Raw genomic sequence first — 144179 nt, 5'->3', positions numbered from 1 at the left:
ATCCCATGCAGAGCTAGAAGACCCATAAGAGTTGTCTCAAATTGAGGTCTTTGTAGCTCCCACATCAAACAGGCATTGGTAGAGAGGTGCCTCCAAGGATTATGTGACCTTAGGCAAGACAGCTCCTTTCAGCTGAGAGCAATTCTTGGGCGGGCCTTCCTGTGAACCAGTGAGATAAGAGCCTCAGTCCTGAAAGGGGATGTGGACAGGGCAGCACTGTATTCACTGCAAAAGATCTGAACCTCAGTGTTTTTATATTTGAGATGTCTGTTAGACATCCAGCTGGAGATGTCAAGTAGCCTGGATCTCAAGAGAAAGGTGTGAGCCCGAGACAAATTTGGATTCTACAGCATTTAGGTGACATTCTAAAACCATAAAAGTCAGTGAGATGACCAGGGAAATTCGAAAAGAAGTAGTTCAAAACCTGGACCTTAGAGCACTTGCAGATGAAGAGGTCTGGAGGAAGTGGAGGAACCAGCCAACACAATAGAGAAGGAGCAGCCAGTGAAGGAGGAAGAAAGCTAAAATTGTGTTACCAGGCCAAGCACAGAAGGTGAGAAAGAAATAACCAATGATGTCAAATGCAGTAGATAGGTCAGGGGAGAGGAATAAGATGTGTCCATTGGATCAAGCCGTCTGGCAGCCACTGGTGATCTTGACAAGAGCAGTTTGAGTGGCAGAGTGGAGGTGAAAGCCTGACTGGAGTAAGTTTATGAGAGAATGGGAAGAGAGGAGCTGGGTGCATTAACAATTAGCTGACTGAGGCATTTGCTATAAAGAGAAGCAAAGAAATGTGGTGCAGCTGAAAGGGACATGGGGTTAAGAAAGGCATGGGTAAAAGAAATGAAGTTTTTCAAAGATAAATGACAGAACGCATATGATGAAAATGACTGGTCACACAGGACAATTGATAGTGTGGGAGGAAGAGGGGGTAATACTGAGTGATGGCCTTGAGTAGATGGTGTAGTGTGGGATCTGATGCACAGATGGGAGTGTTGGTCTAGTTAGGAGCGTAGGTCTTTCATCCGGGGGAACGGTAGGGAGGCAGAATACATGGAAGTTGGTAGGAGTATTGTGGAAGTTCCTTTGATTACTCCAGTTTTCTCTGTGACACAGGAAGTACCGGGATCGGCTGAGAGTGGGGACTGGGGAGATGCTGGAGAAGAGTAAATGAAAGAGAGATGTAGTTTGATAGCTGGGCAGTATCAATGCCCACTTGAGGTCTGTGGTCATTAATTTAAAGGGACAGTGATGAGCATGACTATTTCCTCATCACAGCTATTCAGTGCCCCGCTCTGGGTTGTTGGAACGATTTAAGGAGTCAACATTTTAAATATACAGCATCACTTAAGTGTTCTTATGATCCTGTAGAGTACATTGTTATCTTGGGTACATATCTAAATTTGATCACAAATGTGTTGACTCATAGAAAATCAAGGTTAACCATCGAGCCCAACCTCTTAACTGATCCTTAAATTGTATCCACATTGCCTTTCAGCCTTTGTCTGAGCCACTCAGGGACAGCATATGTGCTATGCAGTCATTTCATCTTTGGACATCTGGACAAATATGGAAATCTGCTCTGTAGTAACCTTCACCAATACCTACTCATTTAGGCCACCCTAAAGAGAGCATCCCTGCTGGCGTGCCTCTCCCTTCTATACGTGGTCCTCATCAAGTCTGGCTGTAGACTGGACAGCAGTCCACACAGTCAGTCTGGACACTCAGTATGCTCCCAACCTTTTCTTCCTTAGAGGAATCATAAATATTTGCAGAAGAAAACACTTCTGTTTTTTAATTCTTCTTACCTCCTGGAGCCACTTTCCCATCAAAGCTTCAGACTTGGTTACCTTGCTTACCTCCTCAGTGAGAAGTGTGTGATCTGCTTTTGCCTAGTCTAGAACAATTCTTCATTACTGTGTTCTGGAGAATTTCATAAGATCTCAGTGATTATTCCATAAAAAATAGTTTTATGTAGTCAAATAGTTTTGGAAAACTGCAGACAAAATTAAACAGTTTTCTCATGTAAAAGTATGCTGATATGAACTATGAATTCCCAAAGGGGAGCTGTAATGATTTCCTTAATGTATAGGTTAACAAATGCATTTTGTTGTGGTTGCTTCTTTTCCGGGACTAACATTCCATAGAACAAACTTTGGGAAGTCTCATCCAGGGAATTCATCTCAAACTTAACTATTATGTGACATATAAAATATTAACTTAGATGACTTTATTATAAAATTACATAAATATGTACAATCATAAAATTAAGGGCAAACTACACTCCTTATGCATAGAGCTTTCATATAAATAACTATAAAACCAAAATCAATTTACAAATTAAATATAAGCAAACCCAGTAAAATTCAAATTGACTGCATTAAGTTAATGTGATATGTAGTATGATTTTGTTTAAGCAAAATCGCCAATGCAGGGCTTTTTGGTAAAAACATAACATCTTATTATTAACTTGGTTTTTCTGACTTTGTGCACAATAGGCTTGCATTTGAATCATCATATCATCGCTGATAAATTTCTTTTTTTTAAATGGAGCTCATTTAACCACAGGTTTATTTTTGGATGGGTCAATGTAGGGGTGCAGCCCTCCCAAATAAAAAAACTATAATTTAAAAAATTAGTTATCGCATATTGACTTATTTTCTGCCATTGAACTGTAGTAAGTTAGTATGAGCAAAGCATACGAGGAAAACACTTAAAATATGAATACTATACAAATGCTGTACTCACTGACATGTGCAGATTCTTTCAAGTTTGACGTTTCTATTTTTCTCTGTCACATGGTAGTGAAGAAAATTTTCCCAGTACTTTTACTTTCCTGAACAAGCAGAAACCTTCATTTATAGATGATTCGGAAGTATTATTTGGCCTTCACTTGACAGGAACGTGATCACAAACAGACACAAACCCAGGCACCAAAATCAGAAGGCTATATTCATCTTTTCTGTCTCAGTGGGCTAAGCATCTGCCTTTGGCTCAGGGTCCTGTGATCAAGTCCCACATTGGGCTCTCTGCTCAGCAGAGTGTCTGCTTCTCCCTTTCCCTCTGCCTGCTGCTCCCCATGCTTGTGCTCTCTCTCTCCCTGTCAAACAAAAAATAAAATCTTTGAAAAAGAGAGAGAGAGAATCATCCATAATTCAGAATATGCTTGTGTTCATTTTTATAGATTATTATAAAAGTAGAACAGATGAAGGGAAAATAGAGATTAGGAACTGCTAAAATGCCTGCATTGCTGTTTGCAGAGAGAGTTGGCCACAGCCTCTCTTCTCAACACAGGGATGAAGAGAAACCACTTGGCCAGGGTCCCCAGTTCCTGCTTTTTTCCTTTATGGTTCCTTCCCCTCCCCACAAACAATAGAAAGGAGCAATGAAGTGTGTTTTGACATTCATTCACACCAATGTGCTACCTCTGTTGGCAGTTTTAAGTTCTAATCCATTATTTATTTATTTAAGTATTAATCCATTATTATGGAAGGAAAGACTTTCCCTATCGCTAAAGGAAGTTCAAATTCAGACTCCCTGGACTGGAGGAGGAGACAGGATTTGGGGATGGAGAGGATATATAGGAGTGATTCTGTGCTTGGAATTTAAACTATATTTAGGAATAAAATTGAACAGAATATAAATCTAATATGAAATCTAACTTGCACTTGCAGGTTTAGGCAGATGACCCGGAGAAAGCCGCTCCTGCAGACACTCTCGTGTCCCTTCTTCCCAGTGTCCTCCTCTGTCTCTTGCTCTGGACACCAGCTGTCTCTGGCTTGGGGTTCTCTTCCTGTCTACCTCTCCTCTTACTGAAGCCTGTCAGTCGCCTCTGTCTCATCTCACCACCTCTTCACCCAGGGAGGGAAAACATGCTCTAGGACCCCTCTGCTGTGGGACTGGGAGGCACTGCATTGACTTGAAAAGTACATGAAGCGAAACTCACCTCCAGAAGTTCAAGGGCTGAGAACTAAGGTGCATGCCCTTTGTCTTTCATGGTGTGGGCGGTAATAAAGACACTAAGATGCTAAAGATTGAAAACACAGAATCTGGTCTCCAGGTGCACACTGATGCTCTTTACCGCTAAGAATGCTGGGCGGTGGGGCACCTGGGTGGCTCAGTTGAGCATCTGCCTTTAGCTCAAGTCATGATCCTAGGGTCCTGGGATCGAGCCCCGTATTGGGCTCCCTGCTCAGAGGGGAGCCTGCTTCTCTCTCCCTCTGCCCCTTCCCCTGCTTGTGCTCTCTCTCTCTCAAGAAAATAAATAAAATCTTAAAAAAAAAAAAAAAAAAGGAATGGTGGGCTGTGCTGAACATCTAAATGAAAATATGTCTTGAGGATTTTCTCTGGCTAATAATCTCACTCATTCAACTGGATTTTCTGATCTGAAGAGCTCTAAATGGCCAATATTCCACTAAAGTCAGGCATGGCAGGATTCTTGCCTTTTCTTGAAGAGGAGAAAAAGGCGAAAGAAGAAGGTGACCGTAAACTGGGGTCAAGAGCATTCCACCTCATACATTTCACACAAGGCATGCTCCTAACTTCTTTCTGTACAATGTTCATTGTTTTCCCTTCTCATTTTTATTTTTTTAACTTTTTTTCCTCATGCTATCAACAAATATTTATTAAGCCCCTTTGATGGCATAGGCTCTTTGCTTTGTATTTCAGAGTTCAAAGGTGAAAAGTCTCATCCTTCTCCTTGAGGGACTTTCAGTCTAGAGGAGGAAACAAACAAACAAAAAACTGAAGAGCAAGGCAGCAAATAATTACAATATGTGACCATTCCTTTACTTGCTCCAGGTTTGTGCAGCCATCTACATTCCCGTTATCTCCATAAAGCAAGACCCCCTCCTCCTCCCTGTCTGCCAAGATTCTACAGTCCTTGCCTAGTATCTTGCAGAGAAGGACACTTAGTGTATACATTTGTGATAATGAAGATATAGACCTTTATGTAAGGACAACAGATCCATCTATGGGTTGCAAGCTGTCTGTGCAGGGGTGGTATCTAACTGTCCACTTCGCACAACACGAGGTTACTGGGAAGGAAGCGCAATAACACTCCCCTGCTGCCACCTGGTGCTTTATTTACACTAAGTTGGGCTCCCAGCAGTGGATAAGGCAACTGAAAATCATCTACTATGCTCAGCCCTAAAATGAAATCCCTGGCCTCCCCCCCCAACACATGTGCAGGCACACGTGAATACACACTCACCATGCCCACATATACACTTCCCCTCATTGCTTCCAACTCTGCCAGCCCAGAGCAGGTTTTCTGGAAAAGTGTGTTCAGTTAAGACTGGCATGGGGAAAGATGCCATGACTGGAAAATGTTTTTCCTCTGGATGATGAAAGCACATGCTGGGATGAAGAACCCAACTCTGTAGAGTTGGGAGTTAGTGAAGTAAGCGGTGCCCACCAGCTTGTCGGTAAGCTCCTCACCAAATATTTTTGAACACCAATTTTGTGACAGGCACAAGGGAAGGCTCTGGGGAATCACTGGTGAGCAAGATGAGTACATTCTCTGACCTAAAGGGGCTTACAATAGAGTGTGGAGAGTCCTGTAAACTTTTTTTTTTTTTAAGATTTTGTTTATTTATTTGAGAGAGAGCGAGAGAGCACAAGCAGGGGGAGGGACAAAGGGAGAGGGAGAAGCAGGCTCCCCACCGAGCAGGGAGCCCCATGTGGGGCTCAATCCCAGGACCCTAGGATCATGACCTGAGCTGAAGGCAGACACTTAACCGACTGAGCCACCCAGACGCTATGAGTCCTATTAACTCTTAAAATAAATAAAATCATACCAGGCATGTGTAAGGGCTAGAAAGAACACTAAATATGGGGATGTGACTGAGGGGCTGCCTCTGTGAAGTGGCCAGGGATGTCTGCTCAGAGGAGGTCACATCTGAGATGAAGAGGTGACACTGATGATGGGGGGAGGGGCACACCGAGATCTAGGGGAAGAGACTCTGAGGCAGAGAGGCCCACACAGGCCCTGAGAAGAGCAAGACTGTGATATCTTAAGGACAGAGGAAGGCCAGGGTGGCCAAAGCAGCATGAGATGAGTGATGGACATGTGGAGGAAGGGGAGGCTGGCGAAAGTGGCAGCGTTGGATGGGCAGACGCTTGGGAAACAGCAAAATAAGGCCTTCAGATTGGATTCTATGTGCAAAGGCAAAACTGCTAGATGGATTTAAGCAAGGCGGTGCTCTGCTCTGCTTTTAGGAATGATTGTGGTGGAGGATGGATTCCAGGAAAAGTGTGGAAGTCTGAGATTTCCAGTAAAAGTATGGAAGTCTAAATGGCTGTGGCTGTAACCTAGGTAGAGAGAGGATGATGTGTTCTAACAGCCAGTGGAGATAGGAGAAGTGTCAGCTTTGAGATATATTTTAGAGGTAGAGCCAAAGAGTTTATTGAAAGTCTAGATGCTGGGGTGTGAGTGAAAGAAAGTGTTTTCAGAGTGCCCGGGTAGAGGGTGGTACCTTTGACTAAGGTGAAGAAGGCTGAGATGTGGGAATATATTTACGAGTGGGGAATCAATAGTTCTGTTGGGCCATGCTACATTTGAAGTATCTGTTAGACTTCCAAATGGAATAGACAGGTAGGGCCTAAGTCTGGATCTCAGGGAAAAGGTGCAATGGAGAAGTGGGCATCTTCCCCATGCAGATGGTTCACGTGGCCATGTTTGCTACCCGTACTCTGCTTATAGCTTCAAATAATGTCCTTACCCAACATCCGCTACCCCAGCTCTCAGAAGAGCACGTTTCCCTTGGCAAGAATAGCAAAGGGAAAGATTGGATGGGATGGTAAAAATCAGCCATTCTAAAGAAGCAGCCACTCCAGGAATGTGCATAAGATGCCAGATTTTGCAAAGGTTCTACCACCAAACCCCTGATTTTGTTGATGAGGAGTTGTGTGAGCACTGACGTCGCATAGCTGGTGCACACACAGCAGAGCCAGAACTTGAACCTACGTGTGCTGACAACCAGCACTCCCTCTGACATCAAGAGGGCCTGATAGTACAGAGCTGGTAGGATGCAAACAAGGGCGGGCATATGTACATCCCACAAATGGATTTAAACTGAAATTTTTAATCTGTATGTGGGGTTTTTCATTCTTTATCATTCAAGTGTGAGTGAGAGTTCCGCATCTAGCATAGAACAAACAGGACCAAAAGTTTGGAAAATAGCAAAGTTTGGAAAATAGACTGGAAACCAGTCTCTTCATCTCTGTCTCTAGAGCCTCTCTGAGCCCCATCATCTGTCTTGGTCATCAGGGAAGACCTTAGGATACAGAGCTCCCAGACGCCCTGGGAGTCCGCATCTGCCCTTTGTGAATATGGCAACGAGAAGGCAAGGCGCCACTCAGTGTCCCGCAAAGCACCGCTAGAGGGCTGCAGAGACTAGCAGTGACAGGTACAGCCGGCCGGCCACCAAGACCCAGACGGGAGAACCAGCCGTCCTCACCTAGTGGCACAACACTCCCTCCCTTGAGGCCAGGGAGGAAATTGGAGCCTCAGAAAGGTGAAGGCCCTGGGCTGGAGAGTGACAATCACAAGTCTACCAGGTGGTGGGTAATAGGGAGGGCACGTACTGCATGGAGCACTGGGTGTGATGCCAAAACAATGAACACTGGTATGCTGTAAATAAACAAATAAAAAAAAAAAAAAAACAAGTCTATCACAGGTCCTCTCGTTCAAAATTCGGTGTGATTTTGAGCCAAGAATTCCGGGTTTTGCTGTGTCCCATTTTGTGTCGTCGGACCAGTGGCCCAGCTTGTCTGAACATCAGTGTCCTGATCTATACAATGGGCACTAGTGTTTCTGCCATGCCATGTATCATGTTACGTCTGTAAGCTGGCGGAGCAGAGAGGCCTGCCACTTAGGAAACATTTGCCAAATGCCCAGGCCTTCCTTTCTTCTGACGAGGCTCTGGTTCCTCTCTGAACTAGCTCATCCTCATGAAGCAGCTTTAAGTCATCACCCCCAAAGGATCCCGTCTGGTTGTAATTCCCTGCCTCAGAGTAAAGGATGGAAACAGCACTATAGAGCACTTAAAGAAACATAACAAAGAAAACTGTAGGATATATATGTGTTATGTATCTTTTTAATTTAACAAGGTGGCTGGGAAAGACTGTGTCTTCCTTCTCGGTGTCCTAGGATTTGGATCCCAGGATCTTTTCACCCAGCCCCAATCAGTGGGTATGTGTGGAGCTCCTTCAACGGACAAAGGAGTGTGGGGGATTTAGAACACCAGGGAGCCCTGTCCCCAGTGGCAACCACCATTCTGCTCCAGACATTGCTTGTATCACCTTATTTACCTTAGCTCATTTCTTCTCCCAGCCATCCTCCAGATCAGGTTTTCTTGGCTTGATTTTTGAGATGAGGACCAGAAAAGTTAATTCACTTGTCCAAGTCCAACCAGCAGATAAGTGGCAACGCTGGAGTGTAAGCTCAGCTCTGTCTGTGCTTTCACTGTACCTCTTTCCTTTGAAGTGCTTGCAAAAAATGAGAATGTGGGAAGGGCCATGAAAAAAGGCTCCCCAGATTTCTGAAGGGAGCAGCTGCTCCTGACTAAGGAATCTGGAAAGAATTCTGGAGGAAAGCTCAAAGTGGACAGGCCTGGAGGTGGGGAAAAGGAAGAAGGACTTCCCACATAACTACTTGTAGTAAATTGATGTCTTGAAACATAGTGTAGGGGCATCTGGGTGGCTCAGTCAGTTAAGCATTTGCCTTCCACTCAGGTCTTGATCCTGGGGTCCTAGGATCGAGCCCTGCATCGGGTTCCTTGCTCAGTGGGGAGCCTGCTCCTCCCTCTGCTCGCTGTGCTTGTGCCCTCTCTCTCTATCTCTCTGATAAATAAATTTTAAAAAAGAAACATGGTGTAGTTGGTGTATGAGAGAGAGACTCATGCACACACACACACAGGCACACAGACATACACTCACTCTTGGGCAGATGGAATACTCTAAAAGAATCTTCCTGGAAGGAAGTAGGGGTCAAAAGCTGAAATGAAGAAATCTCTTTAAGTTGGAGTCGTAACACTCATGCGCTTTCAGGACCAGCTCACCCAGGAAATTAATTTCACGTTGAGTTGTTCTATTAAAAACTCTGACTGAACTGTCTCCACAAGGTAAACAGTAGGAAAGCCTCCGGGAACTTCCTAAAGCATGTAACATAGCCAGAGGCTGACTTGACCTAATTGGCAGGAGGAGATCAGAGGCCAGGGAAACCCAGTTCTCTTCCACCTACCACAAGCCTGGCCAGCTGCCACTTAGAGATGCCAGCCCAGTGGCCAAACAGTGGCTGCAAGGCTCCTCCGCGTCACCTGCCCCGACCCCAGCCTTCAGAGGCTCTGCCCACCAGCATGTCAGTCACTGTGAGCACCTTCCAAACACGAAAGTCCAGATGCTCTTGCAAAGCAATTCTAGAAATAGCCAGGCACCTGATTGTAAGCCAACACAGGAAACATCCTTCCTTCAGGTACAAAGCATACTCCTCCAGAGGAAGTCATAATTAGAATCATTCATTCATCCAGGAGAAGTGAGCCTCCGGCTAGGAGCCAAACGTAGTTCTCAGTCCTGGCTGCACAGGAGAATCACCTGGGATCTTTTAAAAATATCAACGTCAGGGCTCCACCCTAAACCAATTAAATGAGCCTATCTGGGAGTGGAGCCCAAGCCCTGGTATTCTTTAAAAGCTCTCTGGATGATTCTTATGTGGTTGAGAACCACTGCATTACATATCATGTACAACAAAAACCAAAATCACTGGTCAGGCTACGAGGAGCTTGCAGGTCTACCAAGCCCTAGAGTTTGCAATGGATTTTTTCCCTGCAGGTGACCTTGACTGATCTTCGCAACCAGCCTGAGTTAAAAAGAAAACCACAGGCCCAAAATGGCATCGCTTGGGCCAGGCCAAGTCACCAAACCCCAGGTTTAATACTTAACCTAATTGCAGTTCCAACCTTCCCCCAGAAATGTAAGTGTTAGCCTGTCAGTCAGGAATTTTCTGATAAACACCAATGAGTTAATTTGTCATGGGGGCCCTCTCCATCTCCTGAAGGAACATGAGGTAATCCGCCTAATAAGACCCCCTGTCTTTCCCCCTAAGGGAATGTGACCTTCCCTGGAACAATTGTTTCTTTTCCTTTGCTTATAACTTTCTTTCCCCACTGTCCTTGCTATAAAAGTCTTCCATGTCCTACATCTCCTTGAAGCTCCTCTGTACTTGGTTAAACAGGACGCTGCCCCATTAATGAATTGGTTAATGAAGCCAATTAGATCTTCAGATTTACTCAGTTGGGTTTTGTTTTTTCATGCCTGGGAGGATGCTGGTACCGCCCATTTTACACATGATGTAGCTGAGGCTAAGAGGAAGCATCTGTGCCCAAGGTCACGCAGCAGGTGAGCAGCAGAATAGGCACAGGAACTGGATATTCTGATTCCAGGACTCTTGCTCGATGTCACTGAGCCATGCACAGAGGAACTGGACTTGATAAGAGGCTCAGTGCACATTGTAACTACACCATGGCAGGGGTCAAGGGCCAAGGGAACACATGGGCGCAAGTATTATTAGAGGGACCTACTCGTCAGAGAAAAGTCCAGTACCAGCTGCTGTCCATCAGTGTTCTTATAACTGAGTCTGTGTTGATCAACTGCTTGCTTTTGTTTTAAAGATTTTATTTATTTATTTGACAGACAGAGATCACAAGTAGGCAAAGAGACAGGCAGAGAGAGGGGGGAAAGCAGGCTCCCCAGTGAGCAGAGAGCCTGATATGGGGCTCGGACCCAGGACCCTGAGATCATGACCTGAGCCAAAGGCAGCGGCTTAACCCACTGAGCCACCCAAGCGCCCCCAATCAACTGCTTATTTATTTCACCATTTTCATTAAGGACTTTTCTAGGTAATAGAGCCTGTGGCCAGAATAGTAAGTAGACCCTTAAAAGATCGCCTTGCCAGGCCCAACAATTGGCCTTGGTTAACAACCCCTAAGAAGAATAAAATTTATTGCACAAATTCTTAGGTTATGAACAGTAGTACCAGCAAGTTTGCTGACTTGCTGGCCATGAATTAATGGTGAATAGATGTTTGAGGGGCAGCCTGTGTTAATAGAAAGAAGAGGGAGACAGGTGTACCACGTGGCTAGACTTTGAAATCGAATTCCCTCTCTGGGTGGCAGTTTCAGCCTTATAAGAACTTTGCTTCTTTGGGTGACATGCACATAGTTTTGCCTACTCAAGAGTGGGTTCTAACATTTCCAACGTGGCCTCAGAAATATTGAGTCTGGTTTCCTAAGGTCATTTGGGAAGCAGAAATTGCTACTCTTCATAACCAGATTTACTAGCCCTGTGCAATTTGGCCTGGACTTATCTCTCATCTGCTCTTCCAACCACTTCTTCACTCCTGGAGTCCATCACCGTTAAAAGGCAATCCTCTCATTTTGCAAATGAGGAGACTGGAATCACAAGAGACACCTGGCCAGAGCCAAATGAAGAGTGGTAAAGCTAGGACCAGCCCAGCTCTACCCTGCTACTCTGTCAGGACAGAAGCAACAGGACTGACCAGTATTTGCATGTGTAGATCTCATTCCAAAAGGCTAACTACAGAAATTCAGTTACCAGTCTCATTTGTGTAAAATACAGTACTCTACCAGGCTCATTTTATTTATTTATTTTAAATGCCTTTTTTTTTTTTTTTAAGTAATCTCTATACCCAATATGGAACACAAACTCACAACCCTGAGATCAAGAGTTGTGTGCTCTACCAACGGATCCAACCAGGTACCCTCTTCACCAGGCTCATGTTAGTGGCCCTTATACATGGGTTCAACCTTACGATGGGTTCAATGCTTACGATGTAAGCAGAGCTCATCTTATAACCCCTCACCTCTTTCAGGTCAAGAATAAAAAAGTGAGGGGGCGCCTGGGTGACTCAGTGGGTTAAGCCTCCGCCTTCAGCTCAGGTCATGATCCCAGGGTCCTGGGAACAAGCCCCGCGTCGGACTCTCTGCTCAGCAGGAGCCTGTTTCCTCCTCTCTCTCTGCCTGCCTCTCTGCCTCCTTGTGATCTCTGTCTGTCAAATAAATGAATAAAATCTTTAAAAAAAAAAAAGAATAAAAAAGTGAGACATGCTAATATGCATTACTAACACCTCAGTATAGGCAAAACCCTTATCTGTTTTTTAAAGAAGGATTCACCTTGTATGTAAACCATACTTTAGTGATAGATGAAAGAAAGAAAGAAAGAAAGAAAGAAAGATGAAGGGAAGTGGGAAGGAAAGAAGGAAGGTAGGGAGGGAGGGAGGAAGGGAGGGAAGGAGGGAGGAAGGAAGGAGAAGACAGACCCATTTAGGAGAAGAATCAAAAAAAAAAAAAAGCCTTTAACAGCAGCACTCTTGGTCTTTGATATCTGTACTCAGACCTTCTTGGCTCCTTCAGTAACAATAAAAGTATCAATAATCAACATACCATTTACTGAGCACCCACTTTGTTCCAGGTGGTGTAAAATATGCTTTTATATATATTTAATGATTTACCCCATGTAAAGCAGGTATTATTTTTTCTATAAGCAGATGAGAAAATTCAGACTCAGAGTGGACAATAGCTTGCACAATTTCACATAGTGAATAAGTACCTGAGCTGGGGTCAAGTGTGCCTGTTCAAAAGACAGGATCTTTGTACCACATACATAAATGACAGGTACTCCTCCTCCTCTTGCTCTTACATGAACAAGTGTCCAGAAACTGTGGACGCAGCAGGGGCTGCACATAGATTCCAGGATGCACAAGGGAGAAAAGCACCAGTCCCCAAGGGCTGAGCATCTTGTAGTTGCCTTCTAATTCCCCCCCCCCACCCCCAATCCTCCCATCCCTACCATTCATCTCCTCGTTAGTCATAGACCCTGAAGGGTGTGAGGGAAACATGCAGTTTGAGCACAGCCTGGCCCAACCCTGGAATGGAGCCTGATGCCTGTGACATTCATCAACTGGTTAATTTCAGAAAGGCATCCATTTGCACCAGCTGCTTAAAAAGCTCTCTGCCCTCAGGAGACGCTCAGCCAATCACAAAGCAAAGGCAGGGAGTTTTTCTGGTAACCATGTTCAACCTGGTGTCTGTCTGCTGCTTGTTTGGTTGTATAATTTCACTGAAGCTCAGGAGAGTGGAGAGTACAGTTAAAATGAATAATCTTATTTCTTGTAGATTATTATTCTTATGCTTATGGCTCACATTTGTCCTTAATGCACATGTGCCTTATTAACCTATGATGATGATGATGATGGTCATAATGAAAATGATGGCTATTGCTCTTTATATGCTGAGAGATGCCTGGCTGTTCCCGACAGATTCTCTACAGGTGGCTGCATCTCATGTTGTATGTTTGGAGAAAGAGGAGAGGGAAAGTCCCCACGGGGCTGGGGTCTGTGCCTGAACTCAGTTCAGGTTCAAGCCTCAAGTGAGAAATTCCTTTTAGAAGAGACTGATCAATCATTCACCTAGAGAAGGACATATTCCTCACCAATTCCCAGAATTCATTCTCAGGTCCGACCAAGAGACCAGATGGGTGTGATCACAGATTTGGAATAAGGGCATGGGATGTCCTCAAGGGTGAGGGTGGGGATTGTTGAGGGCCAGCCCTTCCTCTACAGCAAATACTTATCAAGGTCCTTCATTGTACCAGGCACTGAATCTGAATGACCTCAGACTCTGCAAGAGCCCTAGGAGAAGGGTGCCAGTTATCAACATCCATTGTGCTGGTGGTAAGGTAGAAGTTTGAGAGGTCAGCTTACTCATTCAAGTCCAGATGCATCTATCTACAAAGCTGACACTCAGTCACCCGCTCTGTCATCTGTCTTGGGTTAGGGCTGCTTAAAACCTGGCAGCATCTGTTCACTATGGGACCACCTTCTCCCCTGTATCGTCCCAGAGACTTCTGATTGACTTTTGCTTATACGTTCCTTTTTATGGTTTATATGTAAGCCAGCTGTCTGGCTGCATTTAACAGTTTATATTTTTGTTTCAAACTCAATGGTAGAGGGGTGTCTGGTGGTTCAGTTGGCAAAGTAACTTACTCTTGATTTCAGCTCAGGTCTTGATCTCAGGATTGTGGGACTGAGAGCCCCAGTGGGCTCCGTGCTCAACAGGAATTCTGTTTTGAGACTCTCCCTCTCCCTCCACCTCTGTCTGGCCCTCCCCCTACTGGTGCACACACACTCTCTCTCAAATAAATAAAACTTCAAAATGAATAAATAAACTCAAAAGATAGATTGGAAAAAGAATTTTTAAAAGTCAGGCCAGAAAAAAATACGAATGATACACACACATTAGAAAGAAGTTGACGGTCATAGTAGAAGGGTGGGGAGGGAATAACATAAATATGCAGATGCTGCATTCATTCACTTATTCAACAATAAATCTGTGCAGAGTACCTACTGTGTGCCAGCTACTGAGTGATTAGAGTTGACATTAAAGATGAACAGGACTAGTCTATGCCCTCAAGCTTACCCCAGTATAGCAGGGGTGGGAATGGGAAACACTAATGATCCAACGTTCAGGATATTTGGAAGCAAAGGAAAATGCGTGACCTGACCTTTCCAAAGCCTCTGGTTAGGGAAGGGGGCCTGGGAAGGCTTCACAGTGTTTTTTAAATTATATGCAACATCTTCAGTTAACATATTAATAACAACATAAGATCAGTTGAAGAAGTTCGTGTTTTAAGTCCATGTTTGGACAAAAATGTCTTAATACGGGGGGCGCCTGGGTGGCTCAGTGGGTTAAAGCCTCTGCCTTCGGCTCGGGTCATGATCCCAGGGTCCTGGGATCGAGCCCCGCATTGGGCTCTCTGCTCCGTGGAGAGCCTGCTTCCTCCTCTCTCTCTGCCTGCCTCTCTGCCTACGTGTGGTCTCTGTTTGTCAAATAAATAAATAAAATTTTAAAAAAAAAATGTCTTAATACGGAAAGTATAGCTGATCCTCAAACAGTGCAGGGATTGGGGGTGCCAATGCACTGTGTAGTCAAAAATCCACATATAACTTTGGATCCCCCAAAACTCTCCTACTAATAGCCAAATACTAATACTACTAATGGCCAACAGTAATTGGCCAGAAGTCTAACAGATGACAGTTAACACATTTTTTGTATATTACATGTATTATATACTGTATTCTTACAATGAAGTAAGTTAGAAAAAAAGAAAATGTTAATGAGAAAATACATTTACAGTGCTGTACTGAAAAAGCCCATATACTGGAGTACCTCGGTGACCTGAGTGACTTAGGCGGTTAAGCATCCAACTCTTTGATTTCGGCTCAAGTCATGATCTCAGGATCTTGAGATTGAGCCCTGCATCATGCTCCGCGTGGAAATGGGGCCTGGTTAAGATTCTCCCTCTCCTTCTCCCTTGGCCCCTCCCTCCCCTTCTTGAAAAAAATAAATAATAATTCAAAAAATAAAATTAGAAGAAAAAAGCCGGCATTTAAGTGGACCTGTGCAGTTCAAACCCATACTGTTCCAGGATCAATTGTATTTGGAAACGTTAGCTTAGAATTGACTAATAAAATATGCTGAAACAGAATTTTAAAAAACAGTAAACTAACATGTATGAATTCAGGCACTAACCTAAGCTCTTTATATGTATTTAGTCCTCACTAGAACCCTAAGTGGTAAACATGAATACTATTCCCATTCTACGGACTAAAAACCTGAATCACAGATTGATACAGAAGGCCAAGTGATAATGATTATCTATGATGTGCCTGGGTACTAAGGTTGGAGCAAGGAGTCAAGAGAAGAAACCAAGGGGTGCCCAAGTTGCTCAGCTGGTTAAGCATCTGCCTTTGGCTAGGTCATGATCCCCGGGTCCTGGGATCAAGTCCTGCATCAGCCTCCCTGCTCAGTGGGGAGTCTGCTTCTCTTTCTTCCTCTGCCTGCTGCTCCTTCTGCTTGTGCTTGCTCTCTCTGTCAAATAAATAAAAATCTTAAAGAAAAAAGAAAGAGGAGACATCAGGTTTGAATTAGGACAAGACTGTGCCACATATTAGTTCTATATATGTAAGCGTTCATGGGTAAAGTGAATGGGTTGGCAGATCATTTCTGAGATGCTTTCAGTGTCAAACCCTGAAAATTCTTCTTAACTGTGTGTTTCCAGTAGCATAAAATAAAGAAGGGCAAGAGATGAGAAGAGGAAAGGGGACTGAGGCTCTCAGGGCTTTGGAAGATGCCTCCAGATCTTCACAGAACCTGCACCCAGGAGGTAATCTAGAACAAAATGGATATATGAAGGAAAGAACTTGTAGAGGAAAAACCAAAAGCTGACTCGGAGATGGAGAAAGATTCGTGTATGCAGAATAGCAGAAAAGACAGTAAGAGCCTAGTTCATGGCGAATCGCCAGCCAGAGCTGAGGAGGAGCACAACAAGCAGACAGGGGTAGCAACACTTCACCAGAGGATTGCAGGGGTGTCGTTCTGGCATCAGACTACCTCAAGTTCAAATCCAGGCTCTGCTACTCTGTAGTGTGACCTTGGGCCAGTCCCCCAGCCTCTTCTGTGCCTCTGTTTTCCTCATCCACAATTTGGGGATAACAATAATACCTTCCTCATAGAGATGCTGGCTGATAAGCTGAGATGACTCTTGTGTGGCCCTGGCACATGGCTAAAGGCTCTAGGAGTTTAGCTGTTGTTGTTAATCTAAAATCAGTGGTCTTCTTATCATATCCAGTCTGATTATTCCTTGACAGAAGCTGTGGCCGTGGCAAGAGGCCGATGTGAACCATCATTAAAAAGATCCCTGACCGGGGTGCCTGACCAGACCTGCCTTCGGCTCAGGTCATGGTCTCAGGGTCCTGGGATCGAGCCCTGCATCGGGCTCTCTGCTCCGCAGGGAGCCTGCTTCCTCCTCTCTCTCTGTCTGCTGCTCTACTTGTGATCTCTCTCTCTCTCTGTGTCAAATAAATAAATAAAATATTAAAAAAAAAAAAAGAAGAAGATCCCTGACCAACACTAAAGAACTGAGGCTAGCTTTATGGAGAAGCAAAGGTCAAGACAAGAGTCATTCCATGTACCCGTAAGTGCAAATAAGGACTCCCTCAAAAATGCCAACACATTTTACCTCTTTATCTCATTTCAGGGCAGATCCAGAGCAAATGAGCTTGTTTCCCATAGGAGGGAAGAATTTCCTGATAACAGATTAGGTACAGAGTTCTAAGCAAGAAGGGATATCCGTTTCCTAATTTTTGGAACTTTTTTTTTTTTTAAGATTTTATTTATTCATTTGAGAGAGAGAGAGAGAGAGAGAGCATGAGCAGAGGGGGAAAATAGAATGAGGGGAGAAACAGGCTCCCCTTCTGAGTAGGGAGCCCGTCTCAGGGCTCCAACTAAGGAGTCTGAGATCATGACCTGAGCCGAAGGCAGATGCTAAACCAATTGAGCCACCCAGGTATTCCTACTTTTTGGAGCTTTAAAATATAAATACATAAATTCTTATCCTGCTGAAGTGGGGGCTAGGCCACGGCCCAGGGGTGACTGGTAGATAATCCCTTCCAAGTCTCAGGCCTAACAACTGAGCATTGAACCCATTCTTGAGGCTGCTTTGGTTCTATTCTCCCCACATTCTCTCCCCATAATCGTCTCTTGAACTGAACACCTACTGTGTGCCAAGCACCCTTCAAAGTCCCACATCTCAATCGTTTTCCAGGCTTCTTCTCCTTGCTGGGCCTTTCTGAAGCAGAGTTCCTATCCACTTTCCATTCTTGTCCACCCTCCAGGAGCTCATTTCTGACACACAAACACTCAAATTAGCCATAAAGATGCTGCGCTTCCCTAGTGCCCATGCCTGAGGACGGGCAGGTGGAGGCGACAAGAGTCGGTCCAGATCCTGAGCGCCCCCTCGGGGTCTGGGTCTCCACACTCACCCCCAGCAGCGAGGACCCCAGAAATCTTAAGTGCAATGCACTAACTTCTCTCAATTTCTCGGGTGCTGAGTAAAGGGGGTAAATTAAAGAGAAGAATTGTACAAATAGACCACTTTAGCAAATGATCATATTCACACATAGGAAACACAACAGCAAATCAGAACAATGGGGAAATGCAGCGCACGAATGAGACCAGAAGGCTGTTTCAGTGAGCTCTGCTCACTGGTGTTTTGAAAGGGCGAAGCAACTCAGTTGCAGGAATGTCCTGGGGGAGAAAATTCCACCAGGACCGGCTATTATCAAGCTGTCACCAAGGAGGTGGGGAAAGGCTGCCAAAGAGAGTCTGATTCATAGGTTGCTCTCCGAAGGAGCCAATGCTGGGTCTGATCAGAGATCATCTTCTTAATGCTGCCTGATTTTTTGAGAAAGAAATGCCCAGGGTTACAGGGCATCTTTGCAAACTCCCCTGGCCAGCCCCAGTCTGGGCTTGTGGTTGGGCAGGGAAGAGGAGTGTAATCTGACGCCACCACCTGCTGGCTGGCTGGAGGGCTGGCTGGAGGGCAGAAGGGAAGGAAGGCGGGTGTTCTAGAATCTTTGTGGAGGCTTTGCTTCCTCCCCCTCCCTTCCCCATCCTCCCACAGAATTGCTTATTCCTCTAGCAAAACCCTGATTCTCAATGCCAAATCTCTCCATGTGTAAAAGAGGGATTGTGACATTTGTTACCCACTTTTCCAGTGTCTTGCAAGGTTTCATATTCTAATATTTATAAAGCATCTTGAAGTTCAGCAAAAGGTGACCATTTGTAAGCACCTTGAACTGTCATTGACAACTGATATTTAGTGAGCATAGACTCCAGACCAGAATGTGTGCTGGATATTATGTGTCATCTCATTCAGGCCTCACAATGGCTTGGTAAGGAAGGTATTGCTATCCCTGCTTTTCTGACAAAGGGAAAAAAAAGCCCCCCAAAATGAAGTAGCTTGTCTACATTTATACAGGTGAAAAGAGTGAGGATTGAATTTGACCCTGAAGTTTTTGCAAAATGTGACTCAGTCTTTCCTATGTACTTTGGATTGTGTCTCCTTGGACTTTCTGTTCATTTATCCAATGAATGCCACCATGTGCCAGATATTCTTCATTTATGTTTTTGTCTCCTCTATATCTCTGTATCCATATGTCTGTTTTTCTGTGTCTTCTTCTGTCCCTTCCTCTGGTCACACACACACACACACACACACACACACAATCACGTACCCTGAGCCAAGTGGAGGATAGCTGGGTTATGGGGTGCCCAGTAGATCTGGGCCCTGCCCTGCAGAGACGGTTTCCCTGTCCTCCTTCCCCCAACCTCATTCTCATCACACAATTCCCAGAGATGTCAGTACCTGCCCCCTGCAAAGAAGGCCATTTCAGTGACATGAAGCCAGCAGGTTGGAATTCTACCTCCCCAGGTGAGCCTTTCTTGGTGAGGTCTGAAGAAGTCGGTCCATTCATTGAATGCTACAAATCATATGATGATAAACCATATATTGCTTGTGGCAACCCTCCTATTGCTGCTTTAACCACTGTTTGGGCCTTGAAGCTCCCACATGGTTGTGTCTTGTTCCTAGAAGCAGGACTCACATCTCATGTCTATTTCTTCAACATCCCCACATGCTTGACACATGACAGGCATTCAGTAAATATTTGTTTCCTTTATATCCCATTTCCTCCCCTTGCTGGGAACAGGTCTGCCCAATTACCTCTCTTCCCACCCTCTGCGCCTTACAGGATGTACCCCCCACCCCCCTCCTTTCCAGGATTTTCATTTCTTCCCCTCCTCAGTTAACGTGGCATGGAGTCCCGTTTACTTGCTAAATCACCGTGTTTAGGTCCCACAGGTGGAAAACAAACCAAATTCGGAGTCTGGAGATCTAAGTTTCGGTTACCATAGGAAAACAGAGTTGTCATGCTCACCGCATGACCTTGACTAAGCCACCAGACTCTTCTGAGCATCCATATCTCCCCAGTCATTTTCTTCAGGTCTCTCCCCTGCTTGGACCGTGGAGTGGAACATCCCTTGCCCAAGTCATCAATGTCCTACCAGCAGCTTAATCCAACAGACCCTCTTTGGCCTTCTACTTTGACCTCTCAGCACATTTGGTCTAACTGACCAGTTTTTCGTAAACACTTCCCTCAACTTTCATGACGTCACCTTTGTCTGATACCCTCTGGCTTCTCTGGCTACTGCTTCCTCTCATTATTATCATTCCTACTCTTATTAAACATAATTAACATAATAGCTTGCAGCAATTGAGGCTTATTCTGTGCCAGAATTTTGCTAAATTTTCTCCATACTATTCTGCAAGGTGAATACTATTATTGTCCCATTACAGAGGAAGAGACAAAGGCTCACGGGGGTGATAACAACTTACCCAGAGACAGACAGCCTGAGGGGTCTGATTCCAAAGATTATTCTCACAACAGAAACAATGCTGCTCCATCTCGTTTGTAGGTTCTCTTCTCTTTACTTTTAGACCTCCTTGGAGCTCTGGCATGGGCCTGTTTCTCCTTTCTCCATCTACTCACCCCAGACAATCTTAACCACTTGACCTTAGTAACCGTCCACATAGAAATACTTCTCCACAGCTAACTTCAGCCTGTGCTCCTCTCCTGAGCTTTTCTCCAACTTCCCACGCTCAGGACAGAGACGCATGTCTTTTTGTTTGTTTGTTTGTTTGTTTGTTTGTTTGTTTACAGCATAACAGTGTTCATTGTTTTGGCATCAGACCCAGTGCTCCATGCAGTACGTGCCCTCCCTATTACCCACCACCTGGTTCCTCAACCTCCCACCCCCCCGCCCCTTCAAAACCCCAGAGACGCATGTCTTAAACGTGACATGTTATCCTTGCCTCAAAACCTGCTCTTTCTCCCAGACTCCCTCGCCTAGTAAAATCACATGATTAGCCACCAACTGGCCAAGTCAGAAAACTTTGTGTCTTCTGTTTTCCATCTTGTTCATCTTCCTTATTCACTTTCCTTCCTTTCCAAGGCCCTTTAAGACTTGGGTTCCTGCCTCTCTTTCCAGCTGTGTTTCTTCTTTAAAAATATATGTGTGTGTGTGTGTATACACACTCTGTATACACACACACACACACACACACATATATATATTATTTTTAAGTCATCTCTACACCCAGCATGTGGCTCAAACTCACAACCCCAAGATCAAGAGCCACACACTCCAAGGACTGGGCCAGCCAGGCACCCCCCAGCCATATTTCTTCTGATTCATCCCCAGACATTCTTCACCTACCTGCGATGACCCCATTGCAGTCCTGAGAATGAGCCAATTACTTCATCGCGATAACTTTCCAACTGTTGATGTATTCCCATCTGTTGCCTTATCTCGAGGATCCAGCATAGCGCCTTGTACATCAAAGGCTCGCAAAATAATACTGAATGAATGAAGGAACTGCAAAATAGAGTTAATTATAACTACTTCTCTGTTAGACTGGGTAATTGTGAAAATTACATGGAATAGTATTTGTGATTGTACTTTATAAGCTGTAAAATTGTAGAATCCTTGCAACAGTAAAAAATTATGCACAATTGATCGCCCCTACTTATTCAGATTCCTCGCCCCCTTTCTGGACCCATCGTCTCTGCAACAGTCAAGAGATCCTGAAGTATCCAAGTCCTGTTGGGGACTCTGGCTGAGATTTGCCCCATGCCCTCTCAGGTGGAGTTTCCTCTGCAATCCAGGACCTGCTGGGGTTGCATTCTGCATCATCTCTGTCGGAACCATCCCTAACTTGGCTCCACTGGCAGCTGCTGCCAAAGCCTTATACTCACCCCTCCACACCACAGCTTGACTCCAGCCCAATCCAGTTTGGTTCTTTAGGCCGATTCTCTGCACCCTAAGGAGACTTGGTGACTACCTTGGTGCTGAGGGTGAGCATCTCCTTTCCCAAACACCCTGGCTGTCCCCTCTTGATTTTGCTCTTTCCAGAAACTTTGGGGTAGGGGATATCCTGACCAAAGGTTCTCCTGGTCATGGAGAAGATGATCTGGAGAGGAATAAAATGCTAATAGAGTTTCAAAGCGCACTTTTGATTGCTGGATTAGGGGGAGAGAAGTGTCAGAAACGGGGGCAAAGGAGAGAAGAGGAATAGATGTGAGGGTGAGGAGTTCCTGGGTGGGTGGGAGAGGGACTCAGTCCTCCCTGCCGTCCTCTGTACTCTGACAACAGCCCATTTCAGCAAAGTATGTGTTCTCTCTGGCTGGCTGGCTGCAGAGGTGGGTGTCCCATTCTCATTTAGTGTTACTCTGCTCCAGACAGACCTCTAATCTCTTATGACTTCATTTACAGATAGAGTTACTCAGTATCATTCCTGAGCTTAGAGGCCAAAATCAAGGGTAATCTCGAGTGATTTTATTTGTTTTATTTAATTTTTTTTAAGATTTTATTTATTTGACAGAGAGAAATCACAAGAGAGGCAGGCAGAGAGAGAGGAAGGGAAGCAGCTCTCTGCTGAGCAGAGAGCCCAATGTGGGACTCGATCCCAGGACCCTGAGATCATGACCTGAGCCGAAGGCAGCGGCCTAACCCACTGAGCCACCCAGGTGCCCCGTTTTATTTAATTTTTTAAGATTTTGTTTATTTATGTGTCAGAGAGAGAGAGAGCATGAACAGAGGAGCAGCAGGCAGAGCAGGCAGAGGGAGAAGCAGACTCCCCACTAAGCAAGGAACCCAATGTCGACTCAATCCCAGGACCCTGGGGTCATGACCTGAGCCAAAGGCAGAAGCTTAACTGTCTAAGCCATCCAGGTGTCCCTCAGGTGACTTTGTTTTACTCATCACCAGGAATTTTGGAAAGGTCAATCACTATATCATATCTGGTGGTTTCAAATTACGAAAAAACTATGACAGCAACAATCCCATCGGCTCCTTCACATAGGGTGGGGGTATAGACTTGCCCTCTCTTCCATCCCAGCACCTTCTCCTTAGACTGACCTCCTTTGTGACTGCTTGGAAACTACCCTGGATGTTCCCTCACCTGAGGTTACCCATATAAACATGCGTTCATGTGATCTGCCCTGGACCATCCATACCAGGAATGGACAAGCTCTTAATTCCATAGAAGACAGTTCATTTGGAAATCTGGAACCCTCTAAACACTAAATTTTTTTCTTTTCTTTTCTCTCTTTCTTTTTTTTTCCTTCTGGAACTGATCTCTCTAAACGCCAAACAGGGCGCTGATTGGATGTTCCAGGTGAACATTCCTTCCCTGTATTCATCTGCACTCAGGGCACCTTCCCTCAGCCCCTCTGTGTCGCTGTGCAGAGCTTCTTGCCACCACATGGTCCCGGCCTGGGCCCAGAAGCACCACAGTTTGTATAACATTCAGGGTGCTAAGCCTACTGCACCTTTCCCTGTTTTCACTGTGCAATTTGGGGAAGTGACAGAACTGTCATAATGTGTATATGTAAGTCTCTGAGTTTTAAATTCAACAGAGAAGAAAAGGAGGGGGCTCATGAGGATGAAAAGGGTAGCAGACATATTTTATCACTTTTCAAGATATTAGTTCTGGAGCCTCATTTTTTTCACCCTCCAAAAAAAAAAAACCTCCCTGCATAACAACGAGATAGAATGATGAGCAGTGACACCTTGGAAGGCAGCCAGTCTAACACTAACAGTATTAGAGAGATAATACAATTTTAGAACTGGAGGGGCCTCGGACCCGATTTAGTCCAATGCTCTCATGTTGAGATAAGGACAGTGAGGCCCAGGGAGGTGTGTGACTTGCTCAAAGTCGCATAGGGAGTTTGGTCTAGAAACAGCTCTCTGGACAGGCAAGGCCAGTCCATCCAGACTCAGGCAGGGTGAGTAGCAACAGCAGGGTCTGTGCAGAGGGCTAGAGGGAAGCAGTGGGAAAGGAAGTGGGGGAGCAGGGTGCTGGAAGAAGAGAAGCCAGGAAGAGTCTCAGGGAAAGATGTTTTAGAAACACCATTTCAATGGAATGCTCAAGCCCAAGAGATCTGGGCATGAGAGGAACCAGATGGGCATGGAATGGGCAGCAATCAGGCACAGGGAAATTCACTGGGATTCAAAGTCCCTGGAAGAAGCCTTCCGAGTCAAAGAGGCTGATTTGCAAACAGCACAGGACTCTGCATACCGCAGCTGCAGCTGCAAACCCAAGGACAGAATTTAGATTTATGGAGTGTGGCTAGGACTTTTGGTCAGCATCCGTCACCTCAGCCCTGTGAATCACAGCCAAATCTAGATGAGTTGTATTATTGACCATGATAATAGTAGGACGAATGGCGGCTGTGATTGCCTGTGCTGCAATCAACCTTTAAGATGGCTAGAAATTTTGATCCGGCCAGCACTTGGCCCAGATAACGATGCCCAGAGACCCAGCAATCGCCGTGAGCTGAAGCGGCTTCAGAAACAAAGACCACTGTGCACCGTCCTGTGATGGAGGGGCCTGCTTGGTCATGGGTCAGAGCCCAGGTTAACACAGACCTTGGTTAGGGAGGTCTGTGTTGGGGGTTGGGGGGGGGGGGTGAGGAGAAAGGACAGCAAACACTGGAGAATGGGGAGAAGTAGATAGTCTGTTTTCATCTCATGGATTCAGAAGCCATCAGGAGGCAGTTTCCAAATACTGGTGCTACGGTTGCTCAAATGGCAAATGTCTACACAACTTCATTACCACTATATTCAGAGGATTTTTGTCACAAGTCTCAGATAAGTCACTTAACTTTGCTATGCGTCAGGCTGAATCAACACAATGCCGGAAAACATCTGGATGAAAATGAAATGCCTCTGTCAGTTGTCTGGGTGTTTTGTCTACCTGACATCAAACAGCTGGATTCCTATAAACATTTGGATGACGCACTGAATTCTTCATTCTTCATTCAGATCACAAAATCATAAACTCTCCAGCTTGGCAGGAACATAAAGGTCGCCTAATCCCTGATATTTGGCATTGCCTCCAATGACCTGTTTTGGATTATTGTGCAAATCAAACCCTAAGATAGGGGTATGTGTTTTGTCTAATTATACATATTGTATCTTATTTAAACACATGTTTATTTTAACATTTTGTTCTCCTTGGCTGTTTAATTGAATTGTAAATGAATCATTTACAGAGGAAACTAGATTATTATATGTATGAAAATACAATGAAATCCTGTAATTAGCCCAGACTTGATTAAAAAAAAAAAAAAAGCTGCAGGTGCATAAATGTGCACGAACCTTGATGCCACACTCAGCATCAAGGAGCCAAGAGGTTGTATGCGTTACCTTCCCTCCTGAAACTACCTGCTTAGCTTGGTAGAGAGAGGGTTTGCAAAGAAGTTCACTTCACCTCTTTTTCACTCCCTTACTTATGGCTGCCATTTAATGAGCTCGAACCAGGTGTCTGTTCCTAGACCAAGACTGAAGCAGAATTAGGGTAAAGGACTGTGAATTTCATTAACTCCACAGATCTGTTTTAGCATCTGAATTTTCTTCATCCAGCTGGCCAAGGCTGCAAGCCACCCCATCCCCCCTCTGCATTCAGAGAATTCCTTTAAAAACCTTCACCCAGGGGCACTTGAGTAGCTCAGCTAGTTAAGCATCGACTCTTGGTTTCAGCTCAGGTCGTGGTCTCCGGGTTCTGGGGTCCTAGGAGAGAGCCTGGCGCTGGGCTCTGTTCTCGGCAGGGGGCGGGGGAGTCTGCTTGAGAGTCTCTCCCTCTGCTTCTGCCCCTTCTCCCATCCCCCCATAAGTACATGCTCTCACTCTCTCAATAAATAAATAAATAAATCTTTAAAAAAATAAAAAACCAAAAACAGTCACCCAGATGCAGCCTCAGAGAGGTGAGCTAAGGAAGATTTCTCTCCCATAGATTCGGTTTCTGGTCCCAAGTGTGTATTTTATTTTCCTGACAGTCTGCACAGAGCTTTTCATTTCTAACAAGTGTTCTTTGAGCCATTGACTCATTTATCCTGGTAGGCTCCATAAAAATGGGTACAATCTAATTAAAATATAGCAGCAAATGGGAAACACATTCCAAAACTAGATAATGTGTGCCCTGAGTTAAATGATGGTCTGGGGAGAAAAAGAAAGTCAGAAGGTCCAGGAAATGGGAAAAAGAGTAAAATGAGATGGTGAGTCAATGAGGCAGGGACTGTTCTGGATGGCAGGAGATGTAGATAAGGAGGTTCTTATATTTGCAGTGATGGAAGCTTATTATGGGATGGAGGGAAGGTGGGAGTATATCAATCAGTCAGCCAGCCAGCAGTGTGTGTGGGTACTCACTGTGCACAGAACATTCTTGGTGCGAGTAACGGTGGGGAGTTAGCCAGGCTGTAAAAGACCTTTCCCAATGAGCTTAAGCTAGTGGTGGAAACCACCCCAGCAAACAACACTTCTGTGAACTTAAGAGAAAGCAAAACCATATTGAATAATGAAGATAGCTACGCTCTAAGCAGGCAGCAATACAACCACATGCCCAAAAAATAACTCAAGTAATCTAGATATGATAGGTTTAATACATATGTATGTCAGAGTTAACATTTATCGAGTACTTACTATGCAGCCAATATTGTATTAAGCACTTTATACACATCTTCTATACGGGAAATGTGGACTAGCCTGGGAAATCTAAACGTCAAGTAATATGCCTGTTCATTTTGGTATGAAATGAAATAAATGAAAGGATATAGGGAAGAAGTGTAGGAGCAGACTTCAGCATTCCAGAATTTGACCTAACTCGCAGTGACCATCAGTGAGCTGCCCTTAAAGTACCTGACATGGATTAATGTGTAATGGGCTCGGATAAGAATAACTTACACTGGGCAACGGTTCTCTCTAAGCTTTGGGGAGAAAATTTCACTGCCCACCATTTGTGTCTCATACAACATCATTGTTCTATATATTTCATTGAATTTATAGTCATTCTTCTGAAAGGGTGTTCTACTGCATTTTATGGGGGAGAGTCTAAACTATTGTTTCAACTGTGAGTGAAAACTTGCAAAGCTCCATGACATACACTTCATAAAGGCAAAGACAGATGTAGAAGGCCTTGTTGAGCACGGGTAAATTCTCCAGTGTCTCTCTGTGGTCTAGCTCTAGTGGAGTCACAAGTTCTATGAGAGCTACTGCTGTGACAGCTTTGCCCTTCTTTTTTTTTTTTTTTTTTTAAGATTTTATTTATTTATTTGACAGACGGAGATCACAAGTAGGCAGCGAGGCAGGCAGAGAGAGAGAGAGAGGAAGGGAAGCTAAGCTCCCTGCTGAGCAGAGAGCCCAATGCGGGGCTCGATCGCAGGACCCTGGGATCATGACCTGAGCCGAAGGCAGAGGCTTTAACCCACTGAGCCACCCAGGTGCCCCAGCTTTGCCCTTCTTAAGTCTCTTGGGGAGTAACGTCTCAGGATGACTCCAGCTTTGAGTGGAAAACTGTAAAAATCTATTTTGGATTGGCCAATCTTTTCTTCAAAGGATACCTGGTCTTGACCTCCTGTTCCCTACTGTGCTGAGGGACAAGGCTCTAGGCTGCTCCTTGAATGAGGGTGGCCATGTTCTCTACCACATGAGCCTGCTCTCTGCTCTCTGACTGAATGCAGTCGACTCCTGATAGAAAGGCAGTAGAGCCAGACTTTGTCAAGCAAGCTCAACAGAAGTGATGTTTAAATAGGGCAAAAAGGTTCTTGTAGGAATCTGAACTGGTAAGCTCCAAAAAAGAATCAGTCAGTAACATGAGAAGCATCGAGAAGATGAATGTGGAAGAGCAGCTGGAGAGGATAGCCAGGTCATGTTTGTGGTGAATAATATAAGGATGAAGGACCACCTCTGGGATCAGATCCCCCCAGTGCCCATAGGACTTTTCACTCTCTGAGAGGCCCCTGTTGCCAGATGGCCCTGGGACATGTCTCTCTCCTATTGCCATGGATATGCCCCAGTAAGACCCCTGATGGAAGCAGGCCTAGGGGGTGTCTATTTCTGGAAAAAAAATATCCCAGGACTGCCTACTAATTGGCGATCATCTCATTGATGCTACTCAAAGTCCAGTTCAAAGGCTGGTGGACTCCACGACTGTTCCAGTGTGGGGGAACCAAGCTCAGAAAGTGAGAGTAAGCATTTGAAACTTTAATAGGAATTTGACTTTGCCCCAACATCCAGTTTTATGGCTATTGAATTTAATAATAAAAAATTTGGGCTTGTATTTTCTAAATCTAAATCTAAATTTCTAAATCTAAATTTCACTGCAATTTCCTAGTAATTTATTTATATTGTGTTTTACAAAATTATCAGCAAATGAAGGGCTGTAAATTGTAACAAAAACAAAAACAAAAAAGAACCCACAAAACTTAAAAACAAGTCCTCTGCAATAGTTCAAGGATCACTGATCTAGTCCCTTGTTTTCAAGTTGTAAATCCTTGATCCATGAGTAGATACCAACAGTAACAAATAGAATAGAAAAAATCAGGACACATTGATGTCATAAGGATAAGTATGGTTTTGTAAAGCTTTTGTTTTTTTGAGCGTAAGTGTGCAAACACTCATGTGTATTTGTGTTGTGTGTATATATATACACAGAGCAGGGCAAGGAACGTGGGATCTCCATGTTTGCTTGTAAAATGTGCCTCTGCAAGGTGCCTGGGTGGCTCAGTTAGTTGAGTGTCTGCCCCCGGCTCAGGTCATGATCTCAGGGTCCATGGATCCAACCCTGCCTCACGCCTGAGAGCCAGGTGTTGGGCTCCCTGCTCAGGGAGGAAGTCTGCTTCTTCATCTCCCTCTGCCCCTCCCCCTACTCATGCTCTCTACCTCACTCTTTCTCTCCCTCTCTTTTTATCAAATAAATAAAATATTTTTTAAAATGTGCTTCCGCTCTTATCATATGTATAGGAAAAACATGCACATTACTGGAAAACTAGGTTATTATCTGTAGAATACCCTTTGCATTATCTGATTTTGATTCTATGGGATCTACTTTACAACTCTATAAATTGTAGATAACAGATAACATTGCCAACTAATTCCTGTCTATGGATATGCAAATTCTGTACTTCAGGTAGAGGGTCAGATGACTCCCACACCCCCACGGAAGTAGCCAGGTTTGCCCCATTTTGTACATTTAATTCAGTATTCTTGAACTAGAAACAGGTCTGTTGTCTTTGGATTCTCTTTGAACCAGTTGTAGCATGTGTCTAGTTCCCTAAGAAGGGGGTACTCTCTAAGGGGGTACTCTCTAAGGGGGCACCTGGCTGACTCAGGGAGTAGAGCATGTGACTCTTGATATCAGGGTCATGATTTTGAGCCACATGTTGGGTGTAGAGATTACTTTAAAACATGAAGCCATAAGGGGCACCCGAGTGGTGCAGTTGTTTGGCATTGGAGTCCTGGTTTCTGCTCAGGTATGATCTCAGGGTCCTGAGATGGAGCCCCTTGTTGGGCTCCACACTCGGTACAGAGCCTGCTTGAGACCTCTCTCCCTCCCTCTCTGCCCCTCTCCCCTGCGTGCTCTCTGTCTGTCTCTCTCAAAAAAATAAATAAATCTAAAAAGAAAATTAAAAATCAGTAAAAGAAAATGTCTGAGGAAGGCATGAGCATTCTAAATCTGCATGAGAGTCACGAGACTACCTTTTCTTGAGAATGATCATCTACCAGAGATCATGGTAAAGCTTTCGTGCCCCTACCAGGCTGTGCCTGGGTCCCTAGCAAGGCTGAGGGGCTTCTGCCTGGGTTCACTTGCTACAGCTGCCATTACAGGAACCAAGAGGATTGTGTTTTTGTTTTTGTTTTTGTTTTTAAGATTGTATTTATTTATTTTAGAGAGAAAGCATGAGGAGGGGAAGGGGCAGAGGGAGAGAGAAGCAGACTCCCCGCTGAGCTGGGAGCCTGACGCAGGGCTGGATCCCAGACCTGAGCCTAAAGACAGACGCTTAACCGGCTGAGCCACACAAGCACCCTTGAAAGTGGTTTTGATCATGAAAGATCTTTGTGAAAGACCAGGAACTGTCAATGATTTTGATGGCTGTCCCCATCATGTCTCTCCCATGCCTTATTCCTGCGATATTTTAAAATACACATCCCTTTCACCATAGTTCAGAAAATGTCAAGATACAATTGAATGTAGACTAGGGAAATTAAAAGTATAAGGCCCCAGAGAGAGCAAGAAGGAACACCAGCCTGAGAATCAAACATCTAGATGCCAGTCCAGCTTGATCCCTAATTAGCTGCATGAAATTAAGCAAGTTTACTTAAACCTCTGGGCCTCAGATTCTTTATCTGTGCTTTGACATAAGTGAATAACTTGGGGTTTTGGAGTGGGAGGGTGGGAGGAGGAGTAACCACAGTTTTTTTCCAAAGAAAGCTTGCACACAGTCCCAATTTGTAAAACAATGACAGATACTCTCTCCAGTTGGGTGTCTGCTTGGTTTCAGCTTCCCACACTATGGCTGGCGCCAATTGCAGGGGCCCCTCAGAACCCCAAGGATTCCATAATAGCATGGCCTCAGAGACATGGAACTCAATTGCACTAAAGCTCTTCCTAATGCTATGATGTTACAGTTGGTTATTTTGTCTCTGAGTTCAACATATTTAAAAACCCTTTCCAAGTCGTTCCACCCTTTCCTTCCTACCCCCACCCATTTGGCAATCTCCAGTTTTAGCTCTGACCTTTGGAGTGGTGCTCCTCTCCTCAGTTCCTGCAACCCCTGGGGTCCACCCCAGAGCTGTAGTTCAAAACACAGCCATTGTATTCTAAAAATCTGTTTAATTATCTGCTTCCCCTACCAGCCCCTGAGTTCCCTGAGAGGACAAGCCAGGTCTCCACACCTCCATTCTGGGCTGCCTCTGGTCTCAGGATATATATACTCCTGGGTTCTCTCCTGCACCCCACCAGTGACCTCTTGCTCAGAGCTCGCTTTGAAACCTCAGGTTCACGCGTGCAGCTACTTGCCAGACAATTCCACTCTGGGTTCCTCATAGGCTATGTTCAAAAGCAACACGTCCAGATCTGAACAGAGCTTCCATTCAGCATCCTCACCCCGTCCTAAAGTCTCATCACGATGAAGAGTGCTGCAATTGACCTGCCTCCTAACACAGAAATCCTAGACACCTCTCTTTATTCATTGCCACATCCAACCAGTTATGTGTCCTTCCAATTACATCTCCTCCAACTCCTGGCCCCATCTGCCTCTCTCCATTCCCATGATGTTGCTCTAGTATCTACGACCACAGGATAATAACAGATAATTCTGATCAAGCTTTTGGGGTGCCAAGTGTTGTATGTATGTATGTATGCATGTATATAAATAAGTGAATTAATTAAGTAAGTAAATCCTCTTCATACCTTAGCTCCTTCAATGTTCTTGCCTACTTGGTAGGTTAGTGCTGTTAGTAGACTCATTGCATGGTTAAGGAAATTGAAGCCCAGAGAGAATAAAAAACTTGCCAGAGTTGGGAAGTGTTGGAGCTCAAACCTGAGCCTGTTTTTCTTTAATGCCATTGACAGTTCCATGAAAACTGAAATATGGACTGGTGTTGTGTCCCTACCACCAGCCTTGCCCTTTTAAGTCCTTTCTCCATTCTTATAGCCCAGGACATTTTTGAAAATAGAAGTCTTATCATGTATTCTCCCTTAAAACCCTTCAAACCCCCTTAAAATCCTTCACTGTTTTCCCTTTGCCCTGGATGCATACAAACTTGTTACCAGGTCTCTGGGCCCTTCACAACCTGGACCACTTTAACCTCTCTGATCTCTTTTCTTATTGCTGTCACCCTTGGTTTCAGTCACATTTAGTCACTTGCAATTTTGAGCACAAACCTCATGGTGTCTCCCATCTGTACCTCTCTACCTCCTTATTCTTGTGTCTGGCAAATTCTTGGCCCCATCTTTTTCCCCAGCCAGCCCCTAGACACACTCCAGTGCTCATCTCAGAAGTGTTCACCGCCAAGAAGCTCTCTGTGACCCACTCATGTTCCCAGAGCCCCATGGATTTCTTGATGCTATTGCTGTTACTTCTACATTGGAAGTACCTGTTTCTTTGTCGGTATCTGCCACCAAAACAAGCTCCCAGAAGGCGGAGACTGCTTCTGATTTACACAGTGTCATACTTTGCTGTAAGTTGGTTCTTTTGAAGGAGGTGAGGATTCTTGGCAGGTGAGTGCTTTCTAGTGAAACCCTTAGGAACCAGGGAAACTGAATAGGGCAAGGAGAAATCAGCCGTGGGTTCCACTGATGTCCAGCCTTAAGTTGGTCCTAGAGGGAGCTCTGGGTCTTGATGACAGTACGGAATGCCCCACCTCCAGTGAGCAAGGGGGCTAAGCTTTTATCCCCACCTCCAACAATTGGCCATTGGTTGCAGGCAGCCCCCCTCCCCAGGATGGAGGTGGGGGGAGAGAGAGAGAGAGTGTGTGTGTGTGTTGGGGACATAACTTGGGGACCATGCTTACCCCCTACAGGTGGGGAAAAGGGTGCATCTCTGAGATTTTAGCGGCTAGCAGGTGGGTACCCCCTCCAGATAAGAGGATTTATTACATACCCCAGCAGCTGGAATGTAGCTTGCCACCTCACAATCAATAAATATCAGAGGAATAAATGACAGAACTTTGTATTCATCTATTTCTTGTTTATTCCGGGCTTAATGATTTTTCGAGTGAATTAAACCCCCTAATCTTTCCAACCTTGGTTTTATTTAAAGCTCTCCAGTTTTTTTCAACCCTGCCTGAACTCTAACCATTTTACAGGGTTCCCAAACTTGAGTAACTCTAGTTTCTCCATGTGTTTTCTTTCTTTTTTTTCTCCACGTGTTTTCTTAAGTACTAGCAAAATATGTGCATGACTACTAATATTTCTACAACTTAATTAGTTGTAAAGGTCTGCCTGGTTGTCATGCTGGCAATTGTTGGGAAATTTGATTCTTGGACTTCTTTTTTTTTTTTTTTTTTAAAGATTTACTTATTTCTTTGAGAGAGAAAGTGAGCCGGGGGTTTGGAGGAGAAGGAGCAGAGGGAAAGCAAGAGCGAAGCTCAAGTGGACTCCATACTGAGCACAGAGTCCAATGCAGGGCTTAATCCACAATCCATGAGATCATGACCTGAGCTGAAATAAAGAGTTGGCCACTTAACCAATCGTGCCACCCAGGAGCCCTGACAAATTTGATTTTTAGACCATTTGTCTAGAATGATTTGTTCCAGAACATCTACATATGTCCTGCATGGGGGTCTACCCAAATATATCTGTCAATTCTCCACAGTGTGTTTATGTGTTATTGGGGGTAGGGGCCCCTCCCTAGCAGCTAGCTGCTACCTGTTCAGATGGCCTAAGATCAACAGCCACCTCCCTGGCTGGGAAGGCAGAGAGGCCCCTATGGAAGGAAGGAGAGTTATTCCAACAAGAAGGTTCTCTTCTGTTCAAGAGGGCCAGGGCCCTGATTTTATTCCTCAAAGACATTTTCTTTGTGGGGGAATTCAGCCCTGTCAGATTCAGCCAAAAGTTAAGAAGCTTCAAGGTAGAGACTGGGTCTTGTTCATCTTTACATAACACCAGTAATATTTCACACTTAACTATTTAAGTGTTCTTTCACATGTAGCATCTCATTTGATCCTCACAAAAATCACAGAAAACAAAGAATTATTGGTACCATTATTGGTACCATGTCCTACCAAACTAGGACATCTGACCTAATGACTGACCTAAGATCACAAAGCTATTAAGTGGCAAAGCCACGACTCAAACCCAGAGTTTCTGATACCAAATGTAATGGTCTTTTTAGGGCACCCCCCCTCCAAGTAATGTGAGGCCAGCATGCCATATGCCCTCATTAGCTCTAGGTAGCAAGGTATACATGATGGGCTAGTCTGTGTTAATTAAAGCATTGCGCCAATGAGGTTAAGGTCAATGGTTCAATTCTCAGAAAATCAGTTACTTCTGTCCCAAGACAGTAGCAATCTTAGAGGTGCCTGGGTGGCTCAGTCAGTTAAGCATCTGCCTTTGGCTCAGGTTGTGATCCCAGGGTCCTGAAATCAAGCCCAGCATCAGGCTCCCTGCCCAGTGGGGACTCTACTTCTCCCTCTCCCTCTGCCCTCCCCACCTGCACGTGTTCTCTCTCATTCTCACTCTCTACCTCAAATAAATAAAACCTTTAAAATAAATAAATAAATATATAAACAAATAAATCAATAAATAAAACCTTTAAAAAATAAATAAAACCTTTAAATAAATAAATAAAATGATAAAAAAAAATAAGGAAAGAGAATCACTGGAGTTCCCCATAGAAGCCTCTGGGTCAATATTCAATGACTTGAGTGGATCTGGCCCCAAAATGTTTATGAAGGAAGGGGTGAGCCAGGCTAAAGTGGGAGCAGTGCACAGGAAGGAATGACCAGCTGGGACATCCAGTCCAGCACACATCAGGCCTTCAAAGAGGGGGTCACAGGTACATTTTCTGCTCAAGATAACTTGAAGACTTTGGGAGGTAGGAAAATAACATGCTTCCACTGGCTAAATTTTAAATCCAGAACCCTAAATAAAATCTTCACCCAAGTTCATATCTTCCATTCCTACAACTTAGCCTATGGTGGCAAGAAAGAGCAAATGCTTTCTAACAAATATTTGAAAACTGCAGAACCTTATTGCTAATAACATTTATAACCATTTGATTTAATGAACACAATTGACAGGCCTGTTTTACGTCCCCCACTCTACCAGGCCCTATGAGTGGGGATGCATGAAGCCTCTGCCCTTACAGTATCATCCAAGGAGTAAAACCATTGTGGTGTGTAATGTGTAGCACAAATCAAGCAAAAAATAAGTGGTGATTGGGGAATGTGCTCTAGGAGATTAAAGGGGAAAGTTGGCTGTGACCAGATTCCTTTGGGAAATCTTCATGGCAGAGGACTGAACTTCGAAGGATATTTATGATCTGATTCTGAAGGCAGAGGGGAGTGGAAAGAGAATTCCTTCTGAATCCAGTGCCCCACCTACATTCTCAGCCTGCTTTGCTATTTCAGCCATCACTGCAGCCACCAGCTGCCAGGCAAGCAAAATCTGGCAGCACCACACCTTCTGGTGCATTGAGCAGAACTCAGTTTCCCTTCCTGGCTTCCCTGCCCTTCCTGCCTGCAGGAACATGCTCCACTGATCTGATACATGTGCAAACCTGGAAGTGTGTGTGGACACACCCCAGGAACAGCACTTGATCAACAGAGAGTGGAAGCTGCTGGACGGATACTTCCCTCTTCTCCTGCAGGCTGCTGAGTCTGAGATGCATTAGACAAGCGTTCCTCAGAGGGCCCTAAATAAGACTGAACTCTGGTTGCCCACAGTGATGATCAGATCCATAAAGTATGCACGGATTGGCTTTTCTTTCTTTCCTGTTTCAATCTTTACAAGACCCCTAAGCCCCCAGTCCTATTCCTTAGAATCACTTCCCCAAATTTACCACCTGTTCATGTGCTTGAAAAGAATCTGGACTAAGCTTAAGAATGAGCTTGTTGCTGTTTCTCCACATGCCTGAAAAGTAGCTCCAGACCCAGGAAAAAGTCATGTGACTTGACACAGGGAGGGAGGTGCCGAATCCCTTTACCAAACCTCCCAGGCCCCTGAACTACCTCCTCTTTTGGATTTGTCCTATGGGATTTCATGAGCCAACGGGTCTTCAGAGAGCTCCCCAAGGCCTGAGTGATGGAGAACCCCACATCTGTGTGGTAAGGGGTACTTCACTGAGGGTGAAGCAGACAAGCCCTGTGCCCTCCCTTCCCCCCAGTTGTCTCTGAAAGCTGAAAGGGGTTCTTGTATTCCCAGGCCCAGAAGTGTGGAGAGGGAGAGAGCTGAACCTCAGCCTGGCTTTAGCACCATTTGTGGGACTCTTGTATATACCTTTGTCCCTAGGTCCCCAGTTCTCTGCACTTCCCAGGACCCCCAGCCCATCCCCAGATTGGCACTTGCTCAGGCTACAGACAGTGAGGCTCCCCAGACCACTCAGCTCCACAGTGTCCTCACCGGAAAGTGTGCTAGGAAGGGTCATCAGCCTGGCTTACTCTGATCTTGGAAACAGGCCTGACCCTCTCTGAATGTAGACCATGTTGAGTTTTGTGCCTCACAAGTGAAGCATGGTAATAAGAACTTGGACAAGACCTCACAGGGATATGAGTTTGAGGAAAAGATCTAGACCGAATGCTGAGAGGAACAGGGTGATTTAACTCAGTGAGAAGGAAGGATGTACAAGGTGCCAATGGTCCCAATGACTCAAGGAGACTAACCCAGACCAGAGTAGCGGGACATCACTGGAGAGATTGAGGTTGGACAGAACTTCTCCCTTGTAAGGTCCCCAAAGGTCTTGAATTAGGTGGGGGAAGTGAGGGCAGGAAGATTGTCAGGGAGACTGAAGAGGGGAAGATTACCAACTAGGGTTTCTGGTAAGATTACCAAGAGTTAAGCTCATTTAAGGGTGAATAAAGCAATGCCCAATCAGAGGTGGTTGGGGGCTTGTTCTCCTCAGCAATCTTTCTGGCCCTGTGTGATACCATCAGCCTAAATTTTACCCATGTGCACTTGAAGGAGCAGGAGAGTAACATGGAAAGGAGAGGAGAGAGGACAGTGGGAAATGCCTGCTTCTGTGTCACCAGTCATCCTTATGAGTTGTTCTAAGGCCTTTTACATGGAACCTGTTTGGGAAAGCAGTATGGCCTCCGGTTAAGGATACTGGCCTTGGAGTCAAACCTGACAGTCCCAGTGCTGCTTCATACAGGCCCTCACTCCATATGTACTTCATAGCCACAGTGTCCTCATCCAGAATGGAAACCCGATGAGGACCGGCACAGGGTCTTATTCACGGTGACATCTTGGAACTGTGTAGGGCACCTGGTAATACATATTTCCTCTTAACTGAATGAATGAAAAAGCCTATGGAATGGAAATAATGTGAGCACTACTCCATAGGCAATAAAACATCACAGTAAAGAATATGGATGCTAGAGCCAGGCTCCTTTCATCTGAATCCAGATTCAGCCACTTCCCCCACTGTAACATGTCAGTGAAGGTTACTGAATCTCTCAATGCCTCTCTGTGCCCCAGTTTCCTTGGCTGTAAAATGGAGATAATAACTGCATCCACCTCAACTGGTTGTGCTGCTGCTTAAAATAAGTTAATACATGTGAAATGCGTAAAATAGTGTCTGATTACGTATTTGTTAGTTATTGTCATCGTTACAAGGGTTAATTGATAATATGCAAAAAAACGCTCTGGCATTTTGTGTTTTTTAACTCTATGTACTCCTGAATGTTTCAACTCTCTGACAATGAAATGTAATCGGATATTGTTATTAAAAATTTTTTAAATGAAAAATTTTAAGGCAGAGAGTTTGTCATCCACCACATTGCAAGCTCTCCCTACATGTTAGCTCTTAAGATTGTTGCTTTTGCTCTTGTTATAAGAAAATAATCCTGGAAAGAGGAGCAAGGTGGCGGAGGAGTAGGAGACCTAAATATCATCAGGTCCCAGGAGTTCAGCTAGATGGCTATCAAACCATTCTGAACACCTACAAACTCAACAGAAGATCAAAGAGAAGAAGAGCAGCATTTCTAGGAACAGAAGCGACTACTTTCTGGAAGGTAGGACATGTGGAGAAGTGAATCCAAGTCGATATACAGGAAGAGAGACCATGGTGGGTAGGGACCAGCTCACAGCAAGCAGTAGAGCAGCAGAGCACAAACTCAGAACTTTTAAAAGTCTGCTCCACTGAGGGATGTCGCTCCAGAGGCTAAGCAGGGAGTGGAGCCCTCATGGGGACAGTGTGGTCTCAGGACATGTGGGGTCACAGAAAGACAAGGGGTGTCTGAGTGGAGCAGAGCTCCCAGCTGTCAGAGTGGGGAAGCCAGCTACAGAGCCAGAGCTGAAGAGTGAGCTAAACCATGATCCAAGGTACAGTAGGGTCACTACTCTTTTGTCAGGGACCCCACAGGTGGAAGATCCATGGAAGATCCATGGAGACTCACCTTCCTTCTCTGGGAGGAGCAGAGTGAGAGCCTGCTGCAAGAATCAGCTGGGTTTGGACACTCCAAATGGGGTTGTGTGCAAACATAGAAATGCTCAGGCCCAGGCTGGATGAGCACAGAGTGCAGTTAGAGACCAGGGAAACAGGAGGGGTTGACTGCTTTTCTCTGAGGGCGCACTGAGGAGTGGGACCCTGAGCTCTTGGCTCCTATGGGGCCAGAGATTGGGAGGCTGCCATTTTCATTCCCATCCTCCAAAGCTGTATAGAAAGCATTCAGGGAACAAAAGCTCCCGAGCGCAAACCTGAGCAGATTACTTAGCCTGGTGCCTGGCAAGGGCCATGCAATTCCTCCTTGGGCAAAGACATTTGAGAATCATGGCAACAGACCCCTCCTCCAGAAGATCAGCAAGAACATCCAGCCAAGACCAAGTTTATCAATCAATGAGAACTGTGGAACTCCAGAGCTAGAGAAAAGCAACACAGATTTCATCTCTTTTTTTCCTGTGATCCTTTAGTCTTTTAAAGTCAAATTTTTTTTAATTTTATTTTTTTCTTATTGTATTTTTAAATTTTTTTCCTCTTTCTTATTTTAAAATTTTTTAGCTATTTTATCTTATCAATCAATACCTTTTTAAAAATCGGTATTAATTTTCATTGTTATTGTCATATTTTTTCCCTTCATTGTATTTAACCTTATTTTTTGTATACATGTAGGGTTTTTTTTCTTTAAAATTTTGGGATACAATTTCTTCTAATAGATAAAAATATACCCTAAATCTAGTGCATGGCTTTGTTCTAGTCTATAGCCTGATCACATTCTTTCCTTTTTTTTCCTGTTTTTCAACCAACTTCTTATCAATTCCTTTTAGAATCTTTTAAAATTTTCATCTTTATAGTCATATTCCATCCCTTCATCATGTTTACCCTTATTTTTGTAAATATATAGGTTTTCTTTCTTTAAAATTTTAGGAGATAGTTTCTTCTAACAGATCAAAATGCACCCAAAATCAAGTGTGTGGCTCTGTTCTAGTCACCAGTCAAATATATATGTATTTTTTTTCTTTTCTTCCTCCATTCTTCCCCCAGTTTCATGTCTCTTCTGATTTGGCTAGTGTATATTTTTCTGGGGTCATTGCTACCCTTCCCTTTTTAGTATTTTGTCCTTTCATTCATCTAGTCTTATTGGGATAAAATGACAAGGCAGAAAAACTTGCCACAAAAAAAAAAAAGAACAAGAGGCAGTAACAAAAGCTAGGGACTTGACCAATATGGACATTAGTAAGATGTCAGAACTAGAGTTCAGAATGATGATTATCAAGGTGCTAGCTGGGCTCAAAAAAAGCATGGAAGATACTAGAGAATCCTTTTCTGGAGAAATAAAAGAACTAAAATCTGACCAAGTTGAAAACCAAGAAGCTATTAATGAGGTGTAATAAAAAAAATGGAGACTCTTACTGCTAGGATAAAGGAGGCAGAAGAGAGAATTTGTGATATAGAAGACCAGATGATGGAGAATAAAGAAGCTGAGCAAAAGAGAGACAAACAACTACTGGACCGCAAGGGGAGAATTCAAGAGATAAGTGATACAGTAAGACAAAACAATATTAGGATAATTGGGATCCCAGAAGAAGAAGAAAGAGAGAGGGGGGCAGAAAGTATATTGAAGCAAATTATAGCAAGAGTTTCCCTAATTTGGTGAAGGGGACAAACATCAAGATCCAGGAGGCACAGAGAACAACCCCCTCAAAATCAATAAAAATAGAGCAACACCCTGGCATCTAATAGTAAAACTTAAAAGTCTCAGTGACAAAGAGAAAATCCTGAAAGCAGCTTGGGACAAGAGGTCTGTAACATACAACTGTAGAAATATTAGATTGGTAGCAGACCTATCCACAGAGACCTGACAGGCCAAAAAGGACTGGCATGATATATTCAGAACACTAAATGAGAAAAACATGCAGCCAACAATACTATATTCAGCTAGTCTGTCATTGACAATAGAAGGAGAGATAAGCTTCTAGGACAAACAAAAACTAAAAGAATTTGCAAACACCAAACCAGCCCTATAGGAAATATTGAAAGGGGTCCTCTAAGCAAAAAGAGAGCCTAAAAGTAACAGACCAGAAAGGAACAGAGACAATATACAGTAACAGTCACCTTACAGGTGACACAATGGCACTAAATTCATATCTTTCAGTAGTTACCCTGAATGTAAATGGGCTAAATGTCCCAGTCAAAAGACACAGGGTATCAGAATGGATTAAAAAAAAAAAAAAAAGACCCATCAATATGCTGTCTGCAAGAAACTGAATTTACAATTGCACCCAAAACCATAAGATACATAGGAATAAACCTAACCAAAGAGGCAAAGAATTTGTACTCAGAAAACTATAAAGTACTCATGAAAGAAATTGAGGAAGACACAAAGAAATGGAAAAACATTCCATGCTCATGGATTGGAAGAATAAATATTGTGAAAACGTCTATGCTACCTAAAGCATCTACACATTTAATGCTATCCCCATCAAAATACCATCAATTTTTTTCAAAGAAAAGGAACAAATAATCCTAAAATTTATATGGAACCAGAAAGGACCCCAAATAGCCAGAGCAATGCTGAAAAAGAAAACCAAAGTTGGAGGCATCACAGCGCCAGACTTTAGGCTCTATTACAAAGCTGTAATCATCAAGATAGTATGGTACTGGCACAAAAACAGACACATAGACCAATGGAACAGAGTCCAGAATAGAGAGTCCAGAAATGGACCCTCAACTCTATGGTCAACTAATCTTCAACAAAGCAGGAAAGAAAGTCCAATGGAGAAAAGACAGTCTCTTCAACAAATGGTGTTGGGAAAATTGGACAGCCACATGCAGAAGAATGAAACTGGACCATTTCCTTACACCACACACGAAAATAGACTCAAAATAGATGGAAGACCGCATGTGAGATAGGAATCCACCCAAATCCCTGAGAAGAACACAGGCAGCAACTTCTTCGACCTCAGCTGTAGCAATTTCTTCCTAGAAACATCACCAAAGGCAAGGGAAGCAAGGGTAAAAACAAACTATTGGGACTTCATCAAGATCAAAAGGGTTTTGCACAGCAAAAGTAGTCAACAAAACCAAAAGACAACTGACAGAATGGGAGAAGATATTTTCAAATGACATATTAAAGGGCTAATATCCAAAATCTATAAAGAACTTATCAAATTCAACACCCAAAGAACAAATAATCCAATAAAATAATGGACAGAAGACATAAACAGACATTTCTGCAAAGAAGACATCCAAATAGCCAACAGACACATGAAAAAGTGCTCATCGTTACTCGGCGTGAGGGAAATACAAATCCAAACCACAGTGAGATACCACATTACATCAGTCGGAATGGCTAAAATTAACCAGTCAGGAAATGACAGGTGTTGGTGAGGATCCAGAAAAAGGGGAGCCCTCCTACACTGTTGGTGGGAACACAAGCTATTGCAGCCACTCTGGAAAACAGTATGGAGGTTCCTCAAAAAGTTGAAAATAGAGCTACCCTATGACCCAGAAATTGCACTACTGGGAATTTATCCTAAGGATACAAATGTAGGGATCCAAAGGGGCACATGTACCTGAATGTTTATAGCAGCAATGGCCACAACAGCTAAACTATGGAAAGAGCCTAGATGTCCATCAACAGATGAATGGATAAAGAAGATGTGATATATGAAATCAGAAAATGAAATCTTGCCCTTTGCAACAAGGTGGATGGAACTAGAGGGTATTAATGCCATGTAAAATAAGTCAATCAGAGAAAGACAATTATCATATGATCTCTCTGATATGAGGAATTTGACAGGCAGAGTGGGGCAGTCATAGAGGGTAGGGAGGGAAAAAATGAAACAAGATGGAATCAGGAGGGAGACAAACCATGAAAGACTCTTAATCTCACAAAACAAACTGAGAGTTGCTGGGGGCGTGACAGGGAAGGGATCAGGTGGCTGGGTTATGGACACTGGGGAGGGTATGTGCTATTGTGAGTGCTGTGAATTGTGTAAGACTGATGATTCACAGACCTGTACCCCTGGGGCTAATAATATATTGTACGTTAATTAAAAAAAAGAGAGAAAATCATTCTGTTCTTACTGAACCTACAGGCCAATGATAAGGCCACAGTTTCATCCTCGGGATCAGTTTGGAATAGGAGCGGGCAATGGCAGTCATTAACGGAGGAAAGATCCCCAGGAAAACTGCTGTTGGTGTTGAATAGGATGGAGTAGTGGGAACTGAGCTGGTTGTAATGTTTAGCCGCAGGCTAGAGAAACAGACATGAACAAGAGCAGAACAGAAGAAAAACAGTGATGCAAAGAAGCACAGACACCGAGTAGAACTTGCTGTAATTCACCAGACCAATTTCTCCTTCTGTACAGTTTGTGACTTCCGTTACTAGTCAGAGAGGCTGGTTCCATTCCTCAAGAAGTATTTACGAAATTCGTACTATTTTTCTTTTTCAGCAATGTGATCAGGGTTGCGAGAAATAGAAAAGCAGTATAAGGCGGACTTTGCTCTTGGGCTTACAATCTCTTACAGAAAGAATACGGTAGACAAAAAAACTAAAATCACATATGAATACATCCCTATGTGGACAAAACAGGTACCTGCTACAATATGTTAAGACACAAGAGACACTGATTCATTTGTTCATCCTTGCAAATAGTTATTTGCCGACTCATTGCTTGATAGACATTTACTAAGCAGCCACTGTGCTGAAGAAAATCATAAAGGATAGGGAGCTCAGGAAACTACATGCCTGCCTTCAAGGAGCCTGTAATTTAAAACTGGTGTCGGGTCTGTATGAGAACCGCTCCGAGACAGGGCAGAAAGGGATCATGCTTTACAGGCTTCCTCAGTGTTAGTTCTGAGTGGCTTTCTGAGGGTGGTGGAATCTGATTTGATTTGAAGCCTTGGTATAGTATAAATGTATGGGGGTAGGGGACGGGATGCCAAGGAGGAAACTCGCAGAAGTGGAAATGAACGTGGTTTGCATTTTGTTGATTCATCGATTCATTGAACAGACTTTGTTTTTTGGAAATACTCGTTGTGTGACTTAAAGAGGAATAAGAAATCATCCCTTCTCTCAATGGGTAGTCTAATGGGGGAGGCAGACGCTATTTATTTTTAAAGAAGATTACAGTGTGTTAAGTGTAACAACAGAGGTATAAGTGAAGTAGTAGGCAGAAGGCTGTAATGAGGTGGGGGCTCAGTGGGTGACAAGGGATAGCAAGTGCAAAGGCTCCTTAGGAAGCACACTGCCTAAGCCAGTGTATAAGGGCAGATGAAGAGTGATGGGAAATCAGTTAGTTAGGCAGGTAGAGATCATATCATGAGGGCACTTACCACATGCTACAGAATTTGGGCTTTGTACAGAGGACAGGGAATCAATAAATTTTTCAGGGGAAATGACCTACCCAACTGCATTTTGGAAAGATAATAGTAGTATCTTATATTATTTGGGTAGGGCCAGCTGTGGTTTACAAGCCTCAACCTCCCAATAACATTTAGCACCTCCAGAGAAATATACAGACTTGTCCACCCCTATACACCGCTACCTCTCTGACTACAATGGGGGAGGGATGGGAAGGGAAGAGGCAGAGCTATAGTCAGAACTCAAGATAATAAGACTAGAACTAAAGCAGTGGGGTGGGAGTATAGAGAAAAAGACAGAGTCAAAATTATTTAAGAAGTAGGCTCTCCTGGGCATTGTGAGTGGCGAGAAAAGGGGAGAAGAGCTAGAAGGATCCCCAGGTCTCTGCTTCCACAAATGTGTTTCTTGTGGCACCAGCTCTGGAGGGGAACTATAGCAAGTAAGGGAGGCAGGTATGGTGGTAACGGGTGAGACAGCTGGGGGACACCCAGTGAAGACCCCAGTGGGGGGGGTATAGACCCAGCAGCAGTCAGGAGCCAGGCAAGGCTGGAGCAAGAGGCAAGCAGTCTGTGATGGGCAGGGATGAGTAGACTGTAGAGCGCCCGTTGACAGGATAACATATGGATTTGAGTTTGAAGGCAGTAGGGAGTCACTGAGGCCCTTTGGTTAGGGAAACAACATGGTCAGAAACAGCTTTTTAAATGCCAAGCCTTGAAAGAAAATACCCAAGAACCAAAAGAGAACTTATTTCTAGCCTCCATTCCGCTCCTTGGTGGGGAGCTCCATGCTCAGAGTGGACACCAAGGGCCTGGGCCTCAGCAAGCACTGGGGAAGGAGCTGGCGCTCGGCAGTGACACCCTCCACGTGGCGCTCCTGAGACGTTATGGTTCCCAGGTCTGCAGGAAGGCTCCTCCAAGCTCCTGGCCTCGTGCAGCTCATAAGGTCTGCAAGGGCCTCCCGGTCTCTCCTGGTGAAAGGCCAGAGGAGTCCCAGCTCCTCTCTTTGTTTGTCTTGTTCCTGGGACCACCTGGTGACTGGAAGTTCAGATGTATAAGTAGAGAAGACTAAAGGAAATGTTGGGTAATGAGATGGAGTGACAAATACTAATATCTTGAGATAATAACCTGACACATAATAAAAATCCTATTTTAGGAAAACCGGTTCACAACACTGGGCAGGGTCTAGTGGAGTGAGGAGAGGCCGGAGGAAACAGGGAGAGCAGCTGAAAGACCCCCGTGGTCATGAGCTATTGTGTGGGCCTTATGTCGTTACTCTTGAATAAGACAGGTGTGAGCCGCGTGGGTCCGCTTATATGCGATGTGGACAGTACAGAACTAAAATGTATTTTCTTTTCTGTATGATGTTCTAAATAACATTGTCTTTCCTCTAGCTTCCTTTATCGTAAGAACACAGCGTATAATACATGTAACAAATGAAATATGTATTAATCAACCGTCTGTGGTATCAGGGGTTTCCAGCCAACCATAGGCTTTTAGAGAAGTCAAAAGTTTTACTTGGATTTTTAACTACGCAGACGCTCGGTGCCACTAACTCCCATGTTGTTCAAGGCTCAACTGTGATTTACACTGGGCTTGCCCCTCTCATTGGATCCTCACAGGGACTCTGTCGGTTGGCCTTAGGATTCCCATTTTATAGATAAAGCCAAGAAGAGACGTTAAACAGTTTGGACAAAACCACCTTGCTAGCTTAAAACCTTGGTCTTGCATTGAAAACTTTCAAGAGAAGGAGCATCCCTTGTGCATTCACACACACACACACACACCACCACCACCACCACCACCGCACATCCCACGGCACGATCTTCCCTCTCTGGGAGTATGAAGCCTAAACATCAGAGCCTAAAGGTGCCCATGGAGGTTCTGTCTTGAGAGAACATCCCACTGGGAAACAAGGCCGCAAGTCTGAAAGCATTCCTCTGGGCTTTGGAAGGGACTTCCCACAGAGAGTTGCTTCCAGCCGCTCTCGCACAGCCTTCCGCAGGGCCCCCGTGTAACTTCCCTGTTGGGGCCCCGGATACAGCCGGCGCCGACACCCGGCTTCTGATCCACGCTGAACGAGTCCCGGGTACACGCTCTCAGAATCGAAGAGGCAGGTGTGGCCTCCCTGACGCTTTGAATCGGAACTTGTTCAAATCATGTAGCCTCTCTAGGCACAGTTTTTCAAAGAGTGGTTTATAATGTCTCATAGGCAGCAGGAGTGAGGGGGTGGATTGGGAGAGGAAGGAGGAAGCACTGATGGGGGAGGCAGGGAAAGAGACACCTTCCTGGATCAGAGCAGCAAAGATCAAAGGAGAAGGGGTGATCCTTACTTCTGGAGATGAGAGGCTGGGAGAGAATGCCTCAGTAGGTAAAGGAGAGAAAAAAATGAGATGTGGCAGGTGGAGCCCTCTCTAGAGAGAACCAGAAGCGGTTTTTATTTCCCCAAAGGAGTCTGGTATTCAGGACTCGCTGGCCCCGCCTTCCGCAGCCACCTCCACTCCCTCCAAGCCACTGCTTCGGGTCCCCAGCCCTCCTTGGCCTTCCTCCCTCCCGCAGCACCCTTGCCTCCTTTCCATCTATGGTTTATGCATTCTTACCCCTGTACATCCACTCACCTGGGCTGTCCTTCCTGGATGGCCCCCTACCCTTTTACTCTCTGTCATTGATCAGAATCAAATTTAAATGCTGAGTGGTAAGTTTGACTTGGACCTCTAGCCCGGATTCCACATTACCTACCCCATGCTTCTCTGACTGTAACTCACATCGTAATTGCCGGCAGGGCGGGGCGGGGGGAGGGGGGCTTTTTAAAAACAGAGTGCTGGGATCCCCAGTTCCAGATTCAGCAGGGCTAGGACAGGACCTGAGAATTTATGTTGCTAACAAATTCCTAAGTGATGCTGATGCTGTGGTCTGAGGACCACTAATCTAGATCATTCATGTAGCCTTAATCATGCACTGCCCTGAACCGATACTTTAATCGAGTGTGTATATCCTGCCTCCCAGACAAAACTGAATGGTTCAAAGGCAGTGGTAAGTACTTGACTGTAACCTACTTCCCACCTCACCTCCATCCTCATAGTACCTAGCTGGCATATTCTGAGCAGGTACCCAGACCCACTATAATTTATTAATTGGTGGGAGAGGTTAGTATTGATTTTAGATAACATTATGAAATAGGTTGTCCACAGGAGCCTCCCATGTTCCTCTCCTCCTTTCCTTGACCGATTTCTGTGCCACTCACTCTTCCTCCTCCAGGCTGAACCAGACCTCCCAAACCATATGACTGTTTTGCAAATCTGGAGTTCTGTCATGTGTCCCTCAGAGTCTATCAGCAATTCTTATAAGCAGTCAGGCTGAGGAGAGAAATGAGGCAAGGCAATAGTCAGAAAGGGTATTGAAGCCCAGGAGGCCTTTTTAAATTTTATTTTATTTTTTAATTTTATTTTAATTTATTTTACTTTAATCTTATCTTAAGATGAGGGGAACTTGAACTAACATAAATACTGATGGAAAGAAACAGTGGAGGTACAGGATGATGGTATGGAAAGAATATGATGGACAGAGAGGGGAAGGGAACCAGAGTAGGAGAAGGATTGGCCCAGACAAGGACTCCTCTCTCACTAGAGATGGAAAAAGGAAGGAAGGGGTTTAGATGCGGGAACAAGGAGGCTTTGGACTCTAGGTGACTCTTCACTCTCCCATCTTAGGATTCTATGAAATTAAATCACTGAAAAGTCAGTGGCTTTCTGTGCCACCTTTCCTTGACCAAACTTTATTTACTTTTTTAAGATCTTATTTTTTTAAAAGATTTTATTTATTTATTTGACAGACAGAGATCACAAGTAGGCAGAGAGGCAGGCAGAGAGAGGGGGAAGCATCTCCCCGCTGAGTGGAGAGCCCAATGCGGGGCTTGATCCCAGGACTCTGGGATCATGACCTGAGCCGAAGGCAGGGGCTTTAACCCACTGAGCCACCCAGGTGCCCCTAAGATCTTATTTTTAAGTAATCTCTACACCAAATGGAGGGCTTGACCTCACAACCCCAAGGTCAAGAGATACACACTCCACTGACTGAGTCAGCCAGGCCCACCTACTTCTCCAAGCTTTAACTCAAAGAAATGAATCTTTCATGAGAGACTCTCAGGCCATGGGAGGCCTGCCAGTGGGGCATTGGGCCCTCCCAGTGGTCTGGAACACCTATTGTCCTGTCCATAAGATGGAACTGGAAAAGCAGGGCAAATATGTCCGGTGTGACAACATAAGGTCTAGATTAAGGTTGCAGCGCCAAGCGCATGTTGGAACCAGATTTAGATCTCTCTTCCACTTGACCCCAGAAGCCATCTGCTCCACCCATCTACACTCATTCTGTCTCTGACCACCTACGATGGCAAGGAAGTGGGAGAAATATTAAGACAACTTTTCATAGCCCTAAGCATGGAGACTTGGGATGCCATCTCCATTCCAGATCCACTCAACCCCAGAACACCTCTGGGAAAAAACTGTTGGTGAAAAGAGTAATATCAGCAATAATAACAAGTTAGCAAATGCCTCCTCAACTTAATTAGCATGCCGATTGCCTGGTACATTGTAGGAAGAGGCCAATAAATGTAAATTGCCACCATCTTCTTCCTCCTTCCTCCTCCTCACCACCACCACCACCATCATCGTCCTCACTGTGTGTCCAGGAACCATGTTATGTACTTATGTATTTATTTATTTTTAAAGTATATGTTTTTCCTAATTACAAAAGTAATAGATGGACAGTGTTAAAAAGTTCGAACAAGAAATGCGTAACATAAGAAGTGTACCTGTGCTGTGCTGGGAAGAGGGAAAGCACTGGGCTCATACTGCCTTTGTTTACATTAGGGTTCTACTGATGCTAGCTGTGTGGTTCCAGACAGGTTGCTTGGGTCTTCTGTGCCTCAGTTTCCTGATTTGTTAAGTGAGGACAATCATAGTTCTTATGTCATAGAGTTCTTAGGAAGTTTTTGTTTGTTTGTTTGTTTGTTTTGGGGTTTTTTTTTTAGAGAGAGAGAGTGTATGTGTGAATGGAGGTGGGAGAGGCAGAGGAAGAGACAGAGAATCCGCAAGCAGACTTCCTGCTGAGCTGGAGTGCGACTTGGGCCTTGATCCCACAACCCTGAGATTATGACCTGAGCCAAAATCAAGGGTTGTGTGCTTAGCCAAGTGAGCCACCCAAGCATCCCAGGAAATTTAAATAAGATGATATATACATAAAGCACTGAGCACTATGCTGGGCACATAGTAAGCAGTCAATATAAGGTGGTTGTTATTGATTTACTATTGTTGCTGTTCTGTAAAACTTTACAGAGTAAAATAACCAATATTGTAACTAATATTGATAGCTCTTTACATATTTTTAAGGTTTCCTTTCTCTCTCTCTCTCTCTCTCTCTCTCTGATATGGGTTCCAAAATATGTATACTATTTCACATCTTTGTTCACATGACAGATATTCTAGATGATTCTCAAAACAGTCCTACAAAGTACATATTGATAACACCATTATAAATGGATATTTGATATACACTCTCTGAAAGTGGCCTCCCAAATGTTCAAAGGAACCCTCTGGAGCCTGGAATAGAAGGTAGAGGTCAGCAATCTTTTCCTGCAAAGAAAGCCAGATAGAAATAGTCTGGACTTTGAAGACCATATGGTTTCTGTTGCAACTACTTAACTTCATGGTTACAGTACGAAAGCAACTGTAGACCATATATGAAGAAATAAGGGTGACGGTGTCCCTATAAAACTGTATTGGTGGAGACCAAAATTTGAACTTCATATAATTTTTGCATGCCATGAAATATTCTTAAAGATTTTTTATTTTTTATTTGACACACAGAGATCACAAGCAGGCAGAGAGGCAGGCAGAGAGAGAGGAGGAAGCAAGCTCCCTGCTGAGCAGAGAGCCCGACTCGGGGCTCGATTCCAGGACCCTGGGATCATGACCTGAGCCGAAGGCAGAGGCTTTAACCCACTGAGCCACCCAGGCACCCCAAATATTCTTCTTCTTCTTATTTTTTCCAACCATTATTTTTTTTTTGTTTTATCTTAAAGATTTTATTTATGTACTTGTTTTAGAGAGAGAGAGAACAGGAGTCAGGGGGTGGGGGTGGACAGAGGGAAAGGGAGAGAGAATCTCAAGCAGACTCTGCGCTCAGTGTGGAGCCCAACACAGGGCTTGATCTCACAATCCTGAGGTCATGACCTGAGCCGAAACCAAGAGCTGGATGCTTCATAGACTGTGCCACCCAAGCGTCCCCAAGCATTATTTTAAAATGTAAAAACCTTTGTTGGATTGCAGGCTGTACCACACAAAAATGCAACAAGTCGAATATGGCCCGTGGGTCATAGGGGGCACACTCACTTGCCTTTCTGGAGCACGTTTGAAAATCGGAGAGCCAATGAAGTGTAGAAGTCATACCTTAACGTGCCCTTCCTGCCTTCTCAGTAGGAAGCTCCTTTTCCTCTGATCGAAACGCATTATCCCACCAAATCTGTTAAAATCCTTCTCGAGGTTTAGATCACACACCGCATCCTTTGTGAAACCTTCCCAAAATTCTTTTGAAGACATAAATGCTTATTTCCTCCCCAGATTCTCTTCACACTTCTTTTATAGTACTGCATATGTACTTTTCACCTACCAGCACCCCTAGTAGGCCTCAAACTCCTTGTGAGTTCAATTTTTCTGATGTGCATCTGGAACGAGTTCCCTGCTTGGCATTTATGAGGGTTGGACTGAGTTAGAGCTTCATCCTCTCTATTGGGGGCAAGAAAGAGAAACACGTTAGAGCTAGTCTAGTGGGGAGGGAGTGAAGTTGGGGGGTAACTTAGAATCAGGAACATCTTAAGGAACTGAAGTCAGGAAGCCTCCACCAGAGCTGCAGCTGTGACTTGGAAAGCAGACAATCAAGGACTCTCTCTCTCTGTCTCTCTCTTCCTCTCTTTCTCTTTCAGGCCATGAGGACTCTCATCTGCTACTTCTCCAAGTAGGTTGATTTCATTACTTTTTTTTTTTTTTTTTTTTTAACCTCAGGAGTTCTCTCAGTGCTAGGGCTAAGAGAGAACAACTCACTTCTGTTAAGTCCTAATTAAATATCTGGGAGAGAGAATGTTACTGGCCAGGGGAATTGGTTGCACGGTATAAACACAACTGTCAGAGCTTCTCTGAGCAGGTGGCTGGGCGGTTATTCTCCGTGAATGGAGGGAATGTGTTGGGCAGGTACCTCAAATACATGCACTACCTGGGTGCCTGGCTTGCCCTTTCAGCAGAGCGTGCGACTCTTGATCTCAGGGTCATGAGTTCAAGCCCCACGTTGGGCCTACTTAAAAAAAAAAAAGCCTGTGATCCCTGCTGACTTCCTTTATCTCAGGATGGCTGGTCCTGTGGTTACTTGTAAGCATCTCTCTCTTTTCCTCTATGTAGATGGCGCACTGCTTTAGAACAGAGACAGTTGAACTGGTTTTGATGACGCAAGTTCAAGCAAAGTGTTTTGTACACAACAGGTAATAAGAAATGCTTATTGAATGGAATTGAAAATACCACCTTCTATTCAGTCTTCACCACATCTTTCATCTTTATGAAAGGTACACATTCCACTGCTAGGCAAAAGACATGTGGCATAAAAGATAAATTTCCTTTTCCTGGCTTCAGTGTTTTTTTTTATTAAATTGTCTTTAGCTCAGATAATTGCATTATTTCCATTCCAGGTTTTCAGAGGTCAACCTCAGGTCCAGACGTACTATGAATGCAACTGTAATAGTTTCAGAGCAATTATCTCTTTCCAGCTTTGCAGGGTGGAACAACTCAAACTTTGGAGCCAGTCTAGTAAGAAATCCTTTTATATGTCCCCCTCTCAGAGTCAGCCCAAAGGGAACTCACGGCCACTTGGAGCAGAGCATTATGTAGCTGTGGCTGGTGGCCCAGGGAGCTGCTACCTGGGCTGCCTTCTAAGCAGGTCTGGAGCAGCTGAGTGCCCCAGATCATACCTGAATCCCTCTGCCCTGAACCAAGGCCAGGGAAGCCCAGCACCCGAGGGCAGTCAGGGGAGGCAGTCCTTTCCTGGCTGCCTGTGTAACTGCTGGAGAGTTTCCCTCCAGTGTGATTACAGCTCCTCTGATCTGCTCCCTTGGGGAAGAAGTTGGCTCATTGTTTACCAAAACCGTTGCTCCCGCTGGTAGTTCTGCTGCCTCTTTCTGTTCTGATGAGCTGCAAGCTTCGTAGAGAAGCAGATCTCAGGGATGGGGCCCTTCAGATAAAACCCTTGGCCAAAGCCCGCTGTTCCAGTTTGTGCCTTCCTTGCCTGGGCTAACCTCGATTCCTCAAACCTTTCCCAGGGCTGTCTAAGCTCCCTTCCATATCCTGCTTAGAGGAGAGGGAGAAGGGACAAACTGGCTTTTCTGTCCCACTGACATGTCAGTTTTGTTATTACACATACACTTTGTTCCTAACGGACGCTCTACAACCTGCAGAGTTGGGATGCTTACTAATGCCAATCTGGGCCCATCTTTCCCCCAGAGGACTGTGCATGAGGGCGCCCGCGTAGGTGCCTGGTCTCCCCTCGATGAGCACAGGACTTCAAGTTATCATCAGTTCATCCACTTAAATGACAATCATAAGCATGAATCAAACACACAGGAACAGACTATCCTTCATCATTTAATTAGGGTCTGCTGAAAGCCTTCAGAGGTCCGTTGTAACAGTTAGAGCTTTTCCAGAAAGTTGCCTGGGAAAAAAAATAAGATGAAATAAATGTGCTTTGAAAATAGTGTGATAGTGTGTTAAACAAAAATGGTGTGTTAGGACCTTAGGACACTGACTCCGGTGGCTGCTTCCAGAATGGTTATCCTCTCAACCTCCCCACATGGAGCCCATTCTTCTGATTTATTGTCGTTTAGATTGAAGGAAGAAGCTGCAGTCACTCATTCCGTGGGAGAGGGGATTTCTGTTCCTCGCTATGTGATGATCTGTTTCCACCTGCCACCTCTCACTGCAGCTCGGTAATGTGAATCTCTTGTTAATAATATATTCAAACTTAAGTTGGGCTCCCTGGAATATTTTTGGCCCATAAAATGGAAGTTCTCGGTTTTCTGCATGTCTCTTAAAGTCTGGGGGGACTGCCTGTGGATTACCTGAGTGCTTTGTTCTTTCTCCCATACTGAACCTTTTGGCCACTTAATGTTCTTTTTTGACCTAAAGCTCAGCTGAGAAGAGACGATGAAATTTAGACTAATAATTTTTAAGTTCCAGAACACGAGTCTGCCATAATGCTTTCCTGAGATGCTTGTACTCCGGGTTACTTTGAGGGATCTTTTCAAGCAGTATTTTAAAATAATAACCTCATCTCTCCAAGATGTTCTGTATGGAAAATATATTCATTGAATGTTTATGTTTACAGACTAACAGTTCACGTGGGAAGCTAATAAAGGTAAAGCAAATGATGATGCAATTAGTACGTCCTTTAAATTACCTGTGGTTCAGAAAAATCAATGGCAAGATAGACAATATAAAGCAGTAAAGAGCAGGGGTTTCGGGTCAAACAGAACCACATTCGGACGTCTTGTATTTATGAGCTGCATGACTTTGGGCAAAGCTCTTAATCTCACCAAGCCTGTGAAATGAAAACAAATATCACATCTAACGTTTGTTGATTACTTTCTGTGTGGGCACTGTGCTAATTATGTCATGTGCATTCATCATCTCATTTCATCCTTGAAATAATCCCATGAGGAAGGCACTATTAATATCCTCATTTTGCAAAGGAAGAAACTGAGACTCAGAGAGGTGGAGCAATTTGTCCAAAATCACAGAGTGATTATAACTCACTGTAACTCAAGACCAGTCCTATCTGGCTCTAGAGACCAAGCACATAAGCACACTGTATTGTGTTGCTGTAGCGGGGACTTGTGACAATTAAATGAAATACTGGACATAAAGAGAATCCCTGACACAGAGTAGTGCTCTTATTGTTACAAATTTTTACCTATCACTGGCTAAAATTTGTATAGACCTCTCTTCTTTTTTTTTTTTTTAAGATTTTTATTTATTTATTTATTTGACAGAGAGAGATCACAAGTAGGCAGAGAGGCACGCAGAGAGAGAGAGAGGGAAGCAGGCTCCCTGCTGAGCAGAGAGCCCGATGCGGGACTCGATCCCAGGACCCTGAGATCATGACCTGAGCCGAAGGCAGCGGCTTAACCCACTGAGCCACCCAGGTGCCCCAGACCTCTCTTCTTTATAAAGCCCATTGACATGGGAACTTATCACTTCATGATACCGTGGGAAGTATCATAAAACTGTGGCTCAGAAAGGTTAAAAGTCTTGACCAAGGTCATTCAGCTTGTAAGTACATCACATGGGACTCATGCCTTTTCATTCCAGAACCCAGGAACTTCACCCTGTCTTTTAATCATGGGGGCGGAGGGAGGTAGCTGTATTTTTATGTAATGTGATATATTTAATTTATTATTAGGAGAAGTGGCTATTTTCAGATCAGGTAAGTTCTAATCTTGCCTGCTTCTAAATTGCTGCCTTATCTTGCTAAATCTCGAACTTGGTTCCTGATTTTCTGCTTGATTCTCTCCTTCATGTCAGATAATTCACCTTCCAGAAATGTGGAGGAGAGAGATACCTCTTTTGTCTGACTCCACATTTTCCCCCACAATTAAATATGTACAGGTAGATAGATAGCAAATTATGAATGGGCTGGGTTTTTTGAGTTAATTTGTAAGTTGGGTGTTTGGTTGGCTGAGCATCTTTCCCTTATGAAAACCATGTTTTAAATGGAACTAAGCCCCATATTGACCCCATAGGAAGTTACTGTGAGCACTTGCCAGATGCAGGGAAAGGGGAATGTGGAGGAAGATGAAGCCAGGGTCCTTCTTCATTTTTAAATTTTTATTATTTTTTTAAGATTTTATTTTTAAGTTATCTCTATACCCAACATGGGGCTCAAACTTACATCCTGAGATCAAGAGTTGTATGCTCCCCCAATGCAGCCAGCCAGGTGCCTTTATTATGTCCCCACCTTCTAATAGTTTATGCCATCTCCTGGTGCCTGCTTATCTTCTCTTGCTCTAAGCAACCCCCACATCAGACCTGCCTGACACCAAGACTCTTCTCAATTCTAAAACTATCTACTCGCTTCTCCTTTCCACTTCAATCTCTAAGCCAAGTCCCTTGGCTTTTTGTCTTTTCCTCATCAACTGGACACTTACCAGGATGACAGTGTTTTAGGGCTGGAGAAGGTGCTAGATCTCATGGCATCAGCTCATTTTATAAATGGAGAAACAAAGCTTGGCCAGAAGAGCCTGGTTCCCATCCCTGTGAGTGGTAGAATAGCACTAGAACCCAGGTCTACCCAAGAATTCAGGGCATTTTCTTCCATACCCTGCAGTTAGCATTCAGAAGTCTTGTAAAATAAGCTGAGAAGCACTCGAGCAGTAGTCTTGTTCACTTATCTACTTGGATTTCCTTTTCTTCACTCTTTGGTCTTGGCAGACGGAAGCCATCAGTGCTGGAGGCAAGAGAGTCCGACTTGGTGTTCCTACCAACATGTCCTGACCCAGAGGCTGAGGATGCGCTGTCCTTGCCCAGGTGGGGCTGTGGAGGAATTAGAGAACTGGGTCTGTGGGCCCAGCACAGGCTTTCTTCTCCATTAGCTCCTCATGGAGATGCCACATGAAGACACTAGCATTGTTGTTGCCCCTCCCTGCTCTCTCTCACCAAGCATTTAGGTTTTCACTCCAAAGGTCAGAAGGGCTCCTCACTTCCTTCGGCTACCGCACAGCGCACAGCACAGCCGAGGGGTAGAGGGCCTGGGCTCTGGAGAGGCAGGCTCCCTGGGGCCAAAGCTCAGTCACGCTTTCTACCTCAGTGAGCTTGGAACTTCACCAAACTTCCTCTGTGTCTCAGCTTCTCCATCCAGAAAATGGGAGCAATAACGGCTTATACCTTATGGGGTTGTTTAAGAGAGGAAAAAGCTTCATAAATGTCACCTGCTGTCATCAGCAGCAGCAGCAGCAGCAGCCGCCACACCTTGCAGGTGTTTTTAGTTTGCTTTTATTATTTTTTTTTAGGAAGGGAAGCCTTCCTGGTTTCAGCTGCCTTTCCCCATTGCCCAGCAAATCTCCAAATCGCGTGGTCATTAAAGGTTAAGTTGACCCTTCGTGCAATTCTTGCCTAAAGGCCTCATTGTGAATAGTGAGTCATCATCACTTAGAAGTGGACAGTGAGTCAGTAGTCTATTAAGGGGAGGTAAGAAGGTCCCTGGCTCAAAGTGAGAAACCCAAACCCAACCCTGGGTACCGAAAGAAACAATGTGTTTGATGGCTGAGTGGGGTGCTATGGAGAACCTGAGCAAGGCGGTCAGAGGACATGAGGTGGTGGGTAAATGCTGGGGCTTTGGAATCACACAGGTCTGAGTCTGATCTGAGCTCCACTGCTACGTTGCTGTGTGACCTTGGGGAAGTTATTGAACCTCTCTGTGCCTCATTTTTTAGCATCTGGACATGGAGACGGTCTTAAGAGAAATGACTTCATGGTATAAATGTTTGGGAATGTGCTAAAAATTAAGTAAATACTCAATCAAAAGTAGTTAATATTCTCTCACAATCAGCATGAATGAGAGTCAGGGTAGACAGTTGTAGGGATCAGCCATAATGGGGAAGCAAACTAAGGGGTAAAGTCAGCAGGAACAAGGATGTGTCTTTGATACAGTTACTTTTAGGTAATGACAAGCCGTTTAGCTAGTATTAAGTGTAAAAAGTCATAATTTATTCCTTATTGCACCCCTACGAAGGAGTGAGTGATGCGTGTTCACGTAATTTGCATTTTGTAGAAGATTCTGAGAAACAGACTATAAGCCACCTTCCTGCAAGAATACAGATCTGGTTTAGCTCCTGTTAGGAGCTCAGCTTCCCTCCAGCTCCTGCGGGTAGAGGGGCAACTTCCCGGCCTAGGCTGGGGAGACCTTGTCAGGTCTGTGACTCCACAACATGCTAAAAATATGAATGTCACATCATCATCCTGTCTTTCTTCTTGATCTCAATTGGCCCTCCTGATTTCATGCCATCTGCAAATTTGCACATCCTTTGTGCTCCTTTTCGCTCACATTTTCTGCCTTCCTTTGCCATCTCATTTCCCCCCTTACATGTTTCAATCTCTGGGCTTCCATTTTTCTTCTTCCTTTTTAAATGCAGTGCTCCCCCCTTCCCTCCTTTACACCCCCACATTCCTCCTCCCTCCACACCAATCAAATTCCTGCCTCGCTTCATGCCATATTCATTATCCTACCTCATTCCCCCTCATTCCTAGAAAACAGCTCCGCGAGACTCACCCACCCTTCCCCCTGCGACTCGCAGTGCCCACCCTCCATAAATTCCAACCGCCTGGCAATCAGTAACTTCAGCATCACACTTCACAGCTCTCAGAGTTTACACTACTTGTTACTACTCTCCTTGCTACTGCTCTCTAGGGTTTCTGGAAAAAAAATCCACTTTAAAAATATCCTGGGTACAAGTTGAACCCACAGTTAAAGTTTACTCACACGTTTACACATTTCGTGGTTTTATTTTAACTAGTAGCTCAGGTCTTTGCTCAATTATGCAGGGAAGAAAGACCGGATCCTTCGGGAACCAGTTTTTCTCTACTATAGAAAAGAAAGGCACCTCCACATTCAACAGAAGCCCCCGAGCAGGGTCTACCTACTCTCTCTTATCTCCCTACTCCCCCAACCTCAAGCTGATGGGACCTTGCTGTTTGGTTTGTGGTGGTTTATTTCACTCTTGCTGGAGCTCAGGCTGCCTCCCAGTGTGTGTCTGTGTGCACACGTGTGTGGCCACTGCTGTTTTTCCAAAGGGCTCACCTCTCTTCTGCCATTTTTACCAGGACACAGGAGGCTCTCCCGCTCTCCCGCTCCCTCTCTTTCTCTCCCTGCCCCCAACTCAGCCTAGGCTTTTTCCTGTCTCTTAACTCCACCAATGCAGCAACTAGCTGAGCTGCTGGCGTGAGAGGGAGAGAGAGAGAGAGAGACAGACACAGTGTGTGTGTGTGTGTGTGTGTGTGTGTGTGTGTCTGCGTGAGCAGCTAGTGTGTGTGTGTGTGTGTGTGTGTGTGTGTCTGCGTGAGCAGCTAGGCCAAGCCTGCGAGCCTGCCTGTCACTGGAGAGTTTTAGTTTGCATTCAGAAGAAAGGAGGAGGGGAGACAAGGGGGGAGGAGGAAAAGGTGGAGGGGGAGGAGTGGGGGGGGCACCGAGAAGGGAGGGAGAATGTCTTGTTTGTGGCTTGTCAGCAATTGCTTGAGACAAGCTTCCATGTGTGAAAGCTACTTGGCATGAATGCCTGGGCCGTACCAAGTGTCACCGCAGCAAGAGGGGGAGTCAGAAGAAAAACAGATCAGACCAGAGCAGACAATAGGCCCCTAAAGTGTTCCCCCTAAGTTGCTTTGATGTTGTCCTAGTGTCTTGATACCAGGAGGCCAGGGATTGCAGGAAAAGGGTCTTTTTTGTCTTCATTCACTTTCCCCCCTCAGTTTCTGAAATGATTCTCCAGAATTTCTCCTCATAAAAAAGGTAAGAGCCCTAACAATTCCTTCTTCTGTGGCAGGCTCGTTCGCCCGTGCCTGGAAGTGGGGGTCTCATTCCTGCGCTGCTCAGGAGGAGCGCTGGGGTCCTGCCATTGGAGCTCTCGCCTTGCCCCTGGAAGTCTTGCAAGGCGCGCAGGGCTGGGGATGGCCCCTCTTTCTAGGGAACCCCAGTAACACGATCTGTGCCTCTGGGTTGGTAGGGGAGAAGAGGTGGATGGAGAGGGGTGGGAGGAGGGTGTGAGGGTGGAGGTGTGAGGGGGGAAAAAAACGAGAGAGAGGAAGAGAGGAAGAGAGAGAGAAGCCTGAAAGAGGGGGAGAGGAGGGCAGAGCCCTCGTTCAGAGCATCCCCAGCCTGGAGCCCAGGGAGGCCTTGCAAGCTTGGAGCTGTGGTTCTCAGGCTGAGTGAGGGCTGGCTGGGGCTCTGCCGAGTGTCCGCAGAGATTGCATCGAGCTTTGTGTGTGCGAGTGTGTGTGTGTGTGTGTGTGGACTTCCCCCACACTGCCCTGGCGCACCTCGTGAAGGGGAGGTACCCCAAACCTTATCACCGGAGCCCAGACTCCCGAGGCAGAGCGGCAAGGCAGGCGAGATGGGAGAGCAAGAGAACTCTGCGGCAAGACAATCCAGAAACTTTTCCAGTCTCAGGGATTTCTCTGGTGGTAGTCACTGTAAAGGAGTTGTGTGAGGGGGATTGGGAAGGGGCGGAGGGGGGGTGCCTCAGCTTTCCCCGTCTATACAATCCAGATAGCTGAGTGGGGATGCTGCATATCTGCCTGGGATTTTGTAAAACATAACAGAGCTTTATGTCTGAAACGCATGGAGAAATCTTCAAGCTAGATTTACCATGGAATCACCAAGTAGAAGTGTTATCATTATTCTTGGTCATCATCATCATCATCATCATCAAACCATCATTAAAGACACCCTGAGACAAAAAAAAAACAAAAACAAAAACAAAAACAAAACAGGACAAAACCAGGGAACACAGATCAAGTGTCTGAGCATTTCTCAGGAAACAAAAAGCCTTTTTCCACCTGTTGGCTTCTGTCCTTTTCTCTTGTGTCTTTTCGTTAGATTTATTGGCTGATTTGTACAGAGAATAGGGTGGGAGGGATTGGGTTTCCCCTTTCCTCCTCCCTTGTACATATTTTGTTTAAAAGAAGGTCAGTGTAAGATGCTCGAGAGAGAAAATGTGCCTCCTGTTATAGTAGTTTATTCAAGACCTTGTGTTTCCTGGTGCTGGCAGGCCTTCCAGACACATCTGTAAACTCTACCTTGGAGGTTAAAGATCTTTATTGTGGCTTTTAGAGATTAAATGAGATTTATTTACAATTGCTGTTTATCAGAGAGTAAATATCTTACTGTGTGTGTGAGGGTAAGAATGTGAAGGCTGTTTACTCACTGGTAGTTTTGTGGATAAAACCTTTTGCTTTTTTAAGTGTCATCTTGAGAGATGGGAATAGAAGGCTGAAATCAGTGCCTAATACTCATCTTTAAATTTTTTTTAAGAAAAAAAATGTCTGCTTATTTTCTTGAACCATGGATTTCCTTTCTTCTCTTCTTACACGGCAATTGCTTCAAGGATCTCAGTCATGGCTCTCTCTGAATTCTCTGGGGGAATTTCGCTCTCTTACCTAATTTGAGGTTTTCTGTGACTCTTTCTAGTTTTCCCAAAAATCTGCAAAAGTCTAGGAGGCTATGTCTCCTTCCATTCTAACTGCAAGTGTTTATCAGACTGACTCCCTGTGATAGAGATTGAAGCAAAGGGCCAGCCCTGGTTGAGAATATTTATTTTCTTCCTTTGGAAGCCTGGAGAACCCGACTTTGGGGTGTGAGAAAGAATGAAGGAAAGATATTAACTGGCCTGGATCTGGCAAGAAGCACCCTCCACACACACATAAAATGTTTTGTTGGAATAGAACTGAACTTTGTATTTTAAAACTTAATTTTTCCCCCACTTTGTTAGCAGAAGATCTTACCACGCCATGGTGTATCTTTGGCAATATTTCAGGTTCTGGATATCTTCCTAAAATGTTAGAATTTCAGAACTGCAAGGGACAAAAAAGGTTATTCATCAAGTTTTAAATGAGGACACAGAAGCCCTGGAAAGATCAGCAGTGACCTTGAGGGGCTCAGTGCGGCCAGGTAGCATCTGGACCATACCCTGGGGTTTGGAATGCCCAGAAGGCTGTCAAGTCAGCACCCTCACCTGGCCTCCATACTCGATCTTGTACAGCCCAGTACTTGGGTCTGCAAAGACAGGCAGCTTTTGGAATCTGTTTGTTGTGCTGGACGATAGCAATGCATTTAGCCCTGCTCAGGGCACATGGAGCAAGCACGGTGACTGCGTGTCACGGTGTGAGTTCGTGTGAATTCATTCATGTGCTCACTTGTTGATTCAAGTAATACTCTAGGGGCATTAACTATGTACCGGGCACCTTGCTGGGTGCTGAGGACATAGGAAAGAATAAAGCAGACGCACCCTTGCTCTCAGGGAACATGTAATCTTGGTGGTGTAATCAACATTAACCACAGGGTCAAATTAGTAATTATGACAACTTATACTGAACAGCATGCAGATACTCTAATAGGGCAGAACATAGAGTTATATAAAGTAACTGTACTAAATTTGTAACTAGACATAAGCTAGCTGTCCTTTTCTCTTGCCTGAGGTCTTGCCCCAGCCAATTCTCACTCCACTGGAGGCATTCCTACTAGTACAGCGTACAGTAGGCCTGTTGTTTCCAAAGACAGTAAAAAGCACCCCCCCCCAACTTCTTCATACAATGCAACAGAGACCCAAGTAGTATCTATTAACCCTTTACACTTGTATTAGTAAATAATGCAACACTCCTCGTGAGAATCATCTCGGTGATTCACATTAGCTCTAGTCTCTGCACACCACGAAACTCTGATGGGCATTGCAAAAGACCTGTGGTTAGTGAGGCTCTTGTCTCATTTCACTTACTCCTTAGATTCCCCAGTTGGTATGAAACAGTTACCTGCAGGAAACTCCACTGTTATCACTGTCATCTTGAAATTCCAAAGACAATAGTGTAATGAAATGGCTTTTCCCAGTCCTCCTAACAAGGGCACATACCTTTAAAGGTGAAAAAAATTTACAGCCTCTTCATCTTACCATTTCGGTTGGGTTGTTAAAATCTCACTGGTTGAATCTCCCAGAGTAGGAGCATGCCCAACCCCATTTTGGTCTTGGGTGGAAAGAAGGAATGGTGGCAATGCCAGTCGTTTCCATGCAGGCAGACTTGGGTTCTTGCTTGTATCACCATTTTCTACATTGTGTGTTTCTCTAGTACTCAGAGGAGTGCTGTCTTCAGTGGTGTCAATCTATCTTTTTTTTTTTTTCTAGACTAATTTAGTAGTTTTTTTTTTTTTTTTGATATATTTTATTTATTTGACAGAGAGAAATCACAACTAGGCAAAGAGGCAGGCAGAGAGAGAGGAGGAAGCAGGCTCCCTGCAGAGCAGAAAGCCCAATGCGGGGCTCAATCCCAGGACCCTTGATCCCAGGACCCTGGGATCATGACCTGAGCCGAAGGCAGAGGCTTTAACCCACTGAGCCACCCAGGCGCCCCTAATTTAGTAGTTTAAAAGGAAGACAGACATGCCTACCCACACAGAAATCATAGGTTCGATGCCTGTACTTTGGGAACCTACAGAGGTCGTGTGGTTAAGTCGTGTGATAAGCAAAATGAGAGTCATTTCTATGCCCCTGTTGTTGTTTCACAGTGAAGTACAGGCCTACATTGTAGCTACATTGTAGCCACAGCCCTACCCAGAGCTTGCTGCTATCATCTGCGTTTGGCACCTGTGGCCACTGCCTTCTCCTGTGAGCTGTATGACTTCATTTGCAAGTATTTGATCACTTCCGACACACTCTGCCCGCCCCCAATGTGTTACTCACTGGGGCGCTGCCTCTGGGGGAGGCAATCTGAGTAATCTGAAGAGAGGAGTGAGCCAAGTGAGGAGCTGAGATGTGGTGAAAACAAGGATCTGGTTGAGGAAGAAATTTAACAGAACTGGGGAGCTAGACAGCAGTGGTCAGGTCATCCTTAACTCTAGGGGAGTAAAAATGGAGATTGATCACATTTCTTTTTCCTTTAAACTTCTTTGTGGTTTTTGTGATGCACTTTTATTTTATTTTTTTATAATTTTTAAATTTTTTTATAAACATATAATGTATTTTTATCCCCAGGGGTACAGGTCTGTGGATCCCCAGGTTTACACACTTCACAGCACTCACCATAGCACATACCCTCCCCAGTGTCCATAACCCCACTCCCCCTCTCCCAACCCCCCTCCCCCCAGCAACCCTCAGTTTGTTTTGTGAGATTAAGAGTCACTTATGGTTTGTCTCCCTCCCAATCCCATCTTGTTTTATTTATTATTCTCCTACCCCCCTAACCCCTCATGTTGCATCTCCATGTCCTCATATCAGGGAGATCATATGATAGTTGTCTTTCTCCGATTGACTTATTTCACTAAGCATGATAGAGATTGATCACATTTTGAAAGGTGCATTGCGTGGGTTCTGCGTGTAAATAAAAGTGTGAGAGCCCCTAGTCCTGCCGGAGGTTTAAAACCAACACAACATCCGGGACATTCCCCACACTTCTTGGTTACAAATATTGCTTTTGCCTGTAGCTCGGGTGAAGGAAAGTGTGTGTGTGTGTGTGTGTGTGTGTGTGTGTGTGTGTGTGTGTGTTTCCCAAGAGACACAAATATAAGATGTAAAATGGAAATTTTCTCCATTTCTTTTAAGCCTTGACATTTTAATGCACTTTAAAATATCTGCTCAGTCCTCTCTTATAATAGCCCTGTGAATTAAGTAATACTGTTATCCTTCTGTTATATTTAAGTAAGGTTATGTGACTCACCCAAGGACTCACAAGAAAATAAGGGAGAGGATGGCTTGCTGATTAAATCTCCTGGTTAGGCCAAATCTCTACAAAAGATGAGAAGCAAAGAGGTGAGGCAGTCACCATTGATATCCCAGCCAAACTTACTCCTTTCTTTAAAGACTTAAGATTTAGAGTGTTGCTCAAAAAAGAAGGGTCCCCATTCTAATTGAATCATTACATGTTTTTTACAAGTGCATTGGACCAGTTTCTGGATTTGGTTTTGCCATTCTATGACCTAGGACTCCCCATTCTGCTCCTCCAGACCCCTTTTAAGAATGGGGCTGGGCTACATCACTTCTGTTTTCTTCCTGTTATTCCGTATTTCTCTAATTCTGCAAATAGAAAATTCTATGGATCTGGTCTCTTGGTCACCTTTTACGAAACCCAATTCCAGAACCGTGGCTCCCAAGGGGGAAATGTTGTGAGGTTTGTGGGTATAATGGGATTCATTCCTATATATCCCAACTATGTTGACATTTTGAAGTGAAAAGCACAATAAGCAAAAGTGGGGTTTTAATTTATGGATTTGAAGAGAATTGGCCAGTCAGCATGCAGGCACATGTGCGAGGAGACTAAAGAACCATTTTCAAAAGAATAGGCTGTTTTGAATGCATATCTTCCTGTATAATAAGTACGAATTGAAAATGGATGGGCCCCGGGTACATCTCTTAGCTTCACTGTTCTGCTTTCTCATAGAAATTGTGCTGTTCCTTTTTGTGCTGTGCTTACATATTGTTTTGAGGGTGCAAGGGACCAGATGAAGTGACCATAGTGCGGATAATACATGCTATGTGTTAAACACTGTGCTTTGGGGGATGACAGGGCTACTGACGATCTTTACGATACGCAACTCCTAAAGGATATTGCTGAAGACTTGCTGATATGATGTGTGATATATATAAATGTTATATACCTTCAGGATGTGAGTGATAAATGGCTTCTGAGACATGGCCAAGAGTGAGACAGACAGGTGGGACAGTGAAGGATGTTTTTATTACATGGTTCATATGAGTAATTCCAAGCACTATTCACTTGAAATTGGTTAAATCTTTGGAAAGATATGATTTTAAAATTTCACGTGCTAGCTCTTAATGTAATTTTCAGAATCCAGAGTAAGATCTTCTACCATGTTTTACAAATATCATCTTGCCTGTAGCAAGGGAGACTAGTTCGAGGCTACTTAGAGGAGTAGTAAACCACTGACTCTCTTTGAATTGGTCTTATTTCTGTCTGCAAAAAAAAACAAAAAAAGGTATGTAAGATATGATTACTTTATAACTGGAGGGAGGAATTTGGAAGACCATATATAACAATTTTTTTTATTTATAACTATTCCTTTATTCTTGGTTCGTTAAAATTCCTATCATTGGATATCTTGCTTAACTTCATAAAATCCTGAGGAGTAACTACTTAAGAGCAATATGTTATTGACTTTATAGCTCAGAAAACATGAACAGGTTTGTGAAATGATATACCAGCAAGCTTTTTTTGAACATAAGAACATACTCTATAGAAATATGTGAAATGTGGTTATTGAATGAGTACCAAACATACAGGAAAAGAAAAGCATATTTTATATATCATTGTTGCTAATCTAACTTTTAATGATCTAAGTAATTATCAAAAATATTTTTATGTTGTGTGCTAACTATACTGGAATTAAAATTAAAGTGAAAAAACTTTTTAAAAAGTATTTTTATGTTATTCATTTAAAGATTCAAAATGCCTCTGATTAAAAGCTTTGGAGAGCTTTAGTAATTTCCATGAAAATCATAATCATTCTTTTCCTTGAAAAATAAAGACACAAACTAAAAATTAACAATAATGGCAGTTGAAAAAAGCCAAGCCATCATTTTTGCTCAAAAGAGAAACTTGGGAAATTTGAGGTCCTTCATTTTGTCTAATACTAGATACATTGGATTTTCTGTTATCCTTATGGCTTGTGTAGTTAGTGTCTGGTTGAGGAGAAAATTTTTACTCAAGGCATGTGAGTAAGGAAATTTTTGAATGTGGGTGAAAGGCATACTTCCCTTTTCTAAAGATGCTTGGACTGATTGTTTATTGTATAGAAGTCCAGGATATACCAGGGTGTTGAAGTCAACCATAGTCTTTTTTTTTTTTTTTAATTTATTTGACAGAGATCACAAGTAGGCAGAGAGGCAGGCAGAGAGAGAGGAGGAAGCAGGCTCCCGGCTGAGCAGAGAGCCCGATTCAGAACCCCAGAATCATGACCTGAGCCAAAGGCAGAGGCTTTAACCCACTGAGCCACCCAGGTGTCCCCATAGTCTTTTTTTTTTTAAAATAAAGATTTTATTTTTATTTCTTTATTTGATACACACAGAGAGAAAGAGAGAGATCACAAGGAGGCAGAGCGGCAGGCAGGAGGAGAGGGAGAAGCAGGCTCCCGGCTGAGCAGAGAGCCCGATGCATGGCTCGATCTCAGGACCTAAGCCAACGGTAGACACTTAACCAACTGAGCCACCCAGGTGCCCCTAAGTCAACCATAGTCTAAAGAATGTAGGGTTTTGTCATTGCTAATGGCCAAGTTTAGCAGTGCTAATGGCCAGGTTTCTATCTTTGGACATCTTTTCCAAGCCAGCTCCTGCTGCTCCTTCAAGACTTAAGCTGGGCATTTCTTCTGGGAATCTTCTTAGACCCTATCTCTGTTCCACCACTTCTGGGCTGGCTGAATGCTTATGTGTCCCTTACCATGCAGTGCTGCCAATAGGCCGCCTCCTGCTCTGGGCTGTAGCTCCTTCAAGGTTTGGGACTGTCTTTAGTTTTTGTACCCCCACTGCCCAACACAGGGTGAGACACAGCAGCTGGTCAATAATTGCTGTCCACAGAGTGAACAGTTCACATTGAAATGTAACTTATTAAGAAATTTGACTAAATAGGAGCGCCTGGGTGGCTCAGTGGGTTAAAGCCTCTGCCTTCAGCTCAGGTCATGATCCCAGGGTTCTGGGATCGAGCCCCACATCAGACTCTCTGCTCGGTGGGGAGCTTGCTTCCCCCTCTCTCTCTGCCTTCCTCTCTGCCTACTTGTGATCTCTGTCTGTCAAATAAATAAATAAAATCTTTAAAAAAAAATTTGACTAAATACAAAAAAAGAATGACAGGTAAAAATCTTAAATTATACAACCTCATGTCCCACGTTAAAAAAGGAAATTTTTCATATTAAGATATTCCCCCTTCTCCTCCTTTGCAAAGAGTAAATTCCACATTCATAGCAAAGTATTTTGAATATCCCTGAGTCTCTCCTTTTCTTATGCTCGACTTTTCTCCCCTAAAACTTGTAAGCCATGTTTCTCCTTCTTGGGCCTTGTGGTTCCCGTATCTGAGAGTTTATTCTTTATGTTCGAGGATCATGGGTGATAAATGAGTGGTGAAGTTTGAGTTGATATTTAGGTAGTGGCTGAATAGGAGAAGTTTCTTCCATCTCAGAAACAGGGAAAATAGAGAGATCTTTGAGGAAGTCTGGACAATCGGAAGGTAGGAAGGTGATGCCTGACTTCCAGGAATCTGCAGCTGCCACCCATCTGATACAAAGGGGACAATGCAATTTAATCTTCATTTCATAAAAAAGGTTTTAAATGCTGAACCCTCTAGAAAAGGCCTTCTGCTTGTAAAGAACTGACTTGTGTGGTTTCCTCGAAGAAAGCAGCATTCACTGTGAGGATGCTCACAGATGGAACCTGAAATTAGAGCTGTAAGTCTTTGAGGCCCTGAGGTAGCTCTAGGGGCAACCTCTCTGCCTACCTCAAACTCATTCTCTCACTGTGTGTTCTCTCACCTTAAGTTCCTATTGAGTTCCTATTGCTGCATGCTGGTTTGGTCTTCTAGCTCTACTCTGGGTAACCTCTATCCATCTCGTAGCTTTTGTTTACACCCGGTGTCTCTCCTTTGACTTGCCAAGCCTGCCGTGTCCAGAACCCTACCCTCTCCACCTTCCTCCCTTTGTTTCTTCTTCACGTCTTCTTTCATTTGTAATTTTCCCTGATAATTCCTTCATTCTCTCAGATTTTTCTAATTCAGATATCCAAGAAAGAATCCAGTAACCCAACTTATCTTTTCATTGCCCTTCTTCTACGTCCCTAACCAGTCTTGCCTAAGGGGCAGATGTGCATCTCTAGTCTGGGGGCTGTGGGGCAGGGTGGGGGTGGGGTGGCAGGAAGTTGCTACTTGGTATAAAACTAGGGTGCCTTTTAGTAGGAACTATGGAAAAGCCATCTTCCCTTTCATGTAGTTGGTGACAAATGTATATATCTAATATAAGTCCATTATGGAAATATAAGAAATTAAGGATAACCAGATTATTAAAAAGTAAAATGTTTTAGGGTTGACAGTTAGTACAACAGAGATAAGAAGACTGTAGGAACAAATAGCAAATTTATAACCAGGAAAAAAATTAGGAGAGGGAAAAGTGTTAGATTTAGTTCTTAGATGAGTGACATCATTTCATGCATTTATGAAAAAGCAGGAGTGTGTGAATAGTGAAAGTGACAATATATTTTCTCAGGTCCCAGAGGCTGGTTTAAAAAGCAAGCATAATCCCAAAACTGAAGACCAGAATGGGGATAAATAGGAATACTAAATTTCTTAGGGAGTCTCTGCCTAGTCTTCCTGCCTGTATTTTCTTTTACTGCTTCCTATTCTGTTCTTGATCCCTCTTACTTTAGCATTTGGAACAATCTGTCATGAACTAGTGATATGCCCTTGGGCTGGTTATTTATTCTCTCTGAAACTCAGTTTACTCACCTGTAAAATAAGGAGAATGATTATTAATTCAATGGCTTATGATCAGAATTAAATATATTTAAATACAGATGGCATAATATATTTAAAGTGGCATAATATATTTAAAGTGACTGGTACACATCACCTAAAATGTAATAGGTGCTCAGTTAATTGTAGCAATTATCCTAGCACACAGTGAGGAAGGAAACATTGATTGAACACTGTGTGGGGCAAGACTTTGCTTGTTATATCATTTATTTCATGTAAGAATCCGGCAAGGACTTGTATTACTATGTACACTTTACGAACAAGGCTACAGTGTTAGTACTTAATTTGCTATGTGCTAAACACTGAGTGTTGTCTTATTCAAGCGAAGCTAGGTGCTATTTATGTTTTCATCTCATAGTTGAAGAAACTGAGGTCTAGAGAGTTTAACTTGCCCAGAGCCATACAACTAGTAAGTGACAGTCAGAACTTGTGTGTCTGTGTGAACTTAGGTCTAGTTGACTCCAAAGTTTTCCAGTCACTTGGTGGATGGATGTACATGTGACTGAATGAAGATTCAGACCTTGTGTAGGATAGTGTTTTTGCAGTTCACCTACCAGAGGCAGGCACTGACTGAATGACAGGTAGTGGCCGGCACACACAGGCTTATGATCAGACAGACACGGGCAAATTTGGAAAAGGTACAAAGCAAAAACATTTTAATAATTGAAATATGTCAAAATGGGTCTCTCAGACCTGATGAAATGATTTAACGAGCATGTTTTGAATATCTACTGTGTGTCAGGCAATGAAAAAGGAACTTGGCATTGTGGGAATGCAAGGCAAGTGAGGTTGAATTCCTACCTTTAAGGTGCTTTCATTCTGGTGGAAAGAGATAGATGCTCACACAACTAATAAAGCGTATAGCAATGGAGCAAAGAAGTGGGGTAGTCAAGAAAGAGAACGGTCAATTTGCTGGTGAAGGGAGTGGTGTTAGAAGGACCTTGGGAAAGCATGCAGGAGACAACATTTGCAATGGTCTTCGAGGGGACAAATACAAGGAACAAGAATCCTTCTGTAGTTTCCTTCTTCAGACCAATGGTTTTATTAAGGGGGGTATGAAGTAGCTAATTATTGTGGTAATAGACAGTTAATAGTGTTTCCAAAGATTAGGTTCTTTGACCAAACGTAGAGAAATACTTACTCTTATTAATTGTAAGTATATATTTGCATTTCCTGGTCTGCACTTACGTGTGTCTCTATTGAAAGAGCCAGAAAATGGAATCCTGTTTTCTATGCATTCTAGATTCTAGGTTCTAGGATCTATAATTGCCTAGCAACCCAACAAGAACCTACAAGTCCCTCAAGTGGCCCAATGGTACACAAGCATCAGCTTTTGGCCGTATGGTGTGGTGTTAAGTAAGTAGAACTAAAGTACTGGCAAGTGGGTCATTTATCCGTTTAAGATCTGGATTAGAGATTTTAGTCTGTGGTTGGGAGTTCCCAGTTTTTCTTACAGACAATGTCAGGTCTTCTGAAAAAAAGAATTTTTGTTTTGAGACCATCCCCAGTTTAAAACATTCTGCCTTGTCTTCCTAAGTATATTCATGATTGGTAATCTTTGTGTTCTGATTATTATTTAAGTTGTTAATTAAATTGAGTTTCCATGGCCTCATCCTATTTCAAGAGGCCTGTAGACATCTGCAGATTTTGTCCACTTGAATGAGAACGCACATACTCATCTTTGCGGCGTGCGGTAGAAACCTAGCCAAGATCCCTTGTTTTGGTTTTATTCTTTGTTTACATCCCCTTTTTTCCAAACTGTTTTGATGGACCTTATGCTCAACCTCCCTTCAAGGTCTGGCTCAAATGTCACTTTCCTCACAAAGCCTTTGTTAATTCCTAGAGCCTGAGGAGTGTCTCCATCCCCATAGCGGCTCTGTTATCTGGTTCTTTTCTTGGCATGATTATAATAGCTATACATGTTCACTATCACAAATCCCTTAATAGGTGGTAAACATGAGGGCGGAGCTTTTGGTTCCATTCACGTGTGGATCCCTCTAAACCCCCAGCATGGCCTCTGCCCTACAAGTGGTTGGTGCTCAGAGATGTTCACTGAACTGAACTGAATTGAATTCTGGGTTTCTTTGGACTGGCTTTGCTTATGGTAACATTGATGTCTGAGCTCTCGTTCTATTTAGGAAAAGAAAGGTTGCTTTAAAAAAAAAAACCACTTTTAGTTGATTTTAGGATGAAAGAAACCATGTAGTATAAACAGTAATTGTAATTATTATTAATAAGCATCATTAAAAGAGCATGAACTGATAGAATTACCCTCATGCTTGCTTTTGCTGGCAGAGTGGGTAGGCCTGATAAACTAACTGGTCTTTTCCATCTGTAATATCTATGATTCTTTGAAATTTTATGTAGACAAGTGCAAGCTAATGTACACTGGAAGGAACAATTGAAACAGCTCATACTCACTGATGGGCTCTGAATTACTCTACTTGTAAGTGCTCAGGAAAAAGATCTTGGATTCATTGTGGTTTGCTCAATGGAGACATCTGCTTGCTGCGCAGAGGCAGCCAGAAGAATGAATGAGATATAATAGGCTATATTAACTTTCAGAATGGGATAAAGAATGATGCAGAAAATAATATAGTGCACATAATTTGGCATTGACTATTTCTGTAATTACAATAAAACATTTTAATGATATACATTGATGTTATGACTTCACCTTAGAATCAGAATTCAGCAGTGGGTCCTTTCATTTCAAAAGAAAACAAAGCAGAAATACAAAGGATCTAGAGAAAAACAACAGACTGTCTCCAAGACATGCAAGGGATTTGCCTATAATGAGAAACTGAAAAGACAGGGACATTTTAATTTGGATAAAGGGGGAAAATGACATTGTATAAATTTATTTAAAATTAATGAAAGTTTCTGAAAATTGCTAAAGCTAGTTTCAGATTATCCTTGGTAATGGAGGTCAGAGATAGGCAGGATAATTGAAATCCCTGATAATCTCCAACCCTCATTTTAGCTATTAGTGGCAGCATCCTGTCCTATGAAAAGTTTTAACAAATGAACAAATACAAGACATTGAAGCTCAGGATTTGTGAACCAAATGACCCATGAGAAAGGCAGCCAGGGGTGTTGGGAAGCTCAGAGAGTTTGGAATTAGGTGACCAAATTCTAGTCCCTATTCTCTGTCCAACCTTGAGTGATATGCTTGATGTCTATGAGACCCAGTCCCCTCATGTGTAAGATGGAGATAGTAGTAATATTTATTTTATGGGTTGGTTGAGAGAACCAAATGGGCTCATTGGATTTGGTAGGTGAGCTGTGATGTTTGATATTGAGTGCTGGTTGTTAAGGGTACTTGCTTGCCCATTTGGCTTGCTGGTCTCAAGGGCGGGCATGGCTCCTGGCACCTGGGAGTTTACAACACACTTTCCCTTTTCTTGAACTTTCTATGGACTTTATCCATGGCAGGAGATTTTAAAAGAGGCAAGACACATTTTTCTTCATCTCCAAGATCATCCACAGACCATCCTACTCCCTTGCTCCTAGAAAGCCTTAAGATAATTTTGCCAAGTTTTTATTAATGCATGATCATTTAAAGGCCACCTCCCATAATTTTCACAACAGCCCTTTGAGGTACAGACTGCAGTTGTCTTCATCTTCTAGAAGAGAACACTGAGGCACAGACAACTTGCTTAAGGACACATAGTAATGGCTAAATAGAGTCAGACCTGCATTTTCATGCCTCTGGATTGACTGATAAAGTCTAGAAAACTGACTTATATGACTATATTGATCCCTTCCCTAAGGAGTGACTGGCCTTTCCTTAATTTCCTAGAGACTCCTACTCTACCGTTTGGCACACAATTCAAGGACTCATCTCTTCCATGGAGCCCATCTTAATCCCTCTCTTCCCCTAGAAGAAGTCATCTTGCCTGCCTTAGTACCCTGTATTGTGGCTTTTAACATACTTTACGTTAAAGTAGAAATCCTTATACCCTATGCAATTAATTCATGATTCAGCTGAACAAGTTAGTTAAAGCAGAGATCATACAAAATGATGGAATTGTTCCTTAAGCTTTTATTTCAACTTAAAACACATCTCAAGTTTTTGAGGTAAGCCCAAGGCCTCGCTTGTCTTTTGAGTTTCAAGCCTCCCATTAGAGCTCTGCGTCCTATTTCTCATATAAGCCACACCTCCGAGGCTTTCGCAATCATTTTGTCTTGGTTTCTTTAAAGCGGGGCAAGATCTTAAAGACATTCTGTGAGGCAATCGGATTTTTCCAGATTTTTAATGGTGTTTTGCAGGCGGCTCTCCCACACATGTATAGACAGCAGGTGTTTTTAGTAACTCACCTTAATGTGCCTTCCCAAAACGTTCTCCTTAGATCTTGTCGACGCAACTTCTCTCTTCTTTATTCACATTCCTTATTTTAAGTAAGCTTAATTAAATTGTGTAATAACAATGATTATTGTTTTGGGCAACAATCAATGAGTTCTGGGAACAAACATGCTGACTTCCAGTGAGCAGACAACTCGGCTGTGGGAATAGCAGAGTGCAGGCGTCCTCGAGGAGCCTCCCACTGGCTATGGTCACCCTGCATCGTGGGCCTTATGTCTTTACATTTACAGAGAGAATGGAGGCCATAGAATAATCCATTGTATCGGTCACTTAAGAGAGCTTCTGCTCAGTATGGCTTCTATTCCATGTTTGGCCTAGAAGATGAATGCCTTGAAAGTCTAGCATTTATCTTTCCAGTTAGTCTCAGAATCTAGCACAGTGATGGGTATATAGTGAGCCCTCAATAAATGTCAACTAATTGGCCAAGTAGCCATACCCACAAAAATAAAACTTAACTTTGCCCCTGAACACCCGCTGCTGGGAGTACTAAGCGAGCGATCAACTGTCCAGAAGTTAGTTTAGGGAGAAAGAGAGAGAAGAGCTAGCAAGTGAATTTCTAATATTAATGTAAGGTAAATAATGTGTACCATTAAATAGTTAAACGTAAGGCAGCTCTAAAGAATTGGATTTTGTGTAATAGGTAATTAACCTAGGTAACTCAGTAACACAAAATAACATTGAGACAGGGATGCTTGATAACATTTTATAAAAGACAAGATAGGTCTTTAGTGGAGAAAAATCCACACTTAAAACCACTACAGTATCTGACTACAAAAAGCCTCTCTGGTGGTCAGGTGCAGGGCCAGCCAGGTCATGAAAAAATTTCCCTTACTGACATATTGGAGCATGGGTTTTTGTTTTTGTTTTTTTTTTATGTTTCTTGTGACAATGTAAAGCATCTTGAATTGAGCACCAGAAGAGGAAAGAAGGCAGATCTGAAGGATATTAAAGTTGACAAAGACATTCTGTAGTAGGTGATTGGTTTGAAAGATGGCGGTAGACCGCTGGTGATGGCAAGGGTATATTCTTTCCTGAGAGAAAGTAGGCAAAACATTTAGCCTTGTGCTCAATAAACATTGGAACTGAAATAGACTCAGTAAGCAAAGTTGGAAAATTATAGAAAGTTTACATGACCACAAGAAATGGGATAATAAAGAATATATATATTATATATATAATATATAATATATATTTCTAATATATAATATAACATATATTATATATATCTTAGAAGATATGTGTGTATATATGTGTGTACATGCATACGTATATATATATAAACTATTTGTATAAATTATATAGAGAGAATGTGTGTGTGTGTGTGTGTAGAATAGAAATAATGCTCCGTAGGATGCCATGTGAAACTTCTCATTAATTTTCCATTGTGAGAATCTGTAGATCAGTTTCAATTATTAATTCTTGAGGACCTCCCTGTTTCTCAAGAGGCTGTGAAGCCGTTGTCTAGCAAAGAAAGAAGGGAATTAACAGGGCCTTGAGCATTCTTTGTGTGCCAGTCATTATACTAAGTTTTTAATATATGTTATCATATTCCTTTGAATATAAGTTGCCCTTGATTTTTGTTAAGAGCGTATTACTTCATGTGCCGCTATGAAAGAAAGAAAAAATAACACTCCCAATTAAACTACAGCTCATTACCAATGGTAAAATGCATCTTGATTTCTGAGCTATTAAAATGAGGGGAAAAAATACCTATCTTATCAATGTGATATGGTATCTCATTTAATACTCCCAACAACCCTTGAAGTAAGTATTATTAATACTGCCAGATGAAGAAAGTGAGACTCAGAGAAGTCAAGTAATTTGCCTGAAGGCAAATAGCTGGTTAAGTGTCAGAGCTGGAATTTGGCCCAAATTAGCACTCTGAATCCAGTTCCCTTCTCATAGTCTTGTGCTGCGGATTGAAATCAGTGCTCGCCCTATAACTCAGATTTTTTAATTTTTTTTTAAGATTTTATTTATTTGAGGGCACCTGGGTGGCTCAGTCAGCTAAGCATCTGCCTTCATTCAGCTCAGGTCATGATCCCAGAATTCTGGGATCAAGTCCCACATCGGGCTCCCTGCTAGGCAGGAAGCCTGCTTCTCCCTTTGCCCCTCCTCCTGCTCATGTGCGCTCTCTCTCTCTCAAATAAATAATAAATCTTTAAAAAAAAAAGATTTTATTTATTTGAGAGAGAGAGAGCACGAGCAGCGGGAGAGGCAAGAGAGAGAGGGAGAAGCGGACTCCCTGCTGAGCTGGGAGCCCCACTCCAGGCTCAATTCCAGGATCTGGAGATCACATTCTGAGCGGAAGGCAGATGCCCAACCATCTGAGCTACCCAGGTGCCCTGTGATTTTTTGTTTTTTAATAAAAAATAGAAACACTGTATTTTAAAAGCATTTACCTTTTCACCTAGCTCCCGAAGATGTTTTTTCGGGGGGAAAACTGTGAGGGACACTGGGGTCAATGATGGCCATGGATTTCTAAGGATAGAAGGAAAATTTGAGTTCCTCTGGCCAGTCTCCCATTGGGTGCTTGAACCTCTGATGATAACACTCCCCCAAGGAATCACACGGTCTCTGAGAATCAGCAGCAGGAAAATCACTTGGTCACTCGATCACTCAGGCAGCTTCTTTCAGTGCACCCGTTGTGAGTGCTGCTTTCATCTACTCCCTAGTCCTGGTTCTGTCTGTGGAAATACAGAGTTGACCTCACTGTCTTAACCCCTTGTGGCCCTTCCTGTATTTGAAAGCGCTATGAGGATCCCTCTAAGTTTCCTTTTCTCCAAGTTGAACATTCCAAGTTCTTTCTAGGACACAGTCTGGAAATTTTTCTCTCTGGTCACTCTACAGTTTCTCTGTGTTCCTTTTACAGAGAGGCATTAGAATTGATCATTTTGCTACACAGGAACAGAGAACGATTACCTCCCTTGCTTTAGGTACCATACTTCTCTTGGTACAACCTGCAAGTACATCTGATTTTTCCAGCACCTCATCAGAGAAATGTAAGCTCTCCTTCTTCCATGATTTCTCCTTCCTTGCTCTCCTCTCCTCTGCCTTTTTTTTTTTTTTTTTTAAATACATGCTGCTACTGCTGCTGTGTAGGCAACCTGGACTTCAGTGATTTATATGTTGGACTTAAGTTGCTGTGCTTTGATCACTTTGAGAGTTTGTTTTGTTAGAATTGACATTTTGAGGATTTTTTTACTTTGGCTTTCCGTTTGCATTTAATGGTCATGACTCCTGATTTTGTAACATCCATAAATGAAATCATTTTTTTTCTAAGATTTTATTTATTTATTTGACAGAGAGAGATCACAAGTAGGCAGAGAGGCAGGCAGAGAGAGAGGGAAGCAGGCTCCCTGCTGAGCAGAGAGCCCAACGTGGGGCTCGATCCCAGGACCCTGGGATCATGACCTGAGCCGAAGGCAGAGGCTTTAACCCACTGAGCCACCCAGGCGCCCCTAAACGAAACCATTTAAAAATGTTTTCTATGTATAGATTGAGTAGGACAGGGACAGGGACAGAGCTCTTTGGGAAGTCTTGGGTAATGTTTTTGTTGTTGAGTTACCAATCCACCACATTTTTCCATCTTGCTCCCCATATGTCTCTACCTTGTCTAGAAGAAAACAGATGCTTCATACACGCCATCCCACATAACATGGATGGATAATAGGGCTCCTCTTTTATAGCTGGGTAAACTGAGCCTCACTGGGGAGGTGGCTTGCCTGGGATTGCATGTTTGCTAAGCGTGGAACTGTGATTTGCACACAGGTTTTGCCATCCCATCCGCTCTGCGTGGCTGTACCCATTGTGAATTACTTTGCTGGGATCCAGAGATGTAAATATTACCTCATTTTCTTGAGTTACGGGAGAGCACTTCTGATATCAAAGAGCCAAATATCATAACAGAAATGCATTTTCTCCCTCCTTCTCCTGGAGTACCACAGCTGCGAACATGGATACCTCACTATTCTCTAGGGATAGGATTTACACCCTCACCTTCCTGTGGACCTCTCTTAGAATAGATGTAAAAACAGTGTTTGAAAAAGTTTTCCTGGACCTTCTGGGCAATTTGAGTAATTGAGTCCTGAAGGTGAGGAGCTAGGAGCAAAGAAAACAGAGATTTTTAAGATGCTGGTAGAAAGCTGTTTACCTAAACTCTTGGTAATAAAGTCACACACACACACACACACACACACACACACACACACACACCCCTAAACTCTTGGTAATAAAGTCACACACACACACACACACACACACACACAGAGTTAGAAAGCCTTGCTTTTCACTCCCTTCCTTAGAACATGCTACAATGGCTTCATATTTCAGAATAAATTAATACAATGAGGTTTAAAAAGGAAAGAAAAGCAACATGAACGATACAAGGAACTACCCTTGCTTCTGAAACCACACCTGGTATCCAGCTTGTTGGTAGGCCAGAAGGTGTGCTGGCATGGACGGGATCCACTAGTGGCAGCAGCCCAGGGTGAGGTAAGCCATCTGAGGAAGGATCAGCTGCCACATTTGTCTCTCTCTCAGATTTTGGTGTATCCCTTAATCTTCCAGGAGGAGTCTTGTTAACTAGTAAGAAATAAGGAATACAGGTACCATTGCTTCATGAGAGTTCCATGATTTTCAGCCATAATTAGTAACATGGTTCGCAATGAAACAATGTACTAACAATATGTATAACTTAAAAAACAACAAGGATGGGCCTGTGGGTGGCTCAGTTGGTTAAACGTCTGCCTTCCGCTCAGGTCATGATCCCAGGGGCCTGAGATTGAGTTCAGCATCCGGCTCCCTGCTCAGCAGAGTCTGCTTCTCCCCTATTCTTTCCCTCTGCCTCTCCCCCTGCTTGTGTGTGTGCACTCTCTCTCTCTCAAATAAAATCTTTTTTTTTTTTTTTTTTTTTTTTTTATCTCTCAAATAAAATCTTAAAAAAAAAATCAGGGACATCCAGTTATCCCCTTTCGTAAAGAGACTCAAGGTCAGTGCATGAAACAAAAGATAGTAGTGAAGAAAGATTACCTTCTTGCTTCACCAGAAAATATACCCATTTTCTACTTAAATAGAGGCCTTTTCTCTGTAAAGAAGTTCCTTCAGTACCTTTCCTCCAAAGCAGAGTCACTTAAGATAAATGAACTCACAACACAATTGATTGAGGTAAACCCCAACACACTAATTCAGTCTTTCTAGAATGCTAATACTACAGTGAAGAATTAGGGAATTAGATGGAACTTTTATCTTTTTTTCTGCAAAGGAACTGCGCAACTCAAAATTAATTGCTAAGGGAAATGGTTCTACATTATTTCCCATAAGCCTACCTTAGGGACTGAAGGACTGTGGGTAGTGGGGAGCCCCAGACATGGAATCTATGTCCTAGGGCACTGTTAACACAGTGCATAATTTTCAGCAACTCCCAAGTGGCTTTTTCTGACATCCATTCCATGTAAAACAATGGAAACCTATTTCCATGCTTATTTGTGTTTCCCAGGAGCCCTTAGATGCCATAGTGAAGATGAAAGGGCTAGACCCTTTTTCTTATTCTCTCTTATGATTATTCATAATTTTCTAAAATCATTTCATGGAGCAATGCTGCCTAAAGAGGAATTTTAGGTCTATTTGTCTATTGACTCATTTGTTCATTCATTCATTCAACAAATATTTATTAACCACCTCCTACATGCTATGTTCTCTGCTCGGGATTAACAAGCATAAAAAATGACTAAGCTTCAGTCATCACGCTTGAGGAACTAATCATTTAGTAGAGGAGTAAGACACGTATGCAGATAGCTGTATATAAGAAAAATATAATACATACTTTAAAAAAGTTCAGACAAAATCTTGTGGGAGGTTCACATCGAGTCAGAAGGAACAGGGAAAGCATCATAGAGATGATATCATTCGACTCCAGGGATAGAGCAGTATAGGATCTCAACAGACGCAACTGGAGGAAACATCTGTTCAGACCCAGGAAACCACGTAAATAAAAGTAAGGCATGTTCCGAGAAGAGCAAGGAGACCAATTTGGCCAACGCATAGGCACAGTTCAGTATCTATGTTGGAAGATCTCGAACACTGGGTTCAAGAATTACCATTTAGTTTCCTGAGCAGTAGGGAGCCATTGAAAGTTCCCAATCAGAGAAGTGATGTAAACAGATCTTTAGTTGGGGAAGATTTTTTTGCTGTGGTATGTGGGGTGGGTTGCAGAAGGGAGAGATGAGAGTCTGGAAGACCAGTGAGAGCCCTACTGAGGTATTTTTGGTGCCAAGGGCTGAGGACTGGAAGTGGGGTGATGGCAGAGAGGAGCTGAGCTTCAGAAACATTAGGGACAGTTTGGCAACAGATTGAAGTGGGGCGAAGAGAGACTCACACACGACATAGCTGGCAAATGGCAAGGCTCCTAAGAGAATCTGGGTGCCTGCGTTTGCGCTGACATGTGTGGGCAAAGGGATGATGGGATTAGGAGTAATCTTTTTAAAAGGCAAATCAGATCTCATTGCTCCCCTGCTGAATAATATCCAAATGGCCTTCCACTGCGTTTAGAATAAAATCCAACCTCCTTACCATGGCCCAGTGTAAATGCCACATGAGCTGGCTCCTGATGGACTCCAACCTTCTCTCTTAGCACTCTCCTTAGAGTCAGCGTTAATCCTGTTGGCCACCTTGCAGTCCCTCAGAGGCACCTCATTCGTTTTTGCCTCAGGGCCTTTGCATTTACTGTGCCCTCTGCCCACAACACTGCCCTCACATCCTCACCTGACTGGCCCTCTCTTGTCGTCAGGTTTCAGCTTAAATGTCATCTCAGAGAGGTCTTTCCTACCCAATCAATTACCAATTACCATGCCCTTTGCTTACAGCCACTCTTTATCATATCATCCTGCTTTTTATTCTTCACAGCACTTACCATAATCTGAAATGATCTTATTTATTTGTTTCTTCTGTTTGTGTCTCTTCCCCCCTACCAAAAGCAAGCTCTAAGAGTGTGACTTGTTCAGAGCTGTGGTCTGTTAGAACCATGCCTGGCACATACGAGGGGCTTCATGAGTCGTTGTAAAGTGAATGAATGGATGAATGTGAATCCATTTTGGGTGGGGGGAATGTTGGCTTTTTATGCAGGTGTCACACTCAGACATGGGCAGCAAGGACTTGGGTATGTGGGGTTAGAGGGCAAGAGAGGGCCATGTGTGACATTTGTCTTACAGGAGATGAAAAGTCAGGACAGGTCAGCTCCTGGACCATTTTGAGCAAAGGCATCTCTTCACTGCTTCTGCCTCAGTCACCGATCCCAAACTTAAAGTCTCTAGCTTAACCTACAGTGTCCCAGTGAGTGTGTTTTGTCCTCCAGAGATGGTCTACTTGGTAGACTTTAGCCAGAATGCCACCTCGTCTGAAATAGTTTTTGAAATTCCTGTCTCAGAATTGCTCACAGAGGCTGCAGCCCCTGAATAATATTGTAAAATATTAATAACTATTATTCATGAAGCACTTGTGCCAAGTACTATACTAAGTATTTTCAGAAACTGTCTCACTAAACCCACCTCAAAACCTTGTACAGCAAGTAAAAAGATTTCCCAGTTTGTGTTGAGGAAACTGAGACCCGGAAATACTAAATTCCATGAGCAATGTTCGATCTGAGGTTCAGATGGAGTCTGAGTGACTCCAGAGTCTGCATGCCTAACCGCTGATCGGTGTCTTCTGTGCTGAGGTATGTGCAGAGGGAGAGTGTTCTGGAAGCATGGGAAGGGGGTGCGAATCTTTCTCTTTCTTGAACATGAATGTGGCTTTTGGAAACAGTGAGAAGCTGCAGAACAGAATCCTGATTATGCTACTCAATAGGTATGTGATCTCGTGGGGAACTTTCTCAGGAATAAAATGCTGCTGAGAAGGCTCCTCCTAGAATTGTTCTGTCAACTATCATCTATAAAATGCCTGGCACATAGTGGGACTTCATTTTGCACTCCTTTCTTTTGTTTATGAGAGACACAACTAACTCTTGATTCTTTCAGGGTTGGATTATCTAGTTGGTGGAAGATCGAGTCCCTTGCTTTTCCTCAACATTCTTATTCTTATCCTGTTTATATCATTTGTTTCCACTTCTGTGATGAAGTTAGCTAAGAGGAAGGATTGGAGGTTATACTGTCTGAGAAAGGAACTGGAGGAAATGTAGTCTGAAGTGATTGTTTCAGATTTCTACTTCATTTTTGTTTTAAGCCTGTGATCTTGGGCAAGCATCCGGGTCTCAATTTCCTCATCTGTAAAAGGCGAAAGATTTATGCGATCTGAAGAGAAACCAGAGTATTCAATTTCCTCATCTGTAAAACGAGATAATATTACGTGTCTTTTACATCACAGAGTTGTTGTAAGGATGAAATTATAGCCTGAAAGAACTTTGGAGAACATAAAGTTGTATACAGTTGTAAGATACTGTTATCATTGCCGTCATTACAAAATGAGAGTCCATCCTTCTTCTTTTTTTTTTTTAAGATTTTATTTATTTATTTGACACAGAAACACAGCAAGAGAGGAACACAAGCAGGAGGAGTAGGAGAGGGAGAAGCAGGCTTCCCGCTGAGCAGGGATCCTGATTCGGGCCTCAATCCCGGAACCCTGGGATTATGACCTGAGCGGAAGGCAGACGCCTAACCAACTGAGCCTCCCAGGCACCCCTGAGTCCACCCATTTTTTGAGAGGGTCTAAAACAATAATAGTGCTCTGTTTATAGTTCTTCAACTGAAACAATTCCCAAACTACTCCCTTAATCTTTTATCTTTATACTTAAAGTTCTAGCTTAAAATGAAGTCAATATCTGTCCTATCCAATATGGTAGTTAATATCTTCGTGCAGTCATTCACGTTCAAATTAATTAAAATTAAATGAAATTTAAAATGCAGTTCTTCAAGAGCACCTGGGTCGCTCAGTCGGTTAAGTGTCTGCCTTCAGCTCAGGTCATGATCCTAGGTCTGCTTCTCTTTCTGCCCCTGCCGCTCTCCCTGCTTGTGTTCTCTTGAGCTCTCTGACTCACCCATAGGTAAATAAAATCTTTAAACTAAATAAATAAAAATAAAATAAAATAAAATTCTGTTTTTCAATTACACTGGCCTCATTTCAAGTACTCAGTAGTTACATGTAGCTAATGGCCACCATATTGGACAGTGCAAATAGAGAATGTTTCCATCTTTGCTGGAAGTTCTGTTGCATGGCACCATTCCTGATTTCCCGGGTTCCACTTTTCCATGCTTCCTTTTGCTCTGTAGCCATGATAACAACAAGCTAGTCATAGAAAACTAAAACCTAATGCACTTGCCAATGCTTATATGCTAGAATATCAAGAATCGTAAGAATGTTTGCCATCATTGGTTCCAACTTCCTAATTTTACACATGAGAACGTTTAAGCCCAAAGAGGTGAGATCACTTGCTTGAGCCCATACAACTCTTCAGTGGATTTCCACTGCTCTTTTCGCAGTGTAACTGTGGACACATGAGTAATAGAGTAGGCTGATACCCCTTTTGCAAGGCTGCTAATACCATCCATCTCAGAAGAAAATACACCTGAGACAGAATTTACAAGTAGCTTGCTGTTGTCATTTGGTATCCTTCTCCTGCCTGGCCAAGGGCTGCTTGGTGAGCCCCTGCTGTCCTAGGGAGGGTGTGCTGAAAGCTGGAGAACATGCCCTTCCATGCTGCCTCTAAGTTCCAAGTGTCCTAGAAAATGGCTGCTTTGAGAACCAGAGCATTCCATGATTCATAATTTGAATAAATTCCCCAGGCCAGCTCACTTTCCGTGAGTTGGCTTCACTTCATCTTTGCACTTATTTAAATCATGAAATATTGATCTTTAAGTAAACTGCTAGGGAATTTAGAATGGAGATTGTTATACCCCAGGGTTATGTGCATTATGGATGTTAAATGCCAAATAGCGCTTGGTGCATAGTAGGTGACCATCAGATGTTTAATTTTGTCCCTGCAGCTCCACCTATTTCCACCCCCATCCCCTCACCCACTGCCAGCCCTTTCCTAGACAACCAAAACAACGCTTGCAATTCCCAAGTTGCTGGAACCCCAAACAACAGTTTTTGTGGGTTTTGTTTTGTTTTTTTTTTTTGATCTTATCCCTTTCATTAATCTTCAGTGAGAGCCTACAATCAAGGGCCCAGTGTGTCAACAGTTTGTAAAGGTCTGGGGAGGGAAGCACATATTTTTAAAATTTATCATCAAGACAAAGGATCTTGGTTTCAAGATTTGGTTGCAGACCAAATGGTTGGTTTCAAGCATTTCTAGAGACAACAGGGTACATTTGAAGTAGGAAGTGTGCCAGAAATTTTGCAATTTTGCACTATGTGGTTGCTTTGTCCTTCCATATATGTATGTGAATTAAGCATTATCATCAGTAAGTTTACGAAGAGAAGTCTACTCTAGCCTGCTTTTCACAGTCATAGATAGCTTATTTCCAAAATATTCTGAGTTGACATTTCACACATACTTGGTATATGCCTGAGGGAAATCTAGGAGGGAAAAAAACAAAATGGAACCCATTCATTTACTTTCCAGTCAAGCAAAAGCAAAGAAAAAATACTTCATTTTTAAAAACCAGATACGCTCAACAATTAATGGTACAAAAATCAATATTTTCTTAAAGCGTCAAACTTGGAGTGTAACCGACCCTTGGTGGGGAATAAAGCCTAACTCTGAGGAAAATATGGGTGGAAATAATGAGACCATAAGAAGTGAAAGCAAGAAGTGTTCCTGCATAATGAAGCCTAAATCTGTCCTAGGACCCCCACCCCCACCCCAATCTCAGAAGCCAATCTCTTCTTCCTCCTAATGCAGACATCCCTTTATCTACGTTGAAGGTGTTGAAGGTGGCGTTGCTAGTGACCCAGCAGGTCTGACTGCCTTTCCACTCTGCTACTGGCAGTCTATTTCGAATTGTGTTACATTTCAGCTCTAATAATTGCACTTGCAAACTGCAGGCAAACTGCTCAGCACCTCACTTGCACACACAAATGCTAGCCAACCCCTTACATGTTCTGTGACAAAGCAAGCGGCCTCCCCTTAAGAATGGGAGCCCTTGCATGTGAAGCATCAGACGTGCCAACGCTCCCAATGCCTTGTCCTTTTAGATGTCCAAGCTGCCCTCTCATCCCAAGAAAGTTCTAGTCATGTTGCTTTTCCCCATTTTGGCTTTGTCACAGGACTGAATGGTTTTAGGGCCAAACCATGGTAGAACGATCTCGTAAGAGATGTAATTCCACGGCTTTGAGAGGCTTTAAAACCTGACAGAGAAAATTCTTTGTACTAAATGCCCCATTGACCCATACCACACAGAATGCTGGGCCTTGCAGCATTGCAAAGTTCTGGACTCATGAGGAGCCACAAGATATCTTCTAACAATGCTTAAATCCCTTCTCTCATGAAATTTCATACTTGGGCATTGCTGAACCAGAAAGATTGTTGGGAAAAAAAAAACAAACAAAACCAAACAAGTTTCTTAGTCATTTCAAGCGGATCCAAACAGAACAAATACTAATAGTTTGCTATTTCTTATACCCCTAGCTACCTGAGGGGAAGGATTGTACCCCTTTTTCAAATATAGAAAGGGATCAGATGAAAAAGGAGGGCAAAGTCAGGTGAGTTGTTAGCAATTGTCTCTTACCTTCTCCCCTCTTTCCCACAGATCTTCCTAAAAGACATGATAAATGAAATAATTAGACTTGAGCTCATCTTTGGAGAAAGGCCTCCTTCTGTCTAAGCCCAGAGCAGAGGGCAGTCCAAAAGAAGAGGCATTTCTTTATTTGTATTGTGGTGCACGTGTTTACAATTTTCCCCATGGCTTTCTTTTTTAATTTTTGATTTTTTTTTCCTTCCTTCCTTCCTTCCTTCTTTTCTCTCTCTCTTTCTCTTACTTTTCCTTGCTTCCTTCCTTCCAAAAAGATTTTATTTATCCATTTGACAGAGAGAGAGAGAGAGAGCACAAGCAGGGGGAACGGGAGGCAGAGGGAGAGGGAGAGGCAGACTCCCTACTAAATTGGGAGCCCGATAGGGAGCTTCATCCCAGGACCCCAGGATCATGACCTGAGCCGAAGGTAGACGCTTGAGCTGGGTGGCCTGGGAGCCACCCAGACACCCCTCTTTATTTACTTTTAAGTAATCTCTACACCCCTTATGGAGCTTGAACTCACAAATCCAAGATGAAGAGTCTCATGCTCTACTGACTGAGCCAGCCAGGCACCGCACCTAGCCTGTGGCTTTCTTCTTCAGCTGTCCTTCTCCCTCACCATTCTCATCATTCATTTACTTATCCAGTCATTTCCTGAGTACCCACTACTGTGTCAGGTGCTAAGGATCCCCCTCCTAGAAATCATAAAATAAATGCCTTCATTACAGTCTGGTAGAAAGTGACAAAAATTATTAATAGGAGCCTAGGGGAGGAAAGGTGACCACTGGGAAGCTGGGGGAAGCAAGGAAAGGAGAAAATTCTCAGCTGGAGTGTTAAAGGTCTAAAAGAGTCTTCTGGGCAAACAATCAGGGAAGAGAGGCAAGCTGAGGAAGGGCACCTGGTAGGAGGGAACAGAAAGTGGAAGAAAGGTCTGTCCCATGACAAGGAATTTGAACTTCATCCTGTAAGATCATTCTGATGGTACTTCGGATTAGGGCAAGACTGGGGGCAAAGATATTAAGCAGTAGACTGTTGCAGGGAAGCAGGAAAGAGGTGGTGAGGGCTCCTGGTGGGGAAATGAGGAGAAAGGGGCATATTTAAGACTTTGGAGATGGAGTCTCCAGGCTATTGTGGGAGTGAGGAGTGGAAAGAGTCTAGGATGACACTGGTGTCCATTTAGGCGCTTGGGTATTAAAGTGCCACTTTATGAACAAAAAGGAAAAAAAGAGCTTTAAAAAGGAGGATCAGCCACAGGAAATGAGCTCTGTTTCTCCTGAATCTGAAGACCATGGGACATCCTGATGGCAATACCTAATGGAGCTTGTGATGGAAAAAGTCTGGCTAGAGCTCAGCTCATTTCAGCAAATGTTTATCGCGTGCTTTCTGTGTGCCAACTGTGGTGTGTTCTTCAGGATACCTGGGCTAGAGATGTTGGTCTGAGAGCCATCTGTTTGTAAGTGGCAATCGAAGATACAGACAGTCACCCAGGAAGAAGACATTGAATAAAAAGATAGGTCTTGGGATGAAACTATGGGGATCCCCGAATCTTGAGGAAAAGGAAGAGGGAAAGCTGGGAAAAAGTAGTGAGTGAGAGAAGTAGAGACGTGCTGTCACGGATGCCACAGTGAGGGAGGGAACCGGAAGGGCACCAAGGAGTCCGCAGTGCAAATCCCGAACTCAGGCCAGGTGCAGGCTGGCAGATGCTTTCTTCTTTTGACAATTTGAAGCTCTTTATGACCTAGGTGGGAGCAGTTTCTCCCTAGTGGGACAGGTTCCAGGAGATTGGCATCATCATCTTCTTTGGGGCACAGGTTGTGTTCAAATTCTTACATATCTATACTCTCCACGTTTTGCTCCTCTTCATCATCCTATCCCTTTGCCCCTCCTTGCTCCTTCCTGCAACATTACTGACCAATTTCTGTCCTGAATTCATTTTCAACTACCCATAGACACCTCAACCTTGATTTTCCACCTTGAGTAAAACAGAAGACATTCACTTTCATCTAAAAAGCCGGAATTTCCTCCCATATCCCTTTTCCTAGTTAAATGATACCACCTTTCATCCAGTGCCTTCAGCTAGAAGCCTTGGACTCATTGAATTCTTTCCCTCCCTCACCTTCTACATGAGGATCTATCGACCCCACCTCAAAAAAGTCTCCAAATTCAGCATTTTCTTTCTCCACCTGGCACCGTGTATGTACTTCTTTTAGGACTTACCCCATTCCATCATGATTTTGTGGATGTTCATGTTCCCTCCTTTAAATCCTGAGATCCTTCAGAGCAACGTCTCTCGATGTGACCCCACCCCTACCACAGTGCCTGGCACCTGGGAGATGCTCAGCACATATGAGCGTCACCAAATGAATGAACGAACAACGATCTTTCCATATGTGACATTTGCCATCCTATCTAGAAGCTTATGGAACCGTTTCTGTGCCTGCAGTTCTGACCTTTCTGCTCTCTGGTCTGCCTGTCAACCTACCTCCTTCACTTTAGCTCTGGTTGGGTAACATGTGACTTTTGTTTGAGGATGATCAGATGCATTAAACCAACCAGTTATGAATTTGCCCCTCTCCACTCCTCCAACAGAGGGAACCATTTCTCAGATAAGAAAAATAATAGATAATCCAGTCTTCAGGGGCGGTGATGTGGGCAGTCATCACAGTAATTACTCTTTCATGAGCCATTGTCTGGTTCAGAATAGGAACCAGTAAGTGCCAGCTGAACAAATGAATAAGTCAAAAGCTTGAATGCAGAGGAGAAATTGAATCAGACCTCTAACTTTACATTTTTTTTGAAGATTGATTGATTTTTAGAGAGAGAGAAAATGGTGGGGAGGGGCAGAGGAAGAGGGAGAGAGTCTCAAGCAGACTCCCCACAGAGCAGGGAGCCCAACATGGGACTCAATCTCATAATCCTGCAATCATGACCTAAGTTGAAATCAAGAGTCAGTTGCTTAACTGCCTGAGCCACCCAGGTGCCCCACACTTCCAACTTTAAAGAAGAACAGCTTTCTTCCTCCAGGAAAGATAAGCTTTAAGGAAGACCCGTTTTAAATTTGGGCATTATGGTTAGATTCTTGCTAGGGACATTCTAGCCCTTTAGCCCCCAAAATGTGCCATCATGTTCTTTTATTTTATTTTATTCTATTTTATGACTTTATTTATTTGTCAGAGAGAAAGAGAGTGCACTAGCAGGGGGAGCAGCAGGCAGAGAGAGAAGGAGAAGCAGGCTTCCTGCCGAGCAAGGAGTCGGAGTGGAACTTGATCCCAGGACCCTGGGATCATGACCTGAGCCAAAGGCAGTCTCTTAACTGACTGAGCCACCCAGGTGCCCCCATCATATTTTATTAGCAGATACTTGACATGGATAATAGTATCAAGATAGGCATATTCCTTAAAGTGAACTGGGTGGGCATATACAGTCCTAAAGAAACTGGCCCCATCTGGAGCTTATCTTGGCCAGATGAAGTACAGGGACAGATAGGGCATGGCCTCCCTGACAATTCTGCCTCGGTGACTTCCTGGTACTCCTTTGCAGGAGTCAGTCTTGGATTTCTCAGAGTCTCATCTTCACTGGGCTACTTCTGATGCCCATAAATGGGAGGCCTTGTTTTCTGGCAACTTCACTGACTTTTTCCCCCTAAAGCAACCAATGTAAAATGTTTTTGGTTTTTTAGTTTTTTTTTTTTTTCACCTCAGAGGAGGAAAGCTGGTATGTTTTCTCAGGCAAATATCCCAGCATGCTGTCTCCAGAGGAGCACAGTTGTGTGGGCTTGGGCACATCATGTAACCTTCCTGTGCCACCATTTTCTCATCTGTCGCATGAAGGGATGGGTTGACATACCCACATTGTCCCTTAGAACTGCTATGCTGTGATTTGGGTTCAGAATATTTCCCTCACCACCCTCACCTCTCTGGCTGACATGCATGTCCTAGTAGCCCAGGAAGCTGAGTTATCTCAGCTCTATTAAGGAAACACAAGTGACATATTGAAACTCTGTATTAACATAAAAGACAAAATGAGAATCAGAGGAGAATGGCACAATGATCCTTCTTATAAAAGCTTTCTTCATTTTGTGAAAATTTATTTATTCATTAATATATGCATTCATTTTTCATCCTCTTACACTTAAGCATTTTCTTTTTATTGTTGTTTTTTTTTTTATGTAAGCGCCACACCCAAAGTGAGACTCAAACTCATGACCCTGAGATCAACAGTCACACGCTCTATCAACTCAGCCTGCCAGGTGCCCCATTCACCTGTTAGTTTTTAAGGCCTGTGCTAACAGGCAGGTTCCTGCTCTGTTTCAGGATTCCTCAGAAGTGTGCTCTTGTCCTATGTCACACTGGGATTCCCTGGGACAAGGGCCTTTCCCTGAGTCCCTCACTTAACAGGTCTCCCCATGCTCTTAGCCAATTGGATCGGAAGGAACCAATCCTTGTGATCTGTAACATACGAGGAAGGAATCCTTAATCTCTTGTAGTTCTTCATCTGTGTAAATCCATCTCCAGCAAAGTAAGGGATGGAGGCCAGGAATACCACGTGTGTTATTTGTTGCTTAGGTCCAAAACTCTCAGGGCGTCCTGCCTGGTGAGCAGCTAGAACCAATCCCTGGCAGAGACAGACTGGTACTCAGTCTCAGGGAAGCTGCCTGTGCATCTCCCATCCACCACGCTGTACGCACGGGGCCCACCCAGGGGCCCCTGAGTCACAGACATTCTGAAGCCTATCCCACCACCAGACAATTAGTGGGGAGAGTAATAACTCATTGTTGTATGACATTTGCAGGGTGTAATCAGTTGCAGCACTCATTATTTCTTCTGGTCCTTACCACCCTGGGGGGAACAGGATTGCTCTTATTATTCCCAGTTTACATAGGAAAAAAGTGAGGTCTGAGACCTGAGATCCATTATTCCTTCTTTGTCCTTGTGCTTTCTGATCAGCCGTCACTGACGTTTGCACCCTGCAAGCGAGGGGCCAACTTGACACCGCCCCCAGGCAGACTATTTCTGGCAGGCAAGGGTTGGTTCAGGATTTGTTGGTCTTCTAAGAGTTAGCTGCAGACAGAGACCCTCTTTTCCATCAAAGACAGGCCTCCAGGTTGGAGCTCAGTGATCTGGGCACAGGGGTAGGGTTTACCACCGGCCCCACTGCCCCAGGGGACATTGAGGTCCCTTGTTCCTCTTTAATGGGCAAAAAGCACCCTTTTCCATGCATCCTACTCCCGTTTTCCTCCACAGAGAGACCCCGGAGTGATGGAAATCAGACCCAGGGACTGCCTTGCCCACAGGTTAACGTGTGGGAACCTTCTAGGAAGAGGAGTGGAAGAACAGCCCAAACTGCTGTAGGTTATCTTCTGAGGACATGCCACAGAAGGAATGCTCCAAAGGCAAGAGACCTTGACATGTCTAAAGAGGCGTATAAGCTTCTTTAGTTTTGCCCCCAAGCACCTGCACTGGAACCCAGGGCTCTATTCGTTGGCTCCCTATACATTTATTGAACATCTACTCTATGTTAGGCCCAGTTCTGAGGACTAGAGATGAAACAATACAAGATAATTCTGTCCTCCTAGAATTTACACTCCAATGGGACATGGGTCAGAGGCCAGGTTGAGATCTGGCTTTTGTTGTAAAGGCTTTTGTTTGCAAGACTTTTTGTTGCAAAGGCTCCTAAGGGTCAGGTGACTGATGTGTTTCCATCCCAGCTTTTTCTAGCATCCATAGATATCACTTCCCGGATAAGCTGCCGCTCAGGTGGCTCAGGAAGTTCTTGACTTGAGCTGACCATCGGTTACTAGCCCGTATTGCATTCTGATCCTATTAACACCTCTCTAGAAGGGAAGGTCCACAGGTTGAAGGTTTCAATCCTCTGTAATACTTCAGAACAGAAGTTTGAGCTTTGTTTATTGGTTTTTGTTTTCCCCTGATACAGCATTCCAGCAAAGAATAACTGTGTGGGGGGCGCCTGGGTGACTCCGTGGGTTAAAGCCTCTGAGCTGTGAATACTGTGGTAAGAATATTGGGAGGCACGAAACAAAGTCAAGGCAAGCGGGCTCTGCAAGGCTGCTCACGGATCCCCCTCTACCGCTGTCCCTGCTTTTGGGGGCTGCCCTTCGTGAGACTGTGCTAGTCATTTGTGGAAGAAGAGTGGATTTGAGTGGAGGCTGTTTTTATATTATTCGTTTGACTGTAGGAGAACCTGTGAGGAGCAAACGAAGATCCTACTGCCATCTGGGACGGAATTCCAGGGGAACTAGCTAGCTGTGCACCTTGATGGCAGGGGACGGCGTTTTATTTCCAGTGTGAAATGCCAAATAGTCCAGGAATGATAAAATCACCCTCGTTTTTCTTATGAACTCCTAGAAGTCATCTTTGTTGGTATAAATGAGATCATTTAGCCTAATTAGTTCCAAGCTTAATTAGCAGTAATTATCCCAACATGGGAGTAATATCCAAGCAGGAAGTGCCGAGTCCTCGATTAGATAGATCTCTAATTGGTGTTACAATATTGTAATTAAAGCGTGTTTGTACGCCTCTGCCGCAGCACGCGATTTGTTTCATGTCTGATTAAACAGGGAAACCCAGCAGCCTTTGAGGGGGCTGGGACTTTAGATCTTACTCATAGAACATGTTAACCCCGTGACAAAAAACATGGGGGGTGGGGGCGCTGCCCTCATGGTCATGGTGATTATTCGCCACGAGTCTTCCTGCCCAGATGCTGTGCGCGGGGTCTATTCACCCCCGCCCCTGCCAGGCAGTGTGTGCGGGAGAACGTGAGCATTTAGCGGAAGGGCCATTGTGTAAGTTTTATACTTTTGAGGGATGCCTCATCTGTAACCCAGAGGAGACTCTCCGAAAAAAACAAACAGTAATAGCTATCATTTATTGAGCATTTACTATGGACTAGATATGGCGCTAAATGCTTTAAATATCAAAACATTAAATCTTGCGAGAAAACCTCTGAGATGACTACGGATGCCCATGTTTTACGTTTAAAAAAAACCCTGAAGGGGAGGGAGTTGCTTCAGCCAGATAACTCCAAGGCCACCCCCTCAGGTCTCACTTTGAAGCATCAATCACCCCTCCAGAAGGCCACCTCTGTCCCCAGACCAGGTTCGCTCCCCCACAGAGCTGCTCTGTGGTTTCCCCTCACTCACCGTATTGTAGTTTTATGCTCCATCTGCCCCTGCTCTGTGCTCAGTGCTCAAAACCTAGCAAAGAGCCAACAGTGGACAGACGTGTGACAAACGAGCTAAATACATTGTCAGAAAGTAAGTTGGGTGATTTGAACTCAGCTCTCTGTGCTGCTATATACAGTATGTGTTTTTCACTTCAACACGCTTCTTTTTCTCGTGTTTAAAATTCTGAAGTTAAGTTTCTAGTGGTACACACACAATGAATATGTATTTTGGTGAGGGATCAGAGAATAGATTTTCTTTCTTTCTTTTTTTTTTTTTTAAGATTTTACTTATTTATTTGGGGGTGGGGGAGCAGCAGAGGGAGAGGGAGAAGCAGGCTCCCTGCTGAGCTAGGAACTGGTTGGTGGTGGGGCTTGATCTCAGGACCCCAAGATTATGACCTGAGCTGAAGTCAGACACTTAACTGACCGAGCCACCCAGGCGCCCTGAGAATAGATTTTCCTTCCTCTCATTTCAAAATGCTGTATTATAATTTTGTGATAGATCTCTTAACCATTCACCATATTTATCTATTTAATGCTTCAACTTATGTTACAATGTAGAGATTTTTGTCCATACTCAAATAATCGATAATTTGATCTAGTAAGTACAAGAGAATTTGAGTAAACCAGATAGAATTTATGTGCATTTATGTATCATTGGATCCTGCCAATTTTTTAAAATGTGACTAGCATTCTCAGAATCTGTATTTCAGTGATTCCCAACCACGGTTTTGGCACACTCCAAGAATGTCCAGTTATTTCAAACATTGACACAAAATTCTCAGAAATTATTTAATTGCAGTATAATTAACATACAATGTTACACTAGTTTCTGTATAATGATGCAACAATTCTGTACGTTACTCTGTTCTCATCATTACAAACGTACTTCTTAATCTCCATCACCTATTTCACCCATCACCCACCCATAACCCCTCTGGTAACCATGAGTTTGTTCTCTGTAGTTAAGTCTGCTTTTTTATTTGTCTCTTTTCTTTATTCATTTGTTTTGGTTCTTAAATTCCATGTATGAGTAAATCATATGGTATTTGTCTTTCTCTGACTGACTTTTCTTACTTAGCCTCATATCATCTAGATCCATCCATGTCATTGCAAATGGCAAGAGTTTATTCTTTTTTATGACTGGGTAATATTCCATTGTTTACCACATCTTCTTTATCCATTCATCTATCGATGGACACTTGGGTTGTTGCTTCCATATCCTGACTATTGTAAATAATACTGCAATAGACATATATCTTTTTGAATTAGTGTTTTCATATTCTTTGGGTGAATACCCAGTAGTGGAATTACTGGATCATATGGTAATTCTATTTTTTTATTTCTGTGGAATCTCCATACCAATTTCTACTGTGACTTCACCAGTCTCCATTCCCACCAACAGTGCACGAGTGTTCCTTTTTCTCCACATCCTCATCAACACTTGTTTCTTTTGTGTTTGTGCATGTGTGTTGTTATTTTAGCCATTCTGACAGGTGTGAGTTGATATCTCATTTGACTTGCATTTCTCAAAATTCTCAGGAATTAAAAAAAAATTAACTTTGCTGCTGGGGTGTCTGGCTGGCTCAGTTGTGAAAGCATGCAACTATTGATCTCTTAGGGTCATGAGTTCAAGCCCCATGTTGTGGGCACAGAATTTACTAAAAATAAATAAATAAAATAAATTGACCCTAACGTGCAACTTTTGAAAAATGAACTCTGCCAGATATTTAAAAGAAAATGTGATACATGATGCATTGTGGAGGAATAAGAAGCGGTTGGATCAGAATGGAGCCAACAAGTTGGAAATCAACTGCTATTTATCTTTTGTCACTGCTGAAGCATATTTAGGGATTAGGAAGCTTAACAAGAATATTTATTGATTTTTTAAACTTCTGGTTTCTTCTTTTTTTTTTTTAATATTTTATTTATTTGACAGAAATCACAACTAGGCAGAGAAGCGGGCAGAGAAGCGGGCAGAGAGAGGAGGAAACAGGCTCCCTGGTGAGCAGAGAGCCCGATGTGGGGCTCGATCCCAGGACCCTGGGATCATGACCTGAGCCGAAGGCAGAGGCTTTAACCCACTGAGCCACCCAGGTGCCCCTGGTTTCTTCTTTTTTGAAAGAGAGAGTAGGAGCAGGGTGGGGGCTGGGGATAGGGGCAGAGGGAGAGGGAGAGAATCTCATGAAGACTTCCCGCTGAGTGTGCAGCCCACTGCCAGGCTTGATCCCAGATCAAGGATCCCATGATCCTTGAGATCATGATGTGTGCTGAAATCAAGAGTCAGTGGCTTAAACCAGGCACCCCCAAAATATTTATTTATTCATTTAAAATTTTTTAAACATATTTTTTTGCAAATGAGTAGATGATACACGAAGTGTAAAATTCACAAAGTGTGTAAATCCCATCCCTCAGCCATTTCAGAGGCAACCAGTTTTGCATATACATTTCTGGAGATATTCTATGCATATGCAAATAAATATATTTTGAAAGACATTATTTCTTTTATTTTTTTTTTAAGATTTTATTTATTTATTTATTTGAGAGAGAGAAATCACAAGAGAGGCAGGTAGAGAGAGAGGAGGGGAAGCAGGCTCTCCGCTGAGCAGAGAGCCCGATGCGGGACTCTATCCCAGGACCCTGAGATCATGACCTGAGCCGAAGGCAGTGGCTTAACCCACTGAGCCACCCAGGCGCCCGAAAGACATTATTTCTTGACCAAGTACCATAGCCCACACTGAATCATAACAGTGAATCAGCTCACTTCCCAGTCTAGGCAAAGACAGGAAGTGAGAATGAGACATTCAATACATAGAAACCCCAAGTGCAAAGCTCTGTGAGTCTATTTTTTAACAAAGCTATTACTAAACATTGTGGGGATATACGGAAATTTGAATGGTACTAAAGGTACTGGTACTAATGGATGAGAAATGCTGCTTGACTTATGACAACAATGACGTCATCAAGTGTGAGTCCTGAATCTTTCTGGCTTTTTCTGTTCTGACCAACTCTTAGGATGATGTTTCCACAGGGCTATTTAGTAGCAGCATAATGAGGCAGAGGTGATGGGTTCCAGTCACTGTGAGGAACTTAACTTACTGCTGCTCTCTGTCACTAAAGGAGTTAGGTGACAAAGTGAGAATGAATTCCTGCAAATCTAGTACCACCGAAAGAGAAAAGTCTCTTTATATAAAGGACATCATTACATTATTTTGTGTGGACAGGGCTTGGTGTATGTATATCTTGGATGACTATTTTAGTACCAGAATAATCCACAAAGCTTCCTGCAGTATTGCACTAATATTTGAGAGTTTTTTTGTGTTTTTTTTTTGGCTCTGGAATTGCCAGAAATGATCTCACCGTGATAGTAAAATAACTGGATTTGCATTTATGGAAGTAGCAGATAAACCAGGTTAAAATTATTGCAATATGAATATCTTATGATACCCAAAGAGTGCACTAGCCAGGGTCATCATCACTTTACTATAGTTTGTATTTAGAATCTATTGAGCCTTACACATGCTAGGCTTTGAGGAAACCTAGTTTCCTGGGAACTGATGGTCTTAGGTTATTTATCATCTCATTTTGTTGATCAAAATCTTGCCTAGAGTCCCCATAGCTTTTCTTTTCACCAAGGGTTCAAATGGAGATGGACTCTGATACTTCTTTTATGGCTGTGGAAGGGTCTCTTGACTCTGAGTAGACTATGTTCTTTTCTAAAACATGCCTTTGGCAAACAAAAGGACCAGCGTGGTGGAATGTTCTGGAAGCATCATCTAGGACCCCACTAACCTTCTTTTTTATTTTAAATATTCTTCTCTATTATGCCTATAAATGCACATATTTTGTGTCCCAATTTTTGGCTTAGAAAATATAACCACTAGAACTGGAACAAAGTGGCTCTAGTTTGAGCCTGACCCTTTTTGCCTTCCTTAGTGGAAAGGTAAGTTTTTGCTTTGTTTCTCTGGATCTTGATCTTTTCATTTGTGATGAGATGTTGGACCAGTCTCCAAGGCACTTTTTGTCTTTGGGATTTGACCATTACGAGCTTTGGAACAGTGCTTCCAAAGTTTTTTGCGCACGCACAAGTGTGTGTGTGTGTTTAATGTTTTCATGATATCAAGCTCTTAGTGAATCTGGCTATAAACAATATGACAGGGGCGCCTGGGTGGCTCAGTGGGTTAAAGCCTCTGCCTTTCACTCAGGCCATGATCCCAGGGTCCTGGGATCGAGCCCCGCATTGGGCTCTCTGCTTGGCAGGGAGCCTGCTTCCTCCTCTCTCTCTCTCTGCCTGCCTCTCTCCCTACTTGTGATCTCTGTCTCTCAAATAAATGAAATAAAATCTAAAAAAAAAAAAAAAAAAAAAAACCAATATGACAGATTAAGACATTATAAGGAAAATTCCAAATATTTTGGGGGGTAGAAGTTAATGGATTGTTTCCCTTTTACCCAGATTAAATCTAAAAAACCTTCCTTCTCTGTGACGCTTCAAACTATTTTGAATTCTCCCTCTCAAAGTATATCCCCTCTTCGTTCCTGGCCAGTTTTTCTCTGCCTTCGCAATATTTCCAAGAGTCTGCCTCTCTCTTCCTGCTAACTAGTCACTGTGTGACTTCCTTTAGTTGTTCCCCTTCTGCCATTAATAAAGTTGATAGTACTGCTACCTTTCAGGGCACAGACCACGTGATAATCATCTTATTAGGCTTTCTCCTCTCTGTGTCAAGTGCTTTGTACATATTAGGCATTCAGAAATGGTTGTTGGTAGAACTGAATTTCTGACAATTCTTACCCAGTCACCTTGTTCAGAACTTCCTCCAAAGAAACCTTTCTGGACTAACTCAATTCAGACTTTGCATTCCTTTTATTTGCATGCCATAACACTTTTCTGGACATGTGGCTTGTGTCATATTAACTTTTGTACAGTTATTTGTTCTAGCTCTTCCTTTTGAGCTGTAAGTGAAGTCTGAGAGAAAGGCCCTCAGTCTTGGAGTTGGAAAAGTTGGGTTCTGTCTCTGCGAATTTACTCTTTGTGTGACCAAGGACAGTCACTCAGCCTCCCCAGGTCCCAGTGTTGCTGTTGTTGTGGTTTAACCTAAAAGAGGGAGGGAGGGTAAGAGTGAGGATAGATCTAATGATTCTCACCTTAGAATCCTGATTTTTGGCATCCTGGTTCCCTAAGAAGATGATAAACTTCTCAAGGGCAAAGAATTTCCTTTTTCTACAATTTGGGATAGCTAACACTGCTTAAATAGATGGTACTTAGTAAATTCTTCCTTAGAAAATAACTGTTACAGGGCGCCTGGGTGGCTCAGTGGGTTAAGCCGCTGCCTTCGGCTCAGGTCATGATCTCAGGGTCCTGGGATCGAGTCCCGCATCGGGCTCTCTGCTCAGCAGGGAGCCTTCTCTCTCTCTCTCTCTCTGCCTGCCTCTCTATCTACTTGTGATCTCTCTCTGTCAAATAAATAAATAAAATCTTTAAAAAAAAAAAAGAAAAGAAAATAACTGTTACTCTACCCCTTCGGGCAAGAAAGTTAAACCCGAGAGTGCCCCTCTCGCATCACAGCCCGTGACCTGAAGTGGCTCTTGGATCCACTCTAGGAAATGCTATTCTGGACTCGGACATCAGCAGCTAACACCAGCACACCTTGTTAGTACGGAAGTTGAGGGTTATACCTAACAGCTTTGCCTTTTTAAGTAAATGTGTTTATGGTTTGTGCTGCTTTCTTCAGTAAGATCATTTCCTTACAAGTAATGAGAGCTGTGTGTGATATGGTTGAAATCCTGTCCCTCGGCTGAGATGGAGAACTCACGTGATGCTGAGTGGGGCCCATTATCCCAACGGCACTCACAGGAATGCTAAGTCTGGCAAATATTAACTCAGGAACCACAGCAACAGTGAGGAGACAGCTTTCTGCCCACCTTCCTGAACCTACCACTTTGGGGGGATTTTCTGATTTTCCTTTCCTTGGCTTGAGCATTGCATTTATTTCCCCTTTCATTCATTCTTTCTCCTCTCAAGCAAAAAAAAAAAAAAAAAAAAAAGGAAAAGAAAAAGGAAAAAGAAAAAAGAAAGGCTAAATCAAAACAAGAACATTGCATTTCCTCTGTTTGTCTCCACCTGGAAACCCTGATGTTCTCATTCATTTTGGAGCAGGAAGATTTTCCCCTTTTGCCTAAATGATGTACAGAATGTTTACTCATCTTCTCTGCCTCCAACACAAGCCTGGGCATTGGAGAACTCCGGAGCCTTCCAAAGGTCTCGGGAAACAGATTCCCATGCAGGCAGCAATTGAATGGATGGGTTGTGTTAGCGTCTCAAAACCAGTTTTGTGTGCTGGAGACGCTTTCCTCGGAGGAAGAGAAGCATATGATAGTTATCCATACGGCAGAGAAGGGAGTGATGTATTAGGTGGGAGAAAGCCAACACGCATCTGAATGGATGTAAAGAAAGGACTTATAGCGAAAAGGGAGGAGTTGTGGTTTAGGTTAAAACCACAAAGGAAGTGAAGGACCTTACCACCTTCCTCTTTGTGGGTAGAAAATTCTCCTTTGGCTCATCTCAGGGGCTCTGTGAGACTGAGTCTTCCTACAGGAATATGTTTATTGCTCTCTGCTCTTCTAGGAAAGCACCGTGTGCAGTGGTTTGTGGTCTTAGAGAGTTTAGACACGATTTTTAAAGCGTAAACATGCATCAAGTAGCCCCATTGCCAAACCTGTTGTCTCAGACATGCTTCCCTTATCTTAAATAGAAAAGCAAAGAATTAAAGATCCCTGGGAAATGAAGGGAAGAAAAAATATATACACAGTTATGTTCTCTTCCTAGCAACCTTTTATTGAGGACTTACTATGTGCTAGGTATTTTCCTTATATTATCCCTGAACTTCCAAAAGTTCTGAGAGAGAGGTTTTATTACCTCCTTTTAAAGGTGAGAAAGCTGGGGCGCCTGGGTGGCTCAGTGGGTTAAGCCGCTGCCTTCGGCTCAGGTCATGATCTCAGGGTCCTGGGATCGAGTCCCGCATCAGGCTCTCTGCTCAGCAGCAAGCCTGCTTTCCTCTCTCTCTCTGCCTGCCTCTCTGTCTACTTGTGCTCTCTCTCTGTCAAATAAATAAATAAAATCTTTAAAAAAAAAAAAAAGGTGAGAAAGCTGAAGTCAAGAAAAATCAATGCATGCTATGATCTTGAACCCTGAACTCTGGATTATTTGATGGTAACACCTGTACTCTATCCTGCCTCTTCTTCAAATCTGGTTTCAGTATTTCAGCCACTGATACTGAAAACTTGGAAGTAAGATTTGAAACCTGCCTCTGCCCCCTTATTACCTAATGACCCTGGGCAAATTATTTGACCCCTCCAGGCCTTATTGCTATGTCTTGACTGGTGTGACAACTGCTCAATGTTGGGAAAAGTCCTCCTTATTGGCGCAACCAATATAAAGGTGTAGCATGTCAACTAGCATATAGTAAACTCCCTAGAGGATAGCATGTCCACGGGTCAGGTTCTAGACCAAACTGTGAAACCGTTAAAGTGTGCTTGAGGGAACCTTCCATCTCCTTAAGCTGCCCTAACTCCCCTCTCTCTCTAACAAAAGATGCATCCAGGTGGAAATGGCTAAGTAACACTTGGAAGAGAGAAACCATACCTCTTCCACACTAAAACAAAAGAAGCAAGCCTTGGTTGTAGAATTCTTATTCCATCTTTCTAAAGCTTGAGACAAGAGCTGTTTGGTGGTTTATTGTTTGGGTGAAGGTGGAAGTGTTGAGGGGTAGGAACAAGAAACCATCTGTGTCCCCGTCTCCAGCTCCACTGTGCACAAGGACCTAAGGCAGCCCTTTCATCTCCTGCTTCTTTTTCTGGCTGTGTTGAGTGTAGGGGCAGTTGTGGATTCCAGCTCTCAGCTGCTTTTGATCAGAACTTTCCCCCCAACCTCCTGTGGTGATTTCGCATGAATTTTAGACCCTGGTGACTTTCAGTTGCCTGGGTCTGGTTTTCATTGCAGATTTTGTCAAGATTTTACATTTAAGTTGCATTTGAAAGAATCTTCTTTTTATCTTCTCTCACTATTTTGTGTGAACTTAAGGTACGACTTTTCCTCCAGTTTATTTTATTTTAAATATATTAGGGTGCTTTCTTTTTCTGAAGACTTTATTTTTAAATAATCTCCGCACCCAACACGGGGCTTGAACTCACAACCTGGAGATCAAGAGTCGCGTGCTCCACGGACCAAGCCAGCCAGGCACCCCGGTGTATTTTCTTAATTACAAAGTCACAACTATTCACTGTATAGAATTAGAACAAAAGAATAAAGAAAAATGTAATCACCCAGAAATCCAGCATCCATGACTCTATTCCCATTTTAATTCATTTCCTTCATTCTTTCCTCTATATGTATACATGTTTCTATATAAATTGTATTACAAATGTTTTTGCTAAAATAGGATATATACATTTTATATTCTGTTTTTTTCACAAAACTTTATATGTGAGCTTTTTTCAGATGTCATACGTGTTTTTTCAAAAGATTTATGACTGCCTAATATTTCACTGTATGAAAGTACCAGAAGTATTTAACCATTCTGCTCGATGTTGAAATGCTTCTTTGTCTGAATTTCCGAGTTTCCACATTTCCTTTTTCCAAATAAATAATTCCTAGAAAGGGAATTATTAGGACAATCAGTGAAAGGAGTATATACTTTTAATTTTTTATTTAAAAAAAGTATTTGTACCTGATTATTGTAATACTGACGAATCTGTGTAAGGCCTTTTTTTTTAAAAAATATTTTATTTATTTGACAGAGAGAAATCACAACTAGGCAGAGAGGCAGGCAGAGAGAGAGGAGGAAGCAGGCTCCCTGCGGAGCAGTAGAGCCCGATGTGGGGCTCGATGTGGGGCTCCATGCCAGGACCCTGGGACCATGACCTGAGCCAAAGGCAGAGGCTTTAACCCATTGAGCCACCCAGGCACCCCTGTGTAAGGCCTTTCAAAGCCTCTTGATATATAGTATCAAATTGATTTCATAAATTTTGCTCTAGGACAGGGCAAATCCGTCCCATGAAATATTTTTGTACAGACCATGAGCTAGCAATGATATTTAAACATTTAAGGGTTTGGGAAAAAATCAAAAGAACAATATCTTATGACATGTTAAAATTATATAGAATTCACATATAAGTTTGCATGAAGAATGCGTTTTTGGGACCCACTCATGTTCTTTCAGTTACAGATTTTCGGTGGCTGTTTTCACTCTATAGCTGAATAGTTGCAACAGAGATTTCGTGGCTCACAAACCCGAAAATATTTACTGTCTGCCCTTTACGGAAATAGTTGGCGGAAACAGTTTGCCGAACCCTTCCTATGTAATCATACAAATTGCTGATGGGATTTTCTTACTCTTTGTTAATCTGAACAAGTCAACAAATATTTACACCGTGAGCCAGGCCAACACAGAAAATACAACTGATGTACTGTTTCTTCCATTTCTAGTTAGAATGAACGTTTTCATGAATTCAAGTGATTTTTTTTCCTATTAATTTTCTGTGTGTGTGTGTTAAATGGTAAATTTTGAAATGTTAAAAATTGTAATGTCAAATTTCAACTCGGGTTATTTTTTCATACTGCTTTGTATGAGCTCTTTCTATATTAATACGATTATTTGTTAAAATCCTATTTGTTGGAAATACTTTGCTTCCATTAGGTTGCTAGCCTTCTAATTTCATGATTTTTTTTTTTACATACAGAACTTTACATTTTTATTTCATCAAATCTATCAAATTATTTATTTTTCCTTTGATTTTATTCTAAGAACATCTTTCCCTGTCCCCAAAGTCAGATAAATATTCTATATTTTCTTTTAAATTGATTCATTTTTATATTTATCTCTCTAATCCCTCTGAAATTTATTATGTGATGTGAGATGAGGATCTTAATTTTTTTCCAAACAGTAGAATAATTATGTCAATGGCATTTCTTGAGTAATCCTCCCTATCCCTACTTATCTGTGATGTCACCTTTACTAAATTCTTCTGTATCCTGGGATGTGTTCCTGGCCCACATTCCAGTTCTCTCTGTGTGTGTGTGTGTGTGTGTGTGTGTGTGTGTGTGTGTGTGTGGTGTGTGTGGTCGTTGTTGATTTGTAACTGACCTCCACTTTGTTGTTCTTGATTAGGTCTGCACAGTACATAGATCCTAGTTGGATTTGGGCATTATATTTTTTTCTTCCTCTGGTGTATTACTCCTTTACAATGGTAAATTTCAGTAGCATCACCCTGTCTCATGGTCAATTTGTCAGCAATGCTGTATGAGCTTATCTCCTAAAAGTACACAAATGGTAAGGAACCTTCCTACCAAACAAGAGGTAAAGGCCAAGGCCAGGCCTCACACATATATGACCCGTGAACCGTAGCACTCATTCATAACCACTCCAGGTGACAAGGGCTTTAGCTTTTGTGACCTAGGAGGTTGGAGGTTTTCTGGCTGAATAGTATCAACTGGCATAAAAAGAGCAAATCTCTAGAAGGGGTTCCCAGAAGAGCTGTTACATGAGGCACAGCCCCTAACCTTCTGTTAACGGCTCACCCCAACCTGACCTTGGTTCACAGCGGAGTTATTTCATTTACCAGGTGTGAAAATTGGATTTTACCACAGAGGAGGGGGGTCTGCTCTTTAGGGGAGCAGAGACTGGTGTGGGATTTATTAAGAGATGGGCTCTGCACGGAACCTACCATTAGAGATGTGTTCCTTTAACATGGATTTGCAATCTTTGTCATTTGAGAAGCGCTTTTTTTTTTTTCTTTTACTTTTTCTGTCTGACAGCCTTCTTTCCCTTGTAGATGGCACACATCCTACCTAGGATCTGAATATTTTATATGGCACCATTCTGCCAAGACAGGGACCTCAGGGGTGTGACAAAGAGTGTAGCTTAGGGGGATGGTGGGGACTGCCTGCAGTTTGGATGCTGATATTAGTCACACATGGATACTTAGAATGGAAGGTGGGATGATAAAATAATTTTTGTGTTGACTAACTGCAGTCTGGCCCAGGCCCTCCGTTTGATGGAGGTATTAGGGACACTCAGACTCCCTAATGAGGGAATTCTTGAAAATTGAGAGTTTAGATTTACTTACCTCTTGTTAGAAGCTGTAGACAGCCTCAGAATTAGTATCTGGTTGGCCACATCTGTTTCTGAAAAAAGACACCTTGTTTACTATCATGGCAGAGGAGGAGGTGGCTGAATTTATTATTGTTTAGCATTTCTAGCACACTTTGTTCTTACTGAGTGCCTTAAACTTATTTATGTATGTATATTGGTTGCTCTCCAGCACTCCCATGAGATGAGTGGGTGATAAGTTTTATTATCACCTGCTTTTCCAAAGAGGAAACTGGAGCTCCTGAGAAGGGAAGGGACTGGCCTAAGTTTACAGCTCACAGCTCCTGTCACCTTGTTAGGGGTCCCTCAACAAAATGGTGATAAAGGCAGGCCCTGCAGCCCTCCTTTACCCCTCCCAGTCCCCATAGCCACCCATGTCTGCTCCTGGATCCACTACCCACAGTGCGTCCTCGCTCAATATAAAAACCAACAGTATTCTTGGCCTCTGACTGTGCCAGTCTTTACATCTAACCACACAGCCTTCCTCACAAAGGCGCCTTACTCCCCTGCTTTTCTTGTGATGGTCCTGCTGGTTTCCTCCTTGCCTAGCTCTGATCCCTGGAGTCAAGTGTGACTCAGCCCCTCCACCCACTTCAGCTGCCCAGTGAGCCATGTAAATTCTGTCACCAAACGTCTTTGCATCTGTCCTCTTCCCTCTGCCACTGCCATTGCCTGATTCAGGCCCTCCTGACTCCCTACCTGGACCCCTGTAATAGCCCTTTCCGGGGTCCCCACACTTTCCATCCTAAACTCTTGTGCCCCTTAAATCTTCCCTAAGCACTCTGGGCTGGAGAAATACCATTCCCCCTCTGGGTCCATTCTCAGCAGCTCCCCACCACCTTCCAGCCGAAGTGCAGATTCTTTGCCAGCACTCAAGGCCCACCTTCCTTTTTGGCCTTTTCTCCATACTCAGCCCCTAAACGATTTTCTTGCGCCTTATGATCACCTCGGGCCCTTGGTAAACAGGCTCCAGCACTAGAGGTTCTGACCTGGAGGGTGGGCTCTGGGGCGAGAAACCTGCGCAGTAACCCGGCCGCCCTGCTCCCCCGCGCTCCGAACCCCCTGCAGCCAGGTGCGCGCTGGTCCGGCCCTCTCCCCCAGGTGTACCGCTCGCCCCCACCCGTTTTCACCAAGCCGTGTGCTTTCAGACCCTGCTGGCTCTCCAGTTTTCGTGTCCAGAAACACTCCCTGCCTGCCCCATCCCCACCTGTTGAAATTTTTCTAATGCTTTAATGGCGGAGCTCAAATATGAAGGCCTTACTTCATGAAGACCTTCCTGATTGTTCCAAAGAGATGGGGGTATAAATTCCTCCGCGTTAAATTTAAGATCCTTTCTCAGTACAGCTCGGTTTTACAATTCCAGACCCACCTCTTGCCTGGACCCTCCACTGTCCCTAAACTCTCACTTTAAATGCATCCCCAGAAAAGGCCCTCTATGCGTACCTCGTCGAGGAATGCGGTGCCCCTCCCCCCACCTTCCCCCATCCTCTCTTTCCCTTTTTTAAAACTTATCCTACTAGGCTCAGCTCACGTGTCACTTCCTCCGTGCCACATTCATCAGGATCAACAGTCTTTCCAGGTTCTCCCCTGCCCCCACCCACACTAAGTCACTCCCTCCTCTGTGCTTCGAAGCCCCTTTTTGCCTCACAGCGCTCCGCCGCGGTAGCTGACTTCGTGCTTTACCTACTGAACAACTCTGGGCAGTGAACTTGGCCAACATTGTATTCCGAGGTCCATACTCAGTCCATCCTGGAATGTGGGCTTGAAGGAGTCTCTCTCCTCGGAGCCATCCCTTACCCAGGAAGCGCTTTGCTCCTTGCAATTCTCCCTACCATTTCTCTTCTCCTGTCTTTTCTGCACTTGCTTTATTCCTTCTGTTAGATCGCAGGCACCCTTGAGAGGAGAAACCTTGAAGGATTTCCCTCTCTATCCCCCAGCCTTGTTCCTTAGCCGTGGCAGAAGCTCAATAAATGTTTGTTTAATTGAATTGTAGGGTGTTGTGCTCAACTAGCTGCGGAACAGCCCTATTTAAGGGGTTAACAAATAACACGCCGAGAAGTTCCTCTCCTTTGGGGGTATTTGCATTTTAATGGGAATCTTAAAACCCGGAGGAAATGTTCTCTGATGGTGGGATTGCCTGCTTTGTAGGGAGGCTCATTTTTGGTGGTGCTGGATGGGGACTGGGTTAAGTTTTTCCAGTCCTGGATTTCTTCAACTTTTTTGTGACATGGACCCACCTTGGTTCGCCTGGTGAAGCCAATGGATGGAATTATGACTTTAAACACATAGGAGAAAATATTGAGCATTACAAAAAGAGTTACAATGAAATATGATCAAAATATCAAAAGCTTTAGGGCGCCTTGGTGGCTCAGTGGATTAAGCCTCTGCTCAGATCATGGGCTCTCTGCTCAGCGGGGAGTCTGCTCCCCCCCCCACCCTGCCTGCCTCTCTGCCTACTTGTGACCTCTCTCTCTCTGTCAAATAAATAAATAAAGTCTTTTTTTTTTTTAAGCTTTAAATCTGTGGTATACTAATATATGCGCTTCTGTATTAGGACATCAATAAAAAGGTCTAGCAGCAGATTTAATAGCTACCGTAATTGCGTCATCAGCAGTGAGTATAAGCGATATTTGGGATATCTGCCACAACCTTAAGTGATATAAAAATATCTGTGATTCTGTCAGTGAAAAAGTCATGGATGGCTCATACCGCCCATGTTTATATTTGAAGGCAATGGTAAATGGGAGTTAGAAGTTAGTGAAAGTAAATGTATATTTTTTCCTCAATCCGAAAGCCAGCCTTGATCTCCAGATGAACCTGGGATTAAGAGACCCTGCTTAGCTGCCCCTCACCGTGTGATGTGGGTGATGGGTAGTCCTGAAGCCAGGGTCAGGTTTTCCCACCTTGGGCGGCGGCTTCTATACCCTGCCGCCTCTATCCTGACCTCCCAGATTCTTTCCCCGCACCCCCCCACCTTTTATTTCACAACCAAGGACAGTAGTCTAAATTTGTTTCATTTTCACTGGAAATGAGAAAGGAAAAAGAAAAAAAGGATTGTCAGGCCTTGGGGGAAGGAGGGAATCTTCAGTCCCTAGCCTGGGAGGATCCTCCTCCCCAGAGTTCTAAACCTGGGGTGGGGGCTGGAGGAAGAGGGGTCGCTGCCTTCTGCAGTGGGAAAGCAGGTGCAGAGTTTACAGGAGAATGTGTGCTGGCTCCTTCTAAATTCAGAAGTCGATGTGGACGCCAAAGAGCCTGATTCCAGCGCTGGTGCAGGCCCACCCTTCTTGGTGGTCAGCGACTAAGTGAAATATCACAGCTCTCGAAACACCGCACTCCCTAATGCTGATGTTATTTCTAATTTGGGTGAACATGTTTATGCAGTTCTCTTTTTAGCATCAAAATGTGGAATATATTCAGTCCATTCCCACTTATCCTTGTGTATTTTTGTCACTTCGAGGCAATTTTCCCCCACATAGACTGACCCTGTTGGTTGCCAAGCCATGGGGCATGTACCTCTGTGCTCAATGGGTGCAAGCTTGGAGAATATAAGGACATTTTAATATTAGTAGGACTTGTTGCTACCAGGTGAACACTGCATCGGCCAAGGCAGACTGGCGTCCCTGACCCAATGGTAGTGACATCAAAGGTTTTGTCCTTGATGTCTTCCTTTTCTCTTGTGTGCCTTTTTCTTTGGTGAACCCATTCATTTGTATTGCTTCAGCTCTTACCTCCGCATCTTCAGCCTGCCCTCTCCCCTGGCAGGGCCTCTCTGCTTCAGGGTCCAGTGGTCGCCTATGATTCTAAAACTGTTCTTTGTTGCTTCACGAGCCAGCTTCACTTTTCTTTTCTTTTTTAAAAGATTTTATTTATGTATTTGAGAGATAGAGCATGAGAGCAGGGAGGGCCAGAGGGAGAAGCAGATTCCCTGCTGAGCAGGGAGCCCCCATGTGGTACTGGATCCTGGAATCCCAGGATCGTGACCTGACCGAAACCAGTCACTTAACCAACTGAGCTTCCCAGGAGCCCCAGCTTCACTTTTCTTTAAAAAAAAAAATAAAAAAAATTTTAAAAAAAGGCTTTATTGAGATATAATTTACATACCGTATTTACATACTCACCCATTTTAAGTGCAAGATTCAATGATTTTTTGGGTAAATTCAGTGTTGTGCAATCACCACCCAAGTCCAGTTTTCAAACATTTGCTTCACCCCACAAAGATACCCATTTGCTGTTGCTCCCTCTTTCTGACCCCCCTAATCTGCTTTCTGTCTCTATGGATTTGTCTTTTCCGGACATTGTGTGTACATGAAATGATGGCATACGTGGTCTTGTGTATCTGGCTTCTTTCACTTCACGTAGTGATTTTGAGGTGCGTACATGCTGCAGTGGGTATCAGTCCTTCATTCCTATTGCTGAGGAACACCCCACATTTCATTTATCCATTCAGCAGTTGATAGACATTTGGATTATTCTCGCTCGTTGGCCTGGAGAAATAATGCTATGGTAGAACATTCGCATACAAGTCTGTGTGGGCCCGTTTTTGTTTCTCTCAGATAGACACCCAGGAATGGAATTGCTGGGTCATATGGTAAACTTATGCTTAACTTTTTAGGAAACTACTAGGCTGTTCTCGAAGGCAGCTGTACCATTTTACATTTCCACCAGCAGCCCTCGAGGTCATCTGTCTTCTCTATCACGGCCGTCCTGAGTTGGCATGTGGTACGTCTCACTGTGGACCAGCATTGTTTTTGAACCACTCTTGGTTCTGATCACAATGCCCCACCACCACTTGCACCCATTTTAGGCTAGAAACCAAACTGAAGCTTTTCTTCCTTCCTCTTCTGGTCAAATGCTTCAGAAGTGAGCCACTATAGCCTTCCTCAGATGGCGCCTGGTTGTGCAGCGTCTTCAGTCTCCCTCATGTTACTCCATCAGGGGCTGCCTCACCTCGCCCCTAAACTTCTGTAGCCTTCCAGCTCCTCTCCCTGCCTGCTCTAGTTCTGTGGAAGTGGGGGACCTGTGTTCTCATCCAGGGATCACACTCATTGTCATAGGACCTTGAGTGAGTGCTTGCAACTTATTTGAGGCCAGCCTCCTTCATTAAGTCATTTTACCTCTGTGAGCCCCAGTGTCTTCATGTGCAAGTTAAGAATGATAACAGGGGGGAAAAAAAAAGGAATGATAACAGAGCCTATCTTATATGATTGCTGTAAGTCAACCATACAATCCATGTAAAGCCCTCAGCACAGAGCCAGGTATAGGGGGAACACTCAGTGCTGCCTAAGATTATTATTTTAATGATTATTCTGACTGTTATTATTATTCATCATGATGGATGAGGGAGATCTCTTCCAAACTTATCCCAGGGTTATCGTAAGGATCCGATGCGGCTGTGAATCCGAAAGTGCTTTGAAGAATGCCGCAGATTGCACCGGTGTTATTTTTACCCAGTTTTTCCCTTGCTCAAGGAGAGAGGCAGCGTGGAATAGCAGCAGGAACACAGGCTTTGCTGTCAGCCGAGTGTTCAAATCTGGGCTGGGCTATTTAACAGCTGTGCGGCTTGGCCAAGTCATTCATCCTCTCCACCTTGGTTTTCTCATCTGTAAAATGGGTATAACTCTAAATCACACTCTGGTTTACCCTGTGAAGAAGTTATGCCTGTTCCGTAAGCAGCTTTTGGTAAACTGTGGGTTTTGTTTCTGTTTTTGTTTTTTAACCTTATGGTATATCATTCTTGCATGCTTTCTTTAAATTATATTCTGTGTAATGAATTCCTACCCTATTTATTCAATCATATTTGCCACTGCATCCCACCACCTGCACTAAGAGAGGCTGTGCTCTGGAGAGCTAAGAGCTTTCACCCCAGAATGACTTGGACTTTAATCTTAGCTCCCATTTAGCTACATGATTTTAGGACAGTGACTTATCTCTCAAAGTATCTGACCCCTTAACTGTAAAACGGGAACCATAGTTCATACTTTGTGGGGCCATTATGGGTCCTAAATGAGACGATATGAACATAGTCCTTAGAATATTGCTTGGCACATACATATACCAAATACTCAGTAAAGGGTAGCTGTCATGATGGCTTGTTTTCTTCATTACTATTATCGTTTTCTGCCCACATATTCTGTTCTTCTTTCCGTCTCTTGCTTGCCTCCTTGCCTCTCCCTCCTGGGTCACTGTCCCCTCCTGGAACTGTTCAAATCCCATCCTTTAAGGCCCAGTTCAACTTCCGATGCTGCAAATGATTGCTCAAGATTCTACTCATTGCTCAACCCCCCCGGAAGCCCAGAGTTTGTTTCATGTCTGTTATACTTGCAATACAATTTAGGAATTAATTGTTATTAAACTTTTTGTGTTTTCTCTATTGGACTAGACTATAAGATTCATGAAGAAGACTATTTGTTCACCTTTTTAAAAAAGATTTATTTATTTATTTACTTAAGAGAAAGAGAAACTTGCAAGCACGAGTTGGGGGAGAGGCAGAGGGAGAGATAGAGAGGGAGAAAGTCTCAAGCAGACTCACCATGGTGCACAGAGACTAGAGCCCCAGATGTGATGCTCACCTTAGGACGCTGAGATCGTGACCTGAGCCTGAATCAAGAGTTGAACGGTTAAGCTTAAACAACTGAGCCACTTAGGCACCCCTGTTTTTTCACCTTCTAATGAAATTTTCACTCAACTGAACTTGCCACTAAGACACATATTAAGCACTTATTAATTTTTATTACAAATAATAACTAAGAAAGTAAACATGTAAAAGTCATTATGAAATCTTAAAACCAGGGGTTTCTTGATCACCTGCACAGTCTCCTTCATTGATTCAGCATTTATCCCAAGTGAAATTATTTATCCTGAAACACAGCACAGAGTAGAAAAAGGGGCAGTGGATGGAGAGTCCCCTAAGTCAAGGTTAGCACTGTTTGTTAAGTTAGTAAAGCGTGTCTTTACTGACACAAATGACCTTGTTTTTGTATTTCTCATTACTTCTTGGCATCTCTCTGTAGTCCATCCCTTCTTCCAATCCCAGAGGACCTATTGCCCTCAGAAAACCTTCTGAGCATCTCCTGGCTTTAGTTTTTGGGGAAAAATTCTCCATGCTTTAGAATTAGCCATTCCTTTCTTCCCCACAATATTCCCTCAGTACAGTTAACAGTTAAGGAGAATCGAGATCTGGCCAGACAAATTATTAAAATAAAACAGGGTTAACCCTTTGTTGTGTTACCCTTCCCAAAGTCTTTTGGGGAAGTGACATCTTGAATCCAAAGGTATGAATTTCTAATGGCAGAATTTAAAGGATTGTGTTAGGAGAATGGAAGACATACCAGTGAGTGAGATTTAAACGTGGGAATAAGTGAAGTATTGAGAGGTAACCTTCTCAGGGCTCCTAAAATCTCCCCCTAAGGCCAATCCCATTGTGAGAAAATATATGAATAACCAACATTTATTGGGCACTTACTGTGCAAGGCCATAGTCCTACATGTCTGCATGTAGTTGCTCATTTATTCCTCACACTACCCTGTGAGGAAAATATTATCATTGCTCCACTTTATGAAAAAGAAGACTAAACCCTAGAGAGTTTCAGTAATCTTTCTAAGATCACACAGCCATCTGATGGTGGAGCTGGGATTCAAAGCCAGGAGAGCCTGATCAAGGACCCCTTCACCTGGAAGTGGCTCTGTTGAATCTTGAGTCTCCCTGTACAAGCATTCTAGGAAATCAGAAGAACCAACTTCACGAGAAAAACCAAGATGTCGTCATCATTGTCAATCATCATCATGACGACAGACAAGGTGTTGTGCCGTTGTGCACAGGGCGTTGTGTAGAACACTGAGAAGACAAGGAGACATCTGGCCCCACTAGGGGCCTGATCAACCTGACCCCTGACCCCTTCAGGTTGCCTCAAATGCCTCCACTTCCATGAAGCAGTTTCTGCTCATGTCCCCCAGCCCCCATGTATAATGTATCTCCTCTGATGGCCATTTTACTTTTGTCTCTGCTCTGCCACTTATTTATTACTTTCTATCTTGTATTGTGGTTATTTATATACACTTGTCACACAGTTTAGTCTTTGCACATTGCTGAGTCCTTTGCCTGACTCCTACGCATTCTTTGAGATTCCCCTCAGGTCTTGTTGCATTCCCTAACTCTCGTGTCTGAATTATATGCCTCTCTTCTGTGTGCCCCAAACACCTGGTATTTATCCATTTCATAGCATTTATTATAATTGATTATAAGTGTTCACTTGTCAGTATTTTTAACTAGATTGATCCCAGGTCCCAGCATGAGGGGACTTATCTTACGTTTACTTAAATCTTTGCTACCTTGCATGATGCCTGGCACTTACTGAACTACCCCCCTACAACACTCCCCCTTTTTTTAAATGAATGACTCCCCCGTATAAGTCTGATTAGACTTTAAGGACAAAATTTGATACATTGAATACCCGATTCATTTTTTGTACCTCCCCCAAGATGCCCTGCATTTAGTAGATGCTCACTTAATATGGCAACTACTAAATGATTGCAAAACACAAAGAAGTGTACGATTTTGTTCTCAAGACGCAGGTCAAGACTAGGAACTACCTTAAAAGGTAGAGGATATTAAATGTTTGTGTACACAGGCTATGTTCTAAAATGGGTGATTAAACACTTTACTTCTATAATGAATGAGAAAGAAAAGAACATTTTTTCTTCTTTTTGAAGTTACTTGGCTAGTAAATTGCCATCCAATATTCAATCAAACCCACGTCCAGGTGATTCTCAAGCCGATATTATTCCTTTTAAGCCACACTGTTGATCTTAGGGCAGAGGGGCCCTATAATATATAATAAATGGGTCTTTTAGGAAGATCTATCGGGAAGAAGCATGGAGAATTGGCTGAGGAGGGCAGGAATGACTACTTGGAGGCTATTACAACAGACCCAAGTTGGGACCAGAAAACAAGAAATTGATTTAAGGGGAAATTTGTGGATACCGGTGACTGAGAAGAGATAAATAGATGGAGATTTTGAGTCAGAAAGAATGCCAAGGTTTTGAAACTAAGTTAAAGATGATGAATTCAGAGGTGAGACTTAATTTTGAAAGATGGTGAATTTGTTTTTTTGACCTGCAAAGTTGATTCTAGATGACCAAGCTGAGTAGGTAGAAATGCAGGATTGAAGTTCAAGAGACCTAGGATGTGTTGGTCATTTCCAAAGGGGCAATGGCTGAAGTTAGAACAGTGAGAGAAGTGTTGTAGGGAGACTTGAAGAGAGGAAAGATGAAAGAACAAAAGGCTTTAAGGAACATTCACAATTAGAAGACAAAAAGAGGAATTTAAATCAATGAAGAGGACAGACATCTAGGTATATATCTGAAGGAAATGAAATCACTATCTCAAGAGACATCTGCACCCCCATGTTCATTGCAGCATTATTTACAATAGCCAAGACATGGAAACAATCTAGGTGTCTGTCCATCACAGATGAATGGATTGAAAAAATGTGGTATATACTTACAGTGGCATATTCTTCGGCTATAAAAGAGAAGGAAATCCTGCCATTTGCAATAACACATATGAAACTTGAGGATATTATGCTCACTGAAATAAGTCAGAGAAAGAAAAATGCTGTATGATCTCATTTATAAGCAGAATGTAAAAAACCCCAAACTTACAAGAACAGAAGAGATCGGTGGTTACCAGAGACAGGGAGTAGAGGGTAGGGCAAAATGGGTGAAGGTGTTCAAAAGGTAGCAGTCTTCAGTTATAAGATAAACAGATTCAAGGATGTAATGTATAACATGGTGACTATAGTCAACAATACTGTATTACATATTTAAAGTTGCCAAGAGAGGAGATCTTTTTTTTTTTAAAGATTTTATTTATTTGACAGACAGAGATCACAAGTAGGCAGAAGAGGCAGGCAGAGAGAGAGGAAGGGAAACAGGCTCCCCGCTGAGCAGAGAGCCCGATGTGGGGCTTCATCCCAGCACCCTGAGATCATGACCTGAGCAGAAGGCAGAGGCTTTAACCCACTGAGCCACCCAGACACCCCGCCAAGAGAGGAGATCTTTAAGTTACAGAAAATTGTAACTGTGTGCATCGAGGGATGTTAATTGAACTTAATATGGTGATCATTTCACAGTATATACATATATCAAATCATTATATTGTATACCGTAACTTATACAATGTTATGTGTCAAAAATATCTCAATAAAACTGGGTGTGTGGGGGGCACAAAACCAGAATATCATTTTATCTTGGCGTTCAAACTATAAGAAAGGAGAGGTTATTCATTGGATGTTTTGGGTGATTAAGTATGACCATGTTGAAGAGAGAATTCTGGTAGAATGGTTGGTTGGGTTAATTACCCAGGAGGAAAAGGAATTATGAGAATATAGGTTACCCTTTGGATAAATTGAGAATGAAAAGAAAGAGGGCAAAAGAGTAATGGAGTACGAAAGATCTTACTGAGATACGAAAGCAAGGGGTAAGTAAATGGAGGACAGATAACCGAGCAAGAAGCCACTTTAGTGGTGGGGTGAGATGACAAGGTAGGTCTTACAATGTAGGAGAGGTAGCAGATAAAATTTGGAATAACTGTTGTGGGAAATGATATAGGAGGTTATAAAGCTACGTGAAGGAGTTGTCAAGTAAATAGTAACAAAGTTCAGTTGAAGTTTCATCGCCCAAAGTTTGGTCGGGACCCACTTTCTTTGGTTTTGTGGGGGTTTTTTTTCTAGAAATGTCTGGCAGTGCAGGGGTGGAAACAAGAATGTGGGTACATCTCAGCATTAGGAATTTCCACTACTGGAAGGATGGGTGGCCAAGGATTCCAAAAAGGCATTGTGGCAAATGAGAGCAACCTGGATGCAAAGCATGGAGGTAGAGTCAAGCGGCAGCGGTTGGGTAGCAGCTCCAGAGAAGCTGGGGAGAGGATGACTGTGGGAAGTGGGAGGCATCCAGGATGGAAGGTAGAACCCAGGAAAAGTAAAATAGGTGTATCTGAAGGTCAACATTCTGAGAGAAATGTCTGGGAGAAGAAAATGAAGTAGTAGAAATATTTACCCAGAACTGTTGTTGGGAAACAGGTGAAGAATAAAATGAAATAGTCAATTAGTGCAATTTAAAGAGCAAAAGGGATGTGGGACAATAATGACAGATATGAAGAACTGGCATGAAGATGAAGAGATTTTGGGAGAAGTTGTTGGAGCACATGGAGTACCCCAGTTGTGTCTGGTTCAGCCATGATGGGCTGTGTGAAATTGGAAACCTGGGGAAGAGGATCAGCATTGATGTATCAGTCATTTAGGGCTCAGAAAATAGCAGGCTGGAAGTCACAAAGTTTGACTTTAAGAAGGCAGACAGTGAGGGCAGGAGACACAACCATACAGGTTTGAGGTGATGGCACCTTTTTAAGAAATCTGAGTGTCCCATCACAGATCTGTCTGAGTGTTCACAGAGAGGGTGCCTCTAATTCCCAGACTGTGGACATCAGATTTATGGTGACATAGGAGACCCACACTCACATCAAAGTGCCAATAGCCCTAGGAGGAGCTGCTGGGAAGGAAGGGGGTGGGAATATTGATTTCTTCCTTACAAAAGAGACACTTAGCCCTAAATTTTCCCAGTAGGGATGAATCTCTAAGACTCCCCATTGACTAAAATGAACTCATGAAAGCTGGGATAGGGAGATTTGTTTCTTTTTCATGGGCAACCTAACAAAGACATTGTTTCCTGGCTCTTTTCTTACAGCATTGGGGAGGAGCACTGTGAAAGTCAAGACACCATTCCCTCCTAACCCTTCATTTTCAGTCACAAATGACTCTCTTAGTGGTATTCCTTTGGGGTTGAAACTTGTCCGTTTTGGTCTGAACAATGAGGTAGATGAATTGGTAAAAAACAGTATAAGAGGTAGGAAATTAAAAAAAAAAAAGAAGAAGAAGTAGGAAACTGAGGGAAAACCAAGGGCTTTGACCAAGGCAAGAATTTGGTAGAGCCTCTTACAGCCCTAGCACCAGCTGGCTGAGTGGGCTCAACCTTTCTGAGTCTTACTTTCATCATCCAGAGGGTAGAACGTCATGTTCTCTTCTACAATGATAAATATTAATGGGAATGAACAACCCGCAGGAGTTAGAACAGTGCTGAAGAGTGTTGGACTTAAATTCTACTCCCTAAAAATTGGCATAATCTTGGCAAGTCATTAAATGACTGTGTCTTAGACTTCTCCATAAAATAGGAGGGGGTTTCTTCCAACCCCCAAATTTCGGGGTAAGTTTATCAAGAGCTGAGGGAACAGAAACATTTTGAAAGCAGAATTTACAGGTAGAGAAGATTTGTGGAAAACTGAAATAAAAGATACTGTGAGTAGTTGGAGAAATAAGAAGCCAAATTTTGCCATCTATGTTTGCTTCACAGTGAGTGCTTCTCGTCAGTATGAGAAGCAAATTTCAAAACGGAAAAAAAAAAAAAAAAATCAAGCCCAGGTCTCTTTCACGTCAAAAGCCGTTATTTTTAACAATGTTACCATTTGGATTAAAAATGATTTCTCTTAGAATTTCTAGAGTAGCAGAAACAGTTTGAAGCATTTATTTATAGGATGCTTTTAAAAATGATTTCATCATTATCCATTAGTATTTATGTATAGACAGCCTGCAAGATCTTTATATAGCCAAATAGAATTCTTTCTCAAGTGAGATGGCAATGAATGGAAATTAAAAAATTCAGAAGACAAAAATAAACTATTTGATAGAATAAATACTATTTTAAACTTTTTTTTTAATATTTTTTATTTATTTGACAGAGAGAAACCACAACTAGGCAGAGAGGCAGGCAGAGAGAGAGGAGGAAGCAGGCTCCCTGCGGAGCAGAGAGCCCGATGTGGGGCTCGATCCCAGGACCCTGGGACCATGACCCGAGCCGAAGGCAGAGGGTTAACCCACTGAGCCACCCAGGCGCCCCAGAATAAATACTATTTTAAAACGCAGTTCTATCCCACGTGCTAATGTAGCTAAGTTAACATTGCTATGGAGACTCTAACCTGTAGATTTCATGACTTGTAGCACATGTCTTCTTAATATTATTCCTCCTCCATCCTGGAGTTGCACATTTAGTATTCATTTACATTTTTCTTCTGGTTCAGTAAATAATTTTGACTTTTAACACATAGAGTGGAGGGTGTAATGCCTAGTAAAATGGTTAAGACTTTTTTGTATGTGTATTGTTAGAATGAGCTTGTCTTTGATCTTTGTAAGTAGAAGTGACCTGGGCTGGAACACTCCACTCAGGAGCTTATTTTAGCAGTGGTTTTCGCTTATAGGTCCATTCTGTAAATCCCTTTTTTCCATCTACTTCTGCAACCCCAAATGTTTCTTGCATATTCCTGGGTTTAGCTGTCTTTCCCTATGTGTGTACCTTACTTTTTCCTCCTGTCTTCTTCTTTTTTTTTTTTTTTATATTTTATTTATTTAACAGACAGAAATCACAACTAGGCAGAGAGAGAGGAGGAAGCAGGCTCCCTGCAGGGCAGAGAGCCTGATGTGGGGCTCGATCCCAGGACCCTGGGATCATGACCTGAGCCGAAGGCAGAGGCTTTAACCCACTGAGCCACCCAGGCGCCCCCCTCCTGTCTTCTTTTACAGAGGTTCTCACTTATTGCCAAAACATGACAAAAAAGTATTTAAAGTTTTTTTTTAATTTTTTAAAAAGATTTTATTTATTTATTTGACACAGAGAGAACATAAGCAGGGGGAGCAGTAGGGGCAGAAGGAGAGAGAGAAAAACGGGCTTCCCGCGCGGAGCATGGAGTCCACCTTGGGGCTCATCCCAGGAGCCTGGGATCATGACCTGAGCTGAAGGCAGATGCTTAACCAACTAAGCCACGCAGGTGCCCCCCAACAAAAAAGGATTTTAATTATTTCCCATTTGGAATCCTTCAATTGATCTTAGATTTATACTGTTTATATGTACAATCATGTTTTTTCTTTACTTATATCCTCAGTCATGATGGGAGACAAAGAGAAAACATCTGGCTGTGAAAAAAACAGTTTTCCGTAGGATCTAGGCTGGAGAGACATGGTATAAAAACTTACATGGTCACCCAAGAATTTTAAGTGGTTTGGAAAGCTTTATCATTCAGGGTTCTCCTGCAACATCCTTCACAACCAGCACCATTAGTTAAAAGATTGCCCCAAGGAAGGTTTCCTATTTTATAAACAGGGAAATTGACACAGAATTAAGTATCCTGGTTAAAACTATGGGTGGTAGAGCAAAAGCAAGGAATATTTATTTACTTCTCTGGGCCATGTTGCCTCTATCTTCAGGGAGAATACGCAGTACGTTATAACATAGGCAGTCTTGACTGAACTGATTCAGAAAAGCTGTGGGGCTAGTGCTCGTAGTTGCAGAAACAACTAAGATCAAGACTCTACAAAGCACATATACAGAGATGGAACAACAGTGTGTTCTGGGGAGGACTGTGAGTAGACAGGTCTGTATAATAACAGTTGGTCAGGGCAGCAACAAGGGCCACAAAGATAAAACAGGAGTAGCCGGAATCTGAGCTTTATTCAGCAACGTGCTTCGTCATTTTCCTTCTGAGAAAAAGTGCAGCCTAATGGGTTACCTTCTCACTTCACAGGGGACGGTGCCGGGATGCCTGGGCTTCGTGCTCTGCAAAGCACAGGCCTCCCGAAAAATCAAGGGAGCGATACTTCGATTAAAAAAAGCGGTCGTGAAGCCGTTCGAGGATCTGAGGCGAAGGTCCTCTAGGGCACTAGGTAGCGATGCGTGAGCGGGGCTGGGCTGGGCCCGACGTGGAAGGAGAGACCCTGCAACAGCCACCGCGTCCACAGGACCTCGGCAAGAATCGGCTTTGGAGAGGGTGGAGAAGAGTGCAACCCCGAGAGGGGCCTACTCCCTTGGGAAGGGAGAAAGCCGACAACCGCCAGCACCGTGCACTGATTGACCGGTGAAGACCGGGGACCGGAGAGGGGATGGGGCAGGGTGGTGGCATCCTGGAGGCGTGAGGGGGTTGCCTTGAAGACAGAGGAGCAGGCTGGGACCAGCGCAGCAGGAAAGTGTGAGGGAAAGACCCCTTCCTTTGGCAGCTTCCAATTCGTTTCTGTCAAAGATGGCCAAATTTCCAAGCTGCCCTGCCCCCCTCCGCGCTTTCTGCTGGTCCCCTCGGGTTGCTCCCCAGTGCTGCGGCAGGCGGTGGGGAGGTCCGGGTGAGTGTGCACACCGGGAGGACCGTGCGGGAAAGAAGAAACGCTCCTTGGCCGCACCACCCACCCCACCGGCCCTTTGGGAGGCTTTTTTAGTTGAGAAAGAGGACTCTGCCTCTTTAAGGAGGGGAGTAGGCGTCACCTCTGGCCGGGTGACGAACTGGGGCGGGGACCTGCGGGCGTGTCCATGCAAAGCAGGAGGTGGTGCTGGCGGTGGGCGGTTCCATAGTAAAATAGTCGAAGGAGGGGCGGGGTCAAGGAGGCGAGGCTACTTGGTGGGCGGGGCGCAGGAGGCGGTGCCTCTCCGGGAAGGCCTGGGAGGGGGAGGAGGAAGCGGCCGGGTTAGTACCATTGCGCGCGTTCCGGGAGGGGACGAATGACATTCCCTTGGAGCGGGGCGGGCCCTTCCCGGCGGCGGGCCTTGAGCCGAGGCGGGGAGGGGCAGTCCCCATTCCCCCGCCGGGCGGGACGCCGGGGCCGGGGGAGGGGGCACTTCGCAGCTCGCGTCCGAGGCGGGGCCGGCGGTACCTTTCGTGGAGCGGTGCGGCTAGGGGAGGGCCGAGGGGAGGGGGAAGGGGCGGGACCGGGAGGGGGGAGCCGGAAAGGGGGAGGCGCCGGCGGACAATGGAGCCTATGTGTGCCTGCGGGAGTGGGACGGCGCCGCCGCCGCCGCTGCCGCCGCCGGGGGGAGACGCTGCGCCGCTGCTGCCGCTGGCCTCGGCCCCGGCCCCCCGGGGCTGAAAGCCGCCCCGGACCGAAGCCCCCTCCCCTACTCCGCTCCTCCTCTCCCCTCCTCCACTCCCGCCTCGGGGGTAAGTGGCACCTCACGGGGGGGGGAGGGGGAGGGGAGGACCGGAGCCGGGGGGTTGGGGGGCCGGGTTCGCGTCCGCGTGTTTTGAGTCGGTTTGGGGGCAGGGGTAGCCACCGCCGCGGAGAGCCGTGGGGGGGGGGGGGAGGGAGAAAAGGGGGGGGGGGAGGGAGAAAAGGGGCGGGGGTCGAGGTTGCGGATGTAGTGAGTAGAGTCTGGAAACCTGTGGGGGAGGAGAGGGGGCGTCTTTTGCCCACCGCTCTGGGAGCGGTGGGAAGAGACCTCGGCATCTCTCGATTTTTTAGAGGTTGTGTCCCAAGCAGCGCTGGGAGAGGCTAAACGAGGAGATGGGATGGTCCCAGGGTCCTGGGATGAAGGGGCTTTGGAGGGTCGAGATGGAGAGCTAAATAAGAGAATTCAGGTTGAGTTTGGTGGGGTCTGTAAGACCCCGGAGGTGGATAGAGAGGTAAAGGGGACTTTGCAGGCCAGTGACTTGTTGAAGGATGAGGGGAAGTGAAAGCTAAAAAGCATGTATGAGTAGTAAAGGGCTCTAGTAGGTGAGGTGGTGATGTGTAGGTCACTGAGTCATTGTGGGGGTCGTGGACACACCAGTGATTTCCAAAGTGGAACCCTGGTCATTGATCTTCGAAAGTTGCAAAGGCTATTAAGATGTCACCGGTTAGTGTTGGGTGAGCCTGGTGAAATGGAGATATCCTAAAGAACACAACAGCAGGGTTGGTTATTATGTTCAGAGGGAAGGGCCAGAGGCCTGTGATATTGTTGCTGGGGGCCTTACCTGAAGGTTCCAAAGCCTGAAGGAGGAGGCCTCAAATCTGTTCTCCAGGGGCCCTGGTCTGTGCTAGAGAGGAGGGACTTAGATTTAAATTGCAGTCTAGTTGGGTACCGAAAAAGTTAGTAGACAAGGCAAAGAAATGGACATAAAGTATCTATCACTTGGCAGAGAGACTCTAAGATGGGATGGAATTGGTGCGAAGTTAGGCTTTGAGGCAGACATGGTAGTGACTGCAATGGGAAAGTGATTTCATGGCTGTGTAAAGAGATTCATTTGGGTCAGTGGTGTGTAGTGGGTTACAAGCATTTGAAATATACAAGACGTAAGTGTTCATTCTTAGACCAGAGATTTGGACTCTTGTGCACAGAGCACAAAATAATGAATTGGAAGTAGTAGGTAGGAAGGATGAATAGTAAAATAGTTGAGAGATGGGGGTTGGGAGGGCAAAAGGACTTGGGTGGGTAACAGTCATGTGTGGGTTAAGAACCTTTGACTGTGGAGATTCTGCAACATGACCGCTCTATTGATTTTGTTTTTTGTCTTGATACTAGTGATTTGGGAAATTTAGCAAGGAATTAATGTTACTGTGAATAATGTTTTGGTCCTAAGTACAAATTTAAGAAAGACATCCTTATTAACTATTGAAAAAAGACTCAAACTGTTGAAAACAGTGATGAGTTAATAAAAGGAGAAGTTAGTTAGATGATGTAAGGATGCTTTGAAGAATGAGGATTCCAGTAATTGGTTGTTTAAATAAGAAGAGAAAATTTAAGGCAAAATTGGGGCAGGGTAACATTTCACAGTTTTAGGACCAAGGATTTAATGGTATTGAACCATTATAGTATTATTTTGTAATAACAGTGTTGAAAGTAAGGTGATAGTTCCACAAGATATGGTAGGTAGTTCCACAAGATATGGTAGGTAGATAAGGAGCTATTGACTAAAAGATGAAGGGACAATTCCACACTGTTCTCTTCTTAGAAGGCAACTTGTATGTAACGTAGCTTTTGAGCTCAGGATCCCTGACTTGGATTTTTAGATGACTAGCATTGGTGAAAAAGTACTTATGTACGTTGGAATTTATTCTGTGAGATATTTGCTTTTGTGAATCAAAAGAAGGTGCTTTCTGGCTTATAGGGGTTAAAAAAAAAAAAAAGGAAGAGGTGTCCCAAGCATTATAATCAACTAAATATTTGCTCATGATGATTTGATATAATGGGTAGAGCCTTGAACTTGGAATCAGGAAACTGGCTCTCCTATTGACTTATAGGACTTTGAACCAATCTTTTGTATTTATTGTCCAGTTTTCCCATTTATGAAGTGGTGAGACCACTGCCCTAACCACTCATAACCCATTGCAGCACTTAACAAGTGAATGCCTATCTGCAAAGTGCTTTGAACGTGTCTGAGAATGAGACATGATGTAGCCCAACTTTTTTCTCCCTTCTAAAAGATTACTCTGTCTCAAGAACAGACCAGATTCAGCCTTTGTAACAATTATGGCAGTATGGTTGATCAAGGAGTGAAAAGGAGTACCTTATACATCCATCTTGTTCTATCGTCTGGGTTTTGGTTTTCTATTAATATTGAAAGGTGATATCTCTTCCCCATTTAGTAGGAAGTTAGTCGTAGTGATGACAATTGTGGAATGTAAGAAAAAGTCCCCATGGAAGAGTAGGAATATTCGTGCTGTGAATGCTCACCTAGGCGGATGCCCATCCTAAATTTTAGTGACCTTGGACATGTTACTTGGCTTCATGATGCCTTAATTGTCTTCCAGCTATGAAGTAATGTTGATGGAATAACTTACTTGTCTGTCTGCCCTGGTGATTATGATGTTAGAATCTGTAGGAACTTTATTTGTTTTAGAACAACTTTATTTGTTCTTAACCTCCTATGTCCTACATACCCCTTTGGCAACATAATGAAGTGTAAGACCTCTTTTCAAGAGTTGGGTTTTTAAAATGCGTAAAATGGAACATAATAGTCTTAGAAGTGACATGGTAACAGTTAACAAAATATTAAACAATTATGATACAGTAATTTATATGCTTCTTTCTAACCTATTAAATAACAGAGTGTCGCTGTAGATCTCACCATACTGTAATTTTGAAGTAGGGATGAGTATAAACATTTTGTTGGGATATCAGCAACAAGTATAATGCCACGTGGAAGTGCCTTGTGGTGCATCTTGGTGACAGTCACAGGATTGCTAATACTACCTACCACTGATTATTCCCTCCCTTCACAGTTGAAGGCAGTGCAAACTTTTGCTAGAGGTGAATGAGTGCGAGTGAAGATGGAAGTTTTCCCCAGTAAGTTCACAGCTACCACAAAGTCTCTCCGCAGACCCCATGCGAGCCAGTGAGTCCCACATCAAGAACTCCTGCTCTAGACCAACAGATTTTTGAAAGTTAAAGTATCTTCTGGCCACTTGCATTTGAGTCTTTTGCAGTATTTTTTCAGCATCTCCATCATGGTGAACACAAGGACATAAAGAAGATAGGAAATAAATGTTCATTTTGCCACCTGTTGGTCATGGAGAAAGTTCAAAGCAATGGTTAGCAGGAAGCTTTTGTGTCTAGAAACAACCCTGGCTTCAGTGGGATGGATTTGGGCTGTACTGCTCCATCTTGCATTTTGAGTTTTAATGGTTTTGCCTTCCTTCCCCATTTTTGACCTAATTATTTTCTCACTGCTCCTTCCAAATACTGTTTTGGCCACAGAGCACTGGGGAGTGGGTGGTTTTCTTTGCAGTCGGTGAATTAGGGTATGAACTTCTCTATTCTTCTCACCCCCATAGGACTGAATGTGGGGCTAGCTGGTGTCACTGCACTTTGACCTAAAAATTCCCTTCAGTTTGGGAGGCAGAGCTCATTCTTGGAAAGTTCTTCTGTGTCCCAATGTAGAAGAGAGAGCAGATTGGACATCTTGAAAGGTAAGGAACCTGATGATGAACATACGACTTCTTGATTCACTCTGAGTATTTTGGATTTCTTGTTTGTTTCTGTAGGGTCTCTTGTAAGTTAAAACTACGTGTGTTTTTTATTTTAACAGTTCCCAGGGCAAAGGTCATGAAGTTAAATGTAAGTCAAAATTGTAAGCATAGTTACCTTCCATTTTTCTGTGACCTTCTGCATTAGCTCACCTCATGGGAAAGGCAGGTGGTGGGAAGTTAAACAGGTATTTTAGCATGTCTTTATTGATCTGTGTAAATGCAAGGCAAGGGTAGCAAAACTTAAGCTCCACACTCATTATAATCCCTGAATCGCCCAGCATTACTTGAGTTTCTCTTGCGTGTTGGGTGCTAAGATGACGACCCTTTCTTCAGGGGGCTCTCTTTCGACACATAACAGAGATACAGTTTTTCAAGTGTTAACAATAGCACTGTAACTACAGTGCTATAGGGTCCCAGAGGACATTCCTAGGCACAGTCGGGAATCAAGGAGAATTTCACAAAAAAGGGACATTTGTGCTGAAATTTTACTTTGGGTGGCCATTATTCTAAATGATAGAAATTCATTTCTGAACCCTTAACTTTTGTCAAGACTCTTTAGTTTGATACAAGTTACTTGCCTGCTTCAGGTTTGTTAGCTTGAAGGACAATAGAGCCATTCCAACCCCTCGAGGATGAAAACATGCATTAGCATTTTGTATGGACCAGGGTTTTCTGTGCATGCATATATGCATTGTATAGATTTTTCCTCCACATGTTGGGGAATGATCGTTCTTCCCATTGTGTACTTTTGCTGAGAGGAAGCTGTTAGAAGTTGGCATGCCAGAAGTTAAGAATGAGCTCGGAATGGAATCCTGTGGCCTTTTAGTTCCACATTCTAAGTTTGATACTCTGCCTTTTATGGAGTAGTGGTCATAGCATAGAAATGAACTTCATTAAACATGACACAGTTGTAATAAACTTGACTTCTTAGAGCAGGAAAGTGGGAAAGGATCATCGGAAGAATCAAAATTGGAATCGTAGAGGTGATTCTGAGCTTGGTCAGATTAATCTGTGAATTTACTTACTACTTTGTGGCAACCTTATAGAGTCTCCTTTGAAAGATTCTGAAATAATTTGGCCTTAAGACGATCTGGAACTTGGTTCTTCCTTGCAATTTCAGAACTATAAAATCTGGGCAAAGGAGGAGGCTCACGGTTATAATTCTGTTTTACGAGGACTAATGTTAAAAATTGTCCTGCTTGACCAGTAGCTTGTTGTTTTCTCACTCATCTATCCCCGTTCAGTATAGCATTTTGCACACAGTAGGCACTCAGTCACAGGAAATCACTTGGCCAGGTTGTTCAGCCCCACATTCTCGCAAAAGCATGTGAAAATACCTTTCCTTGCTAAGTGCTTGTTGTGCAGAGTGAGGGTTCAGAGGAGGGAGGGCTGCAACTGAGTTCACTCCGTGAATTCAACAGCATGTCTGCAGGTTTGTCTCTTTCTCCTTCCCTGTTAGCTCCAGTTCCCTGCACTAACAAGGAATGGGCAGAAGCAAAAATGTGAGGTGTTTTTTTTAGCCCTACTCAATGCCCAGAAATCTAGGAAGTAGAAACATTGATTTTATTTGCCCTTAGTATTTCCCAGTCTCTGAAAATAAAATGTGTAGTTGGGGAGGAGGGAAAGTCTCAGGGGCCTTGAGATGTCTACAGATTGGATAATAAACTCTTTAAAAATTGGAAGCTGATTCCCTTTACATGGGAGATGACAACTGCCTCTTAATCGTGCATTCTGGAATACATAGGAAATCTGCTCTTAAGATATTCAGTAGCAAGATGTATAGTTGATTTTCTGTTAAAGCCATTTAGAGATTTTTCTTCTTTATCCTCATCCAGGTGAGGGGACCTTTGAGAAGGGGGTTCCTGGACTCCTCCACCTCCTCACTTCCAGGATGAGCACTGCAGTATCGTGACCCTTGGGGTTTTGGTGAGTAGTCTGATGATGGATTGTAGCACTAGAGAGCTTCGCTGGCTTAGAAAGATGAGCTCGGGGAAAAACTTCCAACTTTTATTCAAGAGGTATTTTTTGAGCAAGTACCACTTGCCAGGTGCTATAGGAAGTGCTGGGAATACAGGGATGGACAAATCACTTTTGGTCCCTGCCTTCCCTTTCTGAAGATGAAATTCTGAAGCCAGGATTTCATTCATTTGGCAAAAATATTCAGACTCAAGATGGAGGCTTGAGGTGAGGGAGAGGCTTGTTGGGAATGATGCCCATTTTTGTGGCATTAGCAGCTGGGTACCATTTACCACGGTGCGGAAGATGGAAGGACAAACAATTTGGGGAGGCAGGCTATCTGGAGGTGAATTCCTGGCCCATCTTGTTGAGTCTGAAATCTAGGGAGATGCCCAGCTGGCATTTGTGGGTTCAGGTCCACAGGGCAGAAGCTGAGCTGGGGACAGGAAACTGGGAGTGGTTGGCATGGAGAAAGCTTACCGAACCAGAGGAGGAGAGACCCTAGGGTGGAATCCCGAGGACCTCAGAGTTGTAGACATCGCATAGACAAGGGACCAGCACAGGGGGCACACAGAGAGTGACTGGAGAAGCGGGAGGAGATCTAGGGAAGTGGGGCACCATGGAAACCGAAAGAGGAGCGTTTCAAGAAGGAAGCAATCAGCTGGCAGTCTACAAGATGGAGTAAGATGAGGTTAGAGCAGTGGCCAGGGGTGACCTGAACCAAAATAGTGGTTTCTGTGATCCAGATAGGGGTAGAGGGGGGAAGTTGGTTTAAAAATGGCAAAAGGGTGAACGGCAAGTCAAGCAAGAGCTGGGCTTTGTTTTCCTGTAATTTTTTTGTTTTTTTTTCTCAATGCTGGAAGAGACTATTCCATGTCTAAGCAGTGGTTGGAAATATGCTGGAGATGGCAGGGAAGGCCAAAAGAGAGAGAGCGAAAGCTCTCAGAAAGCTAGAAGGGATGGGGCCTACACCACCCGTAGTGGGACTGACCTCTGGGGAAAAGGGGGCTGTTTTGTCCGTTTCAATAACAGAGAAGAAGGAGAGGGCTAGGTACTAGGAAAATGGGTTTGCAGATTTGGTACTGAGCATGTCACATCCAACTTGGTGACTTCTTTTCTTGTTAAGTCCTGGGCAAGCCATGCACTGACAGAAGGGAGGACGGTAAGGAAGGGGACAGTTGGAGATAACAAGATATGAAATGACAGTGGGCAGGATAAGCAGGTGAGCTAGAGAATGGTTGTCAACCCAGCAGTAGTTCACCCACACGCTGGTACTGTGCTGCTGAGCATTTGATTCTGCACACCGGCTCCCCTTGTCCCTGGAGTCCCTATCTTGACAGGCACTGGAGTGATAAAGAGCACAGCCGGGGTGCCCGGTCCTGTGCCAGCTCTCCCACACACTGGGGTCTGGCTAACTCAGAGATGACCCACCTTGCTTGGGCAGAGGGCTGAACATTTCAGAGGCTCAGTTTCCTTATCTCTGAGATAGGGAGAATAGGGGTACCTGCCTCCTGGTGCTGTGGTCAGTGAGCTTAGTACGAAGGGACATTGCTTAAAAGAGTGCCTGACCCCTAGTTAGGAAGAATTTTATATAGCATCTAAGAAGGAAAGGGAGTTGAATAAATAGATCTTAAAGTTAGGAGATTTCTTTGTAGCAGAGGACAAAATCTGTGTGTGTCTCTAATGAAGGCCTCTTCGGTAGAAGAGCTTTTCCAGTTCTTAAAGTAAAACGGTTGAGCCCACCCTGTAAATGTAGGAGCCCGAGAGCCTAATTTGAGTCTTTGGAACTATATCATAAGATACCTGGCGGATTTTTTTTTGCTCGGCTTAGGCTAAGGCTAGGGTAACTTCCTCCAACAACTCCCTAGATCAAGGGTTGAAATCCTAGATTTTGTTGCCCATCTCTCAGTCCACATGCTTGTTTCAGCCTTCTGCGTGGTCTCCACCCATAAAATCATGGTAAGGAGGAGGCCTCGAGGAAGAGCAGTGTCAGGGCAAACCTGGGAGAGGCCCCGCTCTGGCCACTCATCTGTACAGGCGTGTTGATCAAGCTTGAGCAACTCACGAGAACAAGAGACTGGTTGTAGGAGTACTTTGAAATTAAAGAGTTGTATGCTCACAGTATCATTAGAAATCATCGTTGCTGTTGGCTCATCAGAAATGCCTGGCAGACTGAGGCAATTCGATAGTTTTAATATGTTCAGAGTTCCTTTGGAAAAAGAGTGCAACACAAATGCCAGGTGTTCTATTCTGTTTCTGTTCTGGGAGAAGCTGGGTAAATCACAGAGGGTCCAACCACATCTTAGTACATCACGCTGACGATAATAGACAAGGCAAAGAACTTTAAAACAAGATTCCTGTCTTCAAAGAACAAAGTCTACGTAGGGAGATGAAACATATACATAGTACTATTCAGCATGACATGTGATTGAGTGCTAGAATGCGTGATGCAGACAGAAAGTACCAGAAGTTACAGAAGGGGACTATCTAGGTGGTGACTGCTTTTCTGTTCCTGAGGTAAATGTTTTCTGATGGCTTTGTCCATGCAAGATTCATTTGCTACTTCTGTTTTTCCAGTGATTCCTGATGTTTAGTGAGAGGTTACGAAATGGTTTATGATCACATGGCAAACTTGACAACCACAATCAATTTTATAGTTTAAATTGAAAAAGGAAAAGGAAAAAGCTGAAGGGGGGGGGGGATAAAAATACAACCTTAAGTGTAATCGAGACCAAAATTGTGTTTTAGGATGTTTTCTTCTAAGGTCAGCATAGGAACATTCCATAACATTTTATTCTAGTTCTTTTTCCTGACTTCTTCACTTAAAAAGAAAAAACGTAATCTGGTGCACTGAGAACTTCCATAAATTCCTTTCAGTGTCTCAGGTAAAATAGCTGAGACTGTCGCAAATTTCCAAATGAAGAAAGAGACATTTAGCACTTGACAGTGATCCTACTCAGTGCCAAAACCTGGACTAGAGCTCCCAGAACTTAGTCCAGTTCTGGAGTCTCTCAAAGGATATGTAAGCTGAACCTGAATCTGAGTTCCTGCTAACTCCCTTTGGTCCTTCAGCCAAGAATCCTACATCTTGTCTCTTCCTTTGGTCCCATACCCCAGCGGCAAGATAGCAGAAGGTGGGGAGGGAGTTGAGGGGGACAGTGGTTACCAGAAAGCCATGTTGGACCTACCTTGGAAGGAGAAGGGACTGAAAGCATATCTAGTCTAGGCTTCCTTAAGTAAAGGGCTTTCTCATTTGTTCTCTGGCTAGGTTTGGGAATATTTTCTTGACCTTTATGCTTCAAATTAGCCTTGCAAATTGGCTCAGAAAACATCTTAGCTTTCAGAGATGTTCTTTTACCTTCAGCATTATGGATCATTCCCATGCTTCCCTATGCCTAGGGTCCCCCTCATTAAACAGTGAGAATGCAAGACACATCCTTGGCATAATTTAATAGAAAGATCATGGAAGTCAGGGTGCAGAACTGATTGTACTTGGTGTTGGCTCAACAGCTGATTTCAGAAGTAACTCCTCCAGTGTCCCACCCCAAGGCCCTGAGAATAGAAACATAGATTCATTTGTTTCGTGGTTTGAATTAGGATGGGTTTGTTACATTTCAGTGCCATTGCTGGCCATCTGAGGTGAAGGACCAGATAGTAGCTTTGGATTTGAAGTACCCTGTAGTTTCAAGGCATGGTTTTGAGGAAAAAAAAAAAAAACCAAAAGCAAAAAAACCCAGGTGTTTGACCGGTTTGTATTTGGAAGCAGAGAGATGGAAGGGAGAATATGTGGCTGAAGACAAAATGTTTCCCTCACCTGCTTACAAACACTGGGTCCACGCTACAAGGCAGGAGGCTCATGTGCTTGGCAGAAAGTCTTGTCACTCTCTCGGGGCCTTAGTGTCAGAGCACAGACACCGCTGCTCCTTGAACCCCGCTGGAAGCCGAGGAGCAGCCCAGTGTCTGCACTGTCGAGCTGGTTAGTGCCTTACCTTCGATCCTATTGTAAGGGTGTTTTATGTCTTTTGTGGTTTTGATCCTAACTCTTTTTGGGTGGCCTTTTTCTGTAGTGTGCCCTGGAGATGCGAGATTTCCCTTTGGCAGCAGGAGGCACACCCCCAGAGAATGCTGGAGCTGCAAGGGGAAAGGACCCACTTCCACAGCAGAGAAAAACAAAGAGGAAAAAGGCATACAGGTGGCCAGCGCTAAGGGACGCCCCCAGTGAGCAGCGGGCCGCCGCCACTGCCCTCAGCAGCTCTTTCTGCTGCTGCCCGAGAGGAACTCGGTGAGCCCATCCCTGTCTGTGACTGCAAGCTCAGGATTTCAATCAATGCATTCCAGTAACCCTAAAGTGAGGAACTCTCCGTCAGGAAACACACAGAGGTAAGGGCTGCAGCCTGCCCAGCTGCCCCTTGGGGTGGGTGTCGGAGGTGGACCTCGAACACTCATTGAGGGCACAGTGTGTTGAAGTGGAAGAAATGAGGAAAGGACGAGAAAACAGACAAGTCAACAGGCTACAGTGCAGTCAGACTTTCTGGCAGCGCTTTGCCTGTTATTCCCCGACTGCGCCCCTTTGCCATCCCTCCCCCCTCACCAACGCACAAGGGAAGGGACCTTAGAGTCCACCCGGTACGGTGGGTGTACTAACCCTGGCATGTGAGGAAACCGAGGCCTGGGATGGTGAGGAGGCCTAAGGTCCTAGGATGTCCCCACTGGCCCCCAGCCTCCCACTGTGAAGCTTTCACCTGCATTCCACAGTACTTAAATTGATGTTTTTTAAACAACTTTTTCCTCCTCCCTTAGGGCACCCGTGAGCGCATGTGCCCTAGTGTGTGGTACTGCTTGTTGGAGGGATTCATATTTGGGAGGGTTTCCCTAACCTGCCACTCACCAGCAGGTTTCCTCTCCTGCTCTCTGGGCCCTGCTGAGTTTTCCAGCAGGGAAGCTAGGCTCTCGTTACAGCTGTTCCTTGTTGTCAGCCAGGGGTGGATAGTATTTTGATCTTAACGATGCCTGTTTGTTTACTCTGAGCTAGTCTTAGTGTGAGAGTCACTTCTCTATGTACATAGAAACCATTGTCCTTTATTGACAGAAGCCCTAGAGATGGGTCCCCATGTGACTCTAGGGTTCCCGAGACCTGGCAGGGCAGGCCACTCTGCCTGAGCCTCCTCTGGGTTAGTTAGTGCCTAGTGCTGAGAAGAGAGAGGGGGTTGGAGGGGAGCAGGGAAGGAACTGAGGTGAAAGGCAGGGCGGGTACTCAGTCCTCTGCGTCTCCTTGACCTACTCTAAAAATTGCTTCTCCCTGATTTGGGCTGACCGGCTGCATCTGGCATCTGATCTCCCTTTATTATTTGTCTCTTTTAGTAGCCCTAAGTCAAAGCAGGAGGTGATGGTCCGTCCCCCTACAGTGATGTCCCCATCTGGAAACCCCCAGCTGGATTCCAAATTCTCCAATCAGGGTAAACAGGGGGGCTCAGCCAGCCAATCCCAGCCATCCCCCTGTGACTCCAAGAGTGGGGGCCATACCCCTAAAGCACTCCCTGGCCCAGGTGGGAGCATGGGGCTGAAGAATGGGGCTGGAAATGGTGCCAAGGGCAAGGGGAAAAGGGAGCGAAGTATTTCCGCCGACTCCTTTGATCAGAGAGATCCTGGGACTCCAAACGATGACTCTGACATTAAAGGTATGTCTATAAGATCTTTGAGACTCAGAGGGAAGTAGGCGTTCCCAAGGGAAGGCCCCTGACATTGGTGGGTGCTGGAGAGCCTAAGAGCAGCCAAGTGGGGAGAGTAGGTATCAGATTCAGGAGCTCACCTCACAGCTTATTAAATTGGGACTGTTCCTTCTCATTTTCCTAGTGACTGAAGAGCAGTCGGGAACCACCCTGTCGAGGAGTCCTTGCTCTTGAGGACGCACATGATTCTGGGATTATGGGCAGATGTTCCATGGTCCTCACCACATTCTTAAGGGTGTTTCTGGCCTCCCTGTTATTTTTTCTTCACTATCAAGCCCCAGTTTGTGTCTGCCAGGGCCCCACACTGGAGCAGTTCTCCGGGCCTCTCCTCCTCTTCTCTGTCAGATTCACCCTCTAAGACTTGGGGTCTGTACTCTTTGGCCACCACTCTGCCAGGGCTGTAGTGACAAGAGGAAGCGCTGGCACCCATGGGGTTTGTCACAGCTGATTCCCGTGTGGCCGGACTGGGTGGCTACATGTGCTAGAAACAGGGAAGGCAGCAAAACCCGGCCAGCCGGGAAGAAGGTAGGGCCAGCGGCTGTGGCTTCTGTTGTTTTTCCTCTTACTATAAAACCAAAAATCTTAACTATAGGCCGGAGCATGAAGTTGCATTCCAGGAGTAGAAGTGTGACACCCTCCCCCACCAGTCCAAATTAGAAATGGAAATCTGGGCGATTGCTCCCCATCTTTCCTCCCTTCCCCCAGTATTAGTGGGAGGCCTGTGGGAGGCCTGTCGGGAGTGCCTGCACATGCTGGGCATGGGGGGCATGGTCAGCACCATTTGGTTGCTGGCTGTAAGAATCTGAGGGCACCCGCACAGCTGCTCATTAAACAATTACAATAAAATGTGATAAATGCTGAAATCAGGGGATCTGGGGGCTGTGGGTTCACCTCACAGGGGCATCCAGTCCAAGAGGTTCCAAAAAGGTTTCCAGGAAGGAGAGACCTTTGCGCTAATGTCTGAAGGGTGCATAATAGAGAAGGAAGGAGGTGGTGAGGTTGGGGGTGGTGGGGGAGAGTGCTTTGTAATTGGCCATTTCAGGAGAAGCGTTCTGGAATTTTTATGAGGTGGAGAGGTTTCCTCTTAGCAGGGTACTTCCTCTTTGACATTCTCAAGGTGGGTTTGTGTTATGGTGCTGTGAATGCTGGCAGAAGTTTTCTTCTTTCTATGACACGAGTCTTTTCATTCTTTTAGAATGTAATTCTGCTGACCACATAAAGTCCCAGGATTCCCAGCACACGCCACACTCGATGACCCCATCCAATGCTGCAGCCCCCAGGTCGTCCACCCCCTCCCATGGCCAGACTACTGCCCCGGAGCCCACACCTGCTCAGAAGACTCCCACCAAAGTGGTGTATGTGTTTTCTACTGAGATGGCCAATAAGTAAGTTAATAGCTGTGTCTCGCTGTTGACGTGGCTTGTGCATTTGGACACTGAAGTTCTTATTCCCACTGAAGAGTAATCCTTGTTTTCCCCTCACTGGTGATATTCTAACTTAGAGTTAATAGTACAGAAAGGGGTAAAAGAAAATAAAATATGAAACTTCCCTGCCCTCTCTCCCCAGAGGCGACCATTGATGATACTTCTTTGGCTTTCCTGCTAGAAAGTTTTTATGCTTATAATATACATAGAGATCTTTTTTTAAACATAGAAGAGATTGATTACACAATATACACTTTCCTATAGTTTAGCATTCTTTTTTAAATAACACAAGTAATACGTGTCTATCTCAGAATAATTAGAAAATATAACTAAAGAATATGTCTGGAATTCATAGAGATAAGTACTGTGAATGTTTGGGTACCTATGTTTTTGGTGGGTGGATCAGCAGATTTTTTAGCGACTTAATTTATAGAAAACGTGAATTACCCTACATACATACAGAGTGAGTTTCACAGCCTTAAATTATCATTAGGTGTTGTGAGATTTCACGTTTGCCTTTCATGGTTGGGGTTTGGAACCAAGATTCTATAAAACACCTACCACAGCGTATTGGTTTGAAGGAGAAAATCTTGGTGTTTTTTTCTAATGTCTCTTTTGAGATTTGCTAATGGCTCTCATTAGATTTCAGAAGTCTGGTGGTAAATGATAGACACAAATAATGAAAACCTGTGTTTCTTGATTCTTACTCAACATTTCTGGTGACTCTCCACACAGACCCGCCCTCCTCCTCTCACAAGTTCAATCAGGGGCTAAAGTGCTTTGGCATTACAGGTGGTGGAACAGAAGCAAGTCCTAGTGTATGCCTCTCTTTCGTCTCTGCAGAGCTGCAGAAGCTGTGTTGAAGGGTCAGGTTGAAACTATCGTCTCTTTCCACATCCAGAACATCTCTAACAGCAAGACAGAGCGAAGCACAGCCCCTCTGGTAGGCCATTTTGGAAGTGGAGTTTGGTTTAAAGGCACTCCGGTAGCCGTAAAGGTGGGAGCTGGGGAATGCTGTTGTTTGACAGAGATCACAAGTAGGCAGAGAGGCTGGAGGGGCAGGGTGGGGGGTGGGGAGCAGGCTCCCTGCTGAGCAGAGAGCCCGATGTGGGGCTTGATCCCAGGACCCTGAGATCATGACCTGAGCCAAAGGCAGAGGCTTTAACCCACTGAGCCACCCAGGCACCCCCCACAGGGCAGGTTTTTAAAAACTAACAAATGCTCTTGAGTTGGTTGCAGAACAGAAAAGGAATAAGTAAAGCCCCCAGTCTGGGGTCCATGCTGATAATACCACAATTAGAGTCTCAGTGACTTTCAGAATGAATCTTTCTTACTTCAAAGGGAGAGGACCATCAAGTGCTTTTAATTGCTTGATATTTCCAAAATTATAAGAAACGTTAGTTAGTCTGTCAGTCTGTCTCCTCTCTGGAACTTAATTACCTGCCATAAACCACGTTAGAAAAGGCACGCAGTGGTTGTTTGAATACACGGAGCATTCCGCGTGGAACCAAAAGCTGTTTCTGTGACTAGTGTTGTCAAGGCATCCCACTGAATGTTATGGGGACATTAAGAGGTTCAAGACACAGTCCCTGCTTTCAGGAAACATAAAATCTAGTACTCAGCGGCGTCTTCGACATGGGAAAAGTCAAGTGGCAATAAATGAGTCAAATGACAGTTCAGGATAAAATAGGTGACCTTTCTGTCTGTGTTGTGTATCAGTGGAGTCCCTCTTCATTGATACAGCAGAGCTTGGCTTTCCTAGACTTAGAGAAAGCATTTCACATTCCTCCTACATCTGTGCTATTTAAGAAGGGTAGAAGATGGACGAACAAAACATTTAAAATGTATGTATATTTTAATTTATACTTAAACATTTTATACATATGTATATGTAACATTTAAAATTTAAATTATCCTGGAATGCACAGGGAGTAGCATATTGCAAACCAATATTTGATTGACTTAGTGACAGACCTTAACTATAGTTTTCACCTCTACCTTCTCCAGTACTGAACTGAGTCAGAAAAGAAGTTAAGGATATAATTGGGAATAATCAAATCACCGCCACTCCCAGTCTAGAATCAAAAGGGTGGCACCAAACTGCAGCTTCTCTCCTGGTCATATGACATGAAGTCCAGGCCTGTCCGCAGCAAACAAACAAAAGCTGGCCAACAAATGCAAACTTAAAATGGCACCGGAAGGAAAATTAAGTTGATACCCACACTTCATCGAGGGAGTCAGGGACACAGGAGACCCAAGAGCATGTGGAGTCATGCATGCTCCACCAGCCCTCCCCGCCACTGTCTCTGTGTGCAGACATCGGGGCATGGGTACCTGCACGGGAAACATTTATATACATACCCACAGAGTGTGCACACTCGAAGACAGGCTTTGTGTTTATGCAACACAGACTGTTCGATGCAGAGATACACATAACGATTCGTGTACAAATTTGCACACAGGGAAACATTCCAGAGAGCAAGTGGGGAGGTAAGGAAGAGCCTTAAGGGTTTGGAAGCACAGACTGGATTAAGTGAACAAGTAGAAACAAATGAGCATCAAAGAAGGGGCCGTGTGGCTCCCTGGAGGCTGGTGAAAGAGCCCTGCCATGGGGGTCTGTTCTTCCTCAGGACCGTCCCTTTAGCACCATCGGTGGTGCCAAGGTTCAGCCCCAGCACATGTACATCCCTCTTCCCGACACCAGCAGCACCCGTATCACTGGCCGCAGGGGAGGGTGCTTTCACCCAGGACCTAGTGTAGTGTCGGTACTTAATAAATAATAATAAGGCTCTCCTCCACCCTAGAGAAGGGCCGTCGGCTGCCTATTGGAAAGAACAGATCAAAAGACACCGTGAGCTAGATAGCCTCAGATTTCGCCACAGACGCTTCCTGCCTGCGGATTCTCTTACTACAGTTAATGTACGATTTCTTATTGAATATGGAATCAGTGATCACAAACCGAAAACAGAAACCAGAGCTGTCAGGCCCCCTGGAAACTCCAGGAGAGGAGTCCTTTGGCAGTCGCCATGCCAGAGGGGACGCTGAAACAGAGCGGCCCTCCCTGCTTCCTCTGGCTGGTGGCGTACAGAGCTGGGAGCGACAAGTACTTTCTCTTTCCATTGAGAACAGCAGACCTCTTGATTGACAATGAGAAGCCTACAGACCCAGTTGTACTTTCGGGGAAAAGAAAAAGGTGTTAGGTACAGCCTCCCACATACCAAGAAACTAATCTCTCTTTGAATCAGAAACACACAGTAGACATGTGATCTCAAACCTGTTCCTCGAAATAGATACTCAGATGTATTCACTTTGGCAGAATGGCTCTCTTCTGGCATGCTTATAAAGTTATTGAAACCTAATCCTTAGCAAGGGAAAGAGGATGCCATTTGACAGGAAAGTGGAAGAAAAAAAATCAGAACATCCCTACGTCCAGAGTGGGGTTGGCCGAGGGCACTTTCTATGACAAATGTCAGAGTAGATTTACGGGCCTGGGACAGATCCCTTGTAATGTGTTTTGCTTTTTTAATTGCCTTTCTATACAATTTACCAATGATTTTTAAAATCTCGTTTGTCATCAGAACACACAGATATCTGCCATTCGGAACGATCCGAAACCCCTCCCGCAACAGCCCGCAGCTCCAGCCAACCAGGACCAGAATTCTTCACAGAATACCAGACTGCAGCCGACTCCACCCATCCCGGCACCAGCACCCAAGCCTGCTGCACCCCCGCGCCCCCTGGACCGGGATAGTCCTGGTGTAGACAACAAAGTGATTCCTTCTGTAGGCAGTCCTGCCAGCTCCACTCCACTGCCCCCAGACGGTAGCGGGCCAAACTCAACACCCAATAACCGAGCAGTGACCCCTGTCTCCCAGGGGAGCAATAGCTCTTCAGCAGATCCCAAAGCCCCTCCACCTCCACCAGTGTCCAGTGGAGAGCCCCCTACACTGGGAGAGAACCCTGATGGACTGTCTCAGGAGCAGCTGGAGCACCGGGAGCGCTCTTTACAAACGCTCCGAGATATCCAACGTATGCTTTTCCCCGACGAGAAAGAATTCACAGGAGGACAAAGCGGGGGACCCCAGCAGAACCCTGGGGTACTAGATGGACCTCAGAAGAAACCAGAAGGGCCGATACAGGCCATGATGGCTCAATCCCAAAGCTTAGGGAAGGGCCCCGGGCCCCGGACAGATGTGGGAGCTCCATTTGGCCCTCAAGGACATAGAGATGTGCCCTTCTCTCCAGATGAAATGGTTCCACCTTCCATGAACTCCCAGTCTGGGCCCATGGGACCCGAGCACCTGGACCACATGACCCCCGAGCAGATAGCATGGCTGAAACTGCAGCAGGAGTTCTACGAGGAGAAGAGGAGGAAGCAGGAGCAGGTGGTGGTGCAGCAGTGCTCCCTCCAGGACATGATGGTCCATCAGCATGGGCCTCGGGGCGTGGTCCGGGGGCCTCCCCCTCCGTACCAGATGGCGCCCAGCGAAGGCTGGGGGCCTGGTGGGGCCGAGCCCTTCGCCGACGGGCTCAATATGCCCCACTCTCTGCCCCCGAGGGGCATGGCTCCCCACCCCAACATGCCGGGGAGCCAGATGCGCCTGCCCGGATTTGCAGGAATGATCAACTCGGAAATGGAGGGGCCGAATGTCCCCAACCCAGCCTCTAGACCAGGTCTTTCTGGAGTCAGTTGGCCAGACGATGTGCCAAAAATCGCAGATGGTCGGAACTTCCCACCTGGCCAGGGTGTCTTTAGTGGTCCCGGCCGAGGGGAACGCTTCCCAAACCCCCAAGGGTTGTCCGAAGAGATGTTCCAACAGCAGCTGGCAGAGAAGCAGCTGGCTCTACCCCCGGGGATGAGCATGGAGGCCATTAGGCCCAGCATGGAGATGAACAGGATGATCCCAGGCGCCCAGCGACACATGGAGCCTGGGAATAATCCCATTTTCCCTCGAATACCCGTCGAGGGCCCTCTGAGTCCCTCCAGGGGCGACTTTCCGAAAGGAATGCCCCCCCAGATGGGCCCGGGTCGGGAACTTGAGTTTGGGATGGTTCCTAGTGGGATGAAGGGAGATGTCAGTCTAAACGTCAACATGGGATCCAACCCTCAGATGATACCTCAGAAGATGAGAGAGGCTGGGGCGGGCCCTGAGGAGATGATGAAATTACGCCCAGGGGGCGCAGACATGCTGCCGGCTCAGCAGAAGATGGTGCCCCTGCCCTTTGGTGAGCACCCCCAGCAGGAGTACGGCATGGGCCCCAGGCCATTCCTTCCCATGTCTCAGGGTCCAGGCGGCAACAGTGGCTTGCGGAATCTCAGAGAACCCATTGGGCCCGACCAAAGGACTAACAGCCGGCTCAGTCACATGCCACCACTACCTCTCAACCCTTCCAGTAACCCCGCTAGCCTCAACACAGCTCCTCCAGTCCAGCGTGGCCTGGGGCGGAAGCCCTTGGATATATCTGTGGCAGGCAGCCAGGTACATTCCCCAGGCATTAACCCTCTGAAATCTCCCACGATGCGCCAAGTCCAGTCACCAATGCTGGGCTCTCCCTCGGGGAACCTCAAGTCCCCCCAGACTCCATCGCAGCTGGCAGGCATGCTGGCGGGCCCAGCTGCTGCTGCTTCCATTAAGTCCCCTCCTGTCTTGGGGTCTGCTGCTGCTTCGCCTGTTCACCTCAAGTCTCCATCACTTCCTGCCCCGTCACCTGGATGGACCTCCTCTCCAAAACCTCCCCTTCAGAGTCCCGGGATCCCTCCAAACCATAAAGCACCCCTCACCATGGCCTCCCCAGCCATGCTGGGCAGTGTAGAGTCAGGTCAGTATGCTCGCGTCCTCCCCATTGTGCCCTGTAGCCGGAGATTGCAAAAGCCTGATTGATATACTTTAAGAAAAACTGCTGTCCTAGCTTGATTCTGCAGTTGGAGGAGGTGGCCCGTGCCAGGTGGATGCATTTGTGGCCTGGTGCATGATCAGTGCTCCTGCGGGGTTCCACATAAGCGTCGGGTCCTGATAGAGACACAGGGCTCTTAGCGAAGGATACGGTTGTCAGATAGTATCGTTCTGAGGAGGAGGGAGAATGGGAAGCACGTTTCATTTCATGGAATAATTCATAGTGAACACATGGTGAAATAAAACGCCTTGTCATTGGGTAAATGTGGCTTCTGTAAGTAGTAGACCCGCCCACTGGACACCTGAAGGGGCTGCTCTCACGTCCTCGGGCTCTGTGTATAATCCGAAGCAGAGTGGTTCTCGTAAGTGTGTGTTGACCACAGAGATGGTTACCAAAACCTCCTCCTTTGGTAGACTGTTGTTCTCACAGATCGGCGGCAATTTGTCAGTATTTTCTTCCTAGGAGAAGCTTTCGCTGATGATGGTGGTTTTGTGGCTGGGACCAGAAGTGGTCCGTGGATGATGAGCACTGAGGTGTAAATACTAGGTCCGTGTTGTCTCGGCTGGAGGAAAACTAGACTCAGAATAAGATAGGAGAGGGATCCTGCCCAGCTAAAGCGTCCCTCTCTCCATTGGGTAGTGGTTCACAAAAGCAGTACCAAGGAACAGCCACCTCAGAACCTTTTCATTCAGCCCTCTTGCTCGTGGAAATTAATGGAGCACATGTGCAGGGTGACACAATTCGCACCTGGTGTCCCATCATCGTTCTGGCTCCATGGTGGACCAGACACCTGAGTCGAATTCCGAATTGTGATGGGCAAGGGAGAGAGCTGCTTATTTCACATTCTTTTCCGGGAAATAGTTGTCCCTAAACCATGCTTTTCCCAAGCTTGAAGTTCTCTTTCTGACGCATCCTTGGTGTGCTTGTCTTCACCTCTGCGGACCCGACACCTCCATATTGCGTTGTGGTTACTCCTCTGCGCACACACAGGGAGCTTGACCAGAAGATTGATGGTTCGTGTCCTGGGTCTAATAACACTGTCCTGTTCATTTGTCTCATTCCTGGCCTTGCTAGTTCATAACCATATAGGCCCAACTGCCTTTGAGAGGAGTCTAATTCCTGGCCCATTTTTGTTTTATTTTGCTTTCTTCTAGGTGGCCCCCCACCTCCTACAGCCAGCCAGTCTGCCTCTGTGAATATCCCTGGAAGTCTTCCCTCTAGTACACCTTACACCATGCCTCCAGAGCCGACCCTTTCCCAGAACCCGCTGTCTATTATGATGTCTCGAATGTCCAAGTTCGCAATGCCCAGTTCTACCCCTTTATACCACGACGCCATCAAGACTGTGGCCAGCTCCGATGACGACTCGCCTCCAGCTCGTTCTCCCAACTTGCCATCAATGAATAATATGCCAGGTAAGAAATCAGAAAGCTAGGATATGGAGCCAGTGTTAGACGGAAGAGAGACTTCTCGCATGCCTTTTCTCGACAGCTGCAGACCTCACGGATGGAAGTGGAATGAGTTGAGAAAGAGTACCATTAGTAGAATTAAAGTGTTTTGGCTAGAGGAAGAAAACGAAAGCAAGTTTGTATTCGTTTGATTCAGTGTGTTTGTCAGGTTTGCTTAGAGTTCTTACAATTCCGTTATAGAAGTTCTGATGTTTCTGTGTACCCGGATGGGTTCTTTTTTTACCTTTTGACGGGGTGGGAGTGGGGTGGGGAATCCTCCTGGAGCAAATACAGAAAGCCGTTTCTTTTTAACATGCTGATTGGAATGTCTTTAGTTCTCAAGTGTTTTTCTGGAAGAGCAGCCTCCAACCACAAGCAGCCACAGGATTTCAGACAGGGGAAAGCCCCTGTTTCCGAGCAAGCACCATCCTCACCATACTCAGTGGTAATTCTACAGAGACACTAAATACTTAAATACCTCAGAGACTACAATAGAACCAGCATGCTTTCCTTTTCTGTTACAAGTTATCATGTCTTTAGCGTTTCATATACCCTAGAGTTTGAAACGCTCTCTTTGCAAGGCAGTATAAAAAAGACAGTGCCAAATGTGAATTGGTAAAGGACTGTTTGGTTTCCTTGCTATATCTGATTCTTGGACTTGCAGGACTGATTAATCCTCTTTCTCTAAGAGGACCTTAGAGACAAGTTCAGACATGTTCACTTCTATATTAAATAATGTCTCCGATGAAGAAGGCTAAATTTGTTTACATATTAATTTGTAACTTTTCACACCGGTGACTTTTTTCCTAGTTGTTTTCTACATATCCTTATGTCATACAGTTTAAGACTCAAAATATATCCTCTTATAGAGCTATTGGCTTATAGGCTCCAAAATGTATTTTAATCTTGTTGAAGGGCAGGGATTTCGTGTTGTATGTTTTCCCAGTAGAGTCCTTTGCACACGTGATATGTGTAGATTTTCTTGTTGTTGTTGTTAATTGAATTCCTTAGTTTTTCTAAGTTGTTCTCGGTTAAGGTGATTCTTTTGATATCTTTATTTTTCTAGGAATGGGCATTAATACACAGAATCCTCGAATTTCAGGTCCAAACCCCGTGGTTCCGATGCCAACCCTCAGCCCAATGGGAATGACCCAGCCACTTTCTCACTCCAATCAGATGCCCTCTCCGAATGCCATGGGACCCAACATACCTCCTCATGGGGTCCCACTGGGGCCCGGCTTGATGTCACACAATCCTATCATGGGGCACGGGTCCCAGGAGCCTCCGATGGTACCTCAAGGACGGATGGGTTTCCCCCAGGGCTTCCCTCCAGTACAGTCTCCTCCACAGCAGGTTCCATTCCCTCACAATGGCCCCAGTGGGGGGCAGGGCAACTTCCCAGGAGGTATGGGTTTCCCAGGAGAAGGCCCCCTCGGCCGCCCCAGCACCCTGCCTCAGAGTTCAGCAGATGCAGCACTTTGCAAGCCTGGAGGCCCCGGGGGTCCCGACTCCTTCGCTGTCCTGGGGAACAGCATGCCTTCGGTGTTTACAGACCCAGATCTGCAGGAGGTCATCCGACCTGGAGCCACCGGAATACCAGAGTTCGATCTGTCTCGCATTATTCCATCTGAGAAGCCTAGTCAGACACTGCAATATTTCCCTCGAGGGGAAGTCCCAGGTCGTAAACAGCCCCAGGGTCCCGGACCTGGGTTTTCGCACATGCAGGGGATGATGGGTGAACAAGCCCCCAGAATGGGACTAGCGTTACCTGGCATGGGAGGTCCCGGGCCAGTGGGAACTCCAGACATCCCTCTTGGTACAGCCCCATCCATGCCGGGCCACAACCCAATGAGACCACCAGCCTTTCTCCAGCAAGGCATGATGGGACCTCACCATCGGATGATGTCACCAGCACAGTCCACCATGCCCGGCCAGCCTACCCTGATGAGCAATCCAGCTGCTGCCGTGGGCATGATTCCTGGCAAGGATCGGGGGCCTGCTGGGCTCTACACCCACCCTGGGCCTGTGGGTTCTCCAGGCATGATGATGTCCATGCAGGGCATGATGGGACCCCAACAGAACATCATGATCCCTCCACAGATGAGGCCCCGGGGCATGGCCGCTGACGTGGGCATGGGTGGATTTAGCCAAGGACCTGGCAACCCAGGAAACATGATGTTTTAAGCTGCTAAGATTGGATATGCCGATCCTTGTCAAGATGAGATTCCAGGTCCTGAGAGCTGCTTTGAGGGAGTTCCAGGAGTACTGTTGGTCATGCAATAGGAGAACAGAGACCCGAGGGCTGCTTTGGGGGAGGGGGGAACTTGAGAATGTATGGATTTACCTGAAAACAAATGATTCATTTAATCAACAGGTGTGTTTTTTTTAAGATTTATTTTTTAAAAATTATTTTTGTGGACTTGGGTATCCCATGATGGCACCTACTTTTGGGAATCTGTAGCTGTGCTTTGAGAATTGCCATCGGTCATGTGTTGCACCGTTCTCTGTATGTTTACGTCCTTTGGACTGGCTTCTCCCAGGATTCTTTTCTGGTTTGTTTTTTGCTTTGGGCTTTATTTTTTGTGTGTGTACTGTACTATATTGTAAAAGGGATTTTAGCAGAGACTTTAGTCTTTGGGACAAGAGGAGAACAGGAATGCTGGGCTGTTTACTTTAGGTGGAGAATCCATCTTCAGACCTTTGGACTATTTTCTTTCAACTCCAGTGTATAGAAAAAAACCAAACTACGACCTCAGAGCAGAGTATTAATGAAAAGCACAAAAAAAGGAACTAAGTTCAGCGAGGGGTGGGGGGAGGGGGGAGATTTTTCTTTTTAAAAAATAATGAAGCTTAGGACGTTTGTTTTTCAGTTCGAGTGCTCTCTGGCACTTGTCTGTCTCTCCCAGTCTGCAAACCCACCTTCACGTTTTTCTCTCGGTTTCCCGCCTTCTCCCTCCCCATCTCCTTGGTTAAGTGTGTTTCCTTCCGCTGTGGCATGCTCCGCCATGGATGACCCCTTCTTTCCTCCTCTTTCCCTTTGGCAGCTGCAATACACGGTGTTACTTGGGGGAAGTAAATCTAAGGAAGAAGCCTCACCTTCCAGGCCGAGGGTCGTCGGGGCTCCGCCTCCGGGAGGGAAAGGCCTGTGCTTGGGATGCTCGATGGTCTTCTTTCCCCTTTCTCTTCCCCAACATGCCCTTCCCTGCCCACCTTGTTTTCTGTTCTCCTTTTATTAGGAATTCCCAAGTGAAATTTATCAATGTGGGAGTGGAACAGATGCTAAAAGCTATCCAGGATTTTGTTTTCATTTTTGTTTTTAATTTTGTGGTTCCTTCCCTCCCCCTCCCATGCGTAAAACGTTCTGTGTAACCGCCATTAAATTTGGTACAAACCACTCACCAGAGCTGTGGTGTCAGAAAAATAAAATATATTGTTTCTTACAAAATGGAATTGCCTTTCTTTGTTCACTTGGATTCCCATTTGCTCAGTGCTGGGCACGGTAGCTGCCACATGCCCCAAGAAGCATAGCAGCTTGGCATCGGAGTTGGTTGATGAAGAAGGTTAGGGGAAGTCGACAGAAGTGCCTGCCCAGGTGAAGCGTGTTCCCTGTGGATGAGGAACAACCACTTGGAGATCTGTCCCATGCACCTGTCCTTGTTCTGTCACCAAGGCCCAGCTGTAGGTGGAAGAGCAGCTCCGGCCCCCAGTGTGGAAATTTATCTCTGGAGGTAATTAATGGTCTTTCCCAGGAATTTCTGTAAGAGCCAATTTAATGGTGTGAAGTAATTAAGGCCAAAGGTATATTTTCAGTCATTTGCATAAGCCCTGAAATGTCCCTGGATCTTGCTAAGGTAAAACGTTACTACTGTACCTGCAAATCGTGGTTTCCCGCACTTTCTGTCTCCTTTCCACCTGGCATCCACTCTGGGGCTCTGCTCCTTCTGGGCACGGCTTACCTCCCACCAAACTCCTTCAGCGCTGCAATGGTCCCTGTCTGAGGGACTAGCTGTTTGTGTTTCTGTGCGCTGGGGCTTGTTCTGGTGTGTGTATTTTCTTTGAGTGCTAGGTGTTTTTAGCTGGGTGAGTGGGTGTCTGTGCGCATGTTTGTTCACATGTGAGAGCAGAAGGTAGGAGCATCAGGTGCCCAGTCATCTGCAGACAGACTCATACAAATTGGGCTCTGCTGGTGTTCTATAGGAGTTCTTCCTGTGACTTTCTCGAGAAGTGTGTTTGAGAGCCTCTTTCTCTTCCACTGCTGGTGGCCCTGTGGGCTCAGTAACACAAGAGCCCCAGGCAACAAAAGTGAGAGGACTGTTGCAGCCCCTCCCCCACCAGTCACCTCCCTGTGCGGATCTTTGAGGGGCCTAAGAAGTAGGTGGTAATCATTGCCTTTGCAGGTGAGAAAGCGGAGCTCAAGTTTAAGAGTTCTGGCACAATCGAATCTATTCACATGGTCCTGCGTGGTGACAATTTTATGTGAGGAGACTAAAATGAGCATTTTGTTTCATTAATTTAGTCATATTCCTCGGTTCTTTGGCTTTCAGGTATATGGAAGAGAGCAAGGAAACGGCTAAGTAGGGGGAGCGTGAGAGGAGAGCCCTCACCAAGGAAGGTTGGGACCTGGCATTTGTCCTACTGGATTGGCTTGTGGGGTGGCCTCACTCCCTGCTCCACCTACTAGTGCTGTGCTCACTGATAGTGCATGGTCCCCTTCCTACTGTCCCTAGGAGAGAGCAGAGGGTGCTCAGGAGCCGGGTGGCCCCAGAAGCTGGGGATGTGGCACTGCTCGCGCGGCCCCCTGCTGCAGAACGTGCAGCAGTGCAAACGACTCCCCTCCCTCTGAGTAGTGGAGTTTTGAAACGACCCCTGCATAAATCTTCATTCATTTACATTGTCAGCAGATACCAACAACATTTCATCACAATGATATCTGATAAGCTAAGTTCATTTGGGGTTTAACCAGAACAATTTCTAATTTACTAAGAATCCTGTGAAATAAAATCACATTGGAGAGACTGGATGCTATTGCATGGAGAACTAATTTTTACAAATTAGCAAAAGGTTGATAAAGATATTTCATGTTAGCATAATCCTAGGAAATCCCAGCTAGTCTCCCCCAAATTGGGGGACTGAATGGAGGAAACACAATTATGATGTGTTACTTCATTCCAGGGCTTACGTGGTGGGGTGTGGATCATAGCATTATTTCTTAAGGACTAACCAAAGAGTATGCAGTATTTTTTGTAAAACAACATGGACGAAAATAAACATTTTGAAAGAATCTGTATTTCCAAATGAATAATTGTAGGGGTCTTATGAGGGGTGAGGCATGAGAAAACAGAAATTCTAAAACAAATTTACAGATTTTAAAGCTACTCTTTGAAAAAATTGATCCAAAATTTCTCCTAGCCTCCCTTACTTTCCTGCTGTCAACAGGGCCAACTTTCACTTGGTGAGACCTGTGCAGCTGCCCTTGGCCGGGGCTGGGTCTTCTGAAATTCTCAATAATCTTTGGATAGGTGACCCTACATTTCCATGTTGCACTGGGCCCCTCAGATTATGAGGCTGGTCCTGGCTGTTGTAGAGATATCACAGCATGTCCACAGAGGCACTGGGCTCTTGGCCTCAGTCCTTCTTCCACCTACCCAGTGGCAGGGGCATATCCCGGGCAGGGTGGTGGTTGTGTTCCGTTTAAACGGTCTACACTTTAGTCATTTCCTTTTCCTTTTCTGAGAACTTTCAAAGTACTGAGAGGACAGGGAAGCTGTATTTAACACAAGGACTCATTTCCTCAGCAACCACCATCTAGAGAGCACCTATAGTGTGTCCAGAATGGTGCTGAGGCTCAGACGAGGAAACAGGTGCGTAAATTGATCATTAGACTACAATGAGGTCGTTACTGTGGGGATTGGCGCAGAATGCAGCAGGTCAGCGAGGAACGTACCATCAAGCCTCAACGGGAAGGTGATTTT

General features: G+C 44.3%; 1 protein-coding gene across 5 annotated transcripts; it reads left to right on the top strand.

Moving 5' to 3' along the window:
- Positions 1–57733: 57733 nt before the first annotated feature.
- BCL9 (BCL9 transcription coactivator) lies at positions 57734–141631 on the top strand. 5 transcript variants are annotated; one of them, XM_046021433.1, is made up of 11 exons: positions 117731–117968; positions 121009–121072; positions 121561–121695; positions 123591–123681; positions 127779–128091; positions 129073–129389; positions 130636–130825; positions 131708–131807; positions 134443–136684; positions 137914–138174; positions 139274–141631. In XM_046021433.1, the coding sequence occupies exons 5-11, from the start codon at positions 128039–128041 to the stop codon at positions 140389–140391; spliced, it is 4281 nt and encodes a 1426-aa protein (XP_045877389.1). In that variant the 5' UTR covers positions 117731–117968; positions 121009–121072; positions 121561–121695; positions 123591–123681; positions 127779–128038; the 3' UTR covers positions 140392–141631. The 5 variants fall into 5 exon arrangements, with proteins under 5 accessions (XP_045877387.1, XP_045877389.1, XP_045877404.1 ...); XM_046021431.1 differs by lacking the exons at positions 117731–117968; positions 121009–121072 and adding an exon at positions 57734–57871; XM_046021448.1 differs by lacking the exon at positions 121009–121072 and having other exon boundaries at positions 129073–129167.
- The last annotated feature ends 2548 nt before the right edge of the window (positions 141632–144179 follow it).

The sequence above is a fragment of the Meles meles genome, chromosome 1 (genome assembly GCF_922984935.1).
Source record: "Meles meles chromosome 1, mMelMel3.1 paternal haplotype, whole genome shotgun sequence".
NCBI classification, from domain to species: domain Eukaryota; kingdom Metazoa; phylum Chordata; class Mammalia; order Carnivora; family Mustelidae; genus Meles; species Meles meles.
This window is presented reverse-complemented; position numbering and strand designations above follow the sequence as displayed.

Bases quoted from the DNA above. Each gene is read 5' to 3' on its own strand.
- BCL9 (XM_046021431.1), top strand. From the start codon at position 128,039: ATGCATTCCAGTAACCCTAAAGTGAGGAACTCTCCGTCAGGAAACACA. The intron at 130,826-131,707 runs GTAAGTTAATAG...TCGTCTCTGCAG, and splicing joins TCTACTGAGATGGCCAATAA to AGCTGCAGAAGCTGTGTTGA. The intron at 138,175-139,273 runs GTAAGAAATCAG...TTATTTTTCTAG, and splicing joins ATCAATGAATAATATGCCAG to GAATGGGCATTAATACACAG.